The sequence below is a fragment of the Gopherus flavomarginatus genome, chromosome 11, assembly GCF_025201925.1.
Source record: "Gopherus flavomarginatus isolate rGopFla2 chromosome 11, rGopFla2.mat.asm, whole genome shotgun sequence".
Taxonomy (NCBI): domain Eukaryota; kingdom Metazoa; phylum Chordata; order Testudines; family Testudinidae; genus Gopherus; species Gopherus flavomarginatus.
In genome coordinates this window covers 18,230,327-18,374,505 of record NC_066627.1, presented here as the reverse complement: position 1 = coordinate 18,374,505, position 144,179 = coordinate 18,230,327, and the positions used below count along the sequence as shown (strand labels likewise).

The window sequence follows — 144,179 nt, the reverse complement described above, 5'->3', positions numbered from 1 at the left end:
AGCTTGACAGTACTGATTGATCTGGTCCGCTCAGACTTGCTCTGCTAATGTATGTGTGGGTGTGTGTGTGTTCATCTGGTTCTGGGGCTGGAGGAACCCAGGCCTAGGGAACCTAGGTCCTGCAGGGTAGCTCCATTGGGAAGGGGCTTGCAGAAGGGAGAAGTAGAGCTCCATAAGAAAACACAAATGACACAAGCAGTACATTGACAGAATTACAGAATCCCCACGCCCATCACCCGAAGAGTAACCCCAATAAATGAGCATACCCCAAGGTAATGGGCAAATCTGGTAACAGACTGCAAGCACTATAGACCCCAATTCAGCACTATACTTGAATATGTGTTTAATATTAAGCATCTGAGAATTCCCACTGAGTTCCATGGCACTAATAATATGCTTAAAAACTAGACATGTACTAACGGTACCTTGTGAATTGGGGCCTTAAAGAACAACACACAGACAAGGTCAGTGGTGGGGTGAGATGGATTAGGACCAGGATTCCATCCAGCCACAGGTCCATCAAAAAAGCAAATAACTCATGACATTTCTGGCTCAACAGGCTGCCAGTGCTGTCCCCTTAGCAGATTCCAATACTCTCTGGCAGTAGGTCACTTCTGTATGTTCTTGGGCACTCGCTCAGCATAGGCACTGGATCCATGTATGCTGTTTTAATCCAGTCCTGGTTACAGAGCCATATACACAAGAGCTACTATGGGACTTTTTCCAGTCAAGGAGCAAGGGCCTTATCCTCAGCATGACAAGTGATGTGCTACATTCTCCACATCTTTGAATCTTAGAATCTACATTAGTGAGGTGACCAAATCCCACTGGAATTCAGTCAGAATCAGACACTAATTCCCCCTAGGTCTCTTGAAAATACCAGCCTAAACCAAGATCAGACGTTTTTCTGAACAAAGCATTCAAGTTCAACCATAATTTGCTGGGCTGGAGGCAGGAATCACTAGATGAAGTCCACTGTCCTGTGTTATGCCGAAGGTCAGATGAAATGGGCCCTTAAAATATATTATGGATTTTGCAGATCTTTATTCATTGTCTTTGATGGGTCCTGCTCACTTGGGAAAGCACCACTCGGGAAAGGATGGAAGGGTTTGCAGAAAAAGGGTCTTAAGTAACGGCATCAGACCTGGATGCTAATGGTGTGATTCAACAAAGCGTTGGAGTCTTACAGGCCATTGTTGCTCAGCTCCTTGCTTCAAAAAGAAGTACTGCATAGTAGCAATGAATCTACTAATTTGGGTTCCTTCATTTAATTTCAGCCAATCTGGACCTTTTTCTCCAAAAGTGCTGAGCACCGACAACCCCAGCCACGCCTACTAAGGGTACTCAGCAAAAATAAAACAAACCAGGTCAGAAGCTCACAAATGGGGCATAAAGAAGAAAAGGCACTTAAATGTAGTGGACACTTTGGTAAAAATTGGCTTTCGGGCTTGATTTGGAAAAATTGCAAAATTTTACCCCCAGAAAAATCAGAACAAGAGACCTATCACCTGTGTGGGTGCTCTCAAAGAAATTCGAAAGTGGATAGCTTTGCAGCAAGCCATATAATCGTGATTCTTAGTTTTAGCTCAAAGTCCCTGTGGAGAAAAGCTCTTTGTGTTAAATGTTCAAAGACCTTCAAATAAGGAGTGAGAAAGCTCATAGTGTACATCTCCGGATCCAGAAAGGGAGGACTCCAGCAAAAAAAAAAAAAAAAAAAAAAAAAAGATATAGCTTGACATCTTGACATAATCAAATTTCTAAAGTAGACATTACTAAAATAAAATAAAACTTTTCTAAAGGGAAATCAACAACCATAAATCATTCAGGGTTTCCGTATATAATAATTCTCCATCTTTCCTGTCTTTCCCAACACACACACACACACACACACACACACACACACACACACACACACACACACTTTTCAAGATTTTGGGTAACTCTTAATAGTAATAATTGATATGAGTTGTGAGGGAGGAACAAATGTGGATGAAATCAAATGTGTTCACAAGTGATGCAAGTGGAAAACTTGCAGTTAAACATTTTATTTTATTCTACTTCATTTTATTTCATTGCACATCCCTGGATTCCCACCAAAGAAATGACGAGCTTCCCGAAATTTAGACCATAAAATACTTACGAAAATATCGGGTGAAAGAACAGTGCATCAGGCAAAAGCTTGAGCCGTGGTTCTGTGGCACCAAGAATATGCATCCCCATTAACAAAGTTCTATTACAGCAGGCCATCAGGCAAGCTCTGATTGGAGCAGTGACCAACGTTTGCACAGGGGTGTTTCACTGAGTCAATCATTGTCCTCTGACCAGGACACAAGAGACGAAAAGGAAGAGTAGCTCGCCATGGGAACAATTTTCCAAGGGATGTGGTGGATTTTCCATCAATTGGAGTCTTTAAGTCAAGACTGGACCTTTCTTCCTAGAAGATACAACTAGAAGTGATGCGCTTAAGGCAGGAATCATGGGGTGAGAATCCTCTGTCTTGTGTTGTGCAATGGTTTGGCAGAACTCATTTATAATTCTGATGGATGATAGCAATGCTTTTTAAAGCATTTTTTAGATTTTTATTGATTTAAATTTTCACAGTTGTGTGAAATCGGGGGCCGAGGAGGAGAGTATTTAATGACATTAGACATTGAGGTTCAAAAAGCTGAAGCTTTGTAAACTATTAAAACACAATTTGTCAACATCCCATATCAAAATGTACAATAAATACACTTCAATCAACGAACCATACCTGTTTTTACTACTAATTTACTTGTAACAAGCCTAATTCAAAAGTCTTAATCACTGGATTTTGACAATAAAAATTTTAAGCACCATTTTTTTCCTTTGCATATCCATAAATTTAAGTTGTTATCGATGGAAATATTTTTCTCAATTTATGTATGTGCAGTGAAATTGATATTTACAGTTCTGTCTTCTGAATACAGCACTGGATGGTGCAGCATCATTAGACCTGGTTGAAATTTCCAGCTTTCCAATTAAAGACATTGATTCAGTGCAACTGACGTTTTGTGGGGATCTATTGGTTTACTTGAAATTTTTGATGGGGAATTATTGAAACGTTTTGTTTTGGCTTTATTATATTATATAATATAATAGTCAAAACAAGACCTGAATTCTCAATGACACTATTCCTAGGCCGGAACAAAAGGGATTCTGCTATTATGGAGACAGCTTATGGCAGATTCAAACATCTTGCTCTGCACAGACAGCAATTGTGGGAAGGGGCTGCCTTCTGGGTTATGCCTTATGTCCCTTACAGGTCTTTTTTCAGGATTTCAGACAGTTGCCTGCAAGGGTAAGGAAGGGATTTTTTTTCTACCCTATTTTTTTTTTAATCTCCTTCCCCTGAAGCATCAGGGACGGCCGAGGCTGGAGATGGGACAGTAGCAGAGAGTCCTGGGGCTCTGAGGTGGCACCAAGAATTTTGTCTCTCTCTGAGGTGCTGGGCTGGCTGATTCTTGCTCACATTACCAGGGTCTAACTGATCAGATATGTGAGGTCGAGGAGCATTTCCCCCCTGCTCAGACTGGCAGTGACCTTGGTGTTTGTGTGGGGGTCACTTCCCTCTGCAGCGTGTGTGTGTGGGTTACTTGCCAAGGTTATCTGGATGTCTCTCATTTAACCATTTCCCTGCCAGTTCGGACTCCTCAGGTACCAGAGCACCTTGGTCCCTCCTGCTCACTGCCTGTGGCACATCACAGCCCCGTCTCCTGAGGGCTGTGATACTTTGATCTCCTTTGGGTTGTGGGGTTTGGTGTCAAGGTGCTGGTGGTGGGAGGCGATGGCCTGTGCTGTACAGGGAGTTGGACGAGATGATCTGGAGATCCCTTCTAGTCTGACACTCTATTGGTTCATCTGTACAGCAGTAAAAATCCCATGGGGTCACGTATCAGTGCCTGGGTCAATTGACTGGGAGTGGCAGAGCTCGGGCTGAGGGGCTCAGCATAGCCCTGGAGATGTCTGGGCTTGGGTTGCAGCTTGGGCTCTGAGACCCACCCCCACTGCAGGGTTTCAGAGCCTGGGCTCCAGCCCAAACATCTACACTGCCATTTTCAGCCCTGTGGCCCAAATCCCCACTAGCCAAAGTCAGCTGACCTGGGCCAACTCCAGCCTTGCCGTGGGTCTTTTGCTTCCACGTAGATGTGCCCCCTGACTGCCCAAGTCTAGGTGTGGGTGTCACTGGCTGGCACAGAACTAGAAGTGAGGCGTTGCAATGCCAAGGTCCCTTTGGAGATCCAGCCCTGAGTTGCTATTTTACATGCTGACTTTGTTTCAGCCTACGAAATCCACCAAAATCTTATTATCCACCAACCTTCAAAAAGTTAAATACAGCTCAATTTTATTCTGAACACAGAGATCTTGGTTCTGATGGAACTTACAGTTTCAAATTTTTGCACATTTTCAAATGATATGAGCTCACAATACCAAAGACATAGCATGAAATAAGGGGCTACACAACATCTGTGCATTAAACTGTAAATCAGCTGCACTCATCATTGATTTATCTTTCAAAAAATACTATGGGCTTTCTGAATTCTTGTCAAATATACACATTTACTGACATTTTTTTCTCAGAGCCTCTTTCACCTCTTTGTTTCTCAGGCTGTATATGAAGGGATTGGCCATAGGAGTCAGAATTGTGTAGAAGAGCAAGAAAACTTTGCTGAGGTGTCTGAGTGTCTTGGTTTTTGGTAGCAGATACACAATACTCAAGGTTCCATAGAAAATCGTCACTACAATGAGGTGAGAGGAGCAGGTGGAAAAGGCCTTCTGCCTTCCAGTGGTGGAGGGGATTAGCAGGATGGCAGAGATGATACAAACATAGGATGTCACAGTTAAAGCAAATGGTGGCAGTGTGAATAAACCAGCCACAATGGTAATTAAAAGCTCCACCTGGTAGATGTCATTGCGGTAAAGATTTATTATTTGTTTAAATTCACAAAAGAAATGATCAATTTCATTGGGGCCGCAGAAAGTTAATTGTAACACCATACCCATTACTATGGAACTAGCCAGTAACCCACTCGCCCAAGACCCAGCTGCTAGCTGGAGGCAGAACCTGCCATTCATAAAGGTTGTATAATGCAGTGGTTTGCATATCGCAAGGTACCGATCGTAAGACATCACTGCTAGAAGATAACACTCAGTAGCTGCGAGGAAACCAACAAAGTAACATTGTGTGATACAGCCACCAACAGAAATGGTTTTGTCCCCAGTCAGGAGACTGGCCAGCATGCTGGGCAGGACGGTGGAGGTGTAGCAGGTCTCCAAGCAGGACAAGTTCCCCAGGAAGAAGTACATGGGAGTGTTAAGATGCTGGTCAGCCACAACTACTGCCACGATGAGGATGTTCCCAGCCATGGTCACAATGTAGATCACTAGAAACAGCAGTAAGAGAAGGATCTGTAGCTTTGGGATAGTCCCAAATCCCAGGAGGATGAACTCTGTAAGAAAGGTTTGATTTCTAAGTTCCTTGTCTGCCATGGGGGAAATGAACCTAACCCTGCAATAGAACGAGAACAGCATATATTAAACATCAGCATCACATTATCAATTTAAATACTTTAATGTTGGAAGGCTTCCTCTCCTTCAGGCCACCAGCCCAAATACTGGGCTGAACACACAGGCTGATGGGCTGAGAGTCATACAATGAGGGCTGACAATATTGGAGTGTGAGTGAGAAAGACAGACACACAAACAAACTGCTAAGGCAAGCTCAGATTTGTACAAAGAACCTAATTTATCTGTCTAACAACAGACTAAGCCTTGCTTCCTTGATTCCATGCCACAGAGCTCGCACTAGTGGTTTGCAGGGAGTAAACCAGTTCCCCACGAGAAGTCTGTCAAATGAAGTGTAGGCACTGGACTCCCTGAATTCAGCAAGCCTTGTTTGGGCTGGTAAAACAACTCACAATTTTTCTGGCTGAGAATTGGCTTGGTTTGAACTTCAGAAGGTTCCCTTGTCCTCAATGGAAACCAATGCTCTATGAATGTGGTTGTGCCAGTGTAAACCCTCACTTCTTAGGTCTTTTTAGGTAGTCACTGTTTGATATCATTTGTGCTGTATCATGTAGATCAGTTTTTTATGCTGCATTGCGCTCTTCACATACTAACTTTAGGATTTCTCTGCCAAAGGGCTTCTAACAATGACTATTGAGCACCCTGCCCTGCTTGTTCAGGTCTCATTCGGCAGAGTTGGGGAAAGTGATCAGGCTTAGCTAAGCCAACCTAAACTCAGCCCTGTTCCTAGTCATGGTGATGCTCTAGGGCTTGTCTACAGGAGGATTTACCCAGGTATAGTTATACCAGAGCAACTCCCCATCAGAACCCCATTATCCCAACTAAGAGTTCCTTTTTCCAGTTTAGACTATGTCACTTTCAAAGCAATGTAAATGGAGCCATAAAATAGCACTCCATCTAGAATGAGTGCGACCACACAGACTTTTACCAGTATAACTATTGTGGTATATTTACATTGGCATATTTCCCTGTATAGCGTCCCAAGCTGAAACTAGTTTGTGGTGAAAGATCCTTACTCCTTGTGTTTGGTTTTATCCTCAGTAGGAGGCCAGTACCAGGTCTGGGTCTCTGAACTATACTGGGAGGGAAGACACTTGCCCTAGCCACTCTGTGGCTACTGTTTGGACTGACAGACTGTGATGGGTGACTCTTCACCTGCACTCATTTTACCTCTTCTGCGGAGGTAATACATTCTCTGTTTGTGCCTCTTGTTATATTCATGGCAAATACAGAAAGGTGTTAGATTAAAACAAAGAATATTGTTCTTGAAAGTTTGAAGTGTACTTTATTTTTATTTTTTAGAATTCAGAATAACACACAATAACCCCAAAATGGAGAGAGAGACAAAGCAGACTGATTCCTAATACAGAGAGAGGCACAACGCACCATCTTCCCTGCAAGATGGCTCCTTTCAGACTGACTCTGATGAAAGATTGCATGCTTTACTACAGAGCCCTCTAGCCTGCAAGCAGGACCAGGAAACCACCTCCCACTGTTAAAGAGATAGCATTAGCTTGCAATTCCAATACAGTCCTCAATACACCACACCTGCCCCTCCTTGCTGAATCAGGGCTGTGTAGTGAATGAGACTGTTGCTTGTAGGACCCTTCCTTCCTTCATTCTGGAAGTTGGGAATTCCATGAAGAATGAGATAGGGGACCGCAGGGAGAGAAATTATGATCTTGTATTTAAGGCAAGTGAACATCAGCCAGAAGAAATAGGTTCTATCCTAGCCTATGAGATGCTAGACTTTGGGAAGTAATCACTACCTGTGTGATCCGTTTTCTCTTGGTGCCCAACTTGAGACACAGGGAGCCAATTACAGAAGTGCTGAGCCTAACAGCTGAAGTCAGTGGGATCTGGGGACATTGAAAAATTCTGGCAAGAATGCAAGGAGGCAGGTCAATCTAATTTCCTTCTTTAATAAAATTAGCAACATAGTGGATAGAGGAAAAGCAGTAGACAGGATATATCCCGTGAGCAAAGTAGGGAAATACGGTCAAGACAAAATTACTTTATGGTGATTGCACAACTGGCTGAAAGAGCATATTTTAAAAGTAGTTATCGATAGTGCGCTGTCAAATTGGGAGAATGTATCTAGTGGGGTCCTACAGGATTCTGTCATGTGTCTGGTACTATTCAATATTTTCATTAATGACTTGGATAAAGGAGTGGAGAATATGTATAAAATTTGCAGATGACACCATACTGGGAGGGATTGCCAGAGGACAGGATAAGAATTCAAAACAATCTTGACAAATAGGAGAACTGGTCTGAAATCAACAGAATGCAATTCTATGAAGAGAATTGCAAAGTACTGCACTTAGGAAGGAAAAATCAAATGTACAACTAATAAATGGGAAGATACGGCTAGGTGGTAGCACTGCCGTAAAGGATCGGGGGTTAGAATGCATCAGCAATTGAATATACGATGTGATTCCATTGCAAAAAGGTAAATACCATTCTGGGTATAACAGGAGTGTCATATGTAAGACACAGGAGGTAACTGACCTGCTATATTCAGCACTGGAGCTCTCCAGCACTCATATGGAGTATGGTGTCCATTTCTGGGCACCGCATATTAGGAAAGATGGGGATAAATAGGAGAGAGTCCACAGGAGAGCAACAAAAATGATAAAGCATTTAGGAAACCTGACCTATGAAGAAAGATGAAAAAAATAGGGAATGTATAATCTTGAGAAAATAAGACTGAGATAGGATGTGATAATAGTTTTCACATATTTTGAGGGATGTTCAAAAGAGGATGGGGATAAACTGTTCTCCATGTCCACTTAAGGTATAACAAGAGGTTATGGGCTTAGTTTGCAGCAAGAGATATTTAGGTTAGTTATTAGGAAAATCTTGTTAACTACAAGGGGAGTTAAAATCTGGAATAGGCTTCTGAGAGAATCCCTGTCACTGGAGGTTTTTAAGAATAGGTTGGATAAATCCCTGTCAGAGGTTTCTTTGGTCCTGAGTCAGCACAGAGGGCTGGACTTGATGAATTCCAACCCTACATTTCTATGATTCTATTTAACATTTTCCTGCCAAATCGACATTTTCTGAAGAAAGTGAGTTTCAGAAAATTTCTGACTAATTCTAGCCCTTATCTTTATTCCCTGAGAGTTCAGTGGATCAACAGAGTCTTGCAGTTCCCCAATTCAGATAAACTAAAAGAGTTTGCTGCTTGCTTTTAACTCAGAGCACATGTACTTCAAATTCCCTCTGGTAGTCAAACCTTTTCGCATATCAGACACTGACACTGCCTCCATTTCCCCCCAGCCCTCCATCAAACCATCTTCCACTGTTGGTGCCACTGAATTACTCCACCACCCCCGGGCGTGAGGTCTTCTCTATTAACCTGAAATAAGAGCTTCACCCAGAGTGAGAATCTCCCAGTAAACCCCTCCTGGCTTTTAGGAAGCCCCATCCCTGAGCTACCGTCTTGTCATCCAAACCTAAACTCATCAGGTGGATTCAGAGGACAAGGAAGAGGTGGGGACAGAGACCATCTCCCTCAAAACACCATCCCACCCTGTGCCATCCTGCTCATTTTCTCCTTGCATTTTTCATATCCTTATTATGGTCCTTTCTATCCACTTCACTTGTTTGGATTCTAGCTGGTGTAAATCGTCCGTTACTCCATGGGAGTGAATGAGCCAGTTCCCAGCTGGAGTGAATTGGCCATAGTTCCATACGGAGTGAATGAACCAGAATCCCAGATAGGGTTAATGGCCCATAGCTCTGCTGGCCTCAGTGGGCCAGATCCCAAATGGTGTGAATCAGCCATAGCTATAGTGGAAGCAGTGCTCCAGATCCCTGGCTGAGAACCTTTCACAAGACGTATCTCAATTTCCCTGTTCTGAAATGGTGCTAATAACACTGTCACTGCTGTGGGCAGAGGAGGTTAAAACTGCTAATATTCACAGAGAACAGTCATGCCCCTGTCTGGAAGGTGGGATAGAAACACAGGCAGGAAGATGGTGCTCACCTGTGACCATACAACAGCTGAAGCTTGAACTGATGAACTCTTTTTTCTTTGGGTTTGGCTGCCAGGACTCAGGATCCTCAGCTGAAGTTCTTGTCTCTTCTTACTCTGCAAAATCTGAATCTTTTCAGCACAAAGACCTGCAGCTACCTGAACGGACGAGCAGCTGCCGTGATCTGTGTTAGAACATGCTCTTCCCTCTCTATTTACACAATCTAGAGTTCACCTCGTACTTATATCCTTCTCCGTGGTAGCCGGTGTCTCTCTTGATTCCACCTCCAAAGGGGCTGAGCCTGGGGAATCAGTGCAGTGTTTTCTGTGCAGATGGTACAACCAAATATCCTGATGCAACCAACCTCCCATGCCCAGAGGACTCACCTTTCTGCTCCCAGCCATAGGTGGTCATCGCTCTGCATGGCTAAACTGTAATGCAGCTCCCAGGCAGTGCATGGCCCTGCAGACATTGACTCTACTGAGAAGTCTTTACTCATGTCAGTTGTTCCATTGTCTTCAGTGGAAATATTCCATAAATAATAATGACCAAGTGGAGTCCAGCTGGCCTGATGGACACAATTGCAGACGTGAAGATTTTCAGTGCTTAAGTTCACTGACAGGTTCCTCCAAAGGTAGTTGTAGTAGTGAGGGGGAGCCTTGAGCATGGGGCCTGGTGCACGACTAAGGCCTGAATCACAGTCAGCAAATCCAGGCCATGCTAGAAGCCAAAGTCTGTCAGAGAGCAGATGCTTGCTTATGAGGTCACCCTCCAGTGCATCAACTTGGCAAACGTATGGCTGGCATTGCTAAAACACAGGCACTCCTAAGTACTCAGTACTGGGTGTTCATAACAACACATTCCTGGGGATGGTGCAGGAACACACTAGGCCTGAGGAAGGCAAGGATGGGAGGACAGAATAATGGCTGGGAATGTTTTGTTCGAACCTGCAGGTACAAGGTGTAGGGTCGGTAACTACCCATGTGGGGAGTGTGATAGGTAACTTGTTTTTATCAATGTATAAAAGAGAAGACATAGAAGGGCCCCCTTCTCCAGGTGAGGGGGCGGCAGATACTCCTGCTGCTGCCTGAGCTGGTTGATGTGTTTGTGTACCTGCAGTTCCTATCGGGCACTAGGCCCACGCTTCATTGGCAAGAACCCAGGCTGAGCACCATCGGCACCGAACCGAGCCTGTGATCTTTCCGGGTAGTACCATCGAGGTCTGCCAAGCCGAATGTCTGCGCAGGGCTGGGATAGGAAATGGAGCGAGCACACACACCAACTGACAACAGGGGTTATTTCTCTTTGGTTTTCCCTCTCAACATTTATTTTGTTGAAAATAGATTTTTTATCATAAAAAATAAATAAAAATGTGGTGGGGCATTGTTATGGTTTTTTTCGTTACAAGAAAACACATTTTATGTTTAGTTTTGTTTTCAAAAACTACAAAACTAGTTTAGGTGTTTTTTCTCAATCCTCTCATTTAGGTGGCTTGTTTTTTTTCCATCCCCTCCTTTTCCAATGAAAAAATAGTAAAAACACTAGTAATATTCCATTAAAAAATTCTTTCTTTCTTTCTTTCTCAGTTAAATTATTTTATTTTTACTTTAGAAATGATAAAGAAATCATTTTTTCTGCTTTTTTTCTCCCCCACTCTTCATTTCCAGTGGGAAGGAAAAAAAAAAAGAAGGAAAAGCAATCCTCTAAATAAAAAAAAATACATAAAACAAATCAAAAACTTTTTGTTTAATCAAAAATCAATATATTTTTCAAAAAAGGTTTAATTTGATTTTTTTTTCCTATGGCAAATACAGAGCAATTTTGACAATATCTAGATGGTGCCTTGAAACTTGCATGGTTGTCAATTCACTTGTGGCCAAAACTCCCATCCTGGCATTCCCAGCAGGACAAGTTCAACTGGACATTATTGACCTGAACTCTAATAATGACGTCCTGTCCAAATGCAAGAGGAAGCACAACATTAAGAGTTATACTTGCACCCTTTAGGAACATGCAGCCCATTTTTATTTAATATTTTGAATTTGGTAGCAGAGAAATATTAACATGTGACAGGAAGAATGCACAGAAACTTTCCTTTGAATTTAAGGATCCTTGATATACATCATCCCATTCTATCATCTTGGTTTGAAAACGCTCAGAATTTAATGGCCTTGTCCTGCATGATGTTTCATTGTCTGAATTTCCAGCCAGCACCAAGAAAAAGAATAGAAACTGATAAGTCTCAAAGCTAGAGCTCTTTGGAAAATGGTAAAGAAATTGTTGGTGAAAATTCTGAAATAATTTTCATTCTGCAGCTTTGCAAGAGAAGTGATTTTCATGTATTTGAAACATCTTGGCAATTTTTTGGAATATTTGAGGGTTTTTTCCAAATTTTTTTGTTTGTTTTTCCTTCTTTTTTCTCTTTCCCCCTACCAACTTTTCCTCCCTCACTTTTGTCCTCTTTCCATTTTGCCACAAAAATCATGGGAAAGAGGGTGAAAAATGGGGAAGTGAAAGGAAAAGAAAAAAAGCAAATAAACATCTAAAAAATGAAAAACTCCAAACTGAATAAATTTCATTTTGGGGTGGCATCAAAAAAATTGAAACAATAAAAACATTTTTTCTATACAAATTTCAAAAACAGCCAAGCTTTCCCTAAACAAAAAAAATTACATTTAAAAATTTCTACTGCTCTGCCAAAATGTGAGCAGATGTCAGAAATGCTCAGCATGTCATCATTTTCGCACATGTTGTTTCAACTGACCAGAAACAGAGGAGACTTGGTGAAATCTGGACCCAGTTGAAATTAAGGGGAGATTTACCATTGACGTCAAAGGGTATAAGGCTTCTCTGCGTGGAGATAGGCACTGATATCCAAATATGATTTGGGTGTTTAATTCCCTTAGCTTCCTTCCTTTGCAAATCCCAATCTTCCTTGTTGCCACACATCAGGGCTATCATAGATTATGGAAGTACTGGCCATTATTGGAGCTCAAGAGAATTTGCTCCATGGAGAGTAAAAAAGAGCAGAGTTAAGATGATCTAAAACCATGCAGAATTGGTCAGTGGTTTGTGCAGATGGACACACACACACATTTGTGTGTGTACACACACCAATGAATGTAAACCTTCTGGTGTAGTCAATATAACCATTGCATTTAAGTATCACTTTCCATTTCAAAGTTTTTAATAAGTACAGTCTAGTCCCAAAACTTTAATATGGTCTCACTTCAATCCATCGCAATTAAGCTTTGATGACTCCAAAGCTTTATTTTTGATAATGCCCACTGTGACTTGACTTGTTTTTACTCCTAGTGTAATTGCATTAAATGAAATAGTCTAATGAATCTCGAGGGAGAAATCTTTCACATCATGATGAAGCACTGGTTTACCTTTTGTAGCAATGACTGTGGGCCAGATTGTCAGCTGGTTTACGCTGACGTAACACCCTCCGTGTCAATGGGCCTGCTCCCCACCTGGAGTAAACCAATGTATCTGCATTGAAGTCGGTAGACAACATGCTCCTCTGATGTAAACTGATGTAGCTCCACTGGAACAGTGGGCTTGATCCTCAGCTGGTGGAGCGGATCCATAGCTCCATTGGAGTCAATGGGCCAGACCCTCAGTGATGCAAATTGGTGTAGCCCCATTAAAGTAAACAGAGCTATGGGTTTACTAGAACTGAGAGTCTAGCCCTAGGGTGGCCCCCTTTCTTATCCCTTATTTCCTACAGCCATGGAGAGCTCTGTATATAGTATAGCAACTCCTTTCTTACCCAGAGCTTCTGCCAACTTCTGGGCACATTATGTAAAGTAGCTGCTCCTTTCTCATATCAGTCATGCAGTACAGTACAATTGCTAAGTTCTCATCTGTAACCCTTGCAGTCATGCAGCGGCATTCAGATAGCATAGCTGCCCTATCTCCTTCCTTCCCAGGCTGAGGCCGGCAGGTGTGGTGGACCTGGCACTGGAAAAATGAATTTGTTTCCCAGCTCTGCCACCAATCTGGCAGGACATGAAAGGAAGAGGATGTCCAGTGTTCTCCAACCTTGTGCTAGTGGCTTGGGATCACAGATAGCACCCCTTTGGGGTGAAGCCCTAATTTTTCATCTCATGACTATGGCTACTGTTTGAGGTCAAGATACTGGAGTCTCTCCACAAGTTTGTATCTATCTAAATACTCCATGGATGGAAAAACACTTGTTCCCAGATCCTGTCTGTCACCATCTGAACCCTTCTCCCCCTCCAACGTCCATTGCAGGGTGTGACTTCTTTTGAAAATGTTTTTTTAGTGGCACAAGGCAAGATTTTTGTGCACAACCTCTATGAAAATGCAGCCTTTTGGATAAACTAACTTCACTTTATTTTTGCATGAATTTGCTATCAAGGTAGCATCCTCTGACACAGAGAAACTGCAATGCAACTTGCCAAATTCAGAGGCCTGGTGTTTTATAGGGGTAGCAGGCTGGTGAGAAACAAGGTTAGGGGAATGGCACCACTTTCTCTGTCACGTCCAAGAATTGAGGCCCCTATCCCTGCATTTGACTGGTAGTGAGGAATGGAATGGTGCTATTTTACTCTGTCACCATGTTACCATCAACTGGAATGAAGCTATAGGGGGCCCTCACTCATGACGGATGGAGACACAGAGGAAGATATTTGCAGTGCATGCACAGCAATGCACTGAGACCCCCCCCAAAATAGTACCAGGTATTCAATGCTATCCTGACCCTGTCGATCAACCCTCTCAGATATATCCTGAGAAACAAGGAAGTCAATGTGGTGAGAAAAGCCCTCGGTGAGTTTGTGGCTTTCTCAAGAGTTAACACATCCCTAGCAAATTGTTTTCGGCTGAAAAGAAATGAAGATGATCTGAGATGATTTACTGAGTCATAGACACAGCATCCATGCCATGAAATCTCAGCCCACTTGACATCAGTGGTAAATCTCACCTTGACTTCAACAAGGGCTGGATTTCACCTGACCTCCCCTGTTTCAAGCCAGTTGAAACAGCATATGAGAAAGTGATGACATACTGAGAATGTCTGACATCCTCTAACATTTTGGCAGAGCAGGTATTGCTGCAATATTCTTTGTTCATGGAAATCTCAGCTGTTTGTTGAAATTTGTATAGAAAATATATACTTTTATTATGTTTCCATTTTATTTGATGGAACCTCAAAATGAAAGTTTTTTGGAGTTTTTTTTTTTAACTTTTTCAGTTTTTATTCCACCCCCCCGCTTACCTTTTCTTTCTTTTCTCCATTTTCACCCCTTGTCTCCTGATTTTTGTGTCAAAATGGAAAGAGGACAAAAGTGGGGACAAGTAGAGTTGGGAGGAAGAGAGGAAAAAAAGGTACAAAAACCATAAGACCCCACCCCACCCCCATCTGAGACATCATGAATAACGTTCAAGGGGAGGTAAAAAACAGATGCAGCACGTTAGGTGGTACTTAAGTTGCTTGTTTCACCCCATAAGTATGGAGGTATCACTACTTCATTCTTTGTACTGGCTTAAGGGATGACTTCCTGTTGAATATGCTGGTGCCTTGTCATGAGCATACAGGCAGTGTACCCAGGCAGTGTTTGGAATGCTGATAAAGTGCTTTGTAGATAATCATAGAATATCAGGATTGGAAGGGACTTCAGGAGGTCATCTAGTTCAATCCCCCGCTCAAAGCAGGACCAATCCCCAATTAATTCATCCCAGCTTTGTGAAGCCTGACCTTAAAAACCTCTAAGGAAGGAGATTCCACCACCTCCCTAGGTAACCCATTCCAGTGCTTCACCACCCTCGTAGTGAAAAAGTTTTTTCCTAATATACAACCAAACCTCTCCCACTGCAAACTGAGACCATTACTCCTTGTTCTGTCATCTGCTACCACTGAGAACAGTCTAGATCCATCCTCTTTGGAACCCCCTTTCAGGTAGTTGAAAGTAGCTATTAAATCCCCCCTCAATCTTCTCTTCTGCAGACTAAACAATCCTGGTTCCCTCAGCCTCTTCTCATAAGTCATGTGCTCCAGCCCCCTAATCATTTTTGTTGCCCTCCGCTGGACTCTTTCCAATTTTTCTACATGCTTCTTGTAGTGTGGGGCCCAAAACTGAGGCCTCACCAATGTCGAATAGAGGGGAATGATCACGTCCCTCGATCCACTGGCAATGCCTCTAATTATACAGCCCAAAATGCTGTTAGCCTTCTTGGCAACAGGGGCACACTGTTGACTCATATCCAGCTTCTCATCCACTGTAACCCTTAGGTCCTTTTCTGCAGAACTGCTGCCTAGCCATTTAGTCCCTAGTCTGTAGCAGTGAATGGGATTCTTCTGTCCTAAATGAAGGATTCTGCACTTGTCCGTATTGAGCCTCATCAGGTTTCATTTAGCCCAATCCTCTAATTTGTCTAGGTCCCTCAGTATCCTATCCCTACACTCCAGTGTATCTACAAGTCTTCCTAGTTTAGTGTCATCTGCACCCTTGCTGAGGGTGCAGTCCACGTGATCCTCTAGATCATTATTGAAGATATGGAACAAAACCGGCCCCAGCTGCCAACTAGACATGGAGCTATTGATCACTACCCACTGAGCCCTACGATCTAGCTAGCTTTCTATCCACCTTATGGTCCACTCATCCAGCCCATACTTCTTTAACTTGCTGGCAAGAATACTGTGGGAGACCATATCAAAAGCTTTGCTGAAGTAAATTACACATCCACTGCTTTCCCCTCATCCACAGACCCAGTTATCTCATCATAGAAGGCAATTAGGTTAGTCAGGCATGACTTGCTCTTGGTGAATCCATGCTGACTGTTCCTGATCACTTTCCTCTCCTCTAAATACTTCAAAATTGATTTCTTGAGGACCTGCTCTATGATTTTTTCCAGGGACTAAGGTGAGGCTGATTGGCCTGTAGTTCCCTGGATCCTCCTCCTTCCCTTTTTTAAAGATGGGCACTATATTAGCCTTTTTCCAGTCATCCGGAGTCTCTCCTGATCGCCATGACTTTTCAAAGATAATGGCCAATGGCTCTGCAATCACATCCGCCAGCACTCTAATCCACAGGGAGACAGGGTAATGAATGACAAGTCATTAAGGTCAAATGGATCTAACTAGCTAAACAATAGAGCAACCAGATGGCTTGATTCTCTGGATTGATTGGAATGACAGAGTGAGGAGATGTCTATTCTACAGCAGCAAAGCTGCAGTGCTTCAGTTACACCTCTTATAGTACTGTAGTTTAAAGGATTCCTATGTCAATATAATGTTTTGTTTCAATGGATGCAAGTAATCTTCCTCTCCGAGAGATGGTACCTAGGTCAATGAAAGAATCCTTCCATCAGTCAAGCTGTGTCTACACCAGGGGTTAGCTCTAACCAATTGTGTCACACAGAGTGTAAATTTTTTCACAGCTCTGACCGACAAAGCTAGGTCAACCTAAGTTTTTAGATGTAGAACAGGCCTTAGGCAGAAGGAAGACCTCATACCTAGGTACTGTAACAGACTCCACTGAGCAACATGGGAATTGGCCCAGGGCTTTAAAAAAAGTTTTCTTGAGAGAGGAGAGACAGACTTTCAGAGACAAACTGAGACCAGGCTGGGTCCTAGAAGTGTCTTGGTTTTCTAAGACCTATCAGTTGCACTGTAATTGAGACCTGCTAGGCCTACCCCAGATATGAGCCCCAGGGTTGGAAAGTGGTTGAAACTTGAAAAGACGTCACAATCAGCACATAAAACAATACGTGTTGATTTTTAAAAGGTACAAAAGGGAAATGAAAAGTTTATCTTTTAACCAGCTACCAATTCATGAGAGCACCTTCCCTCTTATCCCGTGGCGATATACAGTCGCAGATTACATTCTCACTTTACAATCCAGCAATCCACCTCCACTTTATCCATCCCACATACACAGCATATTCCCTCACACTGTTAGGGGAGGAGTCCCTCGCTCTTTCATCAAAGACCAGAAGGATGGGTGCAAATTAGGCCATAAGGCTTCAAAGTAGGGATTCTCAAAGGAGCATAGAAAAGTTAGGTGCCTAACTCCCTTTGACATTCAAAGGCTGTTGGGTGCCTAACTCCCTTAGATTTCTTTAAAAATCACAGACAATATCAACAAGGAGATTTAAACTTTCTTCATGTGGCAAATTACGGGTCTTCCAGACCTGGGTTTGAAGTTTGAGGTCCAGAGATCAAACTGACCTGAGAGCGTTAGCCAAGAAATTTTTAATTTAGGATCATTTAATTTTCTTCTTGTTATAAAATAGAACTGACATTGGTTCCTTTTTCTCTATTGTCTCTATTATTCCAGCAGATCTGCTCATCTAATACATTAGATGAACAGAGATTTCAGTTGAGATTGGAAGTTCTCTCTGAATTCATTTCCTCTGAAATCAGACATTCCCTTTTTTTTATTGCTTTATCTTTGGATCAACAGCTCACCTGTCTCCCTTATTTTCCCTTTGGAATCAGTTGTTTTCCATGACTTCCCCTTTGAGGTTAGTAATAAGACTGTCTTTGTACCATTTGTTTTCCTTTCTAAAAATAAATATTAATTGTCCTCTATGCAATATTTTCAAATTCCCACCAGTAGACATATCAAGGGAGATTACATCATCTCATCTGAAGGAGAAATTACCAAACAGGAGAGACATTAATTTCTGTGAAAGGGAAAAACAATGAAATACTCTAAGGAGCATTGTAGGATCCAGACATCCAGGTAGGAACCCAAAGCTCAGTTTGCTGAGATAACTGAAGACTATCAATATTAGAATAGAATGGAAAATGGAGTGAAAAGACTATAATCTTATTTCAGAAAATCTGAAGGAAGAAGTAAGTTTAAAAGGGGTAGAGTGAAGCTGGCAGCAGATCACCAAGGTAAAAGGTAAAGCAGCACAGTTAAAATGCAAAAATCTGATTTAGAAAAGAAAACAAACCTGCTCAGACATCCACCATGTCAGAAAGATTATGATTGCTTTTTCAATCCAGGGAGAAGGTAAATGAAGGTAGATAGTGTGACACGGCACCCCATATTCTTCATAGTGATATTATTATGATGTGATTATAACATAATTATGATGCATTTTGTGCAAGAAAGGTCTTTTAAGGTGTCATTGAAAAAGTTAAGATTTGCTGAATATGATTGTCCTATTTGTACATATATCATTTTTGTATTTGAAGTTATGAATATTGACTATGTATCTAAATTTCAAATGTATTTAGATCTGGGTAATGCCCACTAGGCAAAATGATTTCAGTCTAAATAGGTGTTTGGGAAAGGCCTATTCAGGGTAATGAGACATTGGGGAAAAAATAGACCTTAGAAGAAGCTTATTTCCCACCTGATGAGCCATCCTGACAACGCTCCAGACTGTCTCCAAGGGCAGGTGCAGGTGACAAGGCCACATGACTCTGTACTCCGCATTGGGATATTTGTATTCCTTCATAGACTGCTCTGAGAACCAAGTTTTGAAACAAAGGGTTGCTGTCTTATCCTAAAACTATATAAGGCGGGGAGTGATATCATCAGTTGTTATTCACTCCCCACACGAGAGGTCTCCTGGAAAGACCTGAGGAAAAATGACTGAACTGGGGGAAGTGCTGGATCCAGGCTAAAGATTTCCAGCCTGTGTATGGAAACCGGAGAAACCCAAGGTACAAAGCAAATGCAGCTTCTGCCTTGACAATCTGCCTTACTGCTGGTATCATAAGTCAGGGTGAGAAACTGCTAATTCATAGTCAATCTAACTAGTGTGTTAAGTCTATCCTTCTAATCACTTAAATTTATCTTTTGTATTTAATAAACTTGTTTATATTTGAACCTAAAGGGGTGTGCTTTTCAGTGAAGTATCTGGGGAAAAATCTCAGCTTGGTTACCCCAAGTGTGTATATTACTCTCCACATTCAGGAAGAGGTGACCTGGGGGATAAATTCATACCAGTCTGTGTTCTGATACAACTCTGGGGTCCTAGACTGGGGAGCTGGTGAATATCTTGACTGTAGCTTCTCTATTATTGGTTCAAGCAGTGGCTGGCGAGAGCCTGCATGTAACTGAAGCTGGGTGTGCCCCTGCCTGTGTGAATGCTGGAGGAAGTGTAAGACTGGGATCAGGTCTGCTTCTTGCACAATGTGAGAGGGGGGGCCCAGACTAATGAGTCAGAAATGAGACATTCCCTTACTATTGTTTTGTCTTTTCGTTCAACAGTTCTCCTATCTCTGTTATTTTCCCTTTTGAATTAGTTGTTTTCCATCAAGTCCCCTTTGAGGTTAGTAATAAGACTGTTCTTGTACCATTGTTTTTCCTTTCTAAAAACAAATATTAACTGTCCTCTATGCAATAATTTCAAATTCCCACCAGCAGACATATCAAGGGAGATTGCATCATCTCATATGAAAGAGAAATGACAAACCAGGAGAGGCATACATTTCTGTGAAAGGGAATAAAAACTCAATATAGCAAGAAGCGCTTTAGGATCCAGACATCCAGGTAGAAACCCAATGCTCAGTTTACTGCAATAATTGAAAAATATCAATAGTAGAAGAGAATGGAATATGTAGTTCAAAGTCTATAAGCTCATCTCAGAAAATCTGAAGGAAGGGTTAGAGTTAGGGGGCAGCTGGCAATAGATTATCAGTGAGAGAAGTATAGCAGCTCAGTTAAAATGAAATAATCTGATTTTAAAAATTAAAATATCTGCTCAGATATCTACAATGTCAGAAAGAGTGTGATTGCTTGTTCAATCCAGTGGGAAAGTAAATGAAGGTTGATGGGTTATAGAAAAACATGCCTAAAAAAGATCAATGAGTGACTTTCAGATTTAGAATATAAAAACAGCCATATTTGGTCAGATTGAAGATCCATCTTTCTCACGTTCCTGTTTTCTTACAGTTGCCAATGCCAGGTGACCCAGAGGGAATGAACAGAACAGGTAATCATCAAGTGATCTATCCCCTGTTGCCCATTCCCAGCTTCTGGCAAACAGAGGCTAGGGATGCCATCCATGTCCATCCTGGCTAACAGCCATTGATGGACCTATTCTCCATGAACTTATCCAGTTTATTGGCTCCTCGTGTGTGTATTTTATTTTTCACCACAAGACTCTGATTCTTTTTCTCAAATGTGAGTTTTATCGCTTGTAAAAATTTTGAAACAGAAAACTAGTCCTGTGTGTGTATTTTACTGGATTTCCATTTTTTTGTCATACATTTATGTTGCACCATTCTCAATGTACCACTGTCACTCCCAGTGTAGACCTAGTTTATATGGGTGAATGGTGAATTAGTTGATGAAGCGATTAGAAGATAGGATATCTCAAGAAAAGCGTAGGGGAAAAGCAAGGAAGAGAGTATTCTTCACGATATTCTTTTTGAAGATTTCCACCCCATTTCAGGTTTACATCCCGCCCTCTGTTCTCATTTTCAGTCGTGCACTGCTTTGGCATTGTCAGCCATTTTGAAAAAAATGTTTGGACGGAAATGTTGTGTGCTTTTGTTTTGACACATTTGGCTGACTTTTTTAGAAAAAGTACCAGTTAATTTGAATGAATAGAAAGAGAGAGTTAAAAGGTGTTTAATAAAAGAAAGACTGCTTAGATTTAGTAAGGAGAGAGGTAGGTTATTAAAGAGAAGAAAGATTTTTATTTAACTTTATTAAGGAGAGAGTGCTTTAAACAAAAAAGTTTTCAAGAAAGGTTATTATACAGTAGAAAATTTTTAAAATATAAAGTTAATTTTAGAGAGGAGCATTTAGAAAGAGTTATTTTAAAATAAAAGAGGAGAATATAAAGTTGGGCTTAGAGAGAAGCATTTAAAAAAGTTATTTAGAAACAAAAGACGAAAATATAATGATAAAAAAGAATTAGGTTGAAAGAAAGCACATGAGAGAAAAATAGAATTTCAAAAATTAGCTGGAGAGCCTTTGTTCAGTGACAAAAGGCTGTGTGAAGGAGATAAAGTATAGAAAACAGTAAGAGGAAAAGATCCTTTTTTGTCAATGAGCAAAACATAGGGATGTTTGAAAGTGGTAAAGTATAGAAAACAGAAAGAGATAGAGAGATCCATCTTTGTTAGACTAAAACTAGTTATTTTTTAGTGAGGACAATTTGAAGCTGTAGCAAAAACAGTTACCAAAAGCAACTTTTTTAAGAGATAAGAAAACTGTTAGAAAAGCATACCGTAATATGAACCTCTAGAATTGCTTTTAAAAGATTTTCCCAAAGTAAAACTTTTGTAAAGAAATTATGCAAAGCACAGGTTATCTTAATAGAGTTCACCTTTTTTTGCCAGAGATAACAATTTTTTTTCTCCAGATTTGTAAAAGGTGAACATTATTTGCAATACAAATGAGTAAGACAAATATTTCCCTTATTTTATAAACCAGTGGATGAGAGAGAAGGTTTTTCTTTTTCAATTTTTTCTCACTTTTTAAAGGCATTAGTTTTGCCTAAAGGTTTAGATTTACACAAAGCACACAGAGGCTGATTCAACCCTTTTTACCATATATATAAAAATCTTGTTTTCCTTAGCTATGTAAAGGCTGAATATTATTTAAAATATAACAAATTATTTGTATTAGAAATAATGCTATGAAAAATAAAATTTAAAAAAGACATATATTTGCTTTCATATTGCTTTAATTAAATGCTGGTCATGCTAACACAACTTTAGATTTATTAAAAACACCCAAGAAAACCAGCTTATGTCAAAAAGTTAATTCAGAGATAAGGAGTCTCTTTTTCCCACCACAAACATACACACATTTTTCTTTTTTAATTTTAAACCACGGACAAACAAACTTGCTTTAGGAATGTCATATTCAAGAACTGCATAAAGTAGTGAGAGAAACATCCTTCTTTTTTATGTAAAGAAGCCATTGCTTTGTGACATCATGAAGCTTGGTTTACAAAAGCGATAAAAAATGCTTTCCCTTTATGTTTTTGCTAACATTGGTAATTTTTTAGTAAGGGCAATTTGAAGTTGCAGCAAAAGCGCAGTTACCAAAAGCAGTTTTTGTTACAGCTAAGAAGACGTCTTCTCTCTCATACAATGCCAACCCTCCCAACTTTTAACTTTTGAAGAAATACAAGTAACAGTTATATTAATCTTTCATTTACTTAGGGATTTTGGTTGCAATTTTTTGTTGCATTATCAAAAGTTAGAGCAAATGTTTGCAGCCCATGTGCTGAGACACAAGTAACAAATCTTGTGTTTGTTTTGGGTTTTTAAATTTTATTAAAATGTTACATCACAGGCTGGAGCTGTTGCTCTCTCTACATTTTAAAACCACATAAGACTAATTAGAATAGCCAGGGACCCAGTCACGGTTGCTGTGTAAAATACAGAAGACTTGTATAGTTCTTTTACATATTAATTTGATTCAGGAAACAAAGGTGTAGGGTTTAAAACCCACAGCAGTGTGCTTTTTAAAGTGCTAACTAAAGAGACACCTTTTCTAACTTATTAACAATGTAAAATATGGTGGGAGGAAACATCCCGAGGTTAAAACCACATGGCCCTAGTTTAAAAAAAATGAAAATAAAAAAATAAATTTGAATGAGGCCTATTTGAGTCAGCAAGCTTGTATTAAAAATCTGTTTAGTTATAATTAGTAGCCCTGGTCATGAAGTTAATTAACGGGTGTAGATTTCAAAACTTTCTGATTACAAACATGTTAATAGTAAAAAGTAACAATATTACCATTTAGAAAGTTTTTTAACTGTTTAAACGGATTTGATATAAAAATTGTTTTGCAATTTTATGCTGACAAAGTGAAAGGCTATATTTTTTAATGTTTGTAAAAGCTTTGTGACATAAAAAAGTGTGAGCTACACTAGCCTACCCTAAATGTTTTTAAATGATCAGAACAAGATCTGAGTAAAATATGAAAACTATCAATAAAAAATTGCTGTAAGCCTAAAGGACTGCCAAGTTTTACTAAACACACAAAGATTTTAATTTAGTAAGCTCAACCCCTGTTTACAGATATGTCAATTATAAAGAAATAGCAATATTACCCTTTATAATGTATTTGGTACAGTTTTTCATATAAAATAAGTGTTAAAAAAGTTGTTTTACACTAAAGGAGAAAATTATGTAGAAACTCAGCCCCTCCGCTTCCCCAACCCCCGTTTACCGACATGTCAATTGTAAATCCTTTTTTAAGTTTATTCTTAGCTTTTGAAATCCCAATGCACAACTCTCCTGAATCTCCAAAAGATTTATTAAGCCTGCGCTGTGAAACCTGCTATTTCTAAACTGCATGATTATGTTATTGTGAGTTTTGAATTGGTTTACAGTAATTTTTTCTATACAAGGAGCTAGAATTTATAGTTCTCGATGACAGAATTGTTAGTAAATGAAAATGCTTACTTGATTTACCTAAAAGTTCTTAATGTTTAACTAACATCAGGAGGCCATTATTTACCAAAGCACTGAACAGCAATAAAAAAAGAGTATACTCTTCTAAAAGGCATTTGAAAGGAGATAAAAAGCAGCAAACCTATTGAACTTGTCTTTCTTGTGCACAAGGGTAATCTAAGTTTCTTTCTTTCTTGCCTGGTTTGCAATGTGTTTTGGCTATAACAATATTGATTATGTTTCTTTATTCAGTCCATATGCAAGGTCTGGTTTTCCTACCCCCAGACAGGTTTGCATATGCACACACGCTTGGCAGTGTGCACTTCCACTTTTGACACTGCCTTGAACCCATCTCAGGCTGGTGAGACTTAAAAATCAAGCCCATGTTAACCAGTGTTAACTTTTTCACATAAGCTGGTTTTCTTGTATATTTTTTTTATAAATCTAAAGTTGTGTTAGGATGCCCTGGAGTTAATTAAAGTAATATGTAAAGTGACTCTACAAGTCATCTCTTTTACAGAGCACTATTTCTAATAAAATATTTTGTTATACTGTAAATAACATTAAGACTAGGAAAATCTTTTAAAACAAAGGCTGTTTAATATTATGTTCTGGTCATCAAATAGTCTTCTAATCACTTAATAAATTTGCTTTTGGTAACTGCTTGTACTGCAGCTTCAAATTGGCCTAACTAATAAATAAGCAATGTTAGTCTAAAACATAGTGAGGAAACATTTTACCACTTTTAAAAACTGGTTGCTATTTAGGGTTGGTGGTTTTAACCTGGGAATGTGTCTTCATGCTCATATTTTAAAATTGAAACACACACATAAAAGTGCAAAATGAAAGAAAAGATGGTGGGGAAATGTTTCTTCAAATAGGTCTGTCTTTTAAGTGTTTATTCCTTTACAAAAATTAAAAATCAATTTTCAGTAAAACTTCAAGTAAATAAAAGTTTGCAGAGATATGCTTCATGAAGGGTTTATCTCAGGAGGGGTTCTGAGGGAAGGGAAAAGAGGAGGCGGTGGGCTGTAGAACAACTTCTGATTGGTCCGGCAGGATTTGCTCCCTAGGCTCGCAGCCCTCAGTACAGTTACCATTTCCCTAGGAACAGCCCCTGCGTAAGCTTTCTGCTCCGCTCTTGCTGCTACTTTCTATACTTCTCTCACTCTCTCTCTGTCTCTTTCTCTCTTCTTCTTTCTCTTGTTATTTTCTATACTTTACCTCTTTCATACAACCATGTGTCCCTGAACACAGGATCTCTAGCTAATTATTAAAATTCCCTTTTTTCTGCTGTGTGCTCCTCTCTCAATCCGTTTTTCCCCTTTTATTTAATATTTAGTTTCAAAACCCTTATTGCTCCTCCCTGAATCTACCTTTATGTTTTCCTCTTTTATTTTAAAATAACTCCTTTCTGATGCTTCTCTCTCAATCCAGCTATATAGTGTTCTATTTTATTTAATAACCCTTTTGCTTTTTGAAAATGTATTAGCTCCTCTCTACACTCACCTTTATATTTCTCTTTTTATTTAAAAAATGTTCTATTTAATAACATTTATTTCAAACCTTTGTCTTTAAAACCCTATCTCTTTAATAAGCCTAACCAAAGATATTTTTTTTCTTTAATAATCATCCTCTCTCCTTACTAAACCAAACCAATCAGTTAATTTTTTATAACTCCTTTTGTTTAAATCCTCTATTTCTATTCTTTCAAACTTTTTTCTTTAAAAACCTCTCTCCTTACTAAACCTAACCAATCTTTCTTTTTTAAAAACTTCTTTTCTTTAAACTCATTCTATGCTTTCAAACTAACTCTTCCTTTTTTTCTAAAAAATCAGCCAAATGTGACAAAACCAAACCATACAACATTCCCCTGCCCCAAAATAAAAAAAATAAAAAATACATTTTTTTTCAATATTGACGACAGTGACAAACCTGTACCCGACAGAAAGTGGGAACAGAGGGCTGGACATAAACCCGAAATGCAGTGTGGAAACTTGTCAAAAAGTCTAAGGTGAGGAATATATCGAGGGGTTAACTACTGAAGAGATTTTGGAGGTATTGGGTCTGATATCTTTGCTTTAATGGCAAGGAATTGATACTTCTCTTTAAACATATCTGTATTTTATTGCTCATATATTTGGAGAAATAAACAATCTCTCTCTTTCTCAGTATTTTTATCTCATTCTGTCTATATATCTATTCCTCTTTCCTCCAGTTTTTCACTTTTCTCCAGGTACATTCTACCTTTTGGATAAAAAAATAACACTTATTTTTATCTTAATGAATTTTTATTTTTATTTCACTTACATTTCTTTATATGGGGTTGGAGTCCAATCTCAGTTGCACCTGTGTAAATCCACATAAACCTGGTGCTATTTACCCTGGTGTAACTGAGATCAGGTAACAGCCCATGGTCTCTGTTTAGGGTTTTGTGTGTGTGTCTTTGTCTGTTTCTCAATCAGCATTTATCAAATGGTGAAAATTTTCCTTTGCATCTGCTGTGATAGAGGACAACCGGCTAGGCCTTCATAAAAACCTCTACCCCTTTGGGGTTTCGGTATGTGCCTTATGGGTTAGGAGTATACTGCATCTGGGCAGTGTAATTCCCTGCTCCAGTAGATCTATACACTGTATCTTTGACTGAGCTATTGTGCTAAAAATAGCCGTGTAGCCTCGGCTGCACAGACTAGCTGCCCAAGCCCAATTCTAGCGTAATGGAAATCTAGGTACATACGCAGGTGGCTATCTCAAGCCACTGCCTGTGCTGCCGTGTTCTCACTGCTAATTTGATCCTGCTAGCTTAACCAAAGTTACTCTATGTATGTCTACCCAAGCTGGGATTTACACCTCCTAGATGCAGGGTAGACATACCAGTGGTTGAACTCTAAATATCTTTCATTTTCAGTCTAGTGATTTTTGTTTATGTCATCTAAGTTTGTTGATATGACACTGATAGGTTAAAGATATTTCAAAATCCCAGCCTAAAAGTCTTTATTTAAAGTTCAAGAGAGATTAGATGGGACATTTCTGTAATTCAATAGGGTTCCAGTCATCTTGATTTGTGTAAATGGGAAGCTTAGCCTCTGAGTGTGTGTTACTCTGTTTATTGACAATTTCATTCTTGCAGTGGAGAGATGCAGATGTACGGGGTTACATACCCCAATGTATCCGACAGCACAACCTGACTGTGTGTACTCCATCAATAGTTAATGGTTTTCTGTTTCTAGGTACGCATTATGGAGAAAGTGGAAGGAAGAAACCAAACACCCATCATGGAATTCATCCTCTTAGGATTTGGGAATGTCCCTGAAATGCAGCCCCTTCTCTTCTTCGTATTTCTTGTGATCTACATTGTGACTGTCTCTGGGAACATCCTCATCATAGCTTTGGTAGTGACTGATCAGCACCTTCACATCCCCATGTACTTCTTCCTGGGGAATTTGTCCTGCTTGGAGGCCTGTTACGCATCAACTATCCTCCCTAGGCTGCTGACCGGTCTACTGACTGGGGAAAGAACCATTTCTGTTAAGGGCTGCATTGCGCAATTATATTTCTTTGGTATCCTGTCAACTACAGAGTGTCTGCTGCTCACGGCAATGTCTTATGACCGGTATTTAGCGATATGCAATCCACTCCGTTATGCTGCTCTGATGAATGCCAGGGTTTGTTTCCAGCTAGTGGCAGGGTCATGGATAAGTAGCTTTCTGGGATGCACCATAGTAAATATTTTCTTGTTCCAATCAATGTTCTGTGATTCAAAAGAAATTGACCATTTCTTTTGTGATTTTTCTCCTATGATAAAGCTGTCCTGTGGCCACACCCAGACTCTGCAACTAGTGACATTTACTATCGCTGCCATAGCTACATTTGTGCCCTTTCTACTGACTCTGACATCCTACATTTGTATTATAACCACCATCCTGAGAATCCCTTCCACCACTGGGAGACAAAAGACCTTTTCCACCTGCTCCTCTCATCTCATTGTGGTTACAGTTTTCTATGGGACCCTGATTACTGTCTATGTGGTTCCAACAGCCAACACTCCCAAGGTCGTACAGAAAATATTCTCTGTCTTCTACGCAGTCCTGACTCCCATGATCAATCCTATCATTTACAGCCTGAGAAACAAGGAGGTCAATGAATCCTTGAGAAAAGCTTTTCATAAACTAGTTGCTGTCAGAAACAGGCATAGAATCTGAAAGGACAAAATTTAGCATATAGCAAAATAGAGATGAACTGATATAATTTCTTAGACATGGCCCATTTCAGTCCTTGAGGACAGGGTTACCCCTTATTGACTTTCTTTCTTTCTTTCTTTAGGAAAGTGTGCTTTCCAGGCTCATGTTTCAGTAAAGCACTTGGTTTCCGTCATCAGTATATGAACACTAGTGCCCAAATTATGCAAGGAGCTTAACATCTTTTTCAATGGTTCTGGATCTCTTCTAATCCCTCTGAAACCAATGACATTCATTCTCCACTGATTAGGATCCTCTGTCAATGATGCTGTCAGAAAAATATAGTGGGAGTTGGTAGAGCAGAGGTGCTTTATATCCCTTTTGCCCGTAGGGGGTTGACGGGGTCGATGGGCCTGGCTGTCGCCTGGCCGGGGGACCGGTTGGGAGACAGAGTGCTTTCAGGTCTTGAAGGAGGGAAGTTTTTGTGTGTGCTGTTGGTGTTTGGTTGTTGTTCTCTTTGGGTTCTGGGGGTGGCCGGGCGTGCGGCCAGGTTGCTCTCCAATCTCTCTGGGGCAGTCTCTTGTATGTCCAGAATAGTAAGTACTAGGTAGATAAAGCGAGCTAGGCTTATGTTTCTTTTCTTTATTTGCAAATGTGTATTTGGTTGGGAGGAGTTCAAATGTGTATTTGGCTGGAAGTATCAGAGGGGTAGCCGTGTTAGTCTGGATCTGTAAAAGCAGCAAAGAATCCTGTGGCACCTTATAGACTAACAGACGTTTTGGAGCATGAGCTTTCGTGAGTGAATACCCACTTCTTCAGATGCATGTGGTGGAAATTTCCAGGGGCAGTATATATATGCTAGCAAGCAAGCTAGAGATAACGAGGTCAGTTCAATCAGGGAGGATGAGGCCCCTGGAAATTTCCACCACATGCATCTGAAGAAGTGGGTATTCACCCACGAAAGCTCATGCTCCAAAACTTCTGTTAGTCTATAAGGTGCCACAGGATTCTTTGCTGCTATTTGGCTGGAAGGAGTTCAAATTTGTTTTTGCTGAAAGGATTTTAATTTGTACTTGTATACTTGGGCTGGGAGGATATTCCCAGTGTCTATAGCTGAAAGACCCTGTAACATATTCCATCTTAAATTTACAAAGATATTTTTTACTGTTTTTTCCTTCTTTAATTAAAAGCTTTTCTTGTTTAAGAACCTGATTGTTTTTTTTATTCTGGTGAGACCCCAGGAGACTGGTCTGGATCCACCAGGGAATTGGTGGGGAGAAAGGAGGGAAGGGGGAGAGAAAGGTTATTTTCTCTCTGTGTTAGGAATACTTTCTCTCTCAGGAAGAGTCTGGAAGGGGGAGAGAGAAGGAGGGGGAAAGGTGGATTTTCCTCTCTGTTTTAAAATTCAAGGAGTTTGAATCACAGTGATCTTCCAGGGTAACCTAGGGAGGGGAAGTCGGGGAGAGGCAACGGTGAGGGAAAGGATTTACTTTCCTTGTGTTAAGATCCAGAGGGACTGGGTCTTGGGGGTCCCGGGCCAGGTTTTGGGGGGACCAGAGTATACCAGGCACTGGAATTCCTGGTTGGTGGCAGTGCTACAAGTACTAAGCTGGTAATTGAGCTTAGAAGAATTCATGCTGGTACCCCATCTTTTGGACGCTAAGGTTCAGAGTGGGGAATTATACCATGACAGATGCCTCTGAAATGCGTGTGAGAAATGTTGCCACCACAGTGAGTGGAGAACTTCGATTGAGCAGTATTCTGTGCAGCTCTGTAGCTGGGTAAAAGAAATGAAAGTCCGTGAAGGGTTGGGAGTCTCAGTGCCCTGCCATGTGAAATTTCCTGCCTGTTCATACATGTTTGCAGAGTCAAAAGCAACATTAAAATATCTATTTCTATATTGATATAAATATAGATATTGATAGAGAAATAAAATGCAAACGTAAGATGTATTACCAATATTTTCAAAGCTCTCTCTCCCATGTAAATAAAAAGAAATGAATGAATTAAAAGGAATAGAAAATGAGCACCAAAAGCACTAAGCTACTTTTCAAATCTCAGCCTGTATAGTGTAATATGGGCCTCCCTCACAACAGACAGAAATGCGCTATTCGCATTAAAACTTTTACCACCAAAGTTTGAAAAAAAAATTAAAGACTAAAATGTCACTAAGTCTCTCTGGTGTTTTTGTTCTTCCGCCACATTTTTGGGCCAAAATATATCATAATTCCCCTTTCTCTTTGTAACTGGTTAGGTGCCCATTGCTCCCCTGACCACCCACCCATGTTCATAGAGGGAGATATATGTAGTTTGTGGCCTAATGGATCAGGCTTTGTTTGGATGAATTGTTGATTTGGTCAGCCAGAAGTGATTCATGACTTTAACTCAAATTAGCTAGATATTTTCATAAAAAGGCAATCAAAATCTTTCAGGACTTTGATGCAGGACAGCAACCCGCCCCCATTATAACATTTAAACTTGTGGATAGAGCACTCATGTGGATTGTGTGTGTATGTGTGTGTGTGTGTGTGTGTGTGTAAGACCCATGTTCACACACACACACATACACACACACATACACACACAGGTGGGGGGAAGTCTTCAGTCTCCCACATTGCAAACAAGTGCACTGGCCTATGGAATTATCTCTGCAGAAGCTCTTTTCCTCTTTCCTGTTAAAGTGGTACCGTTGGGTACAAATAATTAAATAGGCATTGAACTAGGGAGTTGAATTTCGATCTCCTGCAGCCAAAGTGTGCGTCTTAACTACCAGACTACAGAGTCATCCTTGGACTTGCTTTTTAGCCCAAAGACTATTGATTCTTATTGTGAATGACAATTAATAGTTATTGGGATACGAAAAGTAAGTGAGAATGACTCATAGCTTGGTGGTAAAGCTTTCATTTTCCAGAACTCTCGGAGAAATGAAAAATCAGTGGTCACTGAGCTCTAATTTTCATCTTCTGCCACAGAACATCTGGCAGGACTGAAATACACACTGAATGGGTTACCCATCAAGTGTTGGGTGTCTTTTGTGTAAGACGTAGGTCTGAGAATCTCGACTCTTCATTTCTCTTCCTAAATCTGATATTTGCTCCCTGCAGGTCAGAAACTTTGTCACAAACTTATTCATCCATATTCGGAGTGTGACATATTGAAAATTGTGTTTAAATTACAAGCTGTCACTCTGAGTGTAAGGGGATTTTCTGGTCCCACTTGCAGACTGGAGATGTGTGTACGGAAACATATGTGTGATGTTGCACTCCATATGCTTTATGAAAATATGCTTATGAATGTGAATATGATGTAACTGGAATATACTTTTTGGCAAAAAGTGTCTTGTAAGGTATCATTACAAAGCCTATAATCTACTGAGTGTGTTCATTCTATTTGTTTGCATGTATTATTTCTATGTCTGTAGTAATACAATAAGACAAAACCTTTTATTACTGATATCAATGTATTAAGTGGAAACAATTACAGGTGCTTCAGAATCAATGAGCTGTAAATGACTCAGTTTACTTGTTTCAGAGTAGCAGCCCTGTTAGTCTATAGCCGCAAAAAGAATAGGAGTACTTGTGGCACCTTAGAGACTAACAGATTTATTAGAGCATAAGCTGCATGTAGTGGAAAATACAGTAGGAATATATATATATATATATATATATATATATATATATACACACACACAGAGAGAACATGAATCAATGGGTGTTATCATACACACTATCAGGAAAGTGATCAGTTAAGGTGAGCTATTATCACCAAGAGAGAAAAAAAACTGTTTGTAATGGTAATGAAAATGGTCCATTTCCAGCAATTGGCAAGGAGATGTAAGGAATTCTGTGGGGTGGGGGGGAGGAAAGTATGGGAAAATAGTTTTACTATGGGCCATTACACAAACTAAAACTATTTCCCAATACATGCATTTCCTCATACATGCATCCGATGAACTGGGCTGTAGCCGACGAAAGCTTATGTTCTAATAAATTTATTAGTCTCTAAGGTGCCACAAGTACTCCTGTTCTTTTTTTCAGTTTACTTGTAATACTTTCTTTGTATCATAGAATCATAGCATATCAGGGTTGGAAGGGACCTGAGGAGGTCATCAAGTCCAACCCCTTATTCAAAGCAGGACCAATTCTCAACTATGTGTGGGCCAGCCCAGAAAGAATGGAGGCTAGGATCTCATGGGACATGTGACCATCAGGGACGGTACAAGGAAGTTTCGCGCCCTAGGTGAAACTTCCACCTTCGGCCCTCCCAGCCCTGTAGCAGCTCCCTGCCCCCCCCCGCCCTGAAGTGTGCCGCTAGTCCCCGTGGCAGCAAACCACCCCCTGGCCTGAGGAGCCCTGTGGTACCTCCCTACTCCAGCTCACCTCTGCTCAGTGTCCTCTGCAAGCAGGACTGCGCAGTGGAACCCCTGGGCTGGCGGCTGCTGGCAGCGGTGTGCTGACCCAGGGGATCTCCCTGGGTTGCCAGCGGCGCGCTAGGGTAGCCCAGAGGATTCCAGGGGCCTGGGGTCTTCGGCGGCGGGGGTCCACGCTTTGGCGGTAATTCAGCGGTGGGGGGCCCTTCCGCTCCGGGACCTGCTGCTGAAGTGCCCCGGAGACCCGCCGCGGGGCCCCCCCATCGCCGAATTGCCACCGAAGTGGGACCAGTTGCCAAAGTGCAGCCGGGTCTTCAGCGGTAATTCTGTGGCAGAGGGCCCCCGCTGCGGGTCTCTGGAGCACTTCGGTGACTGGTCCAAGAGCAGAAGGGCCCCCCGCTGCCGAATTACCGCCAAAGACCGGGTTGCATGACGGCACCAGGTCCCGCTTCAGCGGTAATTCACCGGCGGGGGGTCTTTTCGCACCAGAGAGGAGGGATCCTCCTCCAGCGAGGACCAGGAGCAGAAGAAGCTCCAGGGGCCCGGGCCCCACGAGAGTTTTCCAGGGCTCCCGGAGCGAGTGAAGGACCCCTCTCCAGGGGCCTCAAAAAACTATCATGGGGGCCCCTGTGGGGCCTGGGGCAAATTGGCCCTTTTGCCCCCCTCTCTGGGTGGCCCTGCTGGCGCGCTGACCCAGAGGAAGCCCTGCACTGCCGGCTGCCACAGCGGCTCCCTGACCCGGGGAACACTCTGGGCTGCCGGCAATGGCGTGCTGACAGGGAGGACCCCCTGGGCTGCGGGCTGCCGTGGCGGCGCCCTGACCCGGGGGACCCCGTGGGCTGCCGGCTGCCGCGGAAGCGCCCTGACCGGGGGGACCCCCCTGGGCTGCCGGCTGCGTGGCGGTGCCCTGATCAGGGGGACCCCCTGGGCTGCCGCGGCGGTGCCCTGACCCGGGGAACACCTTAGGCTGCTGGCTGCCACGGCGGCGCCCTGACCCGGGGAACACCAGCTGCAGCCGGCAGCTCAGATTACCTCTCTGTCCCAGCAGCAGTGGCTGCTCAACCATTTAAAAAAAAATTTGGGGGTGCTTTTTGGTGCCCCCAAATATCTGCGCCCTAGGTAACCCCTTAGTCTGCCTAAATGGTTGCACTGGCCCTGGTGACCAGGAAACATGATACAGAATCCATCTTAAATCTGTTACTTTTCTGATTAGGAGAGGTGGAGACCCAGAGAGACAAAAGATTCCCTCCTTGTGCCAAAGCTATAAAAGAGGGTGGATCAGGACAAGGTAGTAAGTCATGAGAAAGCCCCTGTTTACCACCTAAGATGTCTGCTGGAACTAACAAGGACTATACCTGGGAAAGGATTGGGCCCAGACTAGGAAGGAGTCTAGTCTGTGAAAGAGGCTTATTGGACCATCTCGAAGGGTGAGATCTTACCTGTAATCAGTTTCTTAATGTACTAGGCTTAGACTTGCATGTTCTTGCTTCATTTTCCTTAGTGACTTGCTTTGTTCTGTCAGTTATTACTTGAAACCACTTAAATCCTATTTTTTATACTTAATAAAATCACTTTTGTTTATTAATGAAGTAAGAGTAAGTGACTAACACCTTGGGAAGCAAGCAGCTATGCATCTCTTTATCACTGTTCTAGAGGGCAATTTATGAGCTTACCCTGTATAAGTGTTATAAAGAGTAAAATGGGTGTATTTGAGGTTTGGATCCCATTGGGAACTAAGTGTCTCAGTGCTGGAGAGGTAAGCTGCTGAGCTGTTTTTGGTTTAAGTCTGCAACATTGGGGGTGTGGCCCAGTGTTGCAGCAGGCTAGTGTGTCTGGCTCAACAAGTCAGGGTTCTGGAATCCCAAGCTGGCAGGTAAAAAGGGCTTAGAGGTATTTCAGCACATCAGGTGACAGTCCCAAGGGGGGTCTCTGAGACCGAACCCATCACAATATGCTCTGGTTGTTGTGAGTATTTCTACATCCATCCAGGCTAGAGTAAGGCCTCTCTGTTTTAGGGAGCAGCCTGCTTTGACCAGCAGTTTTGTGTTTTTGCATCGTATGGGTATGAATTCTAAGAAATAAAGTAACATTTGCCTATATTTTCACTCTGCCCCTTTTTCTCTTAACTTTAACATGCCACATCTCCACCATCCTCCTAATCCCTGCCACCACCGGAAGACAAAAGGCCTTTTCCACCTGTTCCTCCCACCTCCCACCTCTTCTATGGGACTTCGATTATTGTCTACATGTTACCAAACTCCAACTAACTAAGAGACCTGAACAAGGGGTTCCGTCCCTTCTAAACAGTCCTGACTCCTCTGTTCAGTCCCCTTTTCTACAGCCTGCAAAACACAAAGGTAAAGAAGTCTCTGAGTAATTCTGTGGGTAAACTTGTACCATGCTCATGAATTTAGAGAATCCATGTGAATGATTTTTTTAAAATTTATTTGAAATAAAGGAGGATAAGTTCTGAGGGTTTAATGAATCAGAGGGATATGGCTTAATGGCTTCTAACTTCTTTGTGGTTTTCCTCTTGTTTAATCAGGTTGTGATAGAAGAAAATGAGGATGATGTGATTGGTTTGCCTTATGAAGATACTTCAATATGTGATAAACTATAGTGTGCACATCTCCACCTCTGTAACTATCAGAAGTAGCTGACAAATTCAATGTGAGCCAATGAAAAACAGTGTTGATAGGTGTGGTCGATTTTCCACAACAGCGTCATGAATTCAGGTGAAACATTTTTAAATATGGATTTTAAATATGTTAATTTCCACAGCCAAATGCTAATATAGAAAACTAAATATCATGAATCCAGGACTGTAAATCTTTCTAGGAACACTTAACTCTACTGCTTCAGCAGAGAATCATAGAATCATAGAATATCAGGGTTGGAAGGAACCTGAGGAGGTCATCAAGTCCCACCCCCTGCTCAAAGCAGGACCAATTCCCAACAAAATCATACCAGCCAGGGCTTTGTCAAGCTTGACCACAGAAACCTCTAAGGAAGGATATTCCACCACTTCCCTAGTTAACCCATTCTAGTGCATCACCACCCTCCTAGTGAAAAAGTTTTTCCTATTATCCAACCTAAAGCTCCCCCACATCAACTTGAGAGCATTACTCCTTGTTCTGTCATCTGGTACCACTGAGAACAGTCTAGATCCATCCTCTTTGGAAACCCCTTTCAGGTAGATGAAAGCAGCTATCAAATCCTGCCTCAGTCTTCTCTTCTGCAGACTAAATAATCCCAGATTCCTCAGCCTCTTCTAATAAGTCATGTGCTCCAGCCCCTTAATCATTTTTATTGCCCTCCACTGGACTCTTTCCAATTTTTCCAAAACCTTCTTGTAGTGTGGAGTCCAAAACTGGACACAGTACTGCAGATGAGGCCTCACCAATGCTGAATAAAGGGGAATGATCAAGTCCCTCGATCTGCTGGTAATGGACCTCCTGATGCAGCCCAAAATGCCGTTATCCTTCTTGACAACAAGGGTGTGATGTTGCACGCTATATGATTTTATAAATGTATGCTAATGAGTGAATGCAATGTATCTGGAATATGCTTCATCCAAAAGGTCTCTTGTAAGGCATCATAGCAAAGCTTATAATCTACTGAGTGTTGTCATCCTATTTGTATAAATGTATCACTCTTGTTTCTGAAACTAGAAATATGAAATATAACTCTGAGGGCCTATTGTAATTATGCAAACTATAAGCCATTATTGGTGGTTGGGAATCTTGATGGCTCCCTTCAGCCAGGACAATTGACTGTGGATGGCTCTGTTTGCAGGGAGGCCTTCCTATGAGTCAAGCTGGGAGGAATGAAATCTTGAAGTCTTGCAGTGACATGTGATCATGTCACCTGAACTGGAATCCATCTTTAATTTGGTGTCTTTCAATTGAGAAGGAGGGTGTGGGAATCCAGAGAGGGACAAAAGATTCCCGCTTTATGCAAAAGATATATGAATGGCGAGAGCCATCATGAAGAGTTATCTAGCTACCATCTGAGCTGGAACGAGCGCTATACCAGGGGAAAGAATTGTGCCCAGGACTGGAGGGTGTCCAATCTGAGGAAAAAACTTACTAAAGCATCTCTGAGGGTGAGATTATCTGTATTCAGTTTGTTTAGACATAGATTTGCGTGTTTTACTTTATTTTGCTTGGTAATTTACTTTGTTCTGTCTGTTACTACCTGGAACCACTTAAATCCTACCTTGTGTATTTAATAAAATCACTTTTTACTTATTAATTAACCCAGAGTATGTATTAATACTTCGGGGGGGGGGGGGAGGGGAACAGCTGTGCATATCTATCAGTGTTATTGAGGATGAACAATTTAGGAGTTTACCTTGTATAAGATTTGTACAGGGTAAAATGGATTTATTTGGGATTAAACCCCATTGGGAGTTGGGCATCTGAATGTTAAAGACAAGAACACTTCTGTAAGCTGCTTTCAGGTAAGTCTGCACCTGTGAGGGGATGTGATTCAGACCTGGGTCTGGGTTTGCAGAAGGCTAGTGGGTCTGGCTCAAACCAGGCAGGACACTGAAGTCCTAAGATGACAGGGCAGGAAAACAGGGGCAGAAGTAGTCTTGGCACATCAGCTGGCAACTCTCAAGGGTTTTTTTTTAACATGCTGGCAACAGTTCTGTGGGAGACAGTATCAAAAGCTTTGCTAAAATCAAGCAGTAACGGATCCGCTGATTTCCCCTCATCCACAGAGCCATTTATCTCATCATCAAAGGCAATTAGGTTAGTCAGGCATCACTTGCCCTTCCTGAATCCATGCTGACTGTTCCTGATTACTTTCCTCTCCTCAAAAGGCTTCAAAACAGATTTCTTGAGGGCCTGCTCCATGATGTTTCCAGGGATTGAGGTGAGGCTGACTGGCCTGTGGTTCCCTGGATTCTCTTAAGCTACATTAGCCTTTTCCCAGTTATCCAAGACCTCTCCCTGATTGCCATAGATTCAGTATTCTCATATTTTCAAACAAGGCAGGCAAAACTCTACATTCACTATCTCAGTTCTTCAGGGCAAATCTAGGAGTGATGAACAAACGGTCGTGAAATGATGTTTTTGATTTAGAGTGTTTAAGGTTTTTTTCTACAGTGCGCCTAGAAAGAAGTGAAGTCCTCTAACCAGCAGGCTATAGAGTCACTCTTATAGTTGTTGTCTTTCTTGCTGACCCAATGACTCTTTCACTAGTTATCCAGCCTGAAACAGTTTCAACTGGAGAGACAGAGGAAGTCCCACATACCACAATATCTCATTGCTCAGTGGTGAGAGCACTCACTTGAGAAGTAGCATAGCCTTGTTCAAAAACCAACTGTTCCCCTTCCAAAAGAGGGTGAACTTGAACCAGGGATCTCTGATATAATAGAATCACTGAATATTAGGGTTGCAAGAGACCTCAGGAGGTCATCTAGTCCAACCGCCTGCTCAAAGCAGGACCAACACCAGTTAAATCATCCCAGCCAGGGCTTTGTAAAGCCAGGCTTTTAAAACCTCTAAGGATGGAGATTCCACCACCTCCCTAGATAACCCATTCCAGTGCTTCACTATCCTCCCTCACTGCAACCTGAGACCATTGCTCCTTGTTCTCTCATCTGCCATCACAGAAAACAGATGAGCTTCATCCTCTGATTAATTGCAATTTTTTTTAATCTTGAGATTAATTTTGTGTATGTTTTTAATAATTTAACAACCTTAGTTCTGACATAAAATCCTAACTTTAGAGGGAAGAAGAAAAGTCCTTGACTTACCTATTTTACCAGGCAACACTGGTACAATAGTAGAAAAGGAAGATTATTGATACAATAAGGGATTTGAACGAAAGTCCAATGAAGTCAATGAATTTCTACCAATTAATTTGAACACAGGGCTGGCAAAAAAATGGTCTGCTGAAATTCCCTTTGGACTGAAAATTGGGGGTTGATTAAACAAATATTTTAATGGAAAGTCTCTGCTATCCAATAAGGAAGTGGTTTTGAAACACGACTAGTTTAAGACAGGAGCAGCCACAACGGAAATGGCGGATGCACAGAGCCCCAACTGGGACTCATGGTCTATGTATGTTGAAGGCAGAAATGGGAGGGGCACAAAAAGACCCTGGCCTGGGAGCAGAGTGGAGGGCCCTAGAATAAGTGAGGGGGGATGAAGGGGCATACAGAACCCCCAGCACTGGGAAGGAAATGAGGGACAATAGAATGGGGGAGGAGGGAACAAGTGAGTACACAGAGACCACATGGCCTGAGAGATAGAATAAATAAATTGAATAAATCACTAAAACAAACACTCAGAGAAATAATTCTGTATTTACTGGGTGATGGAGTAATATCTATGAACTGGTAATGGTCCCAGTTATGACCACATTCAAGGAGGAAAGCCTTGTGGCTAAATACCTTCCCTGTTCTCCAGGGAACTTGTGCCTCCCTTGGTGATGATTCCTCTTTGTCTCTAAAGGGGGAAAGGTGTGGCTCAGCTAGTCCTACATTAACTGGTAAAGGAGAGAAGTATAGTGATCATATGAAATAGCACATCTCAGATAACCAGATTGTCTGTGGAGCCCCCATTAACTGTGGTGTCACAAACTGACATTGCGCTCAGTTACACAAAGGAACAGATCCCCAGCTGGTGCAAATTCACTGTATTTCCAGTGACATCACTTGTGCAAAAGTGTTTTACAACTTTTGGAAATCTGACCCCATTGATATTCCTGGTGCTATGCCTGACTTACACCAGATGCAGATCTGGCTCCATTGACTCCAGTGGAGGTAGATTTAGAAGCATTGTAGGCACAACTTCTCAGTACACATTTAGCTTGGTGTTTATCATGCCATAGGTAATGTGACAACATTTCAAAGGCAGATCTGGAATTTGCAATGCAGTGAGTAATTGTATCATCAGTAGTGGGACGCTGTGATAGCAACACCATACGTCTTGTGTAGCAAAACTTCTCCATAGACTTCAGAGGAGAGTTATTGACCTTAATAACAGGGTAAAAATTTGAATCCCCTGGCACTGGTTGTTGCTCACCCATATAAAATGGGTAGACTAAAGCCTTTCAGGCTTCTGGAGACTAAACTGTTGTGAGCCCAGGCATAAAAAGAGAGACCAAGGATTCACCAGTACCCAAGATCCCTGCGATGGCATGGAATTGCTTGCCCAGATGATCCCAGCAGGTGCTCCATGCCTCATGCTGCAGAGGAAAGTGAAAACCCTGAAGATCCCTGCCCAATACAAGCTAGAGGAAAAATTCCTTCTCCATCTCATATCTGGTGATTTGTTAGGCCCTGAGCATGTGAGCAAGTCCCTCCAACCAGTCTTCTAGAATGACTATTCTCTGAACCAGCTCAGAGTTCCTTCCCACCCCGTTCCATGACGCACCTCCAGCTCTGGCCCATCTCTGAGGCTTCACAGGAAGGTAATCTTGCTTTCCCTTCTCCCCTGTCCACATCTGGCCAATTGCACACTGTAGAAAAAAATCACCATAGCATCTGAGCACCTTATAGTCTTTAATGTACCCTCTTCACAACACCCTTGAGAGCTAGGATGTTAAAAGGCAGTTTGGAGACCACAACACTGCTTCAGCTATTCCTAGCTCTTTCCCCATAATTGGAAATGCACCAACTGGAAACCACCTATTCTCCCTCCCAGTCGTATTCAGTGTTATTCTTCTATTGGAATTGATAATTATGATGGAATGGAAATATGACCTCTGGCTAATTCACGGGAGGTTCTTTCTCCCCACTTACAGTTCTGGTTGAAGAGTCTGGCTCTTTAGCTTTCCTGCTACAGAAATTTCTGCTTTTAGCTGTGGAGGTCTCAGGTTGCATTCTTGTTGTTAATTAAGATGATGCTTGTCACACGTGCACCCCTTAGATTTATTCTAAACCCATGTTGTAGTCCTTAGGTCTTGTGCTGCTCCAAAGCTCAGGGGAGAATTTCACTCATTGAGAATCACTGTACAAGTCTGAAGGCCACTTTGGGTACATCTACACAGCACCTCCCAGTGCAGGGAGACAGACTTAAGCTAGCATGCTAAATACAGCCGTGTGGACAATGCATGACAGGCAGCGGCTTGGGCTATCCACCTGAGCTCAGATCCACTGTGCTGGGTGGAAATATCCAGACTGCTATTTTAATGCATTAGCTCAAGAAAAGTCACCCATACTAGGAGGCATGTTTATAGATGCAGTGTAGACATACGCTTTATCAATCAGAAACAGTTCCATAAATTCCACCTGGAAGCCAGCTGGTAGTCATTCAAGAGCACATGAACCTGGTGTCATGTATTCCATTTATCAAATTTTGCCTTGCATTATGAATTATCTTCAGCTTCTAAGTAGACTGTAGGAGCAGTCTCATACAGATAGCATTGTGGCTAGCCAATTGGTATGTGAACCAAGCATGGATAGCAGGTAGTGAGGTCCCTAACTGACCAGGAAGCTCGCAACCTTCCTAGAGGATGCAGATGTTGAAAAGCTACCATGGACAAGTTTGCTTTGTTCATCTGAAACATCCTGAGAATCTACTCAGCTTCCCCTTCACCCCAGGTTCTGAACACAGGTTAAATCTTTTTAGGAGCAAACTCCCAAAAACTTTGCAAAGAGAGAGATGTCCTTGGAGGTTAGAATTTGACTCCATTCCCAGTGCTGCTTGCAGTGTCCAGAGAACATATAATTTTCTTTTTCCTTCTCAGTGATCTCAAAGGCCCATCAGTGGAAATGTCAAAGGGAATTTTGCTTTCTCGCATAAAAGATAAATAATGACTCAGCAGACATAGTTGGTTTTGGTAGTTGATACCGGGGTACCAGGCATGACTCCAGAACCAGAGCTCTTACTGGGGGAACAGAAGTCCACTAAAAGAAGGAGGTCAAGAGTTGGATGCATATCCTGCTTAAACTTGTGTCAAGCTCTTAAAGGTAAAATAATGTTCGCAATCTTTATTTTTAAAATGATATCAACTGGTAAGGAAATAGGAAATTTCCATTCAATTACCAAGTTCACCTGCCCTGTCCAATGCAGAATTTTTCCTGCTATACAGCACCTCCCTCACAAAGAACTTGAATATTTGTAATATGTGTGACAAATCTCTGTCCTTCTGTCAGTGGGTCCCGTGCATTCTGGTGGATTTTGCTAGCCTCAGAGGCTCACTGTAACCCTCCACCTAGGCTTCTCTATCTAAAGGCCAGGGTCACAGCCTATTGAGCCATTTCCATCATAAGCCAGCAAGGGAGGTGAGGAGAAGCAACCCTTCCTTGCACAGTCTCTGTTGTCGCCAAGTCTCAGTTATTAATTGGGGAGGGGATGGGGGAACCCAGGCCCATCCTCAACGCTGGGCTCCAGCCCAGGGACCCTAACAGTAGCAGCTATAGTAGCTAACTTTTTGGAAACAGGACACGTACAATTCCCTGGGACACTTCCCCACAGCAGCCCCCACTCAATATCTCCTTCACTGTTACCTCAGGGTCTCCTTACTTGCACCAGATATGGATTTGTACTGCTTAGTTCCTCCAATAGCGCGGCTTCCTCCTACAGCTCCTGACACGCACCTGACTGACTAACTGGGAGGATTTTAACTAGTTTCTGCCAGTCCCTAATTGGCTTCAGGTGTCTCAATCAAATTAGCTATCTTACCTGCCTTCTGGTAAGGCAGATCTTAATTGGCCCCAGGTGTCTTAATGACCTGGAGCAACTGCCATTCACTTACTGGTAACAAGGATTTGTTTAGCTGGGGGCCCACCCTCAACACCATAGAGTTGGGCAACTTGGGATGCTAGGCAGTGCGCTCATGATAGATCATCGGTGTTGCCCTGGTGGCATCCAGCCCTGTGCCATATGCGGAACTGGAATGGTTGGAGGAATAAGAACCACCTGGTGACCCTTGCATTCTTTTCCTTATTCCACTGCATCCACTGGAGGGATGCATGGACCGTCACAAGAGTGAATTGCTGACCTAAGAGGTAATAACACAGTGCCTCCATGGCTCATTTGACAGCAAGGCTTTCTCTCTTGACTACTGCGTATTTTTGTTTCCTTGGGAGAATCCTTCTGCTTAGTTAGAGGTTTGGGCGTTCCTTTTCTCCCACCATTTGTGACGGAACTTCCCCCAACCCCATCTCAGAAGCACCTGTTTATAAAATACATTTCTTGTTAAAGTCTTGGGCTATGAGCATGGGGTCATTACAGAGGGCCATCAAAGGTCTTTGAATCCCACCCCTGCTGCACTGGTCCACTTCACCATGTCTGTGCCTTGGGCCTTCACCAGGTCTTTTAGGGGCCTTGCCCTAGTGGCGAAGGGGGAAATAAAACATCAGTAATAGCCTACCACACCTAGGAATCCGGGGACCTGCTTCTTTCAGGTAGGTCAGGGCCAGTTTTGAATCACCTCTAGCTTATCTGTTTGGGGCTTCACTATGCCCTATCCTACAATATATCCCAGGTACCTCGAATCTACTAGCCCTATGGTGCATTTAGCGGGATTAGTGGTCTGGTGTATGGATGATGACATCATCTAGGTATGTGGCTGTATAACTAGCAGGAGGGTGCAGTTTTGATCGGGGGATTTGATTAGATGACCTCTTGAGGTCCCTTTCTACCTTGGTATTCTATGATTCTATGAAATCATCGCACCCAGGGCTTTGTCAAGCCAGGACTTTAAAACCTCTGAGGATGGAGATTCCACCACCTCCCTGGGTAACCCATTCCAGTGCTTCACCACCCTCCTAGTGAAATAGTTTTTCCTAATATCCAACCTTGACTGTCCCCACTGCACTTGAGACCATTGCTCCTTGTTGAGTCCACATCCTTTCTGCAGTGGGAAGTTCAAAACTGGATTCAGTAGAACGGCAGAATTACAAACTCCTCAGGAAGGGATGTTGTTCATACTTCTGAAAAGTTCCTTACTCTGAACAAAATGCTCTAGTTGTTATTTCAAATGTTTAAACTGAACATTGACTTAATACAGCTTCAAAATTTTACAGTGCAGAAGAAAAATGCTGCTTTTAACCATCTTAATTTAAATGAAAAAAGCACAGAAAGTTTCCTGACCTTGTCAAAACTTTTTTTTTAATTTTCTCTTTATATTTTAAGTAGTTTAAGTTTAACACAGCACTGTACTGCATTTGCTTCCCTCATCCTCTCTCTCTGCAGCTGACTCATTGCGTACTTCCAGCTCCAGATGAAGTGTGTGTGGTTGATCGGTCAGTTCATAATACTGGTGTTCAGAACTCTGAGGTTCTATTGTAAAGTTTCGGTACATGAAGGGAGATCATCACCTTAGGTAGTTTTCCTTTAGGGTTAAGCTAGATTCACACCATTATGTGATGTATTTTCTGGAGAGATTCATTAGAGATAAAATAAATGAATGAATTGCGTATGGGACAAGTAAATCACAGAGGACATCAGTAAGAACAAAATTCTGGAAGCACAAAGGTATTCTAGATACTAATGGGGAAGAGGTTTTAGTGGCTTCTAGCTATAGAATGGAAGGAATTCATTATTATTACTGTTATTATTATTAATAATATTTTAATATTGTACATTGGGGTGGTGTTTGTTTTTACGTTACTCTTTTTTGCTTCTGTCTGTCAGATGGCTTCAGTAATAATACAATACTTTTCATGCACCTAGTGCAGAAAATGAGTCCAGATCAATCAGAAAGGAGAACATGAATTTCCATTTTGTTTCTGCAATCCACTTAGGTGGCTGATCTCTTTCTTCCTAGATGGCTGGAACAATTTCTTTCAAGGGTCTATGGGACAGATTGGTGCCCTAGGAAAGCAGCATCGGGGCCTTCAAATGTTGCTGCTTCCAATGGTGGCATATAGCTTCACTGCTAACCCAGCATTCATCCCTTAAAAGTGATTGAAAACAATTCTTTGACGTCAGAAGTTCTCTCCACATGACCTTCCCTGGAGGTCATTTGACTCTATTACCTCTGATGTTTATTTGTCTAAAAATAAAATCAATCCTTATTCACATGCTCTTCTCAATAATTGAAGATGCTCATTAGCAGAGAGACCAAGGGAGATTTCACTTCTTGTTTGCAGCATAAATGATGAAACAGGAGAGGCATTCAGCCTCTGCTAAGAATACAAGGCAAGTCGCACCAAGGATGTCAGCAGCACCACAGTGTCCTATCCAATGAGGTCAGGTCTCGTTACGGAGAGATTGATAGCCCGTGTTCTAGGTGCGAATAGAAGACTGCAGAACCTGAATATTTGTCTGTGGATCATTGAATGAAGCAGTCACAACTGAGATTTGGGCTTCTTCCGCACCTGTGTTAAGGTAAACAATCTCCTCCCTCTCTTTTAACCTACAATAAAATTACACAGTAAAGAAAACTTTTCCACTAAGCCTGTCCGATGTAGGATTTTTCTGCCCAGGATCTCTACATAACTCACAGAGTTATGTAAAGACTGAACTAGTTTGGTCCTGTTTCAGCTCTCATGTGCCTAAGTCCAACTGAAGTCAGTGGGAATTAGGCACATGTTGTCTAAATTTATGCACTAAAGTGTGGTGCAGAAGAAAGAAGGAGATAAACATGTTCTGAGGTTCCTCACTGAATTGGGGCCTTAATATTGTAAAATACTTTGAAGATGAAAAGGGCTCTATATATGTAAATATTTCAGACTATTTTAGGGATAAAAGGAGAAACAACTAAGAGATTCAGGCTTGTTCTACAGGAATCTTATGGTGAATGAAACGTCAACCCCTTTTTGATAAGATGGAAAGAAAGAAAGAAAGAAAGAAAGAAAGAAAGAAAGAAAGAAAGAAAGAAAGAAAGAAAGAAAGATGTATGTTTGTTTAATTTTTCTATTCACAGTACTGAAATGCAAGTTTTTCCCCCTGTAAGGGCTGATTATATTTTTCAGGAATTTGTCAGTAATAAGCTAACTGAAAAATGTGAAATATTTTTGTTCTGGAAATTTCAATTTTCTCCTCCATTTTTTTCCCAAATTTCCCATAAAATGTTTTTTTAAAGCCATCTTTGGTTAGAAATAATCAGGTTTCTGTAGATGTCTGGTTTTCAAAAAGCATTTTTTTAACTGAAAACTGAACTGAGATATTGAATATTTTAATGAAAAAAGAAAAAAACCCAAAATTTTGATTGTTTTCAACAAAAATGATTTTTAAGAAAAATGAATAATTTCCCTTGAAAATATTCCTTCTGTCAAAAACCCATTTATCATTTAAGATATTTCAATTAAAAACTTTTGATTTACTAGTAAGCTGTTAACAAATATACATTGTGAAGTTCCCCTCAATGAAACCTTATTATTAGCACAAACCAAGCTAGCTGGAGAGCAATTGAAAGATGGAGATTTATCTTCCAGATGCCACAGTTGTGACTACCAGCCTCAGCTGTGCAGGACACTCTATAATAGGCAGAAGAAATCTTACTGTCGAGCCCCAGACTTATGTACATTCCTCTGTCCTAGTACACTGCAGGGACTTGAGGGATTTGAATCCACAGACGTGAACACCAACATTCACGGTATCTCCTATCATAGATAAGCAGCAAATAAGAATGGCCATAGTGGGTCAGACGAAAGGTCCATCTAGCCCAGTATTCTGTCTTCTGACAATGCCAAGTGCTTTAGGGGGAGTGCACAGAACAGGATAATTCTGGTGTGGTCCTCCCCTGTCTTTCCTTCCTGGCTTCTGCAAGTCAGACATTCAGGGTCACCCAATGCATAGGGTTGCATCCCTGAAAATCTTGGTTAATAGCCATTGATGGACCTGTCATCCATGAGCTTATCTAGTTCATTTTTTAACCCAGTCATACTTTTGATCATCACAACATCCTGTGGCAATGGGTTCCAGATGCTAATTGTATTTTCTGTGGGGAAAAAAAAATACTTCCTATTTTTTGTTTTAAACCTGCTGCCTACTAATGTCATCGGGTGACCCCTGGTTTTTGTATTACAGGAAGGGGTAAATATTACTTTTCTATTCACTTTCTGCACACTATTCATGATTTTATTTACCTCCATCAGATCCCTGCTTAGCCATGTCTTTCTAAGCTGAACAGTTCCACCAGGTCCAGGTGATCACCAAAGTCACATAAGAATTCCTAGTCAAAGCATCTCTTCAGCTGAGATTTGACAGCTAGCTAAGTTATACAGATGCCAAATTTTCCCCGAAGTTATTGAGATCTGGTCATGTGAATCCCCTGTGTGATTCTGAAGATCCCAGACTTCACTTCCATTTATTTACTTTATTTTGATTTATAAATTGCCAGTGATGGAGTATCTGCCACGACCATTCATATATTGCTCCAATGGTAAATGTATGCCTTATTTCCTGTCTGAATGAAGGGGCATCTGCATCTTAGAAATACAAGGGGAAGGTCATGATGCAGGACAGACTGGGTGATTCCGGCACCTACATTTCTCTTCAATGAGTAATTAAATGCGTGAGAAAAGAGAGAGTGGAATAAGAATCCCAGAACAATGAGAGACTGTTGCTCCAAACTTGAAATATTCTGGCATTTCAGGTAAGCATCATCTTCCATATTTAAGAAATGTTTAGTTATATGTCAATAATTTCCTAGAGCGAAAAAATAAGTGAGAACAATATTAAAACTACTGTGTGAAATCACAGCCCTGTTGAACAGAGCCTATTAAAAGATCTTGGCTTGTTAAACCTAACAAAACAGAGGTTGAGATTTCTCTCCATAAATACATCAGGGAGGTAAATACAGTGTAACTAATGGGGATAAACAGGCCAGGAATAAATGTAGTCTGGATTTATGACTTATATTGTCTATATAAATATTGAGTTCATGGCAAGTTGGGTGTGAATTACCCCAAGCTACCCTTCCATAGACTAACTGTCCCTGTGGACCTTGCTGACATTCACTAACAGTTCATTACTGTGCTAGGAAAAGGGATTAGATGCCTGTCAGCAAGGTCCACTTGGATAGCTAGTCCACAGTAGGCTAGTGTGTAGTAGATTTGCACCAACTTGCTGTGAACTAGTTGTTCACCTAGATAAGCCCTTAGACAAAGATTTCTAATAATCAGAAGAGGGAGGTTCTGGGAAAGCCTCCAACAGGAGTTAACAGGGGCAAACATCTTAACTAGTTTTGAGATGAGATTTGATAAATTTATGAATGGGATTACGTGAAGGGATTGCCAGTGACAGCAGGGGGAATGGGCTTCATGACTCAGTAGGGCCCTTTCAATGCTGTGTCCTACATTCCTAAGTCAATGGCAAAACTCCCAGCAAACATTGGATATGAGATATCAATGAGTCTTATAAGGAAGGCACCTCGAAGAAATATGGAAGGGGCTTATATGAAACTGATCAGTGTAGATATTTGGCTAGACTGGGAATATCAGATTCTCATTCAATAACACATGTTTGAATGTGAACCTTAGCAACACCTTCTAACATGTTTGCTGGTCATGGTTAACCCTAGTAGAAAGGGGAAAGATCATGGTTGATGTGATTTTACCTATATCCACCATATCAAGACATAACTTCTCTTCTCAAATGAAGGAAGCCCTGTGATACAACATGACTAACTCATGTGACTTATGTGTAGTGCTGGGGAGGAGCTGGTAGTCGTGGTATATGTAGGTACCAATAACATAGGGAAGGATACAACAGAGATCAAGGAGGTCAAATTTAGGCTGCAAGTTAAGAGATTAAAGCCCAGGACCTCCATGGTAGCATTCCCTGAAATGCTTCCAGTCCCAGACTCAGGGACAGAACTGCAGGATCTCAATGTGTGGATGAGACAATGGTGTAGGGAGGAGGGGTTTTAGATTTATTAGGAACTGGGGAACCTTTTGGGATGAGGGGAGCCTATCCAAGAAGGATGGGCATCACCTAAATCATAATGGAACCAGATTGCTGGCACTTAACATTAAAAAGGTTGTAAAGCAGCTTTTAAACTAAGGGCTGAGGAAAAGCCAACAGGTATGGAGGAGCAAGTGGTTCAGACAGAGACATGCCTTAGGGGAGGGTCTATTAATGGATATTCTCTATGTCCTAGTAAGGAGGAGGGGATGGAAGATGACAAAATACAGGTAGGAATAGTCAAATGAAAAGACTCTCATTCAATTACATCATGTAATGGCAGACAGCTAAAAAAGTGATAAAATCTTAAAGTGCTTACATACAAATGCTAGAAGTCTAAATAATAAGATGGGTGAACTAGTGTGCCTTGTATTAAATGAGGATATTGATATGATAGGCATCAGAGAAACTTGAAGGAATGAGGATAATCAATGGGACACAGTAATACCAGAATACAAAATATACTGGAAGGACAGAACAAGTGGTGCTGTTGTGGGAGTGGCACTATATGTGAAAAAAAGCATAGAACCAAACTGTATCATAGAATCTCTATGGATAGTAATTCCATGCTCAAATAATAAGACTATAGCAGTGGGGATCTATTACTGACAACCTGACCAGGATGGTGGCAGTGACTGCAAACTGTTTTCCAAGGGGAGTAGTGGGGGCAAAAGGCTAAGCTTGATAATTTTATGGAGGGGATGGTATGATGGGCTAGCCTAATTTTGGCAATTAATTGATCTTTGATTATTAGCAGGTAAATATACCCAGTGGTCTGTGATGGGATGTTAGATGGGGTGAAATCTGAGTTACTACAGGTAATTCCTTCCTGGGTGCTGGCTGGTGAGTCTTGCCCATGTATTCAGACTTTAGCTGATTGCCATATTTTGGGTTGAGAAGGAATTTTCCTCCAGGGCAGATTGGCAGAGGCCCTAGAGGTTATTTGCCTTCTAAATCTAAATACACAAGAAAGGTTAATGATGGGAGGGGAAGCGACGAGAAAGAAAATTTAAAGTAAATCATAATCTTTATTTTTTGATCATGTATTGCCTTTACCCTAGATAAAACCATGGTGAATAGAGATCAGGGAAACCAAACATCCGTCACAGAGTTCAACCTCCTGGGATTCAATAATATCTCTGAATTACAGACCCTTCTCTTCCTGCTCTTACTAGTGATCTATATTGTGACCATGGCAGGGAACATCCTCATTGTTATGGTAGTTATGGCTGATCAGCACCTTCACACCCCCATGTACTTCTTCCTGGGGAATTTGTCCTGCTTTGAGATCTACTACACCTCCACCATCCTGCCCAGGATGCTGGCCAGTCTCTTGACTGGGGACAGAACCATTTCAATCAGAAACTGCTTCTTGCAATATTATTTCTTTGCTTTCCTGGTACTTGCTGAGTGTTATCTCTTATCTGTGATGTCTTATGATCAGTATTTAGTCATCTGCAAAGCACTGCGTTATGCAGCCCTTATGAAAGGCAATGTCTGTGCCATGCTAGCAGCTGCTTCTTGGGTAAGTGGGTTTCTGGCTAGCACCATAATCACCTCCCTGATATCCCAATTCATTTTCTGCGGCCCCAATAAAATTGATCATTTCTTTTGTGATTTCAACCCAATAATAAAACTGTCCTGCAGTGACACGCATCTGGCTGAACTCGCCATCCTCATTCTGGCCTCAATATTCACCCAGCTCCCATTCCTTACCCTGACGTGTTATGTTTATATCATTCTCAGTATCCTGAGAATCCCTTCCACCACCGGCAGGCAAAAGGCCTTTTCCACCTGCTCCTCTCACCTCGTCGTGGTGACAATTTTCTATGGGACCATAATTATTGTGTATCTGCTCCCCAAAACCAACACACTGAAAGCCCTGAACAAAGTGTTCTCGGTCTTCTACACTGTTCTGAACCCCTGGTCAATGCACTCATCTACAGCCTGAGAAACAGAGAGGTCAAGAAGGCCCTGCTAAAAGCAGTGAATACGTTTGTATTTTCACAAGACTTGAGATAGTCTGACCTGCTTGTTCCACCTTAGAGAGAAAATGGGGGAAGGGGACACTTTTGGAAACATTTTAATGTTTTAATTGAATAAGGAAAGTGAAAAAGATGGAGTTTTACCTTTATTTTTACTCTTCTCCCCACTTTTTGAATGGAAAAAATTAAACAAGCGGGAGACTTTTTCCCCCCATTTTACTTCAATTTCTTAGCCTGTAAGAATGTGAAAAAAGTAAAAAGAAGATTTAAAGCTGAGAGAAAATATTTCTTCTTATTGGAAAAGGAACAGACTTGTATCTCACTTTTCTGACAATAATAAATTACAGAGAAAGATGGAAAACCAGACCTTTTTTTCCACCAGAAAAATATTGAAATGAAAATGAAAAAAATGAAAGGGAGGGAAAGTAACACTTTGTCCTCACCTTGCCATTATTAATGCACGTTTCCAGGGGAAAGAAGTAAAAACTCAAAGTGCAGGTTCTTTTCACTAGGAAAAAAGGTGGGCAAAGTGAAATGTGAAAGTGGATGGGGGAATACGCCAAAACTGAAAAAAAAATCAACCAACAATACGGAAACAAGTCGAAATATTCAGACAAAATCAGAAGTTTGTTTTCTTTCAACAATTTTCACAGAAAAATCCCCCTCAGCAGCTCTGACTGGGGGGAATCTGAGCTGATTTATTGATTCTGTGAAGCAGGTTCTAGTTGGCCATTATTTGGAAAAATTGAGGGGATCATTGAATATGTAATCCATTATACAGGAAGGTAAAGGAAACAGTTGATTTTAAGCACTTGACTACAATGGGATGAATTGTGTGCTTAAATTAACCGTTTTTTTCAGACACCTCAACAAAGTGTTTTCTGTCTGCTTCTGTGTACTAACTCCCTCCTTAACAGCCTGAGAAACACTTTGTGAATCAGGGACACACTGGCTGTTCTATCGCTCACTCGGTTTCAGGACTAATATTTGCAGTTTCACTGAAGCTCAGGATGCTACTAGAATGAAATTTTGTATTCATTTTAAGGGTTTGATAATAAGTGTGACGTACGTGATGTCTATGTCAGATTTTGAGACATCAGAACAAGATTCAGTACAGAGAGCTAAGATTGCGCTGGCAGGAAAAGAACTTGCAAAAACAATTCCAGGGTCAATGAATTTTAAACATACAATAAAAATTGAAGTGAATGTTATCAGTTTCTATAGATATATCATATTAAAATATTTTGATTAAAAATGACAATACAAGAATACTAATTCAATTAATATGCTCATTTTGTGTCATTCTTGTCTGGGGATGTTTCACAGCCTTTTTCAGCTCAATTTTAGGTTTTTTTGAGAATCTTCTGCAATGAAAAAATCAGTTCTCAATGAGATAAATGCACCCCTGTCACTCCCAATGGACATCATGGATAAAGAGGGATGGGGATGGAGAGAGTGGGGAAAACAAACATAACAACAACAACAATAAAAATAATGCATTTTCAATGATAAAAGCAGAATATTTCATTCAAAATCTACAATTTCAATGAAAGGTTTCCATTTTAAAAAGGCCATTTTCCAACATTGTTTCCGCTTCCAAATGAAAAATTTGAGCAGTTCTACATGTTTGTTTTCATTCTAACCCATTTTTTTCTTTTCCTTGAGAAGGAAACTTCAAGAAACTGGCCCTAGTTTCAGGCCCAGGTGTGGCAGATTTTCTGGCTGAGTTTGGAAGGGGAGGCAAGTGTGGGTGGGGAAAACAAATGAATATTCTCTGCCTCACGCCTAGCTCTGTCTAGGATTGAGCTGTCTGATGATGTGTGCCATACTAAGGTTTCTTCACCTTGAATTTATTGCATCTTTTCCTATTGGACTGGTCAAGTGGATGATGACCTGGACTGGGTTTAAGCTTAAGTGGGGATTAAAGAGGCTTGAGTTCTGTGCCCAACTCAGCTACAAATATCCTGTATGATTTTAGGAAAGTCCCTCAATCTTCCCTATGCCCTCAATCCTTATCTGTAAAATGGGCGTAATCCTCTCCGACCTCACAGGGGGTTTGTGTGAAGAAAATCCATTAACGTTTGGGAGATGCTCAGACAGTCATGAGGGCACCTACACAGAGACAGAATTCTGCACCCTCTTATGTTCCCTGGCACATCTCCTGGACTGGGATGTTTCAGCATTGAGCTTGTTAGATGGAGTGGGATTTTCCAAAAGCCACTAAGCTGTTTAGGAGCCCAAATCCCAATGACTTTAGAAATGGGAGTTAGGCTCTTAAACCACGCAGGTGCTTTTGAAAATGCCACCTGGAAGGCCTGATTTCCAGCAGCTTGGCACCTACAGCTGAGGACAGATTTCCCAAAAAAGCTTCACTCCCATTTTGGCAAGGAAAAGAGACAGGTTTTCAAAAACACCGATCAGCCAGCAGCTCCTGGGTCAGATTTTTGACACAGCTCGTCACCCGCCACATGAGAGGTTTGGATAATATGGCCCTTAGTTTGTGCCCTTCCTTTGCCCTCCTAGGTTTGGTCAACCTGGCTGACTGCTCCCTGAGAGTATGTCTACACTGCAGTTAGACACTCATGGCTGGAAGGTGCCAGCTGACACTTGCTGCTGGGATATTTAATTGCAGTGCAGACTTCCATGCTTGGGCTGCAGTCCCTGCTTTGGGACCCTCCCACCTCTCAGGGGCCTAGAACCCAGACTCCAGCCTAAGCCCAGAAGTCTACTCTACGATGAAACACCACCACAGCCTAAACCCCATGAGTCCAGGTCAGCTGGTATAGGCCAGTCACACGTGTCTAACTGCAGACATTCTTCCTCTGCTCTGCCTCTCCATCCTGGTCTGAGAGGTCAGACCTAAATGTGCAGATCATCCATCCACCAGCTCCCTTGGCCCTATGGGAAGGCAGAGGAAAGACTCACTCATCGTTCCCTCCCATTTCCTTGGGCCTCAAATGGAAAGCTGCTTCTTGGCTTAGGGGGTTTAATCTATACTTGATTGAGATAAAAGCACTAATTTCCAAAGGACATGGTTACAGCAGAATCTCAGCTTTAATTTAAGAACACGTTTCTAGGTTTTTAAGTTATAGTGGAAAGCTCGAGGATGGCTCCCAAGTGTAACTGACACAGTGTTATTTGCCTGAGTGTGCAGAGAGCTGAGACAATAGCTCTCAGTGGGGAGAACTGCACTATTTATCTCAATGGAGTGTTGGACCCACTGGCCTTGGAGGGATGTGTGTGAGGCTGGGCCCACTGTGATCTTCACCTCCTTCTACACTCACAGTGTCCTGTGCTGAGATATGGTTGGTGGGGTCCTCTCAAGGTTACTGGGTCCAACACTCCATTGACATGATGGTGCAGTTCCCCCAATTGAAAGCTATTATCTCAGGCTCTCTGCACACTCAGGCCAATATTGCTGTGTTGGTTACATTTAAGACAGCTTCTCCCCTCCCCAAAGCGTGATTGTCTCAGTCTCTCCACTGACTCAGACAGGAGGTGCTGCATTGATTACACTCCGGTCAACTCCGTCCTTGGAGAGCTATTGTCTCAGGCTCTCTGCACACTCAGGTAGATATCACTGTCCCAGTTACACTTGAGATCCATTTTCAAGCTTTTCCTTGTATCTAAAAAAGACCTAGAAACTTCATCTAAAAAATACCTGGTCACGTGACTCCAGGAATTCAGACCATTTACTGCATGTGTCTTAATTCAAATGTAGGTCAATCTCCCAGCAAAACAGCAGCTTTCAGTTTGTGGCCTGAGGAAAGGATGAGTGAGCCTTTCTCCTGCCTTCCAAAGAGTCAAGGGAGCTGGTGGTGAATATATTACATCTAGCAATTGTTAATTTTTTTTATTTTGCCCAATTATTTATTTTGGTGAAATATGCACTTTTTTTTTCCTGGCAATAAAAATGTTGTGGAAATTTTCTATTCACAATGATTGGTGCCTACTTAAACCTCCATGGTGGGGAAAAATGTCTGGCCATCTCCAAGCCTGGTCCTTTTCCTTAACTGGACAACACAGGCTTGAGCTCCGTTTGGATACCCTATTGTGTCTTTAGAGGCATAAGATATCATTTGAAGCAACCAACCTGATGATAACATCATTCCTTATGTTTTATTTGTATGACATTCTCTGGCATTGATTACAAGCTTTTATTATGGAACACAGAGAAACAATATCTGGAAACAACATGGTTACAACAACACTGCAAACAACAGAGAAACAATGTACAGCTGGGGTTACAGCCAGGGATTTGCTTTGATATTTAGTGGTTAGTGTCGCTTATATGACTTGTCAGCTCTGCGCATTCTCAGACGCCACATACACACCTCACCCAGTGTGAATGTTTAGTCACCTCAAAAGAGAAAAGACACCATCATCCTGTATGTGTCAGTGCCGAACATGAGAGGCTGACAGAGCTGTCCACAACCTCACTTTCTTGTGCCCTCTGTTAAATGGACAAAGGGAGGGACCATAAAAGCTCAGTAGATCCAGGAAGATTATCTGCATTTATTTTTTTAAGATGTGTTCTGAGATTTTCAATGGGAGTTTTCAAATTAATTTCAGTAGAGGCTTTTTGCCCAAATCACCCAGGAAGCTTTTAAAACCTCGTGCTAAAGGCCAGAATTCCAAAGGTATTTTAGGTGCCTCATGGGAGTTTCAAAAGTATCTTGATTTCAAAATCCCACTTGGTGTTTAAACACCTTGAAAAATTGGCCCTTAGCTATTATCTACCCATCTCTACATTCTTTGTGAAAGCCACGTATTTAATGACTGCTTGGCTCAAGGCTTCCTTGAAGTCTCTGTTTCTCAGGCTGTAGATCAGAGGGTTTACCAGAGGAGTGAGGACTGTGTAGCAAAGAGAGAGCACTTTCTTTAGCACTCGTGGTGTATCACGTTTTGGGAGCATGTAGACAATCATTATGGTCCCATAGAAAATTGTCACCACAATTAGGTGAGAGGAGCAGGTGGAAAAGGCTTTCTGCCTCCCAGTAATGGAAGGGATTCTCAGGATGGTGGTGATGATACACACGTAGGATGTCAAGGTTAGTAGAAATGGAGGCAGAGTGAATACACAGGCTAGGACAGAAAGCAACAATGCCATAAGGTGTGTGTCCCCGCAAGCAAGATTTACCAATAGGCCGGAATCACAGTAGAAATGGTCAATTTCATTCGGGCCACAGAATATGAACTGTGACATGAATAATATAAAGATGGTAGTAGCCAAAGAACCATTGAACCATGAACCAGCAGCCAACAGGAGACAAAACCTGATATTCATCAGAACTGAATAGTGCAGGGGTTTACATATCGCTAAATACCGATCATAAGACATCACTGCTAGAAGACAGCATTCTGTAGCTGCCAGAGAACCAAAGAAGAACAGTTGTGCAAGGCAGCCACTGACTGAAATGGTCCGATCCCCAGTCAGGAGACTGGCCAGCATCTTGGGCAGGATGGTGGATGTGTAGCAGGTTTCCAAGAAGGACAAGTTCCCGAGGAAGAAGTACATGGGGGTGTGAAGGTGCTGATCAGTCACAACTAGCACAACAATGAGGACGTTGCCAGCCATGGTTGCAATGTAGAACACTAGAAACAGCAGGAAGAGAAGGATCTGCAACTCAGGGAGATCCCCAAATCCCAGGAAGATAAATTCTGTGATGGTCGTTTGATTTCTCCATTCTGTGTTGGCCATGGGTTGACATTAGGAACACAAAAAAACAACCAAACAAAAAAAACTTTGCCATCAAATCAGAAGAACACAGTGTTAACAGTTCATCAAGCATCATCAGTTAATTCCATAAAGATGCAAAATCTCCTTTCCCTCTCCTGGTGACCAGGTCTTACATGATTGTCTAAACTTAGACATCGGGGCATGTGTCTCATGCACTCTGTGAGAGGAGCACTGGAAAATTATTTCTGTGTCTCTGCAGTGGAGAGGTTCTCAGGAAAATAATGATGATAGAGACAACAGATGTCAGAAGAGTTACAAAGGGATCTGACTAAAATTACTGACTGGAAACAAAATGGCAGATAAAATTCAATGTTGATAAATGCAAAATATTGCACTTTGGAAAACATCATCCCAAATATACACACAAAATGAGGGTCAAAGTTAGCGGTTACCACTCAAGAAAGATCTTGGAGTCATTGTGAATAGTTCTCTGAAACATCCACTCAATCTGCGGCAGCAGTCAAAAAAGCAAACAGAATGTTAGGAACCATAAGGAAAGGCATAGATAACACAACAGAATATATTATTTTGCTAATATATCAATCCATGGTACACCCACACCTTGAACACTGAGAGCAGTTCTGGTTGCCATATCTCAAAAAAAAAAGATAGATTAGAACTGGAAAAGGTGCATAGAAGGACAGTGAAAATGATTAGGAGTATTAACAAGAATGTCATATGTAAGACACAAGAGGTAATTGTCTCACCCTATGTGGTGATGCTGAGGACTTAGCTGGAGTAAGGGGTACAATTCTGAGCACCACGTATTAGGAAAGATGTGGAGAACTATGAGAAGAGTCCAAAGGAGAGCAACAAAAATGATAAAGAGTTTAGGAAACTTCACCCATGAAGAAAGGTGAGAACAGAAGATTGAGGCGAGACATGATAATAGTCTACACATAGGTTAAGGGTTGTTATAAATAAGATGGGAAAAAATTGTTCTCTATGTCCACGGAAGGTAGGACAAGAAGTAATGGGCTTAGTCTGCTTTAAGGGAGATTTAGGTCAGATGTTAGGAAAATCTTTCTCTCTCTAAGGGTTGTTAAGCTGTGGACTAGGCTTCCAAGGGCAGTTGTGGACTCCCCATCACTGGAGGTTTTTAGGACCAGGTTGGACAAACATCTGTCAGGGAGGGGCTAGGTTTACTTGGTCCTGTCTAGGTGCAGGGGGCTGGCCTAGCTGATCCCTTGATGTCCCTTCCAGCCCAACACTTCTATGATTCTATGAAACATTTCATTCTGACGAATTGCCATTTTCTGATGAAACTGAGTGTTGGAAAATTTCCTACCAACTCTAGTCCTTATCATTATTCCCTGAGAGTTCAGTGGATCCACAGAGTCTTGTAGTTTCCTGCTTCAGACAAACTGAAAGAGTTTGCTGCTTGCTTTTAACTCAGACCACTTGTTCTTCAAATTCCCTCTGGCAGTCGAACTTTTTCTCTTATCAGATCCTGCTGCTGCCTCCACTTCCCCCCTCATCCCTCCATCAAACCAACTTCCGCTGTTGGTGCCTTTGAATCACCCTCTCCTTCTGTGGTCTTCTCTATTGACCTGAAATAAGGGTTTCACTCAGAGCTAGAATCTCCCAGCAAGCCTCTCCTTATCCTCTCATTCCCTCTCCAGGGTTTGCTCCTACACCTCACTGTTGCTAGACAGAGTTTCTTTCCCACTCCTTTCTGACTCTGCTTCCCGTCTGGATCCCTTGCAGAAAACACCCTGCAGCCCTTTCCTCTTTCCCTGAGTGTCAGGCCCAGCTCTCTGACAGCTCCCCACATCTATCTGATCAGGGGAGCTCAGCTGCCTCCCTCTTTTAGGAAGCCCCACCCCGAGCTACCGTCTTGTCACCCAAACCTAAACTCAAAGGCTGGGTTCAGAGGACAAGGCAGAGGTGGGGGCAGAGCCCAGCTCTCTTCAAAGGCCAAGCCACCCTTTGCCATCCTGCTAATTTCCTCTTTACATTTTACATGTTGTTATTATGGTCCTTTCTTTCTGCTTCACTTTGTTTGGATTCCCACTATGATACTCCAGGCTTTGGCCTAGTCACACTGACCCAGAGCCCTGGCTGGAGTGAATGAACCATAACTCCATTGGACTCAGTGGACCAGATCGCTAGCTGAGGACCTTTCGCAAGACATGTATCTCAATTTTCTCACTGTTAAATGGTGCTATGAACACTGACTGTCACTGCTGTGGGAAGGTGAGGCTAAGACTGTTTATATTCACAAAGCCCATTCATGCCCCTGTCTGGAAGGTGGGATAGAAACGCAGTCAGGAAGATGGTGCTCACCTGTAACCACACGACAGCTGAAGCTTGAAGCAAGCTTGTTTCTCTGTGTTCAGCAGCCAGGACATAGATTCATAAGCTGAAGTTCTTGTCTCTCTCTCTCTGCAAAATCTGGATCTTTTCAGCAAAGACACCTGCATCTACCTGAATGGATAAGCAGCTGCCGTGTGCTGTGTTAGAACATGCTATTTCCTCTCTATTTGCACAGTGCAGAGGTTACCACATATTTGTATCCTTCTCCACAGCAGGCTGAGTTTCCCCTGGTTCCACCTCCAAAGGGGCTGAGCCTGGGGAGTTAGTGCTGTGTGTTCTGTGCAGTCAGTACAAACAACTGTCCTAATGCAACCAATTGCCCACACCCAGAGAACTCCCCTTTCTGATCCCAGCAGTAGGAGATCATTGATCTGCATGGTTGAAATGTAACACATTGCTCATGGAGTGCCTGGTCCTGTAGCCACTGACACTGCTGAGTAATCTTTATGCATGTCAGTTGTCGCTTTGTCTTCAGTGGAGAAACTTCATATGTAAGAATGGCTAAGAAAAGTGAAGCTTGTCAGACTGGTTTTTCAGGTCATGCAGTTTAGCAAAAACAAAGGGTACAGAGTGTTAATTTAATCTGTAGTTTGCAAGTGAAGGCTTTGTTTGAAAGGAAATCTCTCTGTCACACACACACATTCAAAATACACACATCCAATCCCAATGGAAATATTTACCCCAAGGAACTTTGATATGATTATTAATTATTCATCTTTATTTGTTTGACAATATTCTCTGTCCTCTTCTGAATGATAGCAGAAACCGGGACTTGGTGATTGGTTTCCCATTGGAGGAGAATCCAGTGATGTGGAGTCTGGATTACTTTTTAGTGTAACTTGACACTACATGAACCAGTCCTGGAACAGAGGTGGAAAGAAACAACATGCATGAAATTCCTTCTTTTAGGGCTCTTGACCCATGCACCTAGGTCTGTTCCAAAGAAGCAGCTCTATCCCAATATTTGACTCTATTTATGGACATTATGACAGGAAGCAAACTCTTCTGCAGTTTGCAACAGGTCACCGCAAAAGAAACTGAGTCACAAACTGAAGAGCCCTACAGCACTTCTTCAGAGACTCACAAGCAAAGGCAAATAAAAAACTTTTAAAACAATGTTTAACAGCGCCACCTGGTGACTACCTCCATAACCATTTTCTAATCATTCCCCTCATTTGCCAAAGCTTCAAGGCATCTCAAGGACTGTCTTTGCCACCAGAGACTGATGGTGCAGTCCCTGATTCTGCTATCATTTGTGGGGACACTCACTGTAGCAGCTCCCTGCCTTCATACTGTTCTGTGTGGTTAGTAGCAGCAAAGCAGATTCTCTCCGAGGTTGCCATATGCTGAGTCCCTTTGCAATGACCATTTCACAGGCCATCCCCAAGAATGGCCTCTGTTCTATGAGTACACATCTCCTAGCGCACTATCAAACCCCCAGATGGGTGAGGACTGTCCCTGTTGACTGGGGCTCTGGGTTCATTTCTTTGTGTTTGTCCAACTTCCCCACCTCCAAGGGCCCTGTGAGCCTGGTGCTGTTGCCTGGCCCAATCTGGTCCTTATCAGCTGGGTTTAGCCCATATAACAACGTTCCTTGTGAAGTGTGAAGACATCATTGTTTGTGACTGGCCACATGTGCCCTGTGTGTGTGTAATGAGCACTAGCTGGTTTGCAGGGGCCGTGAGGTGAAGATAGCAGTAGCAGCAAGCTCAGATTGGCAGGTATTCTGTGCCAACATTCACTCACAAGTTATACCCAGAGGCAGGCATTTTTGTTGATTTGGTTGTGTTTTTCAACAAACATTTCTTCTCATGAAAAATTGATTTTTTTTATCTTAAAAAATAAATAGAAATGTTGTAGGGCATCGGCTTTTCATTGATTAAATTAAAACTGAAAAAGTTTTATTTTGTTTTCAAACCTGAAAAATGAAATCAGTTTTTTTCTTCTATCTCATCTTTTTTCAGTGAAAACTGTGTAAAAACACCAGAAAAAATCCATGAAAAAATGTTAACCGAATGAAATGATTTTCTGTGTGCGTGTGAAATGATCTTTCTTTCTTTCTTTCTTAAATTATTTTTTTAATTTTACAAATGAAAAGAAATCCAGATTTTCTTTTTTGTTCTTGATTCTTTTCTACCCTTTTCCTCTCACTTCCTTCTTTTACTGTAGAAAGGGGAAAAGAGTAGGAAACATCCTCAAAATGGAAAAACAAACAAACAAAAAGGCATTTTTCTATCATCCAAGAACTTGTCAATATATATTAAAAAAAAAAAAGAATATTTAATTTGCTTGTTTGCCCCTATGGAAAATACTTATCAATTTTGACCAGATCTAGATGGAACCTTGAATATTGTTTGTCCAGGTTTATTATCTACAAAGCACTTTATCAGCATTCCAGACACTGTTTGGGTACACTGCCTGTATGGTCATGACAAGGCACCAGCACATTCAATGGAAAGCCATCCCTTAAGTCATGTGAGCATGAATCAGCCAGCCCAGTACCTGAGAGAGAGAGAGAGAAAATCCTTTACTAACCCTTGGAGGCAGCTGGCTGAAATCCTGAAACATGAACTGCAAGGGACATAAGGCATAAACCACCCCTCCATAATTTCACACAACTGTGAAAATTTCAATTAATAACAATCTAAAAAATGTTTCAGAAAGCATTGATATCATCCCTCAGAACTATTTAGAAAAATGAATTCTGCCAAACCTTTGTACAACACAGGACAGAGATTCCCACCCCATGATTCCTGCACTAAGCACATCACTTCTGGTTGTATCTTCTAGGAAGAAATGTCCAGTCTTGACTTAAAGACTCCAACTGAAGGAAAATCCACCACGCCACTTGGAAAATCCACCACATCCCATGGTGAGCTACTCTTCCTTTTCATCTCTTGTGTCCTGGTCAGAGGACAATGTCTGACTCAGTGAAACACCCCTGTGCAAATGCTGGGCACTGGCCGAATCAGAGCTTGTCGGCTGGCCTGCAGTAGTGGAACTTTGGATACGTCTACACTACGGGATTAGTCCGATTTTACATAAACTGGTTTTGTAAAACAGATTGTATAAAGTCTAGTGCACGTGGCCACACTAAGCACATTAATTCGGCTGTGTGTGTCCATGGTCTGAGGCTAGTGTTGATTTCCGGAGCGTTGCACTGTGGGTATCTATTCCATAGCTATCCCATAGTTCACACAGTCTCCCCCGTCCCTTGGAATTCTGGGTTGAGATCCCAGTGCCTGATGGGGCAAAAATCATTGTCGTGGGTGGTTCTGGGTAAATGTCATCACTCATTCCTTCCTCTGGGAAAACAATGGCAGACAATCATTTCGCGCCCTTTTTCCCTGGATTACCCTGGCAGACGCCATAGCACGGCAACCATGGAGCCCATTCAGCTTTTTTTTTACTGTCACCTTATGTGTACTGGATGCCTGTCATAAACAGATAGCTAAGGGTTAATGTCTCTTTCACCTGTAAAGGGTTAACAAACAGTGACCTGCAACACCTGACCAGAGGACCAATCAGGAGACAAGATACTTTAAAATCTCGGTGGAGAGAAGCCTTTGTGTGTGTTCTTTGTTCTTGGTCTGTGTTCTCTCTGGGATCTGAGAGTGACCAGATGTACTACAGGCTCTAATTTTCTATTCAAGTAGTAAGTGCAAGTAGAAAGGCGGTTTAGCCTTTTAATTGGTTTTCTTTATTTGCAAATATGCCAAGTTACCAATGTGAAGGAAGAAATAGACTAGACTAGACTAGACTAGACTAGACTAGATTACGATATACCTATGTGTTCTTGTTTAGACTAGACTTGACTAGAATCAAAATGAATAAAATAGAATAGACCCATATGTTCTAGAATACAATAGACTCTTCTGTTTTAGTTAATAGAATGGAATGTACCCATCTATTCTAATTCGAATAGAATAAATAGAATAAAGTAGACCAATATGTGCTACTTTAGCATCATGTAGAATAGACCCATCTGTACCAGTTAGTAGAATAGAGTAGAATACTGCACAAAGTGCAAGGTAATAGACTATTAACCTCAATATTCTTATGAATCTTCTTCCTTGGATGTCCAGAGTTTGAAGCTATGGTGTAATGCCTGGAACGCCTGGAAAGTGACATTTACAGTCTACAGCAGCAGTTCCACACTTTTCCCTGATGTCCACTGATGAAGTTGCAATAGGCACAGTGGCCAACTGTTAACACTTTTTGAGGAAACTTATTAATTTTAATTATCACACACATATGATGGATCATTCGAGAAATGTGGACCTGATTTAGCATCACTGTGCACCTTGTGATAAACATACCAAGCAGCTTTCCTTCAAAGTAGGAGACCAGGTTATGGTCTTGAAGGCGCAACAGGCCCATAAGATGGAACATCATGGGAAGGGCCATTCACGGTCCAGGAGCACCTGGGAGCTGTTGACTACCTCATAGCATTTCCCAATTCCTCCCTAAAGCCCAGAGTTTACCATGTTAATTCTCTCAAGCCCTTTTATTCCAGAGACTTAGAAGTTTGTCAGTTTACAGTCCAAGGAGGAGATGACACTGAGTAGCCTGAAGGTGTCTACTACAAAGGAAAAAGTGATGGTGGTGTGGAAGAGGTGAACCTCTCCACCACCCTGGAACATCTGCAGCGGCAACAGATCAGGAAGCTGTGCACTAGCTTCGCCCCATTGTTCTCAGCCACCCCAGGACGGACTGAACGGGCATACCACTCCATTGACACAGGTAATGCTCACCCAATTAGAAGAGTGTCTCCTCACGCCCAAGCTGCTATAGAACGGGAGATCCAAAACATGCTACAGATGGGTATAATCCGCTCATCTACCAGTGCATGGGCATCTCCAGTGGTTCTGGTGCCCAGACCAGATGGGGAAATACGCTTTTGCGTGGACTACTGTAAGCTAAATGCGGTAACTCGTTCAGCCAACTATCCAATGCCAGGCACCTATGAGCTATTGGAGAAGTTGGGACGTGCCCAATTCATATCTACAATAGACTTAACCAAGGGGTACTGGCAAGTACCGCTAAATGAACCTGCCAAAGAGAGGTCAGCATTCATCACCCATGCGGGAGTGTATGAATTTAATGTGCTTCCTTTGGGGCTGCGAAATGCACTTGCCACCTTCCAGAGGCTGGTAGATGGTTTACTAGCAGGATTGGGAGAATATGCAGTTGCCTACCTCAATAATGTGGCCATTTTTTCTGACTCCTGGCCCGAACACCTAGAACACCTGGAAAAGGTCTTTGAGCACATCAGTCAGGCAGGACTAACTGTTAAGGCCAAAAAGTGTCAAACAGGGCAAAACAGAGTGACTTACCTGGGACACCAGGTGGGTCGAGGAATCATAAACCCCCTACAGGCCAAGGTGGATGCTATCCAAAAGCGGCCTGTCCCATAGTCAAAGAAACAGGTCCAATCCTTCTTAGGCTTGGCCGGGTATTACAGGCTATTTGTACCACACTACAGCCAAATCGCTGCCCCACTGACCGACCTGACCAAAAAGACCCAGCCGAATGCAGTTAAATGGATTAATGAGTGTCAGAAGGCCTTTACCCAGCTTAAGGCGACACTCATGTCTGACCCTGTGCTAATGACCCCGGACTTTGACAAACCATTCCTAGTCACCACAGATGCATCTGAGCGTGGTATAGGAGCAGTTCTCATGCAGGAAGGACCGGATCACAACTTGCATCCTGTCATGTTTCTCAGCAAGAAACTGTCTGAGAGAGAAAGTCACTGGTCAGTCAGTGAAAAGGAATGCTACGCCATTGTGTACGCCCTGGAAAAGCTACGCCCATACGTTTGGGGACGGCGGTTCCAGCTACAAACCAACCATGCTGTGCTAAAGTGGCTTCATACTGCCAAGGGGAACAACAAAAAAGTGCTTCGATGGAGTTTAGCTCTCCAAGATTTTGATTTTGATATTCAACACATTTCAGGGGCTTCTAACAAAGTAGCTGATGCACTCTATCGTGAAAGTTTCCCAGAATCCACTGGTTAAAATTTGTCTTTAAAATGTAGAAAGTCTTGTAGTTTACATACTTAATAGTACATGTAAAGGTGCATGTGTTGTATTAATTTGTTTATTCTAAAGTTCTAGAAAGAAATCACAGCCAGTGAGGTTCCCCACTGTCTGTGATTTGGGGGGCATGTCATAAACAGATAGTTAAGGGTTAATGTCTCTTTTACTTGTAAAGGGTTAACAAACAGGGAACCAAAAACACCTGACCAGAGGACCAATCAGGAAACAAGATACTTTCAAGTCTTGGTGGAGGGAAGCCTTTGTTTGTGTTTTTTGGGTTTTGCTTTGTTCTCTCTGGGTCCTGAAACTGACTAGACATGCAACCAGGTTTCTTGCCAATCTCCCTGCTACAGTCTCTTATATATTCAGAATAGTGAGTATTAAGTAGGAAAGGTGGTTATAGTCTTTTGATTGTTTTCTGTATTTGCAAATGTATATTTTGCTGGAAGTATTTTAAATTGTAATTTTGCTGGGAGGAGGCTTTTCTTTCTGGTTTTTATAAGCTGAAAGACCCTGTAACTTTTACCATCTAAATTACAGAGACATCTTTTACTTTTTTTTCTTTCTTTTTATTAAAAGTTTTGCTTTTTTAGACCTATTTGATTTTTTTCCCCTTGTTGAGGCTCAAGGGAATTGAGTCTGTACTTAACAGGGAAGGAGAAGGGCGGGGAGAAGGGTGGAATCCCTTTGTTTTAGATTCACGGAGCTTGAATCTGTCTAGCTCTCCATGATAGCCCAGGGAGGGAAAGCCTGAGAAGGAGAGGGAAGTGGGGGAAACAAACCTGATTTCTCTGTGTTGTGATTCAAGGAGTTTGAATCACAGCAATCTTCCAGGGTAACCCAGGGAGGGGAAGCATGGGAGAAGCAACGGTGAGGGAAAGGGTTTACTTTCCTTGTGTTAAGATCCAGAGGGTCTGGGTCTTGGGGATCCCCGGGGAAGGTTTAGAGGGGACCAGAGTGTACCAGGCACTGGAATTTCTGGTTGGTGGTAGCGCTACAAGATCTAAGCTGGTAATTAAGCTTAGAGGAATTCATACTGGTACCCCATTTTTTGGACTCTAAGGTTCAGATTGGGGAAATATACCATGACAGGGGCTCAAGCCAATTTGCATGTGTTGCGTTGTTGAAAGAGAATCCCTAGGTACTAAACCAGGCCCTTGCTGCTATCAACTCATCCTGGCAAAAGGATTACATCTGTATAAGCCTTATACATGGTAAAATGGATTTATTTGGAGTTTGGACCCCACTGGGAGTTGGGTATCTGAGTGCTGGAGACAGGAGTACTTCTTAAGCTGTTTGCAGTTAAGCCTGCAGCTTGTGGGGGATGTGGTTCAGACCTAGACTTGTGTTTGCAGCAGGCAAGTGTGTCTGTCTCAAACAAGCAAAGGACTGAAGTCCCAAGCTGGCAGGGAAAACAGGCTCATAAGAACATAAGAATGGCCATACTAGGTCAGACCAAAGGTCCATCTAGCCTGGTATCCTGTCTACCAATAATGGCCAATGCCAGGTGCCCCAGAAGAAGCGAACCTAACAGATGGTCTCTCTCCTGCCATCCATCTACACCCTCTGACAAACAAAGTCAAGGGACACCATTCCTTACCCATCCTGGCTAATAGCCATTAATGGACTTAACTTCCATGAATGTATCCAATTCTCTTTTAAACACTGTTATAGTCCTAGTCTTCACAACCTCCTCTGGCAAGGAGTTCCACAGGTTGACTGTGTGCTGTGTGAAGAACTCCCTTTTATTTGTTTTAAACCTGCTGTCCATTAATTTCATTTGGTGACCCCTAGTTCTTGAATTATGGGAATAAGTAAATAACTTTTCCTTATCTACTTTCTCTACATCACTCATGATTTTATATGCCTCTATCATATCCCCTCTTAGTCTCCTCTTTTCCAAGCTGAGAGGTAGTCTAGGTACATCAGGTGGCAGTCCCAAAGGGGGTTTCTGTGATCCAACCCATCACACCAACCCGTCTGGAAATCTTAGACATAGACTGCAGACCCCCAAGGATCTGTGGACCACAGGTTGAAAACCACTGAACTAGACAAATATACTGTAAGAGGGTGCAGAACTGGCTGAAAAGCCATACTCAGAAAGTAGTTATCAATGGTTCACTGTCGAGCTGGACAGGCATGTCCTGCAGGGATCTTTCTTGGGTCCAGTTCTATTGAATATCTTCATATATGATGTGGATAATGCAATAGAAAGCACACTTACAATGTTTACAGATGATACCAAGCTGGGAGGGGTTGCAAGTGATTGTAGGACAAGATTATAATTCAAAATGATCTGGACAAACTGAAGAAATGGTCTCTCAAGTAAACAGGATGAAATTCAATAAGGACAAATGCAAAGTTCTATACTGAGGAAGGAATAATCAATTGCACAAATACTAAATGGGAAATGACTGCCTACGACATAGTATTGTAGAAAAGGATCTGGGGGACACAGTAGATCACAAACTAAATATGAATCAACAATGTAATACTGTTGCAAAAAAACACATATAATTTTGGGATGTATTAGCAGGAGTGTTGTGAGCAAGACAGAAGTAATTTGTCCACTCTACTCAGCACTGATATGGCTTCAGATGGAGCACTATGTCCAGTTCTGGTCACCACACTTCAGGAAAGATGTGGACAAACTGGAGAAAATTCAGAGGAGAGCAACAAACATGATTAAAGGTCTAGAAGGCATGAACTACGAGGAAAGATTGACAAAATTCAGTTTATTTAATCTTGAGAAGAGGAGACGTGTAACAATCTTCAAGTATGTAAAAATGTGTTATAGAGAAGAGGGTGATACATTGTTCTTGTTAACTACTGAGGACAACACAAGAAGCAATGAGTTTGAATTATTCAAGGAAAATGTAAGTTAGAAATTAAGAAAAACTTCCTGTCAGGGTGGTTCAACACTGGAACAAATTCCCTAGGAAGGTTGTGGAATCTCCATCACTGGAGATTTTTAAGAGCAGGTTAGACAAACACCTGTCAGGGATGGTGTAGATAATACCTAGCCCTGCCTCTGTGCAGGGCACTAGACTAGAAGCCCTGTCGATGTCTCTTCTAGTCCTACTTTTCTATGATTCTGTGACTGTGGGAAAACATCCCCAAGATTGATGAGACAAAGGATCTGAATCCCCAGTCCCTCCTTATTGCCACCTCAGTCACACAGGCGCTAGTGAAAGTTCTTCTGGCAGCTGCCTCTTTAATATCAGCAGCACATTGTCACCTCCCACATCCCTCTCCAACCACTCCAGAGACCCATGCTACATGGTCACCTAACACTCTGTTCTCCAGGGTTTGCCAGTCCCATCCAACTCTGCGCCTCCTTTGTTCCCTTTGCCCACTAGTCCCTTCATCCTTTCTCCCATGGTGCTCCCCAAAATCTGGAGATGCATCTTGTTTCTGTACACCATCTCAACAACAATTTGCTAATTAATCCAAAAGAAAGAAAGAAAGAAAAACTATTGCTTACTGAACACGCAAACACGATAGCCTAATTCTGTGCATTCTGTTCCCAGTCCATCTACACCCTTTGCCTGTTATTTTCTCCCAGAGCATCCTCCTTCATCATGATTAGCTAAGTCAATAAGGTCTTCGTAACAAGGAATAATATTATCTACAATATCATCTTGTCTACTCTACAGATACTATAATACCCCAGCTGTGCCACTGTAACACTGCAGTAGGGATATTTGCTCCAGTGATGAAAGGTAATTCTACCCCTCAAGGGGTTGATAGAAGAATTCTCCCATTGATCTAGCAGTGTCTATACCAGGGTTTAGGTCAGCTTAACTATGTCTCTCAGCAATGTGAATTTTTCAGACACCTGAGTAACGTAGCTAAGTTTTATGTGTCATCCAGCCTCAGTTCTCTAATAAAATCAAGAGAATCTCACCTACTTGAGAACAAAGGTAGCTTTCTTTGGTAGCTTGTCAGGCTTCTGAAAGTATGAACCAAAGAACATATGTAGGGGCACAAGCCTGTACGAATGATCTCACAGTAGTCAGAAAGACTACCACAGAATCCCCATGTCTTGAACACCAACCTTAGTAGGTGGGGATCCATGAAGCTTAAAATCAGCAACCAATCTTTCAATACCGTTGTGAGCAATCCTGCTCTAGTAATAAGTCCAAGAGTGCTCCTTCCTGCATCCGCAAAGATTAGTCATTGCTTGAGTGGATAAAAGTTGAAGAATTGAGTCTGAAGGGTTTTCTTAAGTCCATCAGATCTTCCATGGAGTTTTGTTGCAAATGTGACCTCCTCCTGAAGCCCTCACTCATATAAGTATCAGTTACTCAGGCAATTTGCCATCTCAAAGTTGACATGGTCACTTGAGTGAGTGCTGGTTACTTTGGTGAGTAAGTTTGGCAGAATCAAAACCACAAAATTCACGATCGGGTCCACATTAATTAAACTGAATTAACTCGGAGCTCAGTGCGGCTTGCGAAGTCAGCAGGAAATGAGGGTGGATTCTAAACACAAACTGCCTTGGAGATTAGTGTTATATGAAGCTTTACTGTGTATCAACTTGCCACTGTGACCAGTGATGAATAGAATCAGACAACCTTCTGAAACCAAAGTTTGGTTTCTTTTAACACTAGTGTCATAAACAGATAGTTAAGGGTTAAGAATTCACCTAGCCTAGCTGACACCAGAGGAACCAATGGAAGGACAAGATGGTTCAAAAGGGAGGAGGGAAGTTCCCTTTGTCTGAGTCAGTTTCGCTTTGAACCAAAGTGGGAAAGCTCCAGAATTCAGCCTCTTATTAAGTAGTGAATATTAGTATTAGTGAAGGAAATAAACTGCAGACGCCCAAGGGTCGTGGAGAGGGTCACCTCTTCCACACCACCGTCACTTTTTCCTTCATAGTAGACACCTTCAGACCCCTCCGTGTCATCTGTTTTCTGGGCTGTAAACTGGAAAACCTTTAATTCTCTGGAATAAAAGGGCTTAAGAGAATTAACATGGTATACTTTAGGCTTTATGTTGGAGGTGGGGAATGCTATGAGATAGGTAACAGTTCCTAAGCGCTCCTGGACCGTGAAAGATCCTTCCCACAAAGCTTCCATTTTATGGGCCTGGAGCGCCTTTAAGACCATGACATGGTCTCCTACTTTGAAGGACCGTTCTCTGGAATGTTTATTATACCAGGCCTTTTGCTCTTCCTGAGCATCCTTTAGGTTTTCTTTAGCAAGGGCTAAAGAGTGTCGGAGGGTGCTTTGTAGGTTGCTTACAAAGTCTAGAATGTTAATTCCTGGAGAAGGCATAAACCCCTCCCACTGCTGCTTCACCAACTACCCTCATGGCCATACACAAGTTCAAACGATGAAAACCCTAAACTTGGATGTGGTACAGCCCTGTAGGCAAAAAGCAACTGCAGCAACACTAGGTGCCAATTGTTGGAGTGTTCATTTACGAATTTACGTATCATGGCCCCCAAAGTTCCATTAAACCTCTCCACCAGGCCATTGGTTTGATGGTGGTAAGAGATGGCAACCAAGTGATTCACCCTATGAGCTTCCCACAGGTTTTTTATGGTTCCTACCAGGAAATTAGTTCCCGAATCGATAAGGATGTCAGAGGGCCAACCTACCCTGGCAAAAATGTCTGCTAATGCCTGGCACACATTTTTAGCACTGGTGTTTCCCATCCCAGAAAATTCCCCACAGAATTCAGCCTCTTATTAAGTAGTGAGTATTAGTGAAGGAAATAAATAGGTTTATATTTGTTTCTTTGTAACCTGTCTTGTGCAATAAGAGGAATAGTCAAATTGAGTATTTGGGTATTTTTTTTGTAACTATGTTTTTGCCCAGAGGAAGATCCTCTGTGTTTGGAATCTGTTGTCTGTGAGAGTAGCTGGTATGCTAATCTCTCCCAGAGAGTTTTCTTTTACCTTTCTTTTCTTTAATTAAAAGCCTTTTTCTTAATATCTGATTGATTTTTCCTTGTTTTAAGATCCAAGGGAATTGAATCTGGATCCACCAGGAGTTAGTGAGAGAAAGGAAGGGGGATGGTTAATTTCCCCTTGTTTTAAGATCCAAGGGGTTTGGATCTGTGTTCACTAGGAAATTGTTAAAGTCTCTCAAGGCTACCCAGTGAAGGAAAGTAGTGCTTGCAAGTGGTGGCAACCGGACCAGATCTAAGCTGGTAGTTAAGCTTAGAAGTGTCCATGCAGGTCCCCACACCTGTACCCTAAAGTTCAGAGTGGGGATGAGACCTATGACAACTAGGAACAAGGCATTTAGAAGGAAAACTTATTAATTTTAAAACAACACATAATCTAGCTTAACTAATGACCTGGCTTCTTCAGGCACCCCAGTGGGATCCTGTCTCTATGCTTCCTTTACTTGGTTCCCCTAGACAACTTGTTTTATAATTTTGCAAACATGTGTTTGATTCTCTGGTTCCCAAGCCTTTACCTATCCTCGCATTTTCAGTATCAGATGTCAGGCGTTTGCTGAGAAGTGGCTTATCATGAGCCATTCTTTTTCCTTTCCTGATTGATTACCCTTACTGCCCCTTAATTAAGTTAAATCTGAATATTTGTAAATGGTCCAATGACCAGGTCAAAACACAGTGTGCAGAAATTATTACAGAACCATTCTAATTTCATCACATGGATACTTGTCTTGAAGATGCTTTACTCAAAACAAGTTATTGGGATTAATCCAGTAGTAATTGGGCAAGGTTCTCTGGCCTGGGCTATACAGGAAGTCACACTAGCTCATCTAATGATCTCTTCTGGCCATAAACCCTATGGATCTATGAAAAATAAGAACAATGAATATCTTAGGCCATCATCTTCAAAAGTGTCCTCTGGCTTTGAGATACCTTGAAAACCTACCTGATTTCTAGATTGCTGATAGCACTCAACTCCACAAGAAGCCAATGGGACCGGCAGATGCTCAGAATAACTGAGAAACAAATAAAGCCCGAAAGCCAATTTTTACCAAAGTGTCCACTAAATTTGAGGCTCTCTTCTTTTTTATACATCATTTGTGAGCGTTTGACCTGGTTTGTTTTGTTTTGTTTTTGCTGAATACCCTCAGTGGTTATGGCTGGGGTTGTCGGTGCTCAGCACTTTTGGCGAAAAAGGTCCAGATTGGCTGAAATTAAACTGAAGCACCCCAATTTCATGGTCTCCTTGCAACATTTGGCATGAAAGTCTGCCCGGGGCAGCTACCATTAAGCAAGGAGCTGAGCAACAATGGCCTATAAGCCTCCAACACTTCATTGAATCACACCATTAACATCCAGTTCTGATGTCGTTACTTAGGACTCCTTTTCTGCACGTCCTTCCATCCTTTCTCGAGTGGTGCTTTCTCAGGTGAGCAGGACCCATTAAAGACAATGAATAAAAGTCTGCAAAATCCATCATATATTTTGACGTTTATTTCATCTGACCTTCGGCATAACACAGGGCAGTGAACTTCATCCAGTGATTCCTGCCTCCAGCCCAGCAAATTATGGTTGAACTTGAATGCTTTGTTCAGAAAGGTGTCTGATCTTGGTTTAGGCTGGTATTTTCAAGAGACCTGGGGGGAATTATTGCCTGATTTGGACTGTATTTCAATGGAATTTGGTCACCTCACTAACGTGGGATCTAAAACTCAAAGAGATGGAGTATGTGGCACATCACTTGTCATGCTGAGGATAAGACCATTGGTCCTTGACTGGAAAAAGTCCCATAGTAGCTCTGGTGTATATGGCTCTGTAATCAGGCCTGGATTAAGACAGGATCCATGAATCCAGTGCCTACGCTGGGCAAATCCCCTGGGCTTTAACGGAGGTTGCCTACTGCCAGAGACTATTGGAATCTGTTAAGGGGACATCACTGGCAGACTGTTGAGCCAGAAATATCATAAACTCTTTGCTTTGTTGATGGTCCTGTGGCTGGATGGAATCCAGGTCCTAGTCCACCTCAATCCACTACTGACCTTGTCTGTGTGTTGTTCTTTAAGGCCCCAATTCAGCAAAGTACCTTTAGCACATGTCTAGTTTTTTCAGCATATTCTTAGTGCCATGGAACTCAATAGGAATTCTCACATTTAAAATTAAACACATGTTCAATCTTTGTCTGAACTGGGGACTAAAGTGCTTGAAGTCTGCTTGGTACAGCTACCATCTTGCACTCACTTCCGATACAAACAGGTAATGAGGAGATGCACACACTATGCTTTTCCTCTTGTTTGTTCCTCTCTCAGGGTTAACCTCTAATATAAAATACAATCTCATTTAGACAGAGGCTGAGGTTTCCAAAGCTGCTTAAGGGTTTTTATCACCTTGTTCCCATTAAAATCAATGGGAATTGTTTGTCTAAATCTCCTAGAAAGATTAGAAAATCTCACCTGGAGACTATATGCTTGTTAGTTGTCTATGGGAAAGATAATAGATGTCAAGATAGTCATAACAGAGTTCAAGATCACATTCAAGGCTGGAGAATTATGGACTGACCAACTGCTGAGCATGGTGAGATTTGGGATTTTTTTATTTAATTAATTAATTTATTACCTTTTATACTTCTCTATGATAACATATAATTCAGCTCAGCGGAACATGTGCTCCCAGTGTGATGCTGTGGCCAAAAAGGCTAATATGATCCTGGGAAGCTTAAATAGGAGCAGAGAAGTTATTGTCCGTCTGTATTTGGCATTGGTGTGACTGCTGCTGGAATATGGTGTCCATTTCTGGTGCCCAGAATTCAAGAAGGTTGTTAGTAGATTGGAGAGGGCTCAGAGAAGAGCCAGAGAATGATTAAAGGATTGGAAAACATGACTTCTAGTGATAGATTCCAGGAGCACAATCTGGTTAGCTTAGCAAAGATAGCATTAAGGTATGACTAGATCTCCTTTTATAAGTACGTACATGGGGGACTAAAAAGGGATATTGGGCTTTTCAATCTATCAGACAAAGGTCTAACATGATCCAAAGGCTGGAAGTTGAAGCTAGACAAATTCAGACAGGAAATATGGCACAAGTTTTTTAACATTGAGAGTAATTAACCATTGGAACAATTTACCAAGGGTTGTGGTGGATTCTCCATCACTGACAATTTTAAAATCAAGATTGGATGACAACTCATGGTTGCCCATGACTGTCATGACCTCCTGAGGGAAGAGACTCTGCAGGATGTTTGGAATTTTGTTGACATTAAAACATTTATGGCGCAGATTTCCAAAAGTGCAGAGGGTGATTGGGTGCCTGTAACAAGGGGGTTTGGCTGTTGAAGGGAAGTGACTAAGTGCTACCTGTGACTAATGCTCAGCCTCCCAGAGGATGAATCTCAGGCCAGGGATCAGGTGACAGCCTGCAGATTGCTTGCTCCATAGGTAAGAGGCCAGTTCATTTAGGGGGAGAGACCCAGGAGAAGGGACTTAGAGGTCTCTCCACACCCGCCATCTGGGAGAACTGGCTGAAGAGACCTGCTGTGTGTGCAAGGGCTGTAGGACGGGCCAGGAAAGACCAGTCTGTCTTGACTGGAAATGTGGGTTGAACTGTTTTTTTTAAAATAAACCCACCCCTGGACACACTTACATCTCCCCAGGCCACACTGGAATTCATTTGTGCCCTTGGGAAACCACACCCTACGTTCACCGAGGGCATGTCATCCCATGGAGCACCCTCCTCAGGGCCTCCTTGACCTCCTTGTTCCTCAGGCTGTAGACAATGGGGTTCAGCATGGACGTCACCACCGTGTAGAAGAGGGCCAGAAGCTTGTCGCTCTCCATTGAGTAGCTGGACTTGGGTCTGAGGTAGGTAAAGATGCCGGAGCCATAGAAGAGCAAGACGACGATGAGGTGGGACGAGCAGGTGGAGAAGGCCTTGTGCTTCCCCTCAGCTGATGGCATCCTCAGGACGGAGGCAATGATGAAGAGGTAGGAGGTCAGGATGAGCATGAATGGGGAGGTTATGAAAAGAAGAGCCACCAGGTACACGGCCAACACATTCATGGAGGTGTCCCCGCAAGCCAGCTTCAGGAGGGGCGGGATGTCGCAGAAGAAGTGGTTGATCCTGTTGGGTCCACAGTATGTCAGACTGAAGACATAGCTGGTCTGGCTCAAGCCCACTAGCATCCCCACCATCCAGGAGGCTATGGCCAGTTGGGCGCAGGCCCCTTTTCTCATGACAAGGGTGTAGCGCAGCGGGTTGCAGATGGCCACATAGCGATCGTAGGCCATGGCAGCCAGGAGGCAGCACTCAGTGATGCCAAAGAGGGTGAAAAAATACATCTGCGTGGCACAACCCCATAGTGAGATCCTTCTGTTTTCTGACACCAGGCTCACCAGCATTTTGGGCACAATGGACGTTGTGTAGCAGATCTCCAGCAGGGACAGGTTGGTAAGGAAAAAATACATAGGCGTGTGGAGGGACTGGTTGGCTTTTATGATGGCTGTGATGAGAATGTTCCCCGTCAGGGAGACCGCGTACATGGACAGAACCATTGCGAAGAGCAGCGCCTGCAGCTCCATCAGCCAGGAGAATCCCACGAAGATGAACTCAGTCACTGCGGTCTGATTTCCCTTGTCCAATGGCTTGGCGTATTTCAGTGGCAGAGGGAGTGAACAAAGTCACATGCATCAGGGAGGAGAAAGCATGAAAGTCATTTATTTACCTTTTTTGATAAATGCAAAAATACGTCCAACTGAGACTGAAAATTTAGGCAAAGTGCTTGCAAACTAGCCAAGGAGGCTGGATGCTCAATTGCCATTAAAATTATTAGGATTTGGATATCCAGAAAATGGAAGCCATACCATGGATTCATCTATCAAAGCCTCCAACATTATGACCTAATTCAATCACAAGTTATTAGTAGAACTGGCTGGGAAATAATCTTTTTTTCCAGAAAAAAATAAAAATTGGGAGTCCAAAATCCAGATTTTTTTTTCACTTTTCAGTGGCCAAAAAGAGAAAAATGATTTTAATTTTTCACATTTTCTACACAATCCTGAATATTTTCTATAAAAACAGTAATTCTACTGAGAAAACTCACAATCTATGATAAAGCCATTTTCTACAGAAAATATGTTTTAATGGAAAATGTTCTTACTCGTGGCTAGTTACTGGGATAAATTCAAGAATCACTGGGAAAAATTCTCTGCCTTGTATTATGCAGGAGTCCTGACTCAGTGATTTTAATTCATAGATTTTATTCCTAGCTTCAAAGGCCAGAAGGCTAGATTGGATCATTTCATCTGTCCTGCATAACACAGGCCATAATGGACCCTTATGGTCTTAAAATCAGACCTTTCTATCTCATTGGATCTTATTATAACCAGTGTAGCTGAGGGTACAACCTGTCTCAGAGGGTAGCCAGATTTAAACTAAAGTATAGAAATACATGGTTTAAAGATTGTTCATGAGAGGCTGAAGTCCTGTATTTTGGTTTGAATGGTCAAAGACAGTGTAAAGTTTTCTACACTACCCTCTAAATTTGCTCATTCCTAACAGAGATGTGTGACATTTTTTAGCCAAAACTTTTTTTTCCTTTGGGCAGTGGGGAGGTTTAAAAATGCAGATAAGATACAGAAATGCAGAAACATTTAGCAAATTCATGTCTGTTTTGCTGAACTGTTCATCTTGAAAAGAAAAGAAAAAAATCAAAATGTTTTATTCTGAGATTTCCAAAATGAAAGATTTTGATTTTTTGGGTCAACATGAATTTTTGTTTTGGAATTTTCTTCAATTAAGAAAAAAATCAGAAATGTACAAAAATGCTTGAAATCAAAACAAAACATTTTATTTCAGGTCAAACTAAACATTCTGGTCAACACAACACATTTGTCTTTTCGGTTTGCAAAAAACATTTCAAATAACGTTGTTTTCAAGTTATCCAAAATTTGTTTTCTTGTTTTGGAACAGCCAGAACTTCAAAAATCTATTATTTGCACTGCAGTTCAAAACGTCATAACCAGTTGTCTGAATCAGATCATGAACATTTTACTAAGACCAACCAAATCATTTTATACCTGCTAACAACCAGACAACTGATGCTAATTATTTTCATTTGCTGGTCACTGGAGATAGATTTCAGCCAGCAACAATCGGTTTAGAGAATGAAAAGCTTTACAATCTTTTGAGACGTGGGACCAGATGAACCAGCATGTGGAGCCAGAAGAAATGCATCTTCTCTGCCCTTGTACTGTGCCTTTGGACTGAATTCAGTGGGAATGAATGCTGGGGAAATTGTTGCACCATTCAGTGGCTGGACATTTGCTCCCTGTTTGAGTAGAAATGAGCAAGCATTCAAAGATCCATGGCACATTCTCAGCTATTAGCCACTGTTTAACGAAGCAGCAAACAGATCAGATGGAGAAAATCTTTAGCAACATTTAGTTCTTCTGACTGCTGTAATTTTAATTGAGAATAAGGGAATGGGCAGCAGAGAGGAGCACAAAGGACAGAGAAGATGCAATTACACTGAAGAGCTTTCTTGCTTTCCTTCTGTTTAAGCATTGTGTTCATCAGCAGAGATCTGTTATCGTCTAACATCCCAAATATGCAATTTTCACATTTGGGAAGTGTGAAACTGCATCATTGCTTCGGGCAGGAGCAGCGCTTGGCTGTCTGTATCTACCCGGTAGCTCTTTCCCTGTCCCCATTGATGTTAAGGCCCATAAAGTTTCCCCTCTCTGAGTCATGCCTGACAGCAGGATTCTTGGTGCCAGATGCTGGTGCATGTCCCTCCTGCTACCCACTGAGACACTGACTCTGGCAGACACTCTGGCTTTATTACAGAGATTTCCCTCTGATTTTCTGGCTAACTTGGAAGATAAAGGAGTTGATGATCTGGCCAATGAATCTTGGCATTGGTTACAGAGGTGTTCTGTGTAACACCTAGGATTTTTCAAAGGCATTTACACAGCTGCCTGTGTCTTGGTGAGTCCCAAATGATATTACAAAGAACCCCATCCCCCTAGATATTGCCACTGTACACCAAAGTAAGAATTCATCATTAGCAAGTGACACTAATAGCAAATGAATAAGCATTATATAGACACTTGGTACTATGGTGTTCAGCACAGTATACAAATCTATATAGAATAGAACTTTAACATTATTAGTTGTAGTAGTAGTAGTCATTGTCCCATCACACTGGCCTCTGTTCACCTGACTATGGCTTGAGGCCTTCAAGTTCTCAATGGATGGAATCAAAAACCTTTCTGCTCTGTGCTTTACAGACCGGCAAGTAAGGAAACATAGACACTCAGGCCTCACAGTGATCTGTGCAGGCTTGGGACACAGAGCAGCTAGTGAGAAACCCCTGCTCCAGCCCCCCATGGTCTCCTCTCCTCCAGTCCAGTGCTCCAGATATTGTATTAATAATAACACCACTGAGCTCTTCTATAGCACTTGGAATCAGTTGATCTCAAAGTGTTTTATAAAGGAGGTCTCTGTCATCACCCCCATTTTATAGGTGGGGAAACTGAGGCATAGAGTGAGCTAGTGGTTTGCCCATCATCACGCAGCAGGCCAGAGGCAGAGTTGGGAACAGGATTCAGGTCTCCTGAATGCTAGTCCAGTGCTCTACTTACTAGGCCACATTCTCTTCTGTAGCAAGAGTGGCATTATGAAAAAGTCTGGGATAATAAATAAATCTTGTGGTGTGCCCTGGAGTTGATTAAACCTAGATACTAATGGACCAAGAGCTCTAGGCAGTGATAGGTTGACTGGCTCTGTATCACCTCCAAATCTTTTACTTCTACCTCTGGATTAACTCCAGTCCTAATGTCACCAACAAATGGAAGGAATTTAGCAAGTGGGTGTTAATTACATTTCTGAGAGCTGTGCAGGAATCCAAGGTTTTGTTTCATGGGAAATTCTGCATTTTGCAAATGTTTCCATTCCAAAATGGATCAGAAAAAAAAGTTGAAATTTTCCATGAAACAAAATTTTGAAAAAAAAATTATTTATTGTGGGTCAATTGAAATGCTTCATTTGGATGAAAATGAAACATTTCATTCTGATTTCAACTGTATCATCTCACATCATATCAGATACAAAAACTGAAATGAAAAGTCATTCCAAAATGGAGAACTGAAACATTCCATAGTGACCTTATCAGAATACTCCATTCTGGCAAAGAAAAAACAAACAAACAAACAAACAACAGAAATTTCATTGAAATGAATTCACTGAATGAACCTTTTTCAGTCCAGATGAAACAGCATTTCCACTGAAGTCTAATGTTTATTATTTTTTTTTTGAAATTCAAATGGGGAGTTACTCATAAATAAGATCAAAGGCCCAGATTTTTAAAGTAGTTAGATATCTAAAACCCACTGAAATCAATTTGATTGAGGAACCAAGATATTTTTGAAAATTCAGCTAGGTGTCTAAATAGCTTTAAAAATCTGGATTTAGGTGCCCTGACACTGAACTCACAATCCACAAAGGAGGAACTGCCCAGCAGTTGAGAGAGAAATCCATGTGGTAAAATAAATTAACTCAGTCTACAAATACAATATATTCCACCACCGGGCCCCTTCCCTCCCCCTTTTCCAAACTTCCTGTCACATAGATCCTCTCTGAAGCATGCCCTAAGTGTCAGCAAGGCTGTTTTCAACACTTCCCTACTATATACATATTTCCTGGATATTAAGACCAGAAGAAACCACTGTGACCACCCAGTCTGAAAACACAGACCAGAGAGTTGCATCCCCAGTACAATGAGGATGAGCTATTGTTATTTATCGTAGTGTGTAGGAGCTCTAGTCATGGAACAGGAACCCTGCTCGAGTACTAGAAAATATCTTTTAGAAAGATATCAGATCTTGATGTAAAGACTCCAAGAGAAGGAGGATTTACCACATCCCTTGTTGAATGTTTCTAATGTTTAATTACCCTCCCTGTTTAAAACTTGTGGTGTATTTCTACCCTGGATGTTTCCAGCCTCAATTTACAGCCATTGGAACTTTGGCTTCTAGGGAGCCCTTTACTATCAGAAATCCTTTCAGCCCATAAGCAAGTCACCTCTTATCCTCCCTGAGCATTAGCTAAACAGATGAAGTTTCCTTCATGTCTCACTGAAAGGAAGGTTTTCCAAACTTCACATATTTTTGGTGGCTCTTCTCTGAACCATCTCCAAGTTTTCAACACCCTTTTTGAGGTGTGGAGACCACCAGTGTACACAGTATCCCAGGAATTGTCCCTGCTAATCAAACATATTGCCACAAATTCTATCCTGCTTTTCACCCCATGACGCATCGAAGAAGTTTCACATTAAGTGGGGTGAGCACCATCTCATTCTACTCCTACCTCTTCCCTTGTCACGCTTGTTTAGAAGTCAAACCAGCTTGGATTCTGGGGCTTACCTCTGAGAAAGGCACCATTCTCCTAGCTGGCTAAGGACTTGCTTGTGGATAGAACCAGAGTATTTCAGCTCTCTTCCCCTGCCCAGGAGGACTCATCAGCTGAAGCTCACAGACACTTCCTCTGAGGAATAGGGTGTTAGATCAGCATGTCCCTTTGGGTTGGCTCCCAAGGAGAGGCAGCTGCCTAATGCCTAGAACTGCCTTTGGAAATCCCAAGCCGAGGAGCTGTTTTCTGTCTGATGTACAGGTCATTGCTTTAATGGGAGTTCCATGCACAGAGATCAACGAGGGTTCAAGAGTCTGCCTCACCAGGTTTAGATTTGCTGTAGTTTTACCATAAGACATTTTACCAGAAGGTTACCAAGGAAGTTGTGAAATCCCCACTCATGGAGGATTTTTAAGAGCAGGTTAGACAAACACTTGTCAGGGATGGTGTAGGGGTACTCGGTGCGTGTGTGTGTGTGTGAATTCAATGGTGTTCTGAAGTCCCTTCTAGCCTGACATTTCTATGGTTTTTTTTTTTCATGTATTGCATTGAGAGCACGAGGCAACATACGGGTAGCAATAGAAGCAAGTGTTCTGCCTCATACTGAGCTCAGGGAATAGTCTGATGTGGTAGGACAGCCCAGTGATTGGGACTTAATACAGCCTGGTTCAGTTCCTGGTTCTGCCAGATACTTCCTGTGGGACCTGGGGCAAGTAATTTAGGGCCCAAAGTTTATATATTATATTATACCACAGCCAAAACATTTTATAATAAATATAATATAATCAGAACAGTAGTCAAAATGAGACATGAGTAACAAATAAGACTATTCCTAGGCCAGATTTTGCCTCTTACCTGCTGTGTATTTGAGGGTAAATGTGGGTAAATGGAATGTAGCTTGGGTTATTCACCTGCTAGGCTGGGTTTAACCTCACCACACAGACTTTGGTTCTTGTAGGCTGCAATGATCACTACACAGAGGGTTTTGCAAAAATGCAGGACTAGGCCAGTGATATTCACACCTGTCTGAGTTAACAGCTGCAGAAAGAATAACCTATTGTCATAGAGAGCAATTAGATGTATTTGAAGAAATTTGGACTCGCTAGATACGTTTGGTTAAAAACACTGAAATGTTTCAAAGAATGCCTGACCTCCCTTCTGCCTGCCCCCTCCTCTTTTCCCCTTCCCCATCCCCAGTCATCTCCTTCCTCCTTCCCACCTTTCTCTATTCATTTGTGTCTTGTCCTCTTTTATTACTGCCACACCCCCCAAATGTGCTATGTCTGTGTAGCATTGTGCGTCTTTGTATTGTCTCACCTGGTTGCTTTGAGAAGTTGTAAAATTGTGTAATCCCATAGTTCTACTGGAGTGGAGCCCTGTGCCTGACCCAAACCTGATGGGACTTGACTACAGGCATTGGGTTCAGGATGCATTGGGTACAGAACCCAACAAGTGTCAGGTTTGGGTTGACAGTGAAAATTCACACTCATGAGATGGAGCAGTCCAGACCCTGCACCTTCTCCAGAACCTTTTAGTGATGGGGAAAAGGGATGCCTGGAAGTGGGGGCTGAAGCTGGGTTGGGTGGTGAAGGGATGGCCAGGCACAGCCATGTCATTTTGGGCAGTGGGAGGAGGGCTGTTTCCCCTCCAGTGCAAGAGACGCTCCCAGTTGTGTAAAAGCAGCTTCAGATACAGGCAACAGGGATCCAGGTGGGCAGCTGTTTAGGGTGAACATGGCATGGAATGGGAGAAGGCTCTGCAACTCCAATTTTTGGCCATAATCTCTCTTTTGGATTTTTTTGGCTGAAAACTTAAACATTTCCATGGGAAAAAAATGTTTTGGACTGGTTCCATTAATATCCTATTATGACAGTACAATGAGTGTGGAGTAAGAATCTTAGCACATATGTGCTATGTATGTTGCTGAAGAAATTATAGGTAGACCACTCTGGGCTTTGCTGACACACGCCTGTGTTATTTTTTTTTCTTCTCTTTACAGAGGTAACCAGAAATTTCCCTTCTGTGAAGTTTGGTGGTCATATTAGCAGATATATTGTAGTGTTGTAACAACTGTCATATTTCATCAGCTCAGGTGAAAAAAGTATTATACACTAAAGGCCAGATTTTTAAAGACCTTTAGGTGCCTAAAGATGCAGATAGGTGCCTAGTGTGCTTTTCGAACATAAATTGGCTCTTAATATTTGTTGAAATCAATTAATTTTAGGTGCTGAGGAGTTATAAAATCCCACTAGGTGCCTAACTGAATCTTTAGGGACTTAAATTTATTTGAAAATCTGGTTTTAAGTAAATATTGAATAAAGTTAAAAGGGGTGGAATAACAAGGAAGTATTTGGAGATCTGGGGAAAGATACTTTCTTTCTTTCTTTCAGAGAACACACAAGAAAAAATTAAGCATCTATCACCAAGTTCACCAAGTTAATAAATCTGTTTTATATTTTTTTTACCTAAAACAGGGTTTAATTTTAAGTGCAAAGGGAAATCTGATCAGGAACAGGGGCTGGTGCATTGTCCTCCCTGCATTGAGGGAGGGGCGGAGTGGGTAACAAACTTACACTGGTAAGGGTTTTGACCAGGACAAGACTGAATAGCTCTGGAGTCCTAGGGTGCGGGCTGAAGTTACTCTATCGTTGAGTAATTAGCAAAGGCATTCATGTAGCTGCAGCCGGGTGTGTTCCTGCCTGTGTAAATGCTTGTGTGAGCGCATGACTAGGAGAGGTCTGCAGCTTGTCACAGCATCACAGTGAGTAAGGGAGTCCAGGCTGATGAGACAGAAGGCTCAGTGGTACCCCAGTTCCAAGTTGCACTTCTGGGTAGTCTGTCACACTCGGTTCAGTGGTGAAGGCGCTCAGCTAGGTTTATCAATGAACAGGGGCGGCCCTAGCCATTTTGCCACCCCAAACACGGTGACACGCCGCAGGGGGCGCTCTGCAGGTCACCGGTCCCACGGCTCCGGTGGACCTCCCGCAGACTTGCCTGCGGGAGGTTCACTGGAGCTGCGGGACCAGCGGACCCTCCGCAGGCATGTCTGCGCGATGTCCACCAGAGCCGCGGGACCAGCGGACCCTCCGCAGGCACATCTGCGCAATGTCCACCAGAGTCGCGGTACCAGCTGACCCTCCGCAGGCACGCCTGCGGGAGGTCCACTGGAGCCACCTGCCGCCCTCCCGGTGACCGGCAGAGCACCCCACAGCGGCATGCTGCCCCAAGCACGCGCTGGGCATACTGGGGCCTGGAGCCGCCCCTGTTAACGAAGTATGGCTGTAGTGCCCTATATGTATGGCAGGTACAGGAGCATATGTATGTTCATTACAATGGACTCGGCTCAGTGAGAAGTGTGATTTTCCACTTTCCCCTCGGCTGAACCAAGACACCCCTTCTGCGACCTCTTTTAATGCACTGATACAAACAGGTTACATATTGCCCCTCTGATGTGATGACTTACCACCCTCTACCTTGTCCTTGTTGGCTCCATCAAAATATCTCTAGCCATCACACTGTCATACTGACCTTATCTTTAGGCAGGGTCAGCGTGTACCTGTTATCTTCCAAGAGTGTGCTCCTACCATCAAAGGTATTGGGGTGTTCTGGTACCATGCTCCTGGAATGTGTTTTCCTGAGTTCCCTGTACCTAGCACTTCTCAGCAATGTGTCTCCTTTTGCAATACCAGCCCTGTTCTTGCCAATTTCTGTGAACGTGCAGGCAGCCATGTCTTGTAACAGGGCCTGACTTCTGCCTATAGCCTGACTCTTGCTAACTTTGCTTTATATCAGTAGGGCCTGATTACTTTACTTCAGGCCTTAGTCTTCATAACAGGCCCCTCATACCAGGCCTTATGTCTCAGGTTTTCTCTTTCTACTGCAGGAGCAAATTAAAACAATAGTCCTGTATCACACCCACCTTCCCTCAGGGAGGGACTGGCCTGCACCCATCTGTAGTCAGTTCCTGCTCTAAGCCAGGCCTATCTCATAGAGTCAGAGCTGGAGATTGGTCCTTGCTCCCTGCCAACCCCCAAATGAGCTGGGCTTTCCCCTGTTAGCCCCTCCCTCCAGTAATGGGGCATAGGAACATAAGAACAGCCACACTAGGTTAGACCAATGGTTCATCTAGCCCAGTATCCTGTCTTCCAACAGTGGCCAATGCCAAGTGCTTCAGAGGGAATAAACAGAACAGATAATAACTGAGTGAACCATCCCTTGTTGTCCAATCTTCTGGCAGTTAGAAGTTTAGGAACACTCAAAGCATGGGCTTGCATCTCTGACCATCCTGGCTAATAGCCATTGATGGACCCCATGCTCTGTTACCCTTCCAAGGGTTTCACTGTGTTGGGGTGATTTCAGGAATTCCCTGAGGACACAACACCTTTGTCCAATAAGTGACTGACACAAGCAGTTCAAGAACACAAAGCCTTTTAACACAAAAATCCCTATTGCAGTTAGCTAGAAGCACCTTGAACCGCAGTGACATACAATCAGAGGTGATCCTGAATAGGTAGCTTCCCGCTTCCGATGGCCAGTTGTCTGCAGGTCATCGGGGGAGAATGATTTGTGACCACGGCTCTTGCTAGCAGTTCTCAATTAGTGTCTTCTCTCTCGCTCCCCTCTCTCCTGCTTTGGTTCCCTGCCTCTTGTTTACCTTTATAGTTAAGACTTTGGACATGTGCTAATTTTGTGGTTAACCACTTGCTGCTGTGCTCCATGTCATGACCTGCTGCTTTACCACTTTTTGTTATTTTTCCACTTGCACACTTTCACTTAATGGTGGTAAAGGTTTCAAAAAGCAGTAATGCTTATTTTCCATTATCATCCCCCAACTAATCTAGTTTTTTTCTGCCCAGTTATAATTTTGGCCTTCGCAACATCCCTGGCAATGAGGTCCACAGGTTGACTATGTATTGTGTGAAGATATGCTTTTTGTTTGTTTTTTGCTTGTTTTAAATCTTGTTTCTTGCGTTATGTGAAGGGGTAAGTAACACTTCCTTTTTCATTTTCTCCACGCCAGTCATGATTTTATAGAATGAAATGACCAGAACTGCACACAGTATTCAAGGTGTGGATGTGCCATGGATTTAAATAGTGACAATGGAGTGAAACAGAGGTGACTGAACCCACAGCAGCTCATTATCCTCTTCCTGGCCAGTGTGGCTTTGCATAACAGTATGTAAATGACTTATATAACCAAATTCTATTGAGTTCTGTGCTAGGTTATCTACAGTGACCTAAAGGAATTAGGCACTAATCTGCCAATAGGAGTTGGATGTTAAACCTCCATAGGCTGTTCTAAAAATGACAGGCTAAATCATGCCTAAGTTCTGCAGTACAGCTTTCCTGAAGGCCCCCTTCACCTCTTTGTTCCTCAGACTGTAGATGATGGGGTTGAACATTGGGGTGATTGCGTACATGAGAGACAGAGCTTTATGAAAGGCTAGGGACCGCTCAACCAATGATGATATGGTATTCACCCACGAAAACTTATGTCCAATACATCTGTTAGTCTGAAAGGTGCCACCGGACAAGACGGTTACTCACCGTTGTAACTGTTGTTCTTCGAGATGTGTTGCTCATATCCATTCCAGGTAGGTGTGCGCGCCGCGCGTGCACATTTGCCGGAAACTTTTTACCCTGGCAACTCTAGTGGGCCGGCAGGTCGCCCCCTAGAGTGGCGCCACTATGGCACTAGATATATACCCTGCCGGCCCGCCCGCTCCTCAGTTCCTTCTTGCCGGCTACTCCGACAGTGGGGAAGTAGGGAGGGTGTGGAATGGATACGAGCAACTCATCTCGAAGAACAACAGTTACAATGGTGAGTAACCGTCTTTTCTTCTTCGAGTGATTGCTCATATCCATTCCAGGTAGGTGACTCCCAAGCCTTACCTAGGCAGTGGGGTCAGAGTGAGAAGTCGCGGCCTGGAGCACTGCAGAGCCAAAGGCCGCATCATCTCTGGACTGCTGAACCAGGGCGTAATGGGAAGCGAATGTGTGGACTGCCCTACAAATCTCTTGGATTGGCACACGGGCAAGGAAAGCCAGCGATGATGCCTGTGCCCTGGTGGAATGAGCAGTCACATGGCCCGTTGGAACGTGGGCCAGGTCATAACAGGTCCTGATACAGGAGGTAACCCAGGAAGATATCCTCTGCGAGGAAATCGGTAGCCCCTTGACCCGGTCTGCTACCGCCATGAATAACTGGGGGGACTTGCGGAACGGTTTGGTTCTGTACACATAAAATGCTAGCGCCCTACGGACATCTAGCGAGTGGAGCTGTTGCTCCCTGCGGGACGAATGGGGCTTTGGGAAAAAGACGGGGAGGAAGATCTCCTGGTTAATGTGGAAAGCTGAGACCACTTTGGGAAGGAAGGCCGGATGTGGTCTCAGCTGCACCTTGTCTTCATGGAAGACCATATACGGGGGATCTACTGTGAGGGCCCGTAGTTCTGACACCCGTCTAGCTGAGGTGATGGCCACTAGGAAGGCGGTCTTCCATGAGAGATAGAGCAGGGAGCAAGTAGCTAATGGCTCGAATGGAGGACCCATGAGCCGAGTTAGAACCAGGTTGAGATCCCATGAAGGGGCAGGAGGGCGGATCTGTGGATAGAGATGCTCCAGTCCCTTCAGGAATCTCACCACCATGGGGTGGGAGAAGACGGAACACCCGTCCACTCCAGGATGAAAGGCGGAGATAGCCACTAGGTGGACCAGGAGGGACGACAACGCCAGACCCTGGGCCTTGAGGGACCAGATGTAGTCTAGAATAGTGGTGATGGGAATCTCCATAGGGAGAAGACCTTTCTCCGAACACCAACAGGAGAAACGCTTCCACTTAGCTGAGTAAGTAGCCCTGGTGGAAGGCTTTCTACTGCCCAGGAGAACCTCCCGAACTGGGGTAGAGCAGCGTAACTCAGAGCCTGTCAACCATGCAGGAGCCATGCCGTAAGGTGCAGAGACGGAAGGTCCAGGTGACAGAGCCTGCCGTGGTCCTGGGTGATCAGGTCCGGATGCAGGGGCAGGGCAACTGAGTTGGCTACTGAGAGGTCCAGCAACATGGGGTACCAATGTTGTCTGGCCCACGCTGGGGCTATGAGAATCACCCGAGCTCTGTCTCTGCGCACCTTGAGGAGAACCCTGTGTATCAGCGGAACGGGAGGGAACGCGTAAAACAGGTGGGTCGCCCATGGGATCAGGAAGGCATCCGTTATAGACCCGGGCTCCCGACCCTGAAAGGAGCAGAATGCTCGACATTTCCTGTTCTCCCTGGACGCGAAGAGGTCCATCCGGAGAAGACCCCACGTCTGGAAGAGTGAGAGGGCGACGTCTGGAAAGAGGGACCACTTGTGCGAGCGGAAAGACCTGCTCAGTCGATCCGCTAGAGTGTTTCGTACTCCTGGGAGATAGGATGCAGAAAGGTGAATGGCATGGGCTATGCAAAACTCCCAGAGACACATCACCTCGAGACATAGGGGAGAGGACCTGGTGCCGCCCTGCTTGTTGATGTAGAACATGGTCGTCGTGTTGTCGGTGAACACCGCGACACAACGACCTTGAAGGTGATGGACGAACGCTTGACAAGCAAGACGGACCACTCTCAACTCCCATATATTGATGTGGAGGTCCAGCTCCTGAGGGGTCCACAAGCGCCCCCCAACCCACATCTGAGGCATCCGTAGTCAGGGATGCCGAGGGCTGGGGCGGATGAAATGGGAGCCCTGCACAGACTACGGACTGGTCTAGCCACCACCGAAGGGAGTCCAGTACCCTTTGGGGAACGGTGATAACTGTGTCCAACGAATGTCTGGCCGGCCGGTACTGCGCGATGAGCCAAGATTGAAAAGGCCTCATGCGGAGTCGGGCATACGCTGTCACAAACGTATAGGTCGCCATATGGCCCAGGAGGGCCAGACATGTTCTTAGAGAGGTCAGCGGGGCCGCTTGCAAGCGCAGAATGATGGCCGACAGCGACTGGAACCTGGGCAAGGGTAGCAAGGCCCTGGCTAGGGTAGAGTCCAGAATGGCCCCGATGAACTCTATCCTCTGCGTGGGGAGCAGAGTAGACTTGTCCACGTTGATCACGAGGCCGAGGGCAGCAAAGAGGCTGCTGATCCTGCGGACATGGTCGCAGACCTGCAGCTTTGATGTGCCCCGGATCAGCCAGTCGTCGAGGTAGGGGAACACGTGAATGCGGCAGCGCCGAAGGTGTGCGACGACGACTGCCATGCATTTTGTGAACACCCTCGGGGCCGTAGAGAGGCCAAACGGGAGGACCGCAAATTGGTAATGCTGGCGATCGACCACAAAGTGGAGGAAACGCCTGTGCTGGGGGAATATGGCGACATGGAAGTAAGCGTCCTGCATGTCGAGGGCGGCGTACCAGTCTCCGGGATCCAGGGATGGGATGATGGTTCCAAGGGATACCATACGGAACTTCAACTTCACCATATACTTGTTGAGTCCCCGCAGGTCGAGGATAGGCCTGAGGCCCCCCTTGGACTTGGGGATTAAAAAGTAGCGGGAATAAAACCCCTTGCCCTTCTCGCTCTCTGGAACCTCCTCTATGGCTCCCTTGATGAGGAGCGTGTGCACCTCCTGACGGAGGAATTGCTCGTGAGAGGGGTCCCTGAAGAGGGACGAGGATGGTGGGTGGGAGGAGGGGGGGCGATGAAAACTGCAGGCGATAACCAGCCTGCACAGTATGCAAGACCCAACGGTCCGATGTTATTTGGGTCCACGCCGAAAGGAAAAATGAAAGACGGTTGGAAAACTGCGGGGAAGGATCCGGAGGGGAAACTGGTACTGCGCCCTCGGGCGCACCTTCAAAATGAAGGCTTGGGTCCAGGAGGGGCCTTGGCGGAGCCTTGGTTTTGCCCTGTTTGGCCACCCGACTGTCTGCGTCGGTTGTTCCTGCCGCGGCGCCTAATGAGGTCCTGCCGCTGACGGAACTGAGGATACGGTCGACGCTGTTGTTGTTGGTTCTGCTGCCGGAATGGCCTGCGCTGTGTCGCAGGCGTATGCATCCCCAAAGACCGTATTATGACCCTATTGTCTTTAAGGTCCTTTAGTCTGTGGTCTGTTTTAGCAGAAAACAGGCCCTGGCCTTCGAAGGGGAGGTCCTGGATGGTATGCTGGATCTCTGGAGGAAGGCCTGAGACCTGAAGCCAGGAAATTCGGCGCATCGTAAGCCCCAAGGCAAGGGTCCGAGCGGCCGAGTCCGCAGCATCTAAGAAGGCCTGTAGCGAGGTCCTCGCTACCTTTTTGCCCTCATCCAGGATGGTGGTAAACTCCTGGCGGGCGTCCTGTGGTAACAGCTCTGCAAAATTTCCCACCGCTACCCAAGAGTTAAAGGAGTAGCGGCTAAGGAGGGCCTGCTGATTCGAGACCCTGAGCTGTAGCGCCCCCGCTGAATAGACCTTGCGGCCCAGGAGGTCCATCTGTCTCGCCTCCTTCGACTTGGGCGCCGGGGCCTCTTGACTGTGGCGCTCCCTGTCGTTCACCAACTGGACCACAAGGGAGCAGGGTGTCGGGTGAACGTGTAGGTATTCATAGCCCTTCGAGGGGGCCATGTACTTCCTTTCCACTCCTCGAGCGGTCGGAGGAATGGAGGCCGGTGACTGCCAGATAGTAGTGGCGTTGGCCTGAACAGTCTTGATAAAAGGCAGGGCCACTCTGGTGGGCGCATCGGCGGAGAGGATGCTCACCACCGGGTCCTCGATTTCAGAGACCTCCTCTGCTTGAATGTCCAGGTTTTGTGCCACTCGTCGGAGGAGGTCCTGGTGTGCCCTAAGATCTAGAGGGGGAGGGCTGGAGGACGAGGTACCCGCCACTGCCTCATCCGGGGAAGACGACGAGGAAAACCCCGGCAACAGAGCGTCCACGGGGGGTTCTGTCTGGGGCTGCACCTCCGTCACTGGAGGGAGCTCCGGGTCCTGGTGGCTGGACCTGTCTTCTGCTTCCGGAAGGGAGGGGGCCTAGACACCATTGCCTCTGGTGGCCTGCGTTCCGCCGCAGGGTGGGGAGTAATATGTTGTGGACCCTGGGCTTGGCGGTACGCCCATGGGGTCCAAAACCCCACTGTTGAGGCCCTCGTTCCTGAGGTGGAGGGTCCTGAAACAGGGCCGAGTGTCTGTCCTGGCCCAACGCATAGGCGCTCTCTGCCTGAGAGGACACAGATGTTTCCCTTGAAGGCCACGGAGGCGCTGAGCCAGTTTGATAGGCCTCTCTATATGCCGACTCCGACGCTCTCCTCGGTGCCGAGGATCGGTGCCGTGACCCGTATCGGTGCCGGGATCGGGACCGGGAACAGTGTGGTAGTCGGTGCCGGGATCCGGATCGGGATCTGCCTCGAGGCCGGTGCTGAGAGCGGGACCGCGACCTTCAATCAGCGTGGTGCCGGGATGGCAGTGGGGACCGGGACCTGCCACCGACGCGGTGCCGGGAGGTCGACCGGGATCGGGACCTACCACCGGCTCGGTGCCGGGAGGTCGACCGAGGAGCTGAAAGCCGAGGTGAACAGCTCCTAGAGTCTCGGTGCCGGTGGTAAGAGGAGCCAGACCGGGACTGTGTGGATGCTGATCGGCGCCGTGAGTGCGACCGGTACCGCCGGGGAGAACGGTGCCGGGACTGCGAGCGGCGCCCCGAGTGCGAGCATTCATGTCTCCGGGGCGATTGGTGCAGGGACTCCGGAGACAGCGCTCTCAGCATCGGTTTGCCTCTGGAGGTTACCTGTCCCGGGGGTGCCGTGGTCTGAGGCTGCGATGTCTCCGTGAGTGCTATCAAGTCCCGTGCCGAGACAAAGGTCTCCGGCGTAGATGGGACTAACAGCTCGACCCCTGATCTCAAGGGGGAGCTAGGAGAGGCTGGACTCGACGGACCTTCCGGACCCGAAGTCGACAGCAGCCCTGCAGGTGGTGCCGCGGCCAAGGTAGATGCCGGGCGTTCCACTCGAGCCTGCCTCGATGGTGTTGCAGACGTCGAGGGTCTTGGATCTGTTCCCGGTGCCGGGGATGGACGGTGCCGGGGAGTCTTGCCGGTGCCGGCGCGGTCCGGTGCCAGAGTAGAAGTGGCCAGTTGCACCGCCGGTGCCGGAGTCAGTGCCGCTTCCATTAGGAGAGCGAGGAGTCTTTGATCCCTCTCCTTCTTTGTGCGAGGCTTAAAGGCCTTGCATATACGACACTTCTCACTGATGTGCGATTCCCCCAGGCACTTGAGGCACACGTCGTGGGGATCGCTAGTCGGCATCGGCTTCTTGCATGCTGAGCACTGCTTGAAGCCCGGCGAACCAGACATGAGCCCGGTGCCGGGCGCCAGGAAGGGCAACGGCCCACCCACGAACAAGCTAAACAACTATATATAATAAACAACTAACTAATACACTACTTCAAACTATGTATAAAACTATTTACAGCTACGACTACGAAGAGAGTACAGGAGAGCTAGGTACGTGGAGGACAGCAAGCTGCACTCCACAGTTCCAGCAACCGACACGGCGGTAAGAAGGAACTGAGGAGCGGGCGGGCCGGCAGGGGTATATATCTAGTGCCATAGTGGTGCCACTCTAGGGGGCGACCTGCCGGCCCACTGGAGTTGCTAGGGTAAAAAGTTTCCGGCAAACGTGCACGTGCGGCGCGCACACCTACCTGGAATGGATATGAGCAATCACTCGAAGAAGAATCTTTGTTGCTTTTTACAGATCCAGACTAACACGGCTACCCCTCAGTTACTTGACATACATGATAATGATGGTCCCGTATTACAGACTCATCACCAGCAGGTGAGAGGAGCAAGTGGAAAAGTCCTTTTGCCTCCTGACAGAAAAGGCAATTTGCAGGATGGCTGAGAGGATAAAAATGTAAGACACAACAAAGAAGAGGAAGGAGACCAGGGATACCAGGGAGCAGGAGACCAGAATAATAATTTCCACCATGGGGCTTTTTGTGCAGGACAATTTGAGCAGCTCCTCCATGTCACAGAACAAATTATTAATTTCATTAAGGCCACAGAAGCTTAGCTGAGGAACCATCCCCACTGTTAATGCACTGGCTGAGAAACCAGTTATCCAGGAGGCAGATACCAGCTGAAGGCAAACCCTGAGGTTCATCTTAACATTATCGCTGAGTGGGTTGCATATGGCTAGATAATGGTCATAAGCCATGACTGCAAGTAGGAAACACTCTGCAAGCCAAAGCACTAAAGAAGAACAACTGTGTGATGCAGTCCCTGAAGGACATTGTCTTGTCCTCTGCCAAGAATCCAGCCAGCAACCTGGGGGCAATGACTGAGGTGTAGCAAGTGTCCAGGAAAGACAAGTTCCCCAGAAAGAAGCACATGGGGGTGTGAAGCTGCTGATTTACCACAACTAGCACAACAGTGAGAAGGTTCCCAGCCATGATCACAATGTAGATCACTAGAAACAGCACAAATGTAGAATCTGAACTTCATCCAGGTTCCTGAATCCCAGCAGAATGAACTTGGTGATGGATGTTTCATTCTTCCATTGCATGTGCTCCATGTGTTCTCTGGAAAGAAAGAAAGAAAGAAAGAAAGAAAGAAAGAAAGAAAGAAAGAAAGAAAGAAAGAAAGATTGTCTCTCCCCAGATCTCCAGATATGTCCTTGTTCTACCATCTCTTTTAATTTTATTCAATATTTATTTAAGAAGTGATTTTCAAAAGATTGAGTGTTTCTCTACATTGCACTTTTGTCATTAAAACTTTTGTCGCACAGGGGTGTGAACAAAACATTCTCCTGAATGACAAAATTTTAACGACGAAAAGTGCCGGTGTGGACAGCACTTTCTTGGAAGCTGCTCTCTCGTCAACGAAGCAACCACCCCTCATGGGAGGGAGGGCTTATTTTGTCACCGAGAGAGAGCTCTCCCAGTGACAGGGGAAGCTACACTGCTTACCTTACAATGGTGCAGTTGCAGAGGATCCGCTGCACCGTTTTAAGGTGTGCAGCATAGACATAGCCTCAGTTAGGCACCTAGTGGGATTTTACAACACCTCAGTACCTAAATTTATTGATTTCAACAGATATTACGTGACAAGATGCTTTTGAAAATCCCACTAGGCTCTAAATACCTTCAAAAATCTGGCCCATAACCTTTTTAAGAGCATTAGCAAATCCATCTAGGAATGTCTCTGCATCTTTAGGCATCTAAATACCTTTGAAAATCTGGCCCTTAGTGTGTAATACTTTTTCACCTGACCTGATGACATATGAGTTTTCACAACACTACAGTATATCTGCCAACATGATAACAGAACTTCACAGAAGGGCACTTTTTGTTACCTCTGTAAAGAGAAAAAAATAACAGAGGCATATGTCAGCAAAACCCAGAGTGACTTACCTATAATTTCTTCAGCAACAAACATAGCACATATAGATGAGATTCTCACTCCACTCCCATTGTATTGGCATAATGGGGTCTTAGTGGAATTGATCCAAAACATTTTTTTTCAATGGAAATTTTAAAGTTTTTAGCTAAAAAACTTGAAAAGAGAGATTTTGCCCAAAAATTGGAGTTGCAGTGCCTCCTGGGATATGTAGTTTGCACCTCATGTCTCCATTCTCAAGAAGCTGGGATCGCCCATCTGGACTACATCTTCCATAATGCAGCAGGAACAGGGACTCCATATTGCAAAGCTGTCTCTCACTAAGATCACAGAATCATAGAATCATATAAAATTAGGATTGGAAGAGACCTCAGGAGGTCATCTAGTCCAATCCCCTGCTCAAAGCAGGACCAACACCAACTAAATCATCCCAGCCAAAACTTTGTCATGCCATACCTTAGAAATCTCTAAGGATGGAGATTCCACTACTTCCCTAGGTAACCCTTTTCAGTGCTTCACCACCCTCCTAGTGAAATAGTGTTTCCTAATATCCAACCTAGACGTCCCTCAGGGCAACTTGAGAACATTGCTTCTTGTTCTGTCATCTGCCACCACTGAGAACAGCCTAGCTTCATCCTCTGTGGAACCCGCCTTCAGATAGTTGAAGGCTGCTATCAAATCCCCCCTCATTGTTCTCTTTTGCAGACTAAAGAACCCCAGTTCCCTCAGCCTCTCATCGTAATTCTTGTGATCCAGCCCCCTAACAATTCTGTTGTCCTCTGCTAGACTCTCTCCAATTTGTCCACACCCTTCTTGTAGGGCGGGGCCCAAAATACGCCAGATGAGGTCTCACCAATGCCGAATAGAGAGGAATGAACCAGTCCCTCAATCTGCTGGCAATGCTCCTACTAATACAGCCCAATATGCCATTGGCCTTCTTGGCAACAAGGTCACATTGCTGATTCATGTCCAGCTTCTCACCCACTGTAATCCCCACATCCTTTTCTGCAGAACTGCTGCTTAGCTAGTCAGCCCCAGCCTGTAGTGGTGCCTGGGATTCTTCAGTCCTAAGTGCAGGACTCTGCACTTGTCCTTGTTAAACTTCATCAGGTTTCCTTTTGCCCAATCCTCCAATTTGTCTAAGTCACTATGGACCCTACCCCTACCTTCCAGCATATCTACCTCTCCCCTCAGCTTAGTGTCATCTGTGAACTTGCTGAGGATGCAATTAATCCCGTCCTCCAGATCATTGATAAAGATGTTGAACAAAACCGGCCCTAGGACTGACCCCTGGGGCACTCTACTTGTTACCGGCTGTCAACTAGACATCGAGCCATTGATCACTACCCGTTGAGCCCAACAATCTAGCCAGCTTTCTATCCACATTATAGTCCATTCATCCAGTCCGTACTTCTTTAATTTGCTGGCAAGAATACTGTGGGAGACTGTATCCAAAGCTTTGCTAAAGTCAAGATATATCATATCCACTACTTTTCACATATCCATAGAGCCAGTTAACTCATCTGTCATAAATATAAAGAGAAGGGTAACAACCTTTATGTATGCAGTAACATCAAATCCCTACTGGCCAGAGTTACAGAATCTCTTACCTGTATGGGGTTAATCAGTTCAATTTGCCTAGCTTGCACCTGACCAGAAGGACCAATGGGGAAAAAAGATACTTTCAAATATGGAGGGGGTTGTTAGTGCTCTTGTTTTGTTCCCTCTTGAGACAAAGAGGGAGACCAAGCAGGTAATCCAGCTCCTATTAAAATGATACACCTATGCTGGAGGTAATATTATTCTTGCTTTGTAACTGGGAAGCAGAGTCAGAGGGGAATCCTCTGTGTTTTAAGTCTTTTTATTACCCTGTAAAATTACCTTCCATCCTGATTTTACAGACGTGCTTCTTTTACTTTTTTCTTTATAATAAAGTTCCTCTTTTAAGAATCTCATTGGTTTTTAGTGTCCTAAAAATCCAAGGGTCTGGTCTGTGCTCACCTTGTTAATCTATTTGGTTGGTAGATTATTTTCAAGCCTTCCCAGGAAAAGAGGTGAAGGGGTTTGGGGGGATATTTGGGAGGGGGATAGGGCTCCAAGTGGCCCCTCCCTGAATATTTGTTTAAATCACTTGGTGGTGGCAGCAATACCATCCAAGGACAAGGAAGGAATTTATGCCTTGGGGAAGTTTTTAACCTAAGATGGTGGAATATAAGCTTAGGGGGTCTTTCATGAGGGTCCCCACATTTGTACCTGTAGCAGGGTGGTTGCCTGCTCCTGCCCTGAAGGGTTTGAAAAGCAGCCTGAGAGGGCTTGAAAGCTGCAGCTCTATAAGCTGGGCTGATTGGGGAAGTGGCCTTAGCTGGGCCACAGCCCAATCAGGTTATGACTGGCCTGTATAAGGCAGCCAGGGAAACCAGGAGCAGTCTCTCTTTGCCTGTAGAGAGAGAAGGGTATGGTTGCAGGGAGTTAGAGATAGGGTACCTGAGTGAAGCAGGGCTGGGGAGCTCTAGCCTGGAAATCCCCAGGCTGCAGCCTAGTATAAGACAACAGGTACTGGGGGTTGCAGAGGGTAGCCCATGGGTAGGCAAAGGCAGCAGGTCCAAAACCAAACCCCTTTGCCTATGATGAGGGGCTGATATTGCAGTCTGCCCCAGTGAACGGGGGCTAGATGGAGACTGGGCAATAGTCAAAACTGAGGCAAAGTGGAGATAGTGGGTTGGGGGGTTCCCCAGGGGGCAGCACCCCAGTTAAAAGGGCACCAGGGTACAGGGAGGGACACAGGGGCCAAGAAGACAGGTGGATCACTGGCCTGCAGAGGGTGCTTCTGACTGGCAGTGAGTTAATTCCCAAGGACAACCAGCAGGAGGTGCCCCAGGGGTGAGTCTGCATGTCTACAGTACCTCAGAGTGGGGAGGGAACCCTAATATCATCATAGAAGGCAATCAGCTTGGTCAGGCATGACTTGCCCTTGGTGAATCCATGTTGACAGTTCCTGATCACCTTCGTCTCCTCCAAGTGCTTCAAAATGGAATTCTTGAGTACCTGCTCCATGATTTTGCTTGGGACTGAAATGAGGCTGACCGCTCTGTAGTTCCTCAGGTTCTCTTTCTTCCCTTTCTAAAATATGGGCAATATATTTGCCTTTTTCAAATCATCTGGGACCTCCCTTATAGCCACTAATTTTCAAAGATAACAGCCAATGGCTGTGCAATCACAAAAGCATCCTTGGATGCATTAGATCTGGACCCATGGACTTGTGCATGTCCAGCTTTTCTAAATAGTCTTTAACCTGTTCTTTCACCACTGAGGGCTGCTCTCTTCTCCCCATACTGTGTTGCCCAGTGCAGCAGTCTGTGAAGCACTGAGTACTTCAGCTTTTTCCACACCGTGTCACTAGGTTGCCTCCCCCATTTAGTAAGGGTCCCCCACTTTCCCTGACCTCCTTCTTGTTGCTAACATACCTGTAGAAACCCTTCTTGTTACCCTTCAAATCTCTTGCTAGCTGCAACTCCAGTTGTGCTTTGGCCTTCCTGATTACACCTCTTTATGCTCTAGCAATATTTTTATACTCCTCCTTAGTCATCTGTCCAAATTTCCACTTTTTTTAAGATTTCTTTTAAGTTTAAGCTCACCAAAGATTTCATTGTTAAGCCAAGCTGGTCACCTGCCATATATGCTATTCTTTCAGCACTTCGGGATGGTTTGTTCCTGCACTCTTAATAAGGTTTCTTTAAAATACAGCCAGCTCTCCTGGACTCCTTGCCCCCTCATATTAGCTTCCTAGGGGATCCTGTCCATTAGTTCCCTAAGGGAGTCTAAATCCAAGTCCCATATTTTGCTACTCTCCTTTCTTCCTTTTGTGAGGATTCTGAACTCAACCTTTTCATTGGTCATTGCTGCCTAGATTGCCACCCACTTCTATTTCCCCTACCAATTCTTCCCTGTTTGTAAGCAGCAGGTCAAGAGGAGCATGGCCCCTAGTTGGTTGCTCCAGCACTTGTACCAGGAAGTTGTCCCCAACACTCTCCAAAAACTTCCTGGAGAGATGAGACCAGGATGCATTATGAGGGATGGATGAGGAAGCCCAGCCTCTAGGGGAGAATGGGGACACTTGGAACAAACTACAACTCCCAGGAGGCACTGCAACTCCCATTATTTGGGTAAATTCTCCCAGTCCTTAGACCCAGTCCCCAGTTTGCATCACTATTTACCAGCAGGCTCAGCCAGGTTCAACTTTTTGCAAAATTTCTCATGGGGAGCTGTGACCAGGTGTGAACATATTGTCCCAAACCAGCCTTTTTGAAAGCAAGTATCATTTAATCTCAACAGTAGGAATCAAAGCACACCACAACAATGGGGTTTTGTTCCCAAAGCAAACAGTCAATATTCAGCTGCCTTACTTGAAGTTGGGTTGGATTAACTTATCCAGAGATCCCACTTCTTGCTCTGGGAGGAACAGTCTCTATCCCTGCAGCCTCTGAGTTCCAGCAGCTTGGATTTTCAAACACTCCAAAAGCAGTTTCCCACCTGTCAGCCCTCCTATCTGCAGTCACCAGCCTGGTGGTGGTAAAACTTAAAAGGCACTGTCCTTATAATGGGTTCAGGTTGCCTTGAATGGTGCACTGAGGTTTGGGACTGTGGGTGTGTGCTAAGGAGTCTGGGGTGCAGAGGGAGCTTGGGCAGTGGATGTGGAGGAGGTGAGAGGGATGATCGCCCCACCTTAGCCTCAGAGACACATGATAGACTGAGTGAGCAGCATGGTCAGGGAAGCTGCTCCTGCACCCTGCCCAACAAAACGAGCTGCCTGACTCCCTGCCTGTGTCTGCAGCTACTTTTACATAACCAATAGCATCTTGTTTCCTGGAGGAGAAACAGCCCTCTTAACCTTGTCCAAAATGACATGGCCGTGCCCGGCCACCCTTTTGCCACCCAACCCAGCTCCAGACCTCACCTCCAGGCACCCCTCTCCCCATCACTGAGCAGACTGGAGGAGGTGCAGATCTCATGGCTGTGACTTTTCATCCCCAACCCAAACCTGACACTTATCGTTGGGTACTGTACCCAAAGCATCCCGAATCCAACACCTATAGTCGTGCCCCATCAGGTTTGGGTCAGGCAAAGGGCTCCACTCCTGTAGAACTATGGAATTACACAATTTTACAACGTTTCGAAGCAGCCAGGTGAGACAATACAAAGGCAGACAATGCTACATAGACATAGCATATCTGGGGCGGGGAGTTAGGGGGAGTAATAAAAAAGAAGTGTCCACTTCTTTCAACAGCTGCATGAGTGCTGGACACTTGTTTGTTTGTTACAGTTCCAACAGACATCTGATCCCCTTGCTGTCATTGAGCAGCATGCTGCTCTACATAGAGTGCATTGAAATGACTTACGGTGTAAAGTACAACTCAGTGTGAGCAAGAGAATCCAAAGCTGGCCCTTACTCAGGCAAGTACTTTTTTCTCACAAAGAGGCAAGAGGAGCAGGGCTTAGCACACAGCCCCCTCCTTGGCATCTCCCATGGGCTAGCTTGGTCACCTCCCAGCAAGGGCTGGCTTTTATGGATCCCATTCTTAGGCATCCATCCCTCCTCATTGGTTGCATAGAAGCCTGAGCACCTCACTCAGGCTTTGTGGATCTCACTGAATTTCTAGGCACCTAAGAGTTAGGAGTGGGGACGCTCAGCGCCTAATGGGTGGTCTACACTGAAAACATACATCGTCAGCGCTACAACTCTCAGGTGTAGTCAAGCTAACCCCTGGTGCAAACAGCTATAGGTCAACAGAAGAATTCCTCCAGTGATGTAGCTACTGCCTCGGGGTGCGGGTGGGGGAATTACCTACAGAACCCCTCCCACCACTGCAGTGAGCATCCACACTGAAGCGCTACAGCTGTGCTGCCGTAACATTGTAAGTGCTGACATATCCTATGTCCCTTTGTGAATTTAGTCCTTTGCACTCTCATTTACTGTGGAACAATCAGACAGTGGTGAAACAAAGCCAGGCTATTTCTAGTACTGAGGCACACGAGGTGAAAAATGATGGGAAATTATTGTTTGTTTATGTAATATTCATCACACAGAAGGAAAGAGGCTTGTAAAATGTATTGTCACACACAGCACAAGAAACATTTTGAAATTAAGAAGCAATAAGAAATTCACCACTATAAATAACGGGCCATATTCTAGCCTCCGTGTAAATGTGGAGTAACATCATCAGCTTCAGTAAAGTTACTCCACTCTTACCAGAGGTGTAAATGAGATTGTATCATGGATCACAGCTCAGGAGAAAATTCCTTTCTTATTTCCATTCCTTTTCTAAACCAGCAGAACTGACAAAGAAAACTTGCAGACACATTTGTGTGCCAGGCAGCTGTAATATTATTCTGCACAGTGTAAGTTCTGTGTGATACTGTGTAGAGTGACCAGATAGCAAGTGTGAAAAATTGGAACATTTTTTTTGGTGGGGTGGGGGTATAGTTGTGTATATAAGACAAAATCCCTAATATCGGAATGGTCCCAATAATATCGGGATGTCTGGTCAACCTAGAAAGGTGCCATGTGAGCACTGGCAAACCAACATGTATGGATGTGTCTTCAAATTCTATCTAGCATAACCTATTGTATATGAATTATCTATCATCACAAGCTATTGTATATAAATCTATCTAGCTACGTCATCATTATCTACTGTTTATCTACTTATGTGTCTAATAAGCATCACTATCTAGCTTTCTATCTATCTTTCTAGGAACATTTAGCCAAATTCATCATCCTGTAGCCAGGGCTACATTCACAAAAGGACTTGGCTCCTAGCTGCTATATTACACACCAGAAGTCCAGCATCAGGCTCCACTAGGGGTCACCAGACCCCCACTCAGATGTTGCTGAATCCTGTAGATGCCTTATCTCAGTTAACACCCATGTTTTGGCAGAAATAGTTCCCTAGATGCCTGAGGGTGTGCACACGGCTGCCCTGTTCTAGGCTAACAGATGCCTAAGCCCCACAGCAATGCACAAACTAAGGGAAGAAGAGGTGTTCCTCTGCATAGCTTGCCTGTGGGGCCCGCCACTGAAGGCTATAGAGCTGAGGACTAAAGCCCAGGTCTATGAACTCAAAGGGGAGTGAAGCAGTTATCAGGCTTCTTGCCCTTGCTCTCTCACACGAAGCCAAAATCCCCCCCTCCCCTGCACCATGACACTATCCCACTGTCCAGTGAGGAGGGCCCTCCCCTCAGAGGTAGCAGACGCCTCTGCAAATCCCTTCTCCCCCTGAGGCAGACAGGGGACTTGAACTGGGGTGTCCTCCATCCCATCTGAGGATTCTAAGTACTGGCCTAGCAGTTCTGAGGGAGGTCATCTTCCTTCTTCTCACACCACGGCTCAGGCTCCACAGGTAAGGTAGGCAGAGGAATGGCTGTCTTTCCCAAGTCGGGAATCACTCTGGAGCTTAGGAACCTGGACAACAAGATGGCAGCTGTTGTGCACATGCCCCAAGGCTGAAACATGGACACACAGGGAAATTTCACTGAAACAACTAGGTGCTGAGGGAGCATAGACACTACAGGGTTCTGCGACAGCTGAGCAAGAGTTTTGTGAATCTCAGGGATGATGAAATCTGGGACTCAGGCACCTACAGGGGCATTTAGGTGCCTAAATCCCTTTTGTGAATTGAAGGCCTGGTCTATACTAGGGAGGGGGTCGATCTAAGTTATACAACTTCAGCTACATGAATAACGTAGCTGAAGTTGACATACTTAGATCTACTTGTCATGGTGTCTTCGCTGTGGTAAGTTGATGGCTGACGGTCTGTCGTTGACTCCGACTGTGCCTCTTGCCCTGGTAGAGTACCGGAGTCGACAGGAGAGCACTCAGCAGTTGATTTATCGCTTCGAGACTAGACACGATAAATCGACCCCCCCCCGCTGGATTAATTGCTACCCGTGGATCCAGCGGGTAATGTAGACAAACCCCAACACAGTGAAACTAACTCCTCCCTGCTGCACTTAGGTTCTAAGTGGTCACAGTGAACAGCCTCTCGGGAAATGTAAGTCAGAGCCAGGCACAGAATTTCTGATCTTCATGATCAGGAACCAAACAGAAATGTGGTTTTAAAACTCCTTGGGGGAGGACACAATCTGCTGGATCTCCTTCAGAATCCTATCCTTGTTGTTGGATACATTCATCTTGGCTTTTTTGAGGAGTATTTTGACATTGTCCTCTGAGTAGGATGAAGTAAAGGTGGTAAACGTGTCTCTGAAGTCCTTTATTTTATCTAGGAATAAAATAGGTGCGTAAGTGCCAAATATAGGGAAACAATGGTTCTGCTTTTACAATTTGACTGCTCCCAGAACCATAGAATCCAGGTACCGAAAGAGGCAGAGGAACAACATGGCCAACTCCTGAAGTTTACTTAGAATCACAGAAATGAGGGGCTGAAAGGGATCTCGAGATGTCACTAAGTCCAATTTCCTGTGCTGAGGCAGGACCAAGTGAACCTAGACCATCCCTGACATTTGTTTGTCCAAGCTGCTCCTAAAATCTTCAGTTGAGGATTCTACCATGTCCCATGGAAGCCTATTCCAGAGTGTAACTACCCTGAGAATTAGAAAGTTTTTCCTAGTTCTCCACCCCCTGACACACACATGAAAAAAAACCCATGACCAGATGACTAGCAACATAGACAATAAAGGGGAAGGGATGCAAATCTGCATAAGTAAAAAACACATCAAAGATTTTCTGACCAGTTTGAATGAATTCAAATCATCAGGGCCTGATGCTATTTACCCGATGGTACTGAAGGAATTAGCTGAAGAAATCTTGGAGTCACTGACAATAATATTTATGAACTCATGGATGACAGGAGAGGTCCTGGAAGGCTGGAGACAAGCTCATCTTTAAAAAGGGGGGAAAGGGAGAGCCACGGAACTTGAGAACCTACTAGAACAATGTCTAAAACATTAACTTTACAAATACCTGGAAGACAAAGAGGTGATCACTAACAGCCTGCATGGATTTACCAAGAAGAAATCATGCCAAACCAGCTTGATTTCCTTCTTTGGAAGAGTAACTGATTTGGTGGTAGGGGGAATGCAGTGGACATAATATAGCTGGACATCAGCAAGGGTTTTGACACAGTCCTACATGACATTCAAATAAGTAAGCTGGAGAAATGCAGACTTGGTAGAACTATCATTAAGCAGATATATAATTGGTTAAACAACCTCAAAAAAAGAGTAACTATTAATGGAATGTTGTAGATTGGAGGGAGTTCTCAAGTGGGGTTCCACAGGAATCTGTTCTGGGTCAAATGTTGTTTAACGTCTTAATTAATGATCTGGATGTAGAACTAGAGAATATACTTATCTAGTTTTCAGATGACACAAAGCTGAGAGGTTGCCAACACTTTGGAGGATAGAGCTAACATTCAAAGGGATCTTCATAAATTGGAGCACTGGGCTATAGACAACAAAATGAAATTCAACAAAGACAAATGTAAAGTTCTGCACTTAGGGAAGAAAAACCAAATGCACAAATACAGAATGGGGGGTAACTGGCTTGGCAGCAGCACTTCTGAGAAGGATGTGGGAGTTGTGGTGGATCACAATCTCAATATGAGTCAGCAATGTGATGTTGTTGCAAAGAAAGCAAATGCAATTTTAGGCTGAATTAACAGAGGCATAGTATGTAAGTCACAGAAGGTAATAGTACCACTGTACTCAGCGCTGGATGGACCTCATCTGGAGTACTAATTTTGGTCACTAATATATAGAAAGGATATACAGAAACTGGAAAGGCTCCAGAGGTAAGCAACAAAGATGATCAAAGGGATGTGTAGAAGGGTGGACTCTCCCCTGCAGCGCCTCCTGCTGGTGACTTCTAGAATTAGTTTGGTTCCAGCTCCAGAGTGCCCTCTGCAGGCCAGTGATCCATCTGTCCTCTGGCCCTCGTGTCCCTCTCTGGACCCGGTGCCCTTTTACATGGGGTGCTGCCCCTGGCAGTAACCCCTTTCTCTCAGGGTCTCCCCTCCTCAGGAACCCCTACCCTCTATCCCCACCTTGCTTCAGTATATGGCTATTGCCAGTCATTGTCTAGCGCCACGCCCTGGGGCAGACTGCAGTGTCAACCTACTCATCACTGGCAAGGAGGGTTTGGACCTGCTGCCTTGGTCTACCCCTGGGCTGCCCTCTGCAACCCCCAGTACCTATTAGCCGAATGCTAGACTGCAGCCTGGGGCTTTCCAGGCTGGAGCTCCCCAGCTCCTCTGCCTTTCTCTAGCCCTGCTTCACTCAGTTACCTTGTGTCTAGCTCCCTGCAGCCAGGCCCTTCTCCATCTACAAACAGACAGAGACTTCCCCTTGGCTTCTGGCTTCCCTGGCCTTCTCATAAGGTCTTGTTGCTCAGTTTGGGGCATGGCCCCAGCTGCAGCCACTTCCCCAAATCAGCCCAGCCTAAAGGCTGCTTTCTCCAGCCACAGCCCCTTCCCAGGGCTGTGTTTAATCCCTTCAGGGCAGGAGCAGGGATCCACTCTGCTACACGATAGAATGCCCTTGACGCCTTCGAGGAGCACTGGATGCTGTCCGGGGTTCTCTGCTCGGTGTCCCCATCAGGCTCCCTTCTTATGACCCTTTGACCTCACTCTTGTCCCTGTTCTTTTATTAGTTGTCCCCCAGAATCAGTGGGGTTCTGAGGTCCTGTAGATCCTCCCCTTAGGCAGGGGGGGGATCTATTAGCAATGGGTGGGCTTCCGCCTTCCCAGTTCCCAGAAACCCAATAGGTACAGGATGGAATGCAATCCCTATGAGCAAAGGCTGAAGGAACTGGGTATGTTAGTTTGGAAAAGAGGAGATTGAGTGGGGCATGATATCAGTCTTCAAATACTTAAAAGGCTGCTGTCATAAATATAAAGGGAAGGGTAACAACTCTTATGTATGCAGTAACATAACCTCCTTCCTGGCCAGAGGTACAGAATCCCCTTACCTATAAGGGGTTAATCAGGTCATTTAACTTAGTTGGCACCTGACCAGAAGGAACAATGTGGAAAAAAAGATACTTTCAAATGGTCGGGGGGAGGGTTTTTTTGTGCTCTCTTTGTTGGTTCCCTCTCGGGACAAAGAGAGAGACCAAATAGGAAAACCAGCTCCTAACAAGATCCTGAAATTATATATCTAAAATTACAGAAATTGTAAGTAATAGCAAGGAAATGCATTAGATTAGCTTTTGTTTTAGCTTGTGAATTTTCCCTATGCTAAGAGGTAATTTTATTCCTATTTTGTAACTGAGAAGCAGAGTCAGAGGGGAATCCTCTGTGGTTTAAATCTTTTTATTTAACCTGTAAAGGTATCTTCCATCCTGATTTTGCAGGTGTGATTCTTATATATTTTTTTTTAATAAAATTCTTTGTTTACGAACCTGATTAATTTTCAGTGTCCTAAAAACCAGGGATTTGGTCTGTGCTCACTTTGTTTACCTATTTGATTAGTATATTATTCTCAAGCCTCCCTAGGAAAAGGGGTGAAGAGGTTTGGGGGGATATTTGGAGAAGGTAGGGCTCCAACTGGCCACTCCCTAAATGTTTGTTTAAATCACTTGGTGGTGGCAGCAATACCGTCCAAGTACAAGAAAAGGAATTTTTGCCTTGGGGAAGTTTTTAACCTAAACTGTTGGAATATAAACTAAAGGGGGGCTTTCATGCGGGTCCCCACATGTGTACCCCAGAGTTCAGAGTGGGGAGGGAACCCTAGCAGCTGCCATGAAAAAAGATGGAGCAAAGTTGTTCTCTCTTGCCACAGAGGGCTGGATAAAAGGCAATGGGTTCAAACTACAGCACAACAGATTTAGACTGAATCTCAGGAAAAAATCCTAACTGTAAGAATGGTAGGACAATGGAATAAACTGCTTAGGGAGGTCATGGAATCTCCTTCACTGGAGATTTTCAAAAGAAGGCTGGGTAGCCATCTGTCCAGGATGGTTTTGACAGAATAAATCCTGAATCTTGGCTGGGGGTTAGACTAGATGACACTTGTGGTCCCTTCCAACCTTATAGAAGTCATGGGCCATATTAAGCCCATGATTTCTTGTCCTTTCTTCAATGGACATTGAGAATAGTCTTTATAAAGCCCTTAACATATTTGAAGACTGTTATCAGGATTAGATGAGGATCGCAGCTATTATTTATATTTTCAAAAGTAAGTTTCCAGTCCTTAGGTTTCAGAGAAAAACCTGAAAATGTGACACTAATGTACTGTAAAGGTGCAGAAATCAGAAAACAAATACAAATAACAAGGCATTTAGTGTTTTCTTAACACTTTAATGATTTTAAGGCCATCTCATGCTTTTAAGAAAGATTAGCTACCTAGCTAGCCAGATAGATAGACAGATTATATTGGGATAGCCTATCTATCTATCTATCTATCTATCTATCTACACTGGTGTGATTGACTATGTAGCCCAAAAAGGCCCTGAAAGGGTTAACTTGGGCCAATTATGTTACCTGGCTGCATGTGGAGAGAGAACCAGACTTAACTGAAGGTGAGTGCCAGCTGAGGAAGGTGTTAGGTGAGCTCCATGAAGGCAAGAGTTTCAGCGAAGAAGGGGGCTGCAAGGAGCACCTCTCTCTGAGTTAGGGAGTGGAGAGATATTGAAGAGATTTGGCCCCAGGGATAGTCTCCTGAGATTGGAAATCTGGCAAGAGGCAGTGAGAGATAGCAACTACTGGAACAAAGCTGGCTCCAGTACTAAGCCCTGAACAAAGGGCAGGATTTGGAGAATCAGGGAAAGAGCCCTGGGAGCGGCTCAGCAGAGGAACAAAGCAGCAGGGAAGGATGAGAGGCCAAGCCTGAGGAGGGTAGAAATCGGCTTCAGTTCATCCGTTTGTCTTGGGATTTTTGTTAAGGGATTCCAGGGGAGAGCCTGCCCCTGAAAGAAGGCTGAACCTAGAGAGGTTTGGAAGAAGAAGGCATGTGAAAGGAGCAGACCGTGATTGTTGGTTATAGGGCCCCTAGGCTGCAAACCGGTGGAGTGTGTGGGCCAGGGTTCCCCTACCAGCCACAGGGGAAGGGCATGAAGTCCTTGAAAAGGGGCCAAGGATGACTGGAAGCCATATGGTAAGGTTGCTCAAACTCCCTAGGACTAGAGTTGGTGCCAGAGACCTGATATAAGGACACTAGACTTTTTTTCTGGGACCCTGGTACACTGGAATGGGGGGATTTAAATTATGACCTAACCCAAAGGCTGAGCCCTGGGAAAAGGTGGTCCACCAAGGTGACCATCCGCTGGGGGCTCCAGATGGGGAAAGAGACATTATGCTCACACCTGGCCATAAGAAGATGCTCTACAGATGAGTCCTCGTCCCCATCTTCCCTACATTTTGGGCTGCATAAGTAGGGGCAATGCCAGCAGATCGAGGGACGTGATCATTCCCCTCTATTCGACATTGGTGAGGCCTCATCTGGAGTACTGTGTCCTGTTTTGGGCCCACACTACAAGAAGACGGTGGAAAAATTGGAAAGAGTCCAGTGAAGGGCAACAAAAATGATTAGGGTGCTGGAGCACATGACTTATGAGGAGAGGCTGAGGAAACTGGGATTGTTTAGTCTGCAGAAGAGAAGAATGGGGGGGGGGGATTTGATAGCTGCTTTCAACTACCTGAAAGGGTGTTCCGAAGAGGATGGATCTAGACTGTTCTCAGTGGTACCTGATGACAGAACAAAGAGTAATGGTCTCAAGTTGTGGTGGGAGAGGTCTAGGTTGGATATTAGGAAAAGCTTTTTCACTCGGAGAGTGGTGAAGCACTGGAATGGGTTACCTAGGGAGGTGGTGGAATCTCCTTCCTTAGAGGTTTTTAAGGCCCTGCTTGACAAAGCCCTGGCTGGGATGATTTAGTTGGGAATTGGTCCTGCTTTGAGCAGGGTTTTGGACTAGATGACCTCCTGAGATCTCTTCCAGCCCTGATATTCTATGATTCTACGCTCCTCAGTTTGTCTATTTTATTTCCCTTCCCTGTGCAAACTAGGAAAAAACAAAAATTTTCCAGACACTTTTGTTTGCTGGGCAGCTGGAATGTTGATGGGAGTTAGGTGCCCAAGTCCTTGTGAGGATCTGCAATTACATAACCAGTGCAGCAGGTCAAAGCTGAATCTGTCCAATGAGTACAAGGGAGTCTGTATCTCATGTAATTCACATGTTGACAGGCCAAGAGGAAGTCTAAGTGACACCAGTTAGGTCCCCTTTCCACTCCCCACTGAAGGTGGCCTGTTCTGCCAAATCTCCTGTCAGTTACAGAGATGGAAATCCAGAGAAAACCATTCTATTTGAGTAAAATATATATAAAAAAATTTAAAACATTGATCAGTAAGAACTTGCATCTTTGTCTTGATTAGCATGAACCAACGGGCCTAGTTTCTGACCGCAGGGTGACTCTCAATGAATTGAAAAGCAGCACATTTAAAACAGGTGGGATTATTTTGCTGAACACACAAGTGACCTGTGGAACTCATTGTTGCAGGGATTACCATGGCCGGTCACAATAGGATTGTAGGAAGTGTTGGATATTATGCAAACATCCATGGATTAAAAGAGAATGCAAAAGATATAAGCCTGCCTGCATTAGCCCATACGAAAACTATTTCCCTGGGAAAGGTTTATTTGTAATTTTTTATTATGGGGTTTTGTGCCCTTCCTTGTGACTCATGTCGTGTTGGACACTGTCAGAGTCAGGACAGAGAGCTAGATGGACCCTGCTCTGGTAGACAGTGGCAATACCTGAGCTCCTCTGCTCTTGTCCACTAGTGTCAGCCAGGAGAAACTCCATTTCAGTTAGTAAGCTCCAACCAGACACATGGGATGAGGTTCACAGTAGAACTCAGGTGTCAAGTTACTGAGAATCATGGTGCCTATAAAATTTTAGACCCCTATAAAATCACTGGGATTCAGACAGGCTGAGTTAGGTGCCCAGGCTCCTGGTACAAAGAACAAAGAACGACAAGTTCCTGGGAAAGTGATCCACAAACTCAGCACTCAAGTCCAGGCTGGTGGAAGGCGCTTGTCTCTGCTTGGGGTTCTCAGCTGTGATGACAGACACTGTATAGCCTGGTGGTTACAACACTTACACGGGTTGTGGGGGCCCCAGCATTCAGTCCCCCTGCTCCACTGACTCTCCAATTATTTATCCAAACTGGAACAGCTACAACAGGAGATACTGAGAGATTCCCACATCACAATATCCCCCTGCCCAGTGGTTTTGGCATTCACCTGAGAGAGAGCACACAGGGGCCTGATCCTGCAAGCCATGCCTCAGCATGTCTGCCACAGCCACGTGAGGCAGAGAAATGCCTCTCTTCGTGCATCTGGAAGCCTGGGATGGGGCAGCAGTGGACATGCCCAGAGACAGAAGCACATACACTGAGAGAACTTTTCTGCAAATCTTAGGCCCTGAGCAAGTGTAGATTCCTATAGAGTCTGGTGGCAGCTAAGCAGCAGTTTTGTGATTCCCGGTGAGGCCTGATCCTGACATTTAGGTAGCTAAACCAGCAATGAGGCACCAAAGTCCCTCTGTGAATCTAGCCCATAGAGTTTTAGAAGAGAGCTGTACAATTAAAGTACCTGGACAATTTTTGTTGTTGAAGAGAGGGAAGTGCATGACGGTAGGAACATCTTTTCCTTTGAAGATGTAGCAATCAGAGGGGTTATCAATGTCCTTAATCTCTTCTGTGTTTATCTCGGGAAATGGGATGTTATTTGCCTCACAGTACTTGGCAGTTTTCTTAATGGTCTGGGAAGGAGGAAAAAGTGATTTTAAAATAAATAAATAAATGAAATGATCATTCCCACTAATAAAACGTGATGTCACTAATATGGCCAGGCTAGAGTTTTAAAAATACCCCTAACCTACAGTGTACAAACATTCCAAGGAGCCTCTAAGGAACTGACTAATCGAGGGCCTCCATGGAAACCAGACGTGACCTGTTGCCATATCTCTGTAATGAGAATCTTTGTATAGCAAAGCATATATTGTGGCTGAGGTTTTCAAAAGCTCCTAAGGGATGTGGATGTCCAGTTCCCATTAAAATTAATCCTTTAGGTGGCTTTGAAAACTTCAGCCCATGGTAATGAACAGAAATCAAAACCCAGAACTTCAGCTCCAAAAGCACAAGTTTGATTTTTGTTTTGTTTTGTTTTGTTTTTTACAAATTCACCTATAGGAAAACTCTTGTTCCATGTAATCAAAGTAGCAAAGTGTTATAGTAGCTGCAGCCACTAGAGAGAGACAATATCACCTATGGAGCATTGGTGATATGTGAGGCTGAGGTTAGCGAGTTTGCAGAGTTCTAACTGAGTTATTGGAACTTAGTTCACATTTTTACTGACCCTGTCTCATCCTGCTAGAGTGCTCTTGGCTCTTTGGTGCTAACAGAAATAAAAATTGGTCAGATCCAATGACTGTCATTTAGCACATCAGCTAGGACTGTGATACACACAGGAGCGTATCTGTGGAGTAAGCAGTTGCCATTTTTACACAGAGTAAAACTGAACTTCAAGGAATTTCCTCTTCTTCCTTGATATACAAAGGGAAAGAGAGGTCATGACTGGTCACATGCCCTTATTCCAAACCCAAGCGATCTTGCAGAGAATAAGATAAATATTCCCAGTGGATCCTATACGCCCACACATCTCAAATTGTGATCCCCACAGCACCTTCCGGGAATCCAAATGACTGCTGCTAACAACAGTGTAACCTCACTGGGTCATAGGCCAAGTCCTGGGTATTTGTGCAGTGATTGATCCTGATTGTAGTGTTGGGAGACAACACAATAAATAAGAAAAGTTACCTCGAAAGGATCCCCATCGCTGAAGTCGAAGGAGAGGATCAGTTTCACTTTCCTCTCTGGGCGCAGAACGAGGGGGTAGGCGGAATTTATGGCAATGCCGGCATCGATCAAGTGGATGAATTCTTTGTTGGTCAATCCAGTAGATTGGGCTTTACCTGCGAACGTGCATCCACATATTGTTTTAGGCTGTGATTTTTCCAAGGGGTCACAATTAGTGAGGTGCCCAAATCCCCCTGAATTCCATGTTCATTTTCGAAGGCGCCTAAGCTGGCAGATAAACTCCTAGTGGGATTATCTAAGGCATTTCTGTCAAGAGTAAGGCCCCAGAGCTAGCCTGCTTACATGCTAGCTTAACGTCCCCCTCTCCCCCCACAGCAGTCTAACCAGCACAATTGGGCCCCCGCTGAGTCGCCTGATTAGCCCAACCACCCGACTGGCTGTGTGGATCTGCAGACTTGCTCTTATGACCAGTGGCAGGGTGCTGGCAGCTCAAAGCATTCACCCCTGGCTGGGAGAGCACCTGCTCCTGTCCTGTGCCCAGCCTTGCTCCCACCTTGCCTTGCTCCAGGTAACTGACTCTGATTCCTGGCCTCTGACTCTGCATTTGACCCTCGGCACTGGCCCCCTGCCTTTGACTCTGGCACTGACCTTTGGCTCCAATTCCTGGCTACTGATGCCTTTTGTCACCACTTGGTGTGACTCCTGCTCTAGCCGTTAGGCATGAAGTCCCCCATCATGGTCACTGTCAGGCATCGAATTCCATTTGAAACTAGTGGGAGTTAGGTGCCTACCCTGCTTGCGTGCTTCTGTAATTACCACAAAGGGCCAGACTTGCAAAGGTGGGCTGCTGCCTAAAGATACAGAGAGAGGCCTAGTGGGTATTCAGAAGCTCCGAGGGCCCAGATTGATAAAGGTATTTATGTACTTCTGCCCTCAGCACTTAACAGATTTTGGAGATTTTCAAAGGGATTTGAGCACTTAGGAGCCGAAATCCCATTGGCCGTCTATAGTCCTAAATCAGTTTGGTGTTGCAGTGCTGACCACATCAATTCCTAAATACCTTTAACAATCTGGGCCTCGGTGTCTGAATCTCATTAACCCCAGATGTCTATCAATATCTTTAGGCACTAAAACCTTGCCCTCAGGCTCCTTGAAAAACCTCAGCTCTACTTTTGTGAAATTAGTATCTAAACCAGCTCAGTGACACATGGGCATCAACAACAAACACATATTTGAGCCAGCGTTTGGTAAGTCTCCATTTTAGGAGAATCTCGACTGCCTTATAAAGAAGTTCTGACTCAGGGCAAATTCCAAATCATATTAATATCCAGCACTTCTACTGTTCGATTTTTTTTTACTTTACAAAAGTAAAATACACTAGCTCACAACAGAGTGGGGCAAACACAGTAACAGCTCACTGACAATTATCTGTCAAACAAAAGCCCCACATTCCCTTCAGGTTTCATATGAAGTTTCTTTATTTACTTCCCATGAACACTCAAAAAGGCAATTGGAGTTGGTCAAAAAATGAAAAATATCAACAAAAAAAGAGTTGAAATTTTAAAATTGTTTCATTCCACAACTCCCTGCTGCCCCTTGCAACCCATTACACAGTATAGCTGTCCCTTTCCTGTCTCTCACCCTCTGCTGCCTTCTATGCCCGTTATACAGCACGGCTGCCTTTTTCTCATTACTTTCTATTTAATCTATTCTCTGTCAAACCAGAACCTTGAAAAACAGGAAAATTCATACTGCAGATGTAGAAACAAATGGGGAAAGTGCAATTCAAATGGATTTTGCTTACTATCTGCGTACAGAAAGTTGTTGGTGTACCCCCATATCCAGTAGCAGATACAGGTCACGGTTTTCCATAACAATTGCCATACACTCCATACATATTCTATTAAGGCAAGAAAAATCACAATAAAAATCAAAGCTGAAAATAAGTACAATGAAATAGCTAGGGGAAGTCTGCAGACTGAATTTCTTTCTTCCTCTCAGTTGCTAGTAGGTGTGAGTAGGGGCAGAGACAGGTATTTGTTGATAAAAAGGCACTCAGGTAGCATAGTGCTCCTTGCAGGGCAATACACACAGAGGTTATTCTGCTTCGGGGCAGCTGGACTCAGCCTGTCTGATTTTCTAGCTCCCAGACCAACTGACTGACACTATGCTGCCAGGATGCAGGGACTCCCACTTGCTGGGCTGTTAGGAGTAAGTGCAGCCCCCACTGACAATGGATGTTTCTTTGCATTTTCGCAGGCATAACTGAGGACCAGTTTTGGTATGACAGGACTTGGAATGGGGCTGGGGTTTGATGAGAGAGCAGTGGGTTGGGCGTGAATGGGCTGGCCAGAAGACTGCTTGGGATCAGGGGAATCCACAACTCCAAGGTCTTTTCACAGAGAAATTTGAAATGTTGGGGTTTGTTCTGAATCAAGAACAAAATGGATTAACTGATGAAAAATATTCTCTTTTAGAAATAACTCTTTAACTTGGTTGAATTACCAGACCTAGAACACCTGACATTGTGCTTCTTACTATGCTTGTAAAAAATAAATAAATTGTACTGTCAACAATTCTGTTGATCATTAATAAAAAGTTGGTAACTGAATTTACTTTCTCCAAAAGTAGGACTAGCCTTTGTTTACTCAAAGACCTCTAAGGCTGCTAGATACTTAACGGCCACAATCCTTCAATATTGTATGACTTCAGGATAAGTTCTAAATGCCCTTGTGTTCTCTTAAATTACAGCTAACTCCCTCCAGGCCAGATTTTAAAAGAAATATTTAAGCACCTAGTGGGATTTTTAAATCAGTGGGAGTTAGGTGCCTAGACACTTTTAGACATCCCACTCCAGGCTTAAATGCCTTTAAAAATTTGGCCCTGAAACTGTTAAGCACTCTTATTCAGCGTCTCTACGTCTTTTGTGGGATTACTTCTTTCTAAACTATTATTAGGCTTGGAAGGATTAGATTTTTATCAATAAATGTCAATTTCATAGGACACTCACGTGGATACAAAAAATCCCATCTACGATAACAGAAATTTACAGAGAGGCAAAAACATGAAAAATATTGCTTGAGAACTCATTTGAGTTTCATAGAATCATAGAATATGATGGTTGGAAGGGACTTCAGGAGGTCATCTAGTCCCATCCCCTGCTCAAAGCAGGACCAATTCCCAGCTAAATCATCCCAGACAGGGCTTTGTCAAGCCTAGCCTTAAAAACCTCTAAGGAAGGAGATTCCACCACCTCCCTAGGTAACCCATTCCAGTGCATCACCACCCTCATAGTGAAAAAGTTTTTCCTAATATCCAACCTAAACCTCCCTCACTGCAACTTGAGACCATTACTCCTTGTTCTGTCATCTGCTACCTCTGAGAACAGCCTAGATCCATCCTATTTGGAACCCCCTTTCAGGTAGCTGAAAGCAGCTATCAAATCCCCATTCATTCTCCTCTTCTGCCGACTAAACAATCCCAGTTCCCTCTGCCTCTCCTCATAAGTCATGTGCTCCAGCCCCCTAATCATTTTTGTTGCCCTCCACTGGATTCTTTCCAATTTTTCCACACTCTTCTTGTGGTGTGGGGCCCAAAACTAGACACAGTACTCCAGATGAGGCCTCACTAATGTCGAGTAAAGGGGAATGATCACGTCCCTCCATCTGCTAGCAAAACCCCTATTTATACAGTCCAAAATGCTATTAGCCTTCTTGGCAACAAAGGCACACTGCTGAGTCATATCCAGCTTCTCATCCACTGTAACCCCTAGGTCGTTTTCTTCAGAACTGCTGCCTAGCCACTTGGACCCTAATCTGTAGCAGTGCATGGGGTTCTTTCATCCTAAGTGCAGGACTCTGCACTTGTCCTTGTTGAACCTCACCAGATTTATTTTGGCCAAATCCTCTAATTTGTCTAGGTCCCTGTGTATCCTATCCCTACCCTCCAGCATATCTACCACTCCTCCCAGTTTAGTGTCATCTGAAAACTTGCTGAAATGCAGTCCACGCCATCCTCCAGATCATTAATGAAGATATTGAACGAAACTGGCCCCAGGACCAATCCTTGGGGCACTCCGCTTGATACCATCTGCCAAATAGACTTGGAGCCATTGAGCACTACCCATTAAGCTCAACAATCTAGCCAGCTTTCTATCCACCTTATAGTCCATTCATCTAGCCCATACTTCTTTAACTTGCTGGCAAGAACACTCTGGGAATTCCCAGTTTGATTTAAGTATATTTACTTTATATATTTTGACGTGTGGTGTGACAATTAGTGTTAATGGCTACAAAGCTTGAACTTTTTGAATGTCAGTGTTAGGAGACACTGGCAAAGGACCTGAGGTCTTTACATAAGAACATATGAATGGACAGAGGGAATGAACAGAACAGGGCAATTTATTGACTCTGTCATGCAGTCCCAGCTTCTAGTAGTCAGAGCTTTAGGGATACCCAGATCATTGGGTTATATTCCTGACCATCTTGCCTAATAGCCATTGATGGACCTAGCCTCCATGAACTGTTCTAATTCTTTTTTGAACCCAACTGCCTATTAATTTCATTGGGTGACGCCTGGTTCATGTGCTATGTGAAATGGTAAATAACACTTCCCTATTCATTTTGTCCCCCACAAATTATGACTATATAGAGCTGTCATATCTCCCCTCATTTGTCTCTTTTTCAAGTGGAACTTTCCCCCTCTTTTTAATCTCTCTTCATACGGAAGCTGTTCCATATCCCTAATCATTTATGTTGCCCTTTTCTGAACCTTTTCCAATTCTAATATATCTTTTCTGAGATGGGGCAACCAGAACTGCATGCAATATTCAAGATGTGGGCGTACCATGGATTTATGTAGAGGCAATATGATATTTTCTTTCTCATTGTCTATCCCTTTCCTAATGATTCCCAACATTCTGGGGGTTTTGTTTGTTTTTTTGTTGTTGTTTTTTGAGTGCCGGTGCACATTGAGTGGATGATTTCAGAGAACTATCCACAATGACTCCAAGATCTCTTTCTTGAGTGGTAACAGCTAATTTAGACCCCATCATATAGAGTTGGAATAACATTTTCCAATGTGCATTACTTTGCATTTATCAACATTGAATTTCATCTGTAATTTTCTTGTCCTATCACTTGGTTTTGTGAGGTCCCTTTGTAAGTCTGATTTGGATTTAACTATCTTGAGTAATTTTGTATCATCGGTAAGTTTTGCCATTAAACTTTTTTTCCCTTTCTCCAGATCATTTATGAATATGTTCAACAGCCCTGGTCCCAGCACATATCCTTGGAGGACACCACTATTTATCTGTCTCCATTGTGAAAAGTGACTATTTATTCCTAGTCTTTGTTTCCTAACCTTTAACCAGATACTGGTTATCATAAATTTTTGATTTTCCCTCTTAATGTGAGGGGAGAAATAGTAGAAGAAAGAGATGACACACTTGAAATAATGAATTATGGAGGGAAATAGTTAAATGACCAATTTTCTTCCTTTTAGGGCACATCTGGTTCTTTGCTCCCACATCTGGAGCAATAATTTGGAAAGTCAATGAGCTGGAAGGCTTTGAGAAGCCCCATCTAACTGAGAAATTTTTCTATAAAACTTGCCTCCAAGTTCCTTTTCAAAAATACAGATGAGTTCAGCAAACTCCAGCATTCTCTCTTCCCAGCTCTTCAAATCCAAGGTCTCACTAACTTCATAGCACTTCAGGTAGGAATACTTGCTATTCTCCTCTGCATAAATAATGGATGAAACAAGGTTTGGGACAAGCAGTGGAAGGTTTATTAGATATGTTTAGGGTTGCAGGAATGTTCAATGGGGCGTAAGGCAGTTTTGGTGCCCTGGTCCATTTAAAAGCAATAGGATTTGGGGTCCTAATTCCCTCAGGCTCTTTTTCCTCAGCCTGTGTGTGTTGGAACAGCCCTGAGGATTTGTAAAAATATTGGCAAATACATGCATGTTGTCATGGAAATGAGCATGCCACAATTCATTCACAGCAATTCATGGGAGCTGGCATTACCAAAGGCACCAAAGGAAATAGACTTTGGACCCCTTTTGAAAATCTCATTCTAAATGACTAGACACAGGGAGAGGAGGTAAATTTAGTCCTGCTGGTTCACTTGCCTTTCAGGACTTCCTTCAGCTGCCTTAAGATTCTCTTGCAATCTTCCCCAGCTGAGGCACGAACATGAAGCTCCTGGAGGAGGAGGAGGATACCCCGATGAAGTACACTAGTGTAATCAGTACCTTGGAGGAAAAAGAATATAATGTGGCCAGCAGGCAGCTGTTTGTCCTGTAAGCCCCTGGGGATGAAAGGAGGAAAGACTTGTCCCCAGTGCCCAAAGTCTCTTGAGAGGAGGGATGCAACAGCCAGTGTAGGGTCAGACACCTGGCTGTGGAATCTGTCTGTACCTGTTGTCCTAGAATGTCAGGCCCTACGCCAGTGGAAGGAGGAGAGTAGAGGTTAGAACTCACCTCCCAATGACACCTGGCTTACCGTGTGAGCTACCTGGGGCCGATGTGGGCTTCTCACGATTTTTCTTTTATTTATTGAATGAAAAATGGTTGTTCAACCAAATTGGCAACTGGTTTGGGGTTTCAGCTGCTTGGTGCTGACTAAGCTCTGAGGAGGTCATTTGGGCCTCCTGGGATAAATGCACCCACCACTACTAAGCATCATCCCATCTGGTCCTGGGCCTACAGCTCTCAAGGAAAGTTCAGCTCCATCTGTCAGGCACTGAAGGTGGAAAAGTAACTACAATCACGCTGCCAAACCTGCAGTCATTGGATTCTCCAGAGGTACAAGCCAAGAAGGGTAGGGGGAATTTCCCCCATGCACAAGTGTTAGCTGGTTTAAGGTTTCATGCTGACTAAGCTCTGAGGAGGCAATCTTTGTCTACTGGGATAAGTCCACCTACCAACAAAAGGCACAGAAGCTAACACTCCTTGTAGAACTCCTATAAGAAGCAAACAAAGAGCCCATTAGTATTGTTGAATTCCCATCTCTCTGATTACCACCTCACACACCCTCCAGCCCATCAAAAATTCAGGTATCCTCACCTGTCCACCTGATTAGTTCAACACCCTGTTTGAACTCCCTTAGCTCTCCCTTGCATCAAGTTTAAATTTCTCTTCCTCGCCCATAACTCCACTCTGGCCAACTCCTAGAAGACTTTCAGGATCCCAGTTCAAGAAACTCCATGTGGAGTTGGGTTGCAATGGTGGATGGAGCCCATAAGAAGAATCCCATTTCAGTGGGATTCTGCCGGTTCCTAGAGCGGGGCGACGAAGGAGGGACAAGATTATGGCGATCAACAGATGGCTCAGGGAGTGGTGTTATAAGGAGGGCTTTGGTATGTACGGTCACTGGGACGCATTTACGGATAGACGACTGTTTGCTCAGGATGGACTTCATCTCAGCAAGGAGGGAAATAGGATTCTAGGATGGAGGCTCGCCGACCTCATCAAGAGGGCTTTAAACTAGAAAGTTGGGGGAGATGGTTGGGAAATGTTCGGGAGATCTCCACGCCAGAACATAACCTGGAGAGGGAAGTAAACAAAGTGAGCAGGGATACCCTTGTGGCCCCAAGATTTGATCCAAGGAGGAATAGTGGAGTAGAAACCAGAGTAACGGGTGATGCTGGTGGCAGACAGTTTGTGCACGGCGGGGGAAAGAATGTCACTGACGCCAAACCCCGAAAATTAAAAGGTTTGTACACTAATGCGAGGAGCCTAGGTAACAAGATGGAGGAACTGGAGTTACTCGTGCAGGAAGTCAAGCCGGATATTATAGGGATTACCGAAACCTGGTGGAATAGTACTCATGACTGGAGCACGGGTATTGAAGGCTATGTGCTGTTCAGAAAAGACAGGAAGAAAGGCAAAGGTGGGGGAGTAGCCTTGTACATCAATGATGAAATTAAATGTAGCGAAATAAGATGCGATGGAATGGATAACACGGAGTCCGTCTGGGCAAAAATCACGCTGGGTAAAAAAGCAACTAGAGCTTCCCCTGAGATAGTGCTTGGGGTGTGCTACAGACCGCCGGGATCGGATTGGGATATGGATAGAGACCTCTTTAATGTCTTTAATGAAGTAAACACAAAGGGGAAATGTGTGATTATGGGGGACTTCAACTTCCCGGACATAGACTGGAGGACGAGTACTTGCACGAATAATAGGGGTCGGATTTTTCTGGATGTGATAGCGGATGGATTTCTTCATCAAGTAGTTGAAGCACCTACGAGAGGGGATGCCATTCTAGACTTGGTGTTGGTGAGCAGTGAGGACCTCGTAGAAGAAATGGTGGTAGGGGACAACCTTGGTTCGAGTGATCATGAGCTGATTCAGTTCAAACTAGATGGAAGGATAAACAAATGTAGATCTGCGATTAGGGTTTTTGACTTCTCGAGGGCTAATTTTAAAGAGTTAAGGAAATTAGTTAGGGAAGTGGATTGGACGGAGGAATTAGTGGATTTAAATGTGGAGGAGGCCTGGAATTACTTTAAGTCACAGCTGCGGAGACTGTCGGAAGTCTGCATCCCGAGAAAGGGGAAAAGAACCATGGGCAGGAGTTGCAGGCCAAACTGGATGAGCAAGCAACTCAGAGAGGGGATTAGACAAAAGCAGAAAGCTTACAGGGAGTGGAAGGAAGGCAGGATCAGTAAAGAAAGCTACCTTGCTGAGGTCAGAACATGTAGGGATAAAGTGAGGAAGGCTAAAAGCCGCATTGAACTGGAACTTGCAAAGGGAATCAAAACCAATAGTAAAAGGTTCTACAGCCACATAAATAAGAAGAAAACAAAGAAAGAAGAAGTGGGGCCGCTATACACTGAGGATGGAATGGAGGTTAAGGATAACCTAGGCATGGCCCAACATCTAAACAAGTACTTTGCCTCGGTTTTTAATAAGACTAGTGAGGAACCTTGCGATGATGGAGGGATGATAAACGGGAATGTGGATATGGAAGTGGATATTACTGCAACTGAGGTAGAGGCCGTACTTGAACAGCTTGATGGGTCGAAGTCGGAGGGCCCGGACAATCTCCACCCGAGGATATTAAAGGAACTGGCGCGTGAAATTGCGAGCCCGTTAGCGAGAATTTTTAAGCAATCGATAATCTCGGGTGTTGTGCCGTATGACTGGAGGATTGCTAATGTAGTTCCTATTTTTAAGAAAGGGAAAAAGAGTGATCCGGGTAATTATAGGCCTGTTAGCTTGACGTCTGTAGTATGTAAGGTCTTGGAAAAAATTTTAAGGGAGAAAGTAGTTAAGGACGTAGAGGTCAATGGTAATTGGGACGAACTGCAACACGGATTTACTAAAGGTAGATCGTGCCAAACCAATCTGATCTCCTTCTTTGAGAAGGTGACGGATTACTTAGATAAAGGAAATGCGGTAGATATAATTTACCTAGATTTCAGTAAGGCGTTCGACACGGTTCCGCACGGGGAGCTGTTAGTTAAATTGGAAAAGCTGGGAGTGAATATGAAAGTTGTAAGGTGGATAAGGAACTGGTTAAAGGGGAGACTCCAGAGGGTCGTATTGAAAGGTGAACTGTCGGACTGGAAGGAGGTCACCAGTGGAGTCCCTCAAGGATCGGTCTTGGGACCGATCTTATTTAACCTTTTTATTACTGACCTTGGCACAAAGAGCGGGAATGTGCTAATAAAGTTCGCGGATGACACGAAGCTGGGGGGTATTGCTAACACGGAGAAGGACAGGGATACTATTCAAGAAGATCTGAACCACCTTGTAAACTGGAGTAATAGAAATAGGATGAAATACAATAGTGAAAAGTGCAAGGTCATGCATTTAGGAATTAATAACAAGAATTTTGGATATACGTTGGGGGCGCATCAGTTGGAAGCGACGGAGGAAGAGAAGGACCTTGGGGTACTGGTTGATAGCAGGATGACTATGAGTCGCCAATGTGATACGGCTGTTAAAAAAGCAAATGCGATTTTGGGATGCATCAGGCGGGGTATTTCCTGCAAGGATAAGGAGGTGTTAGTACCGTTGTATACGGCGTTGGTGAGACCCCATCTGGAATACTGTGTGCAGTTCTGGTGTCCCATGTTCAAGAAGGATGAATTCAAACTGGAACAGGTTCAGAGACGGGCTACGAGGATGATCCGAGGAATGGAAAAACTGCCTTATGAAAGGAGACTCAAAGAGCTTGGCTTGTTTAGCCTGGCCAAAAGAAGGCTGAGGGGGGATATGCTCGCCCTATATAAATATATCAAGGGGGTTAACGTTAGGGAGGGAGAGGAATTATTTAAGTTTAGTACTAATGTAGCCACGAGGACGAATGGGTATAAACTGGATATTAGGAAGTTTAGACTTGAAATTAGACGAAGGTTTCTGACCATTAGGGGAGTGAAGTTCTGGAATAGCCTTCCGAGGGAAGTAGTAGGGGCAAAAGACTTTCCTGGCTTTAAGACAAAGCTTGATAAGTATATGGAGGGGATGTTATGATAGGATCGTCAATTTGGGCAATTGATCTTGAATTACCACCAGACAGGTCTGCTCAATGGTCTGCGGGGAGATGTTGCATGCGATGGGTACTGAGTTGCTGCGGAGAACTCCTTCTTGGGTGCTGGCTGGTGACTCTTGCCCACATGCTCAGGGTTTAGCTGATCGCCATATTTGGGGTCGGGAAGGAATTTTCCTCCAGGGCGGATTGGCAGGGGCCCTGGAGGTTTTTCGCCTTCCCCTGCAGCGTGGGGCACGGGTCGCTTGCTGGTGGTGTCTCTGCAGCTTGAGGTCTTCAAACCATTTTTGAGGATTTCAATAACTCGGTCCTGGGATAGGGGTTGTATAAAATTGGATGGGTGGGGTTCTGTGGCCTGCCTTGTGCAGGAGGTCAGACTAGATGATCAGATTGGTCCCTTCTGACCTATGAGTCTATGAGTCTATGAGTCTATAAGTCACAGCTCAGACTACACTGCCAGTTCTGCAATTGCTGGATCTCGCTAGTGAATGGTTATTCCTATTCATGTTCCAGTGCTCTGTGCTTCAGGGTATAACTGCTTGGGACTGGGGCATGCTAAGGAGACACCCAGAACCCCCTTTAGAACAATAGACACCTGTTCTGGACACTTGGTGTATCTAAGGAAATGTCTTCCATTGAATACAGCAAGCTGTGTGCAAAGTAGAAGTTAACAAATTCAATTTTGGGATTAGGGCTGGTGATGAGGGCTGGGAAGGAAGCCTGAACTTCATGACTTCACAGTAGACTTGGTTACAAATTTCCTAACAGCACATTCTGCATCAAAAATGGCCATTTAGTCAAAATTTATACTTTCCATGCGAACATGTTGATTTTTGACAAATTGGAACTTATCAATTTTAGTTGAAATTTGGAACATATTGCTTTTGATGACATTTCTTTTTGGTGAAAAGATAATTGAAACAAAGTGTTTTGATAGGTCAAAATGTACCTTATCAGAATGGAGTGTTTCAATTTTAGCCCTCAATATTTATTTTATATAGGATATAAGGTCACATTTTTTAAAAGTCTAAACCAAAACAAATCATGTCCACTTTATCAAAAGGGAAAGCTTTGATTGATCTGAAAATACTTTTTCCAAACATTTTGAAATTGTTTGGTTTCATTCTGATTAAATTTTGAAATGTCAGAATTTTCCTTCTGCAAAAGTTTTAACTAGCTGGACTTCACAGGGACATCTTTGGAATGCCTTCTGCTTGCAAACCTCCCACCACAGGGAGATCAGAAAAAACATTTGGGCTCTTCTCCTGGCTCCCCACTGACTCCCTGTCTGGCCCTTGGGTAGTCAGTTAGGGTCAGATTTTTAGAGGTATTTAGGTACCTAGTGATATTTTCAGAAGTACCTAGTTGCTTCAAAATCATGGGTTTCAATGTAAGATAATCACCTAGATGCTTTTGAAAATCCCATTTGGTGCCAAAATATCTTTAAAAATCTGGACCGTAGGCTGAGATTTAGAACAAATACTAAGGGAGTTAGGTAACCATGGAGGTCAGTGGCATTTGGGCACCTAACTCTCTTTATCTTGTTTGAAAATCACATCCAAATGACTTAAGGTGAAGACTTTCAAAGGCACCAATGGGAACTGGACACTTGGCCAGGATTTTTAAGGTATTGATATGCCTAAATTTAAAAACAGGTGCCTAGTGTGATTTAAACAATTAAATTAATTAATGTTAATTAGACTTCATTGTTGTTGGCAGTATTGTTATATCCGCATTGGACCCAGGATATGAGAGAGACTAGGTGGGCGAGATAGTATCTTAAGGAGAGCAGGTCTCTTTCATTACTATTCATAGCTTCTCAGGCCAGAAGGATCATTGTGATCACCTGTTCTGACCTCCAGTATAATACAGGCCATAAGAGAACTTTGGGAATCATCTGGGATTTGCTCCCCATGTAGTTACTTATAGATATTTATAACAGTATAACAAGATCCAATGGGTGGACATAGAAGCTAGACAAATTCACATTGGAAATAAGGAATACATATATATATATATATATATATATATATATATATATATATATATATATATATATATATATATATATATATATATATATATATATTAATAGTGAGAGTAAGTAACCATAGGAAAAACTTCCCAAGGGTCACGGTGGATTCTCCATCTCTGGAAATTTTTAAATCAAGATTGGATTTTTTTTTCTAAAAAGAACTGCTCTAGTAATTATTTTAGGGACCTTCTTTTGCCTTTGTTATACTGGAGGTCAGACTACTGGGGCTCAATGGTCCCTTCTGGACTTGTAGTCTATGACTTTCTTGTAGATATTTATTTCTGCCTTTTTTTTTTTGTTTAGCTTATATCTCAATGAAAATGGTTTAAGCTAATGTGAGAAAACCACACTTACACCAGAACAAGAGTGTCCACATGAGGGTTATTCTGGTATACCTATAGCTGGGTAACGGGTAAAATTTCCCATGTAGAGAAGGTCACATATGAGCTTTCAGGGCGATTTTGTTCCGAGCAAGCATTTGTCAAACAGAAACTATGAGTGTTAACATTCATTACAAAGGGGGAATGAGACCCATGAAAATCACATATGTCATTAATGGATATGGCTTGATTCCCCTCTGGCTTGATCTAAGCTTATAAAGCACACCTATGTTGGTCATGGGAGTGAAAAAACACACATTTCGCTATGCCATCTCCACTCTGCCCCCTCAAAAAAACCTCAGTGTAGATGCAGTTATGAAGATGGAAGAGTGCATTTTTCAATGTAGCTAATGTTGTTGGGGGAACTATTAATCATATACTGGCAGAAAAACTCCTTCTGTCAGCGTATGCTGTGTCCACACTGTGGGGGGCAGGGAGGCTGTAGTGAAGACGTAGCCTCTCAGAGAGGTGCAGATCAGAACTATCTCTCTTCACGTCATTGGAGTCATGTCAAGATAAAGTCAAGGTGAGTTCTTAAAAAAACAGCCCATGATTCCAGAAATACAATGACCCACCTGCTTTACCTACTGCATACCGATGTTCTCTGAGTTTTCGGAATTTTTCCTTAAGATGGTCTTGCCAATGGAAAACAGAACACGTGTTATAAGTCTTTTCTCACAGCTAAGGATACTAACCATAGGAAATCACATTTGGGTTACAAAATGTAAAACTGATTTCGTTATGATTTGAACTGGTGTAACTCAGAAGGAGAGTGGGTAAGAAAATACAATTTCTAACCTCTGGGATTTGTTTTCATCTCAAATTGGTTTAGAAAAGTCAAAACATCTAAATATCTTGAAGAAGTGAAATTGTGAAATATTTCAATTCAGAATTATCAAAATGACCCTACTAAAATATTTTCTTTCAACAACAGTGAACCATTATAAGCTAATAGAAAATGCTATACATATATAATACAAAATATAAGGTAATATATGATATTTTTAGCTACCTAGCTAAAAAAATAAATAAAAGTTAAAAGCAAATGAAAAGATAAAGTTGAATAAAATGATAAGGTCAGAACAAAATACTCTATTTTGGTTTTTGAAGCATTTTGAATATTTTCCATCAAAAATTATCTCGGAATTGACACATTCCCACAAAATTTTTTAATATGATTTTCTGGTGGAAAACTCTTTAGTCAAAATGTTTGATGTGGCTGTATTCAGAAGTAACTCCGCTGACTTCACTGGCAGAATTTGCCCTAAAGCTAAATCTTTGCAAAATCAGATTAAAGTTTGAAATCAGGATTTGATCTAAACTGAGAGTTTCAAGGATGCCTAAAGGAGTTGAATTTCATAATGCCATGGATTCGTATAGTTTGAGATCAAGAGGCCATGAAATTTCACATAGAAATTTCAGTTAAAGTAAGGCACTGCTCAGGAGACTGAGCTGTTATGTGCCACAGGTAGAGAACAGGAAAGATTGAGGCGCACCTGAAGCAGAGGTCCTGGCAATGGCAGGGAATGATTAGGTGAGATGTGTTCATATAACCTCAGCAGGCGATCCACACCCCATGTTGCTGAGAAATGTTAAGAAAACCCCATGGGTCCTGCCAGTGTAACCTGGGGGGAAATTCCTTCCTGACCCCAAATCTGGTGATCAATTGGACTCTGAACACGACTCACCAACCAGGCATTTAAAAAGAGGATTCTCAGTACCACATCAGAACATTGACCTACCCCACCTGTATCCCATCTTTAGTGGTGGGAAAATAAATAAATAAATAAATAAATAATGAAACTGATTACAATTGTTCATAAGGGAAGATATTCCTTCCTGATTGCTGCCAGTGGCTGGCTGAAGCCCCGAAGCATGAGATTAGATGATGTTCAACTCTTATCAACGTTAATGGAAATTAGGATCCAAATCCCCTCATCAATTAAGAAAATCTCAGCCCTAGCTATAATAATCTGGAAATTATCTGGAATGCTGGAGATTATGAAAGGAAAAAATGAAAGTTGGGTGCTCGGTCTTCCTTTGGCACCCTTGAAAATCCAACCCACCCACAACTGGCAGACACCTATGAGCTACTTTAGGCTACTGCTAATACAGTGGCTGTTTGACACACGACAGTATCATTGTGATAAAGAGTCGGGCACTGGAATCATTGCTATAGAATGGAGTGGTGATGCCTCCATTGGGGACCTGTTCCGATTCCACTGATGACCCTACCTTCAACACACAGAAATGTCAGTACCTATTAAATATTTCTTGTTTGCATCCATACTTCCAAGGGCGCTTCCCCATAAGCCTGAAAACAAGAAGGAAAAGACCTTATTTACCATAGAGCAGCTAAGAAAGCATCAAGGCCTTTCCCTTCAATATAATGTAAGGAGTTGCCTGGATAGGAGCCCCATTAGCAGAAAAGTCAATGAGGCACTCGCAGGCCAGTCTCTCATAGGTTATGTGTTTTTGCAACTTTGTTCACATATTGATCCATAACTGAAAAAGTTTATTGTGAGTAGAGGTGGTCAAAAATTTCAAATGTAATATTCTTCAAATCAGCAAATATTCTTTTGTCAAAATTTGAACTTTCTATGTGAATTTGTTGATTTTTAACAAAATTTCATTTAAAAAATAAATGTGAAATGAGGCAGGTTGACCTTATCAAAACAGAACATTTCAATGTTTCATTTTGAAATAATCTTTCATTTCCAAATTAATTGGATTGTATAATACAATGTAAATGAAACTATAACAGACAACATTTAAAGAGTAGAAATAGGAAGGCAACATTTTGATTTTTTTTACAGAAGTGGAACATTTCGATTGACCTGAAATGGAAATCATTTTGTGGGAAAGGTTGAAACTATGTGTTTTAGTCCTGATTCGGAATAGAAACTAATGTTCAGATTTCCTGTGGAATGGTAATGCCAACATTTGACCAATCCTAATTATGAGTATTGGTATTTGCAGTATCACACTGCCTAGGTGACCCAGCCATGAAGCAGGACCCCATTGTGCTAGGCGCTGGACAGACACAAGACAGAAAGACAGTCCCTGCCCAGAGCATTTGATAATTTTTGGAACATTCCTGCCCAGTAGTGAGTTGAGAACTAGGTGAGACAGGGCAGCCTCAAGAGGCAGTGGTGGTCTTGACAGTGGGTGTATTAAATCCTGCTAGGCTTACTGTTATTTCAAGATCATAGAAATGTAGGGCTGGAAGAAACCTTGAGTTGTCATCTAGTCCACCCTCCCTCACTGAGGCATGACCGAGTAAATCTGGACTATTCCTAACAGATGTTTGTCCAACTTCTTTAAAAACCTCCAGTGACGGGGGCACCACAAAGTCCCTTGGAAACCTGTTCCAGAGCTTCACTATCCTTAGAGTTAGAATGTTTGTTGTTTGTTTGTTTGTCTGTTTGTTTGTTTTCTAAGAATAATTAATTGCTGGATTTGTCTTCCATTAGGAGATGCATTTTGAAGTACTGTCAAAAGTACCCAGAGTCTAGGATGGGCTGTGTTTGATTGGTGTAGTACAAATTTGTATGAATGAATGAATGAAGCTGGAATTTTCAAAGTGAATAAGGGAGGTGATTTTAAAATGTACCTAGCTGACTTAGAAGCACACATCACCCATTGACTTCAAATGATCCTTATACTCCTAAAACACTTACCTCCTTTCAACAAATCACAAATTCAAAGCCCATGGAATTTGTTTAGGAGTTGGGTACATAACTATCCTTTCTCCCTTTGAAAATTCCCCTTCCCGTCAACACAATTGCCTAATCATTTTAAACCTTTTGGAAATTCCCAATCCAAATAAATAAATATAAAAGTCCAAGACATGCAAACACTGGATATTAACTAATAGGAAGGTGAATGTTCCTCGCTGGGATTTTCAAAGGAAACTGTGGGAGTTAGGTGTCCAAATTCTAGTGGAATTCAATGCAAGTTGGGCTTCCTAATTATCCTAGGGATCTTAGAAAATTCCAGCTCTAGTGACAGGACAGTAGCTTAGACATAGGAGACCTGACTTCTATTCCTTTACCTTCCATTACCAAACTTTATGACCTTAGAAAAGCCATTTCCCCTCTCGATGACTCAGTCTCCTTCTCTGTAAAGTGTGTATGTTGATGCTCACCAAACTTTTGAAAAGCGTGTTTAGATCTGTGGATGGGATATGTTATCTATACAAAAACTAACCATGTTTCAGGAGGAGCTAACTGGGTTGAAGAAAATATGAGCTAAGGGTGAGCAAAGGCAGTTACATGTGAGTGAATGTCATGAGTGAGGTGGAAATAGGGGTGAGGGTACAGAAAGAAGATGGAGGGGAAGAAAAGCTGGGTAGATACAAGCAGCTGGGAAGAGAGCTCTGAGACTGGGATGAGACCTACAGGGTTGAAACATTCCAAATAGGTCTATAATATGCTGCATTCAAATAACAGGGTGGACCTGCAATATCTATCTATCTATCTATCTACCTATCTATCAGCAAGGTCTGAATGAGCTCTCCCCTGGCAGCAAGTGATAAGCTGGAGGGAAAAGGTTCCAGGACATAAACACACCTAATCTGCCAAGGTATCCTGCCCAAGTGATCAATTTTGTCTGGTATTGGGTTACAAATCACTTCAGTAATCACGAAATGTTGTTATTGTGATTGTATCAGTAAAGGGCAGCAGAACTGTGCTTACCCTGCCCTTATTGCGGGGGTCAAGCCCAAATGAACTGAACTGCACTTGCTAAGCAGAGGTTCCAATGCCAGATCCCAGTGAGTAGAGGGTGTGGGAGGGGGACAGTTGGTTCTTTTTAGAGGGGTGGGCTCTGTCTAAAAGTCCTAGGCAACACTTGACCTGCCCCTCTCCCCTTTTTAAATGTAGAGCTGATTAGGCTCAGTTGAGAGCGTTTTGTTTTGGTAAGTGATTGCTAGAGCTAAATCACTGATAATCAGGTCAAGTGCTCAGCCTTAGGGATGCTAGGGGACAGTGTTTGGGGGAAGAGACGGCCCAGTCTGCCCTAGCAGGGAAGTTCCCCCACTAGCTGCTGAAGTCACTGGGAGCCAGGTGGAACCCCAAGAGACCGACTCACAGAGGTCACAGTGGGGAGGCAGAAGGTGAGGACGCAGGGCCATCGGCAACAGAGCAGACAATGGCAGGGGTGCAGTGAACTGTGGCATGAGAAATGACAGCAGGGGCACAGAGTGAAGGGCGGCAACTGTGAGCCATTTGCAGCGACAGCAGCAACTGAGGTATTGCTCCACATTCCCCACCCTGCTCTCTCCCTGGCTGAGAGGTGAGCTCATGTGAACACACCTCTGAAATCTGGGTCTTCAGGGACCAAGGACAGCAGCTGTGAGCAGTGTGAGGTGGAGGGAGAGGGCAGTGGTGTGTTAAAGGAACATCTGTTTGTTGTTCACGGCAAGGTGAGAAACGGTGGCTCAGGACACTGCCCAACTTACTCTGGAGAGGGAGTTTAGCTCATGGTCAGATGTGTTCGAATCACAGTGGTGGTGTTTTCCCAAATTAATGCCGGGGTCCTTTCCCCTTTTACTAAAAGTTTTCTCTGCTATATACAGGCTCGGTGCCAGCAAGAGGGGAAATTTTGCCTCTTAGAAGCACCCAGGGGTGGTTTGTAATTTTACCAGATTGTTGGGTGGGGCTTGAGCCAGTTTCTGTGTTATATTTTTAAGAGGGACCCCTGGATATTGAACCCAGCCCCTGCTACTGCCAACTCCACCTGGCAGAAGGGTTACATACATATCTGTCAATCAGCTAAAAAGAAGGGGCTTCAAAGCTTACCTTGCAGGTAGCAGATATTTTTCTCATCCCTCTTTTGCGAATTCCCATCCTTGATTTTCTTTCCCAAGTCTTCGGTGCACACAAATGCCCCCAGGCTGGGAAAGCCAGATTCATGGGGGGTGAATTCAAACCAGGTTCCTGTGAAATATAGATAGAGCCAGTTCCTTGTTGTCCCTTTCTTGGCTGATAGCAATAATTTCTCAGTCCCCACGCCCTCAATTTGTTTGCTCCACCAGTGAATCTCACCTAATTTTGCAGTCTGTACCTTCATCCACAGTCATTTTCATGCCATTTTTATAGTGACTTCCTCTATCAGCTGTTTCCCTCCTAAGTCAGCATGTGCTGTCCTTGTATATCCCAGAATTCCTCTTGTGACAACCACAGCCCCTCTCCACCCACCCTCCAACCACCCATCCCTAACTTGGACCAAAGGTATAAAGGAAAAATGAGTCAAATCTAAAGTAATAAATTTAACTGTAGAGCTAAACAAAAAGGCAAACAATTTCACAACACTTTCTGAAGTTTTCAAGGTTCTTTTCATTTTCAAAACTGATCTATCACAAACTTTTTTGATAGACATTTGTATTGAAAAAGTTTTCAAAGTCACTACTGAAACAATTATGGGATTTTTTCATTTATTGACAAACCTAAGCTTTTTTTGGAAAATGAACATCAATAACCATTTTGGTAAAGTCATTGATAAAAAAATCGATTGAAAAATAGAGAGAGCAAGAGAGAGAGAGAGTTGACAGGTTTATGCAAAAAAAAAACATTTTTTTTTTTACCTGGGCTGTTTTCACCTGCTTTACCCAATTGGTTTGCTTCTATTGCCGCATAGACTGGGTAAGGATTTTTCCCATTTTTGGAGGAATCATCATGTTCAGATAGTTTAGTCTCATCATACTGCAAAGGTAAGAACTGATTAGCGCAGAAAGACACAAGTTTTGGTGATGTTCCCAGCAATTTGTCCCTGACTAATTAGTTCAGGCCAGGAATTACAAAGACCATTTTTGTTGAGACCATCATCATCTTTGTCATTGTTCCCTCATTCTAGTGTGCACTGTATGGACAAACAACAGAGTATTTACAGTCCATGGTGGAGACTTTCAAATGGGCCTAAAGGAATTAGGCACAGATTAAAAAAAATATTTAGGCACCTAAAGATGCAGATCAACACATAAAGGGCTTTTCAAAAGCAACTAAGCAAGGTAAGAGCCTTAGGATATATCTATCTTGGAGAAGGACGGTCAGATTACCAGCTCGAGGAGACATAGCCGCATTAGCACAGTATGAATATTGGTGTGCTGCAGCGGCAGGAGCAGAGGGAGGGGTAACCCCACTGAGTCGTACCTAGGTCTCCATCAGAACTCACGTGGGTGTGTCTCCTCCAGCTGGGAATTACACTTCCAGCTCTAGTGGAGACAGAGCCTCAGTTCCATCAAAATTAATAGCAATTAGGGAGCAGCAAAGCCAGGCAAAAAGCTTTTAGTGAATAGTAAATTCAATGAAAAATGCATTTTAAGAGCATTGAAATTATTTGTGAATTCAGGTCAAATTTGGTGAATTCTTTTATCTGAGAAAAAAATTGATAAAAGTTTAAATTGTTTATTTCAGCTGCTTTGAAATGAAATATTTTAACTTTTTTTTGTTTTGAAATGGTATTTCATTTGAAAAAAGTAAAAACCAAAAACAAAAAACCAAAAACAAATAAAACCTTAAAAATGACCTGAAACCTACCAAAAATAGTTTTGGATTGAGTAATCTTTTAGAGAAACATCCAATACTTATTTAAAAATTATCAGCAATGAAGAATCTACCGCAAGCCTTGATAAATTGTATCAATAGTTAATTACTCTCACTGTCAAAAATACGCAGATATACACCTTCTTTCCAGTCTGAATTTCTCTCACTTCAACTTCCAGCCAATCATATTAAACCTTTTCTGTGCTAGATTAAAGAGCCCATTATTAAAAATTCAAGACCATGATTGAAATTTTCATACCTTTGAGCTCCCTGTTATCAATTCATATTCTGGAGAGTGGAGGATTTTGGAATCAGATGCTAGGTTGAGATTTTCAAAACAACCTAAGTGATTTGAAGGCCAAATTCCCACTAATTTTAAGATAAAAGGGGTATCCAAAACTCTTAAACAGCCTTGAAGTCCTCACTTTAGAAATGTTCAGATACCACAGTGGTCTTTGAGAGCTCATAGTAAGAGGCTGAAATATATGAAGTTGTCAAAGGGTTTAGATAGCTTTAAAATATTTCAGAGTGGTAGCCGGGTTAGTCTGTATCAGCAAAAAGAACAAGGAGTACTTGTGGCATCTTAGAGACTAATACATTTATTTGGGCATAAGCTTTTGTGAGCTATGTCATAAACAGATAGTTAAGGGTTAATGTCTCTTTTACCTGTAAAGGGTTAAGTTCACCTAGTCTAGCTGACACCTGACCAGAGGAACCAATGGGGGAACAAGATGTTTCAAAAGCAAGGAACCAGCCTCTTATTAGAGTAGTAAGTTTTAGAAAGGAGTAAATAGGTGTATGTTTATTTCTTTGTAACCTGTCTTGTGCAATTAGAGGAAGAATAAAACTGGGTATTTGGGGTTTTTTTTTGGTGTAACTAAGGTTTTGCCCAGGGGAACATCCTCTGTGTTTGGAATCTGTTGTCTGTGAGAGTAGCTGATATGCTAATCTCTCCTAGAGGGTTTTCTTTTATCTTTCTTTTCTTTAATTAAAAGACTTTTTTAAATAACCTGATTGATTTTGCCTTGTTTTTAGATCCAAGGGAGTTGGATCTGGATCCACCAGGAGTTGGTGGGAGAAAGGAGAGGGGATGGTTAATTTCTCCTTGTTTTAAGATCCAAGGGGTGTGTTCACCAGGAAATTGTGAACTGTGTTTGGATCTGTGTTCACCAGGAAATTGTTGAAGTCTCTCAAGGCTACCCAGGGAAGGAAAGTAGTGCTTGGGAGTGCTGGCAGCCAGACCAGATCTAAGCTGTTAATTGAGCGTACAGCTTCTCATGCAGGTCCCCCACATCTTACCCTAAAGTTCAGAGTGGGGAAGGAACCTTGACAGGCTAAAACCCACTTCACTGGATGCATTCAGTGGAAAATACAGTAGGAAGATATATATACAAAGAGAACATGGAAAAATGCTACAATTCTGCAGTTTCTGTTTGGAGGTTGTTTTTTTTTTTTTCCCTTGGAGAATTGCAACTTTTATGTTGTAATTGAGTGACCAGGGAGGTTGAAGTGTTCTCTGACTGGTTTTTGAATGTTATATATTATTATAATTGACACCAGATTTGTGTCCATTTATTCTTTTGTGTAGAGACTGTCTGGTTTGGCCAGTGTACATGGCAGAGGGGCATTGCTGGCATATCATGGCATATATCACAGTGGTAGATGTGCAGGTGAACGAGCCTCTGATAGTGTGGCTGATGTGATTAGATCCTATAATGGTCCCTTGAATAGATATGTGGACAGAGATGGCAACAGACTTTGTTGCAAGGATAGTTCCTGGGTTAGTGTTTTTGTTGTGTGGTGTGTTGTTGCTGGTAAGTATTTTCTTCAGGTTTGGGGGCTGTCTGTAAGTGAGGACAGGTCTGTCTCCCAAGATCTGTGAGAGTGAGAGATCATCCTTCAGGATAGGTTGTAGATCCTTGATGATGTGCTAGAGAGGTTTAGTTGGGGCCTGAAGGTGATGGCTTGTGGCCTTCTGTTACTTTCTTTGCTGGGTTTGTCCTGCAGTAGGTGACTTCTGGGTATTCTTCAGATTCTGATAAGCTGAATAACTGAATAATTTGAATTAATTTGCAAACTGGACACCATTAAATTAGACTTGATTAAAGGCTGGAAGAGGATGGATCATTACACAAAGTAAAAATTATTTTCCTATGCTAATTTTTCCCCTACTGTTACTCACACCTTCCTGTCAACAGTTGGAAATGGGCCATCCTGATTATCACTACAAAAGTTTTTTTTTCTCCTACTGATAATGGCCCACCTTAATTGATTAGTCTTATTATAGTTGGTATGGCAACACCCATTTTTTCATGTTCTCTGTGTATGTACATCTTCCTACTGTATTTTCCACTGCATGCATCCAGTGAAGTGGGTTTTAGCCCACAAAAGCGTATGCCCAAATACATTTGTTAGTTTCTAATGTGCCACAAGTACTCCTCATTCTTTAAAATATTAGCAGGAGTTAATATGCTTCCACTCTTTTGCTCCTGAATCCCAAGTACTCGGAGAGAGTGTGTGTGTGTGAGAGAGAGAGAGAGAGAGAAACAAAAACAAAGGAATATATTAAGTAAATCCAGTGATTTTTTTCACTGGAACCACTCTGGATTTACACAGCAACTCACCAGCTTCAATGCAGGATAGACAAAGAAAGAAGCCCAGACATCAGTCAGAGAGAAGAGTTCATCTTCAGCCGCCTGTGTCGCAATAGTAAATTCCTCTTGAATATGACATGAAGGTTTGGAAAGTGTATCACACAGGCGTGCTTCCAAGACCTGCACTTTCTCTGTCCAGTCCTTCTCTTGGTAGAGGAAAGACATGCACCTTTCAATGAACCAGAACAGATATGGCTGAGACTGAGAGAATAGGATGGGCAGTTCCCCCTTCCCCTTTTAATCTTCATACCTTTTATTTTTCATGCCAGGTATTCTAATTATCATCCTGGTGTTGTAACAAATCTGTGACTTAACAGGAACTTCATCCACGGCTGTCTGTCACCATGTCCACTGGGAAATTTATGGCAATAACAGGGATAGAGCTAAGATTGTCTGCTGAAAGCCAAGATCTCTGCCACTCTGAGCTATGGAGAAACTCCATTATCTGCTTCTCCAGAACCTGTGATCCACCTAAGCAATTCTGATTTGACCTAACAGAGAGCAGTGGTGAGTGCACTAATCCGGCCATAATAGGTATAATGAGATCCCAGGGCCCTTCTTGAGCCAATAGGGAAACTACATGGCACTACAGAGTGTATGACACGGAGAGAAGCAATTAAGATCTCAGCCAGAAAAGGACAATGGTAACACACACACACACACTGCCCATTTCACTAGGCCACCCTCACTCATCTGTCCCATTTTCTGCTCCCCTCACTTACCTCAATGGAGTGACTCTCAGAACAAGGTGCTACACAGCAGGCATAGAAACTGATTCTGGCCCTGGTTGATCAGCTAGAAGTGTCAGAAGATTTTTCTTTCCCATCTCTTCCTCCATGGTCAACTCCACTCTTCTTCCTTCCTCCCAAGCCCCAATGCAGGAGATCTGTTTCACTCGTCCCTGTCCTTTCCTCTGTGTATTCCCCATCTCTTGGTAAACCTCAATGAACCCCAAACCCTTAATACCCCCCCACACACAGATTGCTCTTTTCTCACTGTTCCCACTGCTGGAAGCCTATCCTCTGTCACCTTGGTTGCTGTAAACATTGCTTCTCTAGTCTCCACTGAGCTTCTCCAGCTCTTGAGTCTGCCCAGAATGTCCCTGCATCTTCTAACCATGTCATCCAGCACCTTGAGTCCCTAGGATCAGATCTTCATGCCTGGCCAGGAGGTAGATGCCCAGTGAGCAGGCACTGGGTTAAGGCTCAAGACACCTGCGTTCTAGCCCCAGCTCTGCCACTGACCTGCTGTGTGACCTTGCGTGTGTCACTTTACCTCTGTTTCATTTCTCACCCATTTCCTGCCTACTTAAAGGTGGGATTTCCAAAAGTGACTTATGAACACAAATCCCATTGCAAATCAAAGGGTGAGTCATTGAGGGTGTGTCTGCGCTGCACTCAGAGGTGTGACAGCAGCATGTGTAGACAGACCTTTGCTAGCTTTGATCAAGCTAGCTCAAGTGCCAACTGCAGTGAAGCTGCAGCAGCATGGATGTCATGTGGGTGAGATGCGTGGGTACGTACTCAGGGTTCAAAGCAGGCTGGTACAGCCCGTGTTGTAGCACCAGAGCTTCACTGCTATTGGTTCCCAAGCTAGCAAGGTTAAAGCTAGCTCAGGTATGTCTATGCTTGTTACATCATGGCCCCTGATTGCAGTGCAGGCATACACCTAGGTGCTTCTTAAAATCTCACTCATAATGCCTTCAAAATGTACCTAATTGATAATAAGAATGCCCCAGTGACCACGAGCTGGGAAAAATTGGAATATTTTCCCTTCTAGTGACATGCACCTACCAGGTGGAACCCGATACCCCACACAGGTACATGACAGCATCCAACAGGCCCTGATTCTTCAGCTCCACCAAGGTTCCCAGAAGGGCTATCATGGCCCGCAGACCTCCGCCTGATCCTAGGACAGCGATATTAGGCATGTTATCCTGGGGAAGAGAAAAGAGGAAATGACAAATGAACTAGGAATGATGAGTGATCTCTGTTATGCAGCTCTTGGTACAGGTCCATTCAAGAAATTCAGAGAGAAAGCCTCAAGTTCCAAGGCTGGTTTGCCTGATGTTAGGAAGCATCCTTATCAGGTGCCCAATGACCTGAGTCCCATCCTGAGCCAAGAGCAAATGCATCTTATCTTCATTTTCAGCCATAACCACACAGTAGCAGAGCAGTAATCCCTTAGGGCTCTTTGAACCTCTGGGCCTTTTTGCTTAAAATCCTATGCACCAACATACAGACCAGGACCAGAATTTTCAAAGAGATGCAGGCAAGGGCCTAGAGGGCATTTCAAAAGCACCTAGGCAATTTAGGTGGCTAACTCTCTTTAATTTCCATTGGACTTGAAATAGGGCTTTAACTTACTAGTGCTCTGTACTGTGCTCTGTGTTCATGCCCCTTACTCTCCATGATTAACGGGCGTGAGTTTGTTTGTCTGAACAAATGTGTGTAATGTAGGAGGACTAGTCTTTGTGTCTGAAACATAACGGAAGAAATGCAGCTGCTCAAGAAATGATTTTTATTCCTATACAAATTTGCTTTCTTTTTTTGGAGACACCAAATTGTTCATCAAAAATTTAAAGGGTGGGGGCTGTCCAAAACATGAAACCCCACAAACTGATCACCCCATCACCTGTCTGCTCCCCAGTAGATTTTTAGGTGCTCTTTATTTCAAAAAGTTTCTGATTTTATTGTTAAGAATGGACATTTCTGTGTTCATAAAATAGCAATTTTTCATTAAAATGCGTTGAATGCAACGTGAGCCCGCTGTAGTACTAATGCACTAACAAGATTAGTGACAAGTGAGTCACCAATGGAGACTGAACCCTGAGCACCAAAAAACTCATGTCACTCTCCCTAGTGCTGAAGGAAGAATATTGTGAGGAGGAAGCAACGGTAGACTCTGAGACTGACATTTGCAAAGCCCTCAGAGGGGAGATGTTCCCAAATATGTCACATCTACAGGAGTTTGCATCCCTCCAAGGACCATCATTTTTCAATGATGGGCAACAATCCTGGGAAATTCCTCACATATCTCCATCATGCTAGTTAACAGAGTGACCACAGGGGATGAGTAGCAGTAGTTGGCTTTTACCCTCTGTGCAGTTCAGCAAACAGATGGGGCTGTGGTACATGTAGGAAGTATGTTACACAGTCACTATTCATTACTGATATTAATACTAAGTCAGAGAAGTATCAATAACACACTCAATTCTCTATCCCTCTAAGGCATTGTTTCTCAACCTATTTACCATTGTGGGCCACATATGCAGCTCTCTATGTGTTATCTGGGTTGGGGGTTGAGAACCACTGTTTGAATGCAAACTGTGCACTACAGTGACAGCTCTAATACCCCCTGCCCCTCTGTTCTCTGCTGCAGGCTTTGTCTGGCTTCAGAATTACAGCAGTATATACAGACACACTGGCTGAATTCACGTGCTCATGGAGCCCTCTAAAGATTAGCCCCAGCAAGTCCCTTACTACATTCTAAGGGTGTTACTCCTTTAGCCAGAGAGGTAGGGAGCTTGTACTTCTAGAACAGAAGGCCCCCAAGTCTGAGTCCTGTCAAAAGTCATAAGGTTTGTATTTCTGTGTCCATTGGTTGCCCTCTGGTGCTTTGGGAATGTTGTATTTCAAGGGGACTATCTCCATGGGGCAGGATTTTGGAGGCATTTCCTCCCACTGTACCAGGCATCTCAGTCACCATCCACGTGGCTAACATGCTAGATTGTTCTCCTTAGCACTATGGGCAGCATAGGCCCCTACCTCATCACAGGCAATGCCAAGGCTCTTGAGGCACTCCAGAACTTTTGCCTTTCTGTTCCCAGTGGCTTCTTTCTCACCCTCTGAGAGCTCATGGGAAAGCCGGACACGTACATCATCCTGCCAAAAATAAAATGCCAATAAAATATCTCATCTCTCCAAAGGCTGCCAGGGAGTGGAGATGTAGGGTCTGGGTGCAGATATCACAGGTCCCTCAGAGGTTACCCAGGATTCACTCTTTATATGTGTATGGTGGCTGTACCTAGAAACCTCAGCCAAAGTCAGAAGTAGAGCTGGATGAATGTCTTATTTTTTTGTCTCACTGGAAGTTCTGAGAAACTGGGTCAAAACAAATCCAAAAATTGTGATGAACTCTGTTAAACTGAAAGAAATCCACACTGGGTCAAACAAAACAAGTTTCTGTATGACAAATAAATTACCTGTTTCAGTTGAGATCTCTCCATAGCTTCTCCCAGGTTTCCCCTTAGAGCTCCTGGTGATGTGGAATTCTTTCTTCAGTGGCAAATGGACTCTTCAGGGAGCGCACAGATGGGAGGAGCAAGTCACCTCTAACAGTTTTTTTCTTCTTTCTGTATCTGTTTCAGAGAAAAGGAACATTTAGTATAGCCTCATTGGGATATCGAGTGGAAATTGCAAAGGAGTCTAAGGGAGTTAGGAGCCCAAATCCTACAGAATATCAGCCTAGAAATGTAAAAGAAAGTAAACTAACATGGAGCTTGGTGGTTCAGAGGTTCTACATTCCAAATATAAAGAAGAAGAGAGGGAATATGGTTGGTGTATCAGGTTCAGATTTAAAAAAAAAATAAAGGCAAAACCTAGAAATAACATTTCTTTCCTGCTACAACCAAATGTTCCCCAACCTGCCCTTCTGATACAGTTAGTTATAATCAAACATGGAAACAATTGTTGTGGTTAAGATGCGTTTCAAAAGATGCCGTTGGAAAAGCAGACTCTCAGATTCATCAGTGTCTGCCAGCTGGAGACAGTACGGTTGCAAGGTTGTGGTTAACAGAATTGAGGATGCACTTGTGAATGTTCCCCTCTAGCACCGAGTAGATGCTGAGTCACAGTATATATCATGCTGAGTAGCGGTTGGGCCAGTCCGTTATCTATCAGGTAGCTCTTGTAGTGTTATTAACGCAACGATACAAGACTGCAAGTCATAATGAGCAAGCAATGGTATCCACAGTGCATGGGGAACTGCTAGAGCTGGTTGTTAAAATTCTGATGAGAGATGTGTTTTGCTGAAGTTTGCTACTGTTGTCAAAATAAACACATGTGGGGAAAGCCCACAACTTTTAGAACTTCCTGGCTTCCTGCCAGCTTGCCAACCCACCTCCTCAACATAGTGCTGAATGAGCTGGGCCTTGAGGCTCCTGGAGCTAGATTGACAAAGGGATATAGTCATCTTGAGACAGAGCATCACCACACCTCAATTTTAGGCACCTGACAAATCACTGGGATTCACAAAGCCTGAATGGGGAGAGTGAGAGGCCTCAGAATGGGATCCACAAAAGCCAGCCCATTAAGATAGCCAATAGGATAGCATGTCTGAAACACTGTCCCCCTTAAGCCGAGGAGTTCGGTGCCCACTTCAGCTTAAGATTGTCGACTGTGAGCCCTTGCCTGGAGTCCACTGCCTAAGGCATTTCATGCTAGCTGTTGAATTGGGGAGGAGATGAGCCTCACTCATACTTGTTGGCCCCACAGCTAGAGTACTCACCTCAGATATAGGAGTGCCCCATCTGACAGAGGAGAAGAAGGGATCTGCATCTCTCAGGTGAGTGCCATAACTGCTGAGCTATGGGACATTATGAAGCAGGGGGTCCCTGCCTAAAATGGTTCCACTCTGGATGAATACTTTGTCAGGAAAGCAAGGGGTACGCTTTCAAGCCACCGGGCTATAGAGTTATTCTCTCTCACTCTACTTCCCCCTCACCTGCTTTATTTATCCAAAGTAAAACAGCTTCAACAGGTGAGACTGAGGATTTCCTAGATCAACCCGTGCTATAGTGGTTAGGACAAGAGGTAGCAAAGCCCTGTGCAAATCCCTTCTCCCTCAGGCGGAGCAGGCACTTAAACAGGGCTCTCTCGCATCCCAGGTGATTCCCTGAACCACTGGACTAAAAGTGAGGAGGGAAGCAGTTGAGTTCCTACCCTTAGGAGATATTTTGTGTGGTGTTGGGCAAGCTCAGAGTGCACCTGCTGGATTTTCCCCTTCAAGTGAGTTAAGCAGAGGAACACCTGTCTTCCGCTGGGTTTTGCATCACTCTGGGGCATATGCATCTCATACCCAGAGTGAAGTAGCTGTGCACATGCCCAGAGGCAGAAATATATGCACTAAGGAAACTTCTGCTACAAAAATGTAGGTGCTGAGCAGATTTATGAATCTCAGTGAGGTCTACATCTGGGATTTGATCCAGTGTGCCAACCAGGGGGAATGGGGAGGGTGATCCCTCCAAAAAAGTTTTTGCATTTGCTCAATGTTGCATAGTCCGCAGGGTCGTCGGGGAAGGGTCATGTCCCAATTACTTTTAAGCAATGGTTCTGTAATAAATCAGTACAGCTGTTCTGGTGGTATGGGTGCAATGCCACTGAAATTTGATTTGGCCATCCTTCTGTACAGACAAAGTGGCAGCCAGGCCTAATTTCAGAAAGTGGTGTAGCAACCTAGCATTTGGCACCTGTGCGGCCAGCCTTTCACAGTCCTGGCTCCACAGGCATCCTGCCTGGTTGGAAAACAGGGAGGTGACAGCCTGGAAGTCCTGGTTCACCATTCTTCAGTGGCCTAGGTTCTTGGCACCCTACCATGCAGATTCCCCTGGGAGCAGGGGGTCCGGGATTCTGAGAGTAAGCAGGTCTTGGGCAGCCCTCCCCGCAGACTGCTCCTGAGCTAGACTCCATTCTCTCCCTTGGAATATTTTGAAATGTTGTAGGTTTGTTCCTCATTCTGAAGTATCTAAATCCTCTGCCACACAGAATTACCTCCCTCTACCCAGCTCACAGTACTGCAGAAAGTTACACATCACGTGAATGGCATGGGACATGTTTGAAACGAGGAGAGCAGGAAACTAGCATGGATAGTGGGAGGTGGCTCATGTGAGGCTTCTTCCAAGACGAAGAGAGGCCACAACAAGGCAGTGACATTTGTCACCCTGCAAAAGCACATTTCTCCTATGTTGGGCCCCTTGCCCTTCCCTGTTTTGGGGTGGAATCTTGCGCAATTCTTCCCCTCCTGGTGCAAGAGTAGGTACACTACCCTGTGTACAGGAATCACTGATCATCCTGCAGGTGTGGTGAGACACGCTAAGTTAGACACACTTAAGAGGATGGTACAGAAACAAATGTTGTTTGGAATAAATGGAACAAGAGAGTAAAAGGTGTTCACATGATCCTGTTGCTGCATGACACTAAATAGCTAAACATGGTATGAGTTTTGAGTACAGAGACCTCAGCTTGGTTAGTTCCATGGCAAACAGACCATTAAAAATTGTTAGAACCATTTATCAAAGATACAGAATAAGAAAGAGAAAACACTATGCATTTAAAATATAAAATACTAAGATCTTTAGTTTAATAACATTCTTTGTTCCTTTTCTCTTTGGCTGTGGAGATTTTGTAAGGAAACCTCTCTGACAGTTGTTGATAGGATCATAGAATATTAGGGTTGGAGGAGATCTCAGGAGGTCATCTAGTCCAACCCCTTGCTCAAAGCAGGACCAACACCAACTAAATTATCCCAGCCAGGGCTTTGTCAAGCTGGGCCTTAAAAATCTCTAAGGATGGACATTTCACCACCTCCCTAGGTAACCCATTCCAGTGCTTCACCATCCTCCTAGTAAAATAGTGTTTCCTAATACCCAACCTAGAATTCTCCCACTGCAAATGGAGATGATTGCTTCTTGTTCATTTGTTTAGGTCACTCTGGATCGTATCCCTACCCGCCAGCATATCTACCTCTCCCCCCAGTTTAGTGTCATCGGCGAACTTGCAGAGGGTGCAATTCATCCCATCATCCAGTTCATTAATAAAGATGTTGAACAAAACTGGCCCCAGGACCGACCCCTGGGGCACTTCACTTGATACCAGCTGCCAACTAGACACTGAGTCGTTGATCATTACCCATTGAGCCTGACAATCTAGCCAGCTTTCTATCCACCTTATGGCCCATTCATCCAACCCATACTTCTTTAACTTGCTGGCAAGAATACTGTGGGAGACCATATCTAAAGCTTTGCTTTTTTGGCTAATTAGACCCATTTGGCCATAATGACTTGTCATTCATTATTATATCTCCCTGTGGATGAGTGTGCTGTAACTGTCTGCTGCCCTCTGATAGCCTCACAGAAATCAAATACATAAGCTACCTTTTAAGATACAGGTTAAAAATTATACAGATCGTCCCCACACTCATCACAGGCTGATACGTTTAAAGGACTCCGGGGATACATCTATATTGCAAAAAAATAAAAACAATGAATTCAAATCGCAGAGGCTGGATGCTATTCTGAAGGAATTAGCTGAAGAAATCTCAGAGTCACTGGCAAAAAATATTTACAAACTCATGGATGGAAGGAAATTTCCCAGAAGACTGTAGAAGGGCTAACATAGTGCCCAACTTTAAAAAAGTGGGAAAAGGAGAAGCTGGGGAATAGAGACCAGTCACACTGACCTCAGTACCCGGTATGTTCCTAGAGCAACATATAAAACATTCAATTTGTGGATACCTGGAGGATGAAGGGGTGAACGCTAGCAACCAGCATGGATTTACCAGGAACAAGTCAAGCCAAATCAGCTTGATTTCCCTCTTTGACAGGGTAACTGATTTGGTGGATAGGGGGAATGCAGTGGATATAATATACCTGGACTTCATCAAGGATTTTGACATAGATAAGTAAGCTAGAGACATGTGGGCTTGGTGGACCTACCATTAAGTGGACACATAATTGATTAAACCACCACAGACAAAGAGTAATTATTAATGGAATTTTGTCAGATTGGAGGGAGGACTCAAGTGAGGTTCGACAGGGATCTGTTCTGGGTCCTGTGTTGTTTAACATCTTTATTAATGACCCGGATGTAGGTATAGAGAGCGGTCCCTTCTAACCCTATGATTCTGTGATTCTATGAAATGTGCAATGCATTCCCTTCAATTGTATTCTTTCAGAGTTCATTAGGGATTACAATCCTATTATTTTAGTTTTTTGACTGATCTGGGCATATCATAGTTTTGTTTCTCTCTTATGCTTAAATTTAATTCTCTGAGTTCTAAAATGCCTGACCTGTCCTGGATGGAGTAATTATCATTTTTACTTTTATCACCCTACTGTGCTTTGTCATTTATTATTTAAAGGGGTACAATCAAATAATTATCTTTTAGAAAGTAACTTTTGCTTGTACTCACCTTAGCAGTGCCAGTTTGAAAAAAGAAAAAAATAGCTAAACACATAACTTTCAACACTGTGCAGATTAAGGTTGCTTATTTTCAAATTGTATTTTTAGTTATATCTGTAAAAGAGCTTAAAAGTCATATGAAAATAAATGCGGTTCTAAGTCTAATAGTAATAGTAATGATGGAGTCAAATGTTAGTGAGTCATGTACATGATTGTGATTGGTAAATATAAATGTCAAAATAATTAGAAAAATAAATGTCTGTTCTTAATAAAGAGAAAAAAACGTCATGTATGTTAAAATTAAGTATATACTTTTTAGTGGAGTAAAAAACAAGTGACTAATGTAGAGTAGATAATGACAGTAACACAGAGTGTGTCTGTCAGAAAAAGTAAGCAGATTTTAAGCAGATTTCATTTATTTTATGTATCTCTACTAAAGATAGTGTACAAAGTATCAAACTTGTGTTTCTGATCCCTGTGATAAAACTCCAGAACTGATACCTCAAGGTTTGGGATTGGGAATATCTTGCTATGTTATCTCCTGATTCTTCTAAACTTACATATACATTTAAAATATGAGGAATTGGATACAGTGCTCCATTCAACTAATTTCTAATTATTTTCTTCAAAAACACCACTAGAGTTTTCAGGTGCCTAAGTAGCCCCTGGAATTATGGTTAAAATTGCCCCCCACTCCCAGAATCTGAAATGGCACCTCTGGTGAGCCAGAAGTGGCCAGAAGGCTGAGGAATGGCCCTGGCATCTGCCAGCAAGATGCAGCCCCTGTGTGACAGTGCGGAGCCCAACTTGAGTGGCAGACCAAGCACCAGGCATCATGTGCTGCAGCTGCAGCGCAGAAGTAAGGGTGGCAATACACCATATACCATGCCACCCTTACTTCTGTGCTGCTGCTGCTGACAGCAGTGTCGCCTCAGAGCTCGGCATCTGGCCATCAGCTGCCACTCTCCAACTGCCCAGCTAGGGCTCAGTTTGTGCTGAGGCTGAGCCCCAGTACCCCTTTCAATACAAATTAACCACTGGTGCGGGGAGGAAGTGTGGCCCATAGTTGATGGGGTGTAGGGAGCCCAGGGAGGCCACAAGGGCCAAGGGTGATGGGGCAGCACCTACAGGGGCCAGGGACACCAAAGTACAAGTTCACCTAGGGTGCCATTTTCCTTTAGGCCTGCTCTGCCCATGTCATTCCCACCTCTTCCATGGAGGGTGTAGCCAGAACCCATATATTGTCAGTTCCTGCTCCCAGCTAGATCTCTCTCATAGGGTGAGAGCTGGAGATTTGCACCCCACTTTGAGCTCCCAGTTGAGCTGGTCTTTCCCCTCTTAACCCCTCCCTCCAAGACTAACACCTGTTGCAGGTGTAGTGAGACATAAGGACATTTGAATAGCCATTCACATTATTTGGGTCAGACCAATGGTCCATCTAGCCCAGTATCCAGTCTGCTGACAGTGGCTAATACCAGGTGCTTCAGAGGGAATGAACGGAACAGGCAATCATCAAGTGATCCATCCCCTGTCATCCATTCCCAGCGTCTGGCAAACAGAGGTTTAGGGACACTCAGAGCTTGCGGTTGCATCCCTAATCATCCTGGTTAATAGCCACTGATAGACATATTCTTTGTTACCCTTCAAAGAGTTTCACTATACTAGGGTGGTCAGAGTTCAAACAAACAACACTTTTTATTAACACAAAAAATCCCAATTGCAGTTAGCTAGAAACACCATGAATCACAATTACATACAATCAGAGGTGAAGCTGAATTGGCAATGTCCTGCTTCCGATGGCCAGTTGTCTGCAGGTCCTCTGGGGAGAATGTTTTGCTAGCAATTCTCAGGCAGTATTTTCTCTCTCACACTCTCCTTATCTCTGTGGTTTCCTTGCTCTTGTTATTTTTATAGTTAAGATTTTGGACATGTGCCAACACTGTGATTAAGCACTTGCTGCTGCACTCAGTGTCATAATCTGCTGCTTTACCGCAACTGTCTATTTTTGCACAATTTTTTCTGCCTCAACTTGATATCCATATGATCTGCACACTACTGGTTAATAGTGGTAAAAGTTTGAAAATACAG

The 144,179-nt window shown here is 43.4% G+C and overlaps 5 protein-coding genes and 1 pseudogene across 5 annotated transcripts; 2 read left to right on the top strand and 4 right to left on the bottom strand.

Annotated features, from left to right (window-relative positions):
- Positions 1–4,578: 4,578 nt before the first annotated feature.
- On the bottom strand, positions 4,579–5,508 carry LOC127030920 (olfactory receptor 10A7-like). The gene has a single exon (XM_050917613.1). The coding sequence runs from the start codon at positions 5,506–5,508 to the stop codon at positions 4,579–4,581; it is 930 nt and encodes a 309-aa protein (XP_050773570.1).
- Positions 5,509–27,113: 21,605 nt separating this feature from the next.
- On the top strand, positions 27,114–28,076 carry LOC127030919 (olfactory receptor 5V1-like). The gene has a single exon (XM_050917612.1). It carries the CDS (start codon positions 27,114–27,116, stop codon positions 28,074–28,076), a length of 963 nt encoding a protein of 320 aa, XP_050773569.1.
- A 21,355-nt stretch (positions 28,077–49,431) lies between these two features.
- Positions 49,432–50,190, top strand: LOC127031285 (olfactory receptor 11L1-like). Its single transcript, XM_050918034.1, has one exon. It carries the CDS (start codon positions 49,432–49,434, stop codon positions 50,188–50,190), a length of 759 nt encoding a protein of 252 aa, XP_050773991.1.
- Positions 50,191–54,956: 4,766 nt separating this feature from the next.
- LOC127030918 (olfactory receptor 5AP2-like) lies at positions 54,957–74,817 on the bottom strand. The gene is made up of 2 exons (XM_050917611.1): positions 73,928–74,817; positions 54,957–55,926 (listed from the first exon to the last, which is right to left on the bottom strand). The coding sequence occupies exons 1-2, from the start codon at positions 74,800–74,802 to the stop codon at positions 54,957–54,959; spliced, it is 1,845 nt and encodes a 614-aa protein (XP_050773568.1). The 5' UTR covers positions 74,803–74,817.
- A 16,538-nt stretch (positions 74,818–91,355) lies between these two features.
- On the bottom strand, positions 91,356–92,166 carry LOC127030917 (olfactory receptor 1020-like; annotated as a pseudogene).
- An 8,279-nt stretch (positions 92,167–100,445) lies between these two features.
- LOC127031108 (cytosolic phospholipase A2 gamma-like) lies at positions 100,446–143,903 on the bottom strand. The gene is made up of 16 exons (XM_050917866.1): positions 143,849–143,903; positions 137,117–137,272; positions 136,680–136,796; positions 134,706–134,848; positions 132,883–133,081; positions 129,301–129,418; positions 128,516–128,653; positions 124,975–125,028; positions 123,290–123,349; positions 116,725–116,763; positions 115,931–116,053; positions 115,414–115,539; positions 111,606–111,701; positions 109,802–109,956; positions 108,576–108,744; positions 100,446–101,247 (listed from the first exon to the last, which is right to left on the bottom strand). Exons 2-16 carry the CDS (start codon positions 137,138–137,140, stop codon positions 101,084–101,086), a joined length of 1,725 nt encoding a protein of 574 aa, XP_050773823.1. The 5' UTR covers positions 137,141–137,272; positions 143,849–143,903; the 3' UTR covers positions 100,446–101,083.
- Between the last annotated feature and the right edge of the window lie 276 nt (positions 143,904–144,179).

Bases quoted from the DNA above. Each gene is read 5' to 3' on its own strand.
- LOC127031285 (XM_050918034.1), top strand. From the start codon at position 49,432: ATGGCAGGGAACATCCTCATTGTTATGGTAGTTATGGCTGATCAGCAC.
- LOC127031108 (XM_050917866.1), bottom strand. From the start codon at position 137,140: ATGGAGAGATCTCAACTGAAACAG. The intron at 116,054-116,724 runs GTAGGTGGACTT...TTTTCCTCCAAG, and splicing joins AGCTTCTGTGCCTTTTGTTG to GTACTGATTACACTAGTGTA. The intron at 115,540-115,930 runs GCAAGTGAACCA...TTATTTATGCAG, and splicing joins GCTGAAGGAAGTCCTGAAAG to AGGAGAATAGCAAGTATTCC.
- LOC127030919 (XM_050917612.1), top strand. From the start codon at position 27,114: ATGGAGAAAGTGGAAGGAAGAAACCAAACACCCATCATGGAATTCATC.
- LOC127030918 (XM_050917611.1), bottom strand. From the start codon at position 74,802: ATGGAGCTGCAGGCGCTGCTCTTCGCAATGGTTCTGTCCATGTACGCG. The intron at 55,927-73,927 runs GTGAACGTAGGG...CTAATGTCAACC, and splicing joins CATGGGATGACATGCCCTCG to CATGGCCAACACAGAATGGA.
- LOC127030920 (XM_050917613.1), bottom strand. From the start codon at position 5,508: ATGGCAGACAAGGAACTTAGAAATCAAACCTTTCTTACAGAGTTCATC.